At 47.1% G+C, this 144,179-nt stretch overlaps 1 protein-coding gene and 1 pseudogene across 1 annotated transcript; both read left to right on the top strand.

Moving 5' to 3' along the window:
• Positions 1–25,089: 25,089 nt before the first annotated feature.
• Positions 25,090–109,659, top strand: LOC147736743 (uncharacterized). The gene is made up of 4 exons (XM_086953459.1): positions 25,090–25,348; positions 102,427–102,492; positions 104,197–104,249; positions 104,782–109,659. The coding sequence occupies exon 4, from the start codon at positions 105,873–105,875 to the stop codon at positions 107,988–107,990; it is 2,118 nt and encodes a 705-aa protein (XP_086809585.1). The 5' UTR covers positions 25,090–25,348; positions 102,427–102,492; positions 104,197–104,249; positions 104,782–105,872; the 3' UTR covers positions 107,991–109,659.
• LOC147736744 (18S ribosomal RNA) lies at positions 33,581–35,361 on the top strand (annotated as a pseudogene).
• Positions 109,660–144,179: the final 34,520 nt, after the last annotated feature.

The following is a 144,179-nucleotide window of genomic DNA, read 5'->3' as shown; positions in this document are numbered from 1 at the left end:
CACAGGCCAGAGACAGCACTCCTCCTTGTCCTTCCAGGTCCTTCTCTTCGGGCAGAGTTTCTTCTGTAGCGCAAACAGGATCTAATTTACAAGGAGCAGGGCTCCTTCTTTTATACCCAGTTTCTTTTGTTCTTACAGGCCAGGGGGGCCTTTGCATAGCCACTTTCAGTCTCTGAGTACTTTGTTGGGTGCAATCTGGCTTCTGCTTTCAGTGTGAGGGGCAGGCACATCAGACGCTCCACAGGAGGTGGAGCCAGCATTGTGTGGACAGGGGCAGCCAGAAGTACCTTGTTGATGGGGCTTCGCCCTTCCTGGGCCAGGTGCCGGCTGAGTCATCAGTCACTCCCCAGGAGGGTGGAGCCAGCATTGTGGTGGCAGAGCACAGCTAGATTCAGAGTCAAGGGCCACTCCTACCTCCCACTAAGGTGTAATCTTTGCATTCACCACCTGTAATCCCCCAGCCCTGTCACTCACACATCCCAGACAGTCAGATACACATACCAGCAGAGGCGGGCTGAAATGGTTAGGCAAGCAAATGCTAACTTTCTAAAAGTAGCATTTGCAAACCCAGGATATTAAAATAAACTTTACTAAAAGAAATATTTTATTATTCTGAGTTCAGGCATACTAAACATGACTCTCTACCATGCTCCCTGAGCCTGCTGGGATTATAGAGTGTAATAATTCCAGCAGCCCATTCTGGCCTAAGGGGAGCAGGTAGCCTTACAATAGTGAAAAACGAATTTGGTTGTAATTCACTACTAGGACATGCCACACACATCAGGGCTTGTCCTACCTTACACTTACAATGCACCCTGCCCTAGGGCCTACCATAGGGGTGACTAATATGAAGTTAAGGGAAGGTTTAGAGGTGGGCAAGTGTGTGCACTTGCCCAGCCAGCATGACAGTACCAGACTGCACGCAGGTTCTGCAATGGCAGACCCTAGACACATTTTAAGGCTGCTTCTGTGGGTGGCGCAACCAGCGCTGCAGGCCCACTAGCAGTATTGGCATTTACAAGCCCTGGCACTCCTGGTGCACTTTACTAGGGACTAACAGTAAATCCAATGAACCAATCATGGACATCAATCACATGTACAATTTTCAGTAGGGAGCACTTGCACTGCGGCACGGGTTGGCCGTGGCGCAGTGCCCTGAGTAGCGGACACCAGCAAAACATCTGAGGCACAACAGCAAAAAGTGGAAGGGAAACTCACGCCAAGGTGCCAAGTCTAACACGTGTCCCCTCCAGCTGAAATGTGGGGGGAACTACCCTTCCCCAGGGAGTTCCACATCACTAAGGCGGAAAAATCTGGACAGACCATCAGCATTGGCGTGATCTGTGCCAGGGCGGTGTTCCACCGTGAAGTCCATACCCTGTAGGGAGGTGGCCCACCTCAACAGTTTTGGGTTCTCACCCCTCATTTGCATCAACCATCTGAGGGGACTGTGGTCCGTCTGAACCCGGAAGTGAGACCCAAACAAGTAGGGTCTTAGCTTCTTCAGCGCCCAGACCACAGCAAATGCTTCTCGCTCTATTGCACTCCACCTACTTTCCCGTGGAAGTAACCTCCTACTGATGAAGGCTACAGGTTGGTCCCAGCCCTCCTCAGTCATCTGTGAGAGAACAGCCCCTACACCATGCTCTGAAGCGTCTGTCTGCACTATGAATTCCTTGGAGAAATCAGGAGCCAGGAGCACGGGCGCCGTGCACATGGCAGTCTTCAGGGTGTCAAAAGCCTTCTGACAGGTGTCAGTCCAAATCACATTCCTGGGCTGCTTCTTAGAAGTCAGCTCTGTCAAGGGGGTCACAATAGTGCCATAGCCCTTGATAAACCTCCTGTAGTACCCAGTGAGCCCCAGGAAGGCTCTCACTGCAGTCTGGGTCTTGGGGGGTTCCCAAGCCAGGATGGTCTCAATTTTGGGTTGCAAGGGTGCCACCTTGCCACTCCCCACTTGGTGTCCCAAGTACACCACTGAACCCTGCCCAATCTGGCACTTGCTTGCCTTGATTGTGAGGCCTGCCTTGCGCAGGGCCGTCAACACTTCCCAGAGGTGTCATAGGTGTTCTGGCCAGGTGCCACTGAACACTGCGATGTCATCCAGGTAGGCGGCACTGAACTCATCCAGCCCAGCCAACACCTGATTGACCAACCTCTGAAAGGTGGCAGGGGCATTCTTCATTCCAAATGGCATAACCCGGAACTGGAAATGCCCATCTGGTGTAGAGAATGATGACCTCTCCTTTGCCCCATCGGTCAAGGCGATCTGCCAGTACCCAGACGTTAAATCAAACGTGCTGAGGAACCGGGCAGCCCCTAGCCGATCAATGAGCTCATCAGCTCTGGGGATAGGGTGCGCGTCAGTCTTGGTGACTGAATTGAGTCCTCTGTAGTCCACACAGAACCGGAGTTCAGGTGTGGCTCCCGGCGCAGCAGCCTTTGGGACCAAGACCACGGGGCTGGACCAAGGACTGCTGGAGGACTCAACCACCCTAAGAGCAAGCATCTTGGAGACCTCCTCCTTGATGCAGGCCCTGACCCTGTCAGTCACTCTGTAAGCCTTATGCTTCACAGGTAAGCTGTCTCCTGTGTCCATATCATGGACGCACCAATCTGTGACACCAGGAACCAGGGAGAACAGATCTGGAAACTGCCCCAGCAATTGGCGGCAGTCTTCCTGTTGCTCAGGGGTCAGGGTGGGTGAGAGGTTAACTCCATCCACTGACCCATCTTTCTCACAGGCCACTAAGAGGTCAGGAAGAGGCTCAGACTCCTCTTCCATTCCATCATCAGTGGCCAACAACATGCCCACTTCGGACCTTTTCAAGTGGGGCTTGAGGAGGTTGACATGTAGGACCCTTAAAGGGTTCCTGGGCGTCTTCATGTCCACCAAGTATGTCACTGGGCTCTTGCGCTCCACAACCTCAAATGGTCCTGTCCACTTATCCTGAAGTGCACAGGGTTCCACTGGGGCCAAGACATACACCTCTTGTCCAGGCTGAAGCTCTACCAGAGTGGCATTCTGGTCGTACCACCGCTTCATCTCCTCCTGGCTGGCTTCCAGATTTGCCTCAGCAAGTTGTCTGAAGCGCCTGGTTTGGTTTCTGAAGGCCAGCATGTAACTGTATACATTCTGGGGAGTTTCCTGGGAGATTGCTCCCAGCCTTCCTTTACCAAACTCAGTGGTCCTCTTACGGGGTGCCCATACAGCAGTTCAAAGGGGCTGAACCCTAGGGACTTCTGTGGCACCTCGCGGTATGCAAAGAGCAGGCATGGCAAGAGGACGTCCCACTTACGCCTCATTGGACCTTCCAGGCCCATGATCATGCCCTTCAGGGTTCGGTTGAATCTCTCAACCAACCCGTTTCCTTGGGGATGGTAAGGTGTGGTGAACTTGTAGGATACACCACACTCTTGCCAAAGGGATTTCATATACTTGGATATGAAGTTGGTCCCCCTGTCGCTCACCACCTCTAGAGGGAATCCTACTCGTGAGAAAATTCCCATCAGTGCACGCCCCACCACGGGGGCCGTCACTGTCCTCAGAGGGATGGCTTTAGGGTACCGGGTGGCATGATCCACCAAGACCAGGATGAACCTGTTGCCCATGGCTGTCTTGGGGTCCAGAGGCCCAACAATGTCAATACCCACTCGTTGGAATGGAGTACTGACCACAGGGAAGGGTTGGAGGGGAGCCTTGTTCTTCCCTCCGCTCTTCCCACTTGCCTGGCAAGTTGGACAGGTCCTACAATGAGCATCTGAGCTCTTGTGCATTTGGGGCAAGTAAAAGTGGGTGACAAGCCTGTCATAGGTCTTGTCCATCCCCAACTGCCCTGCTAACGGCACATCATGAGCCAGTCCCAGTAGGAAGGCTCTGAACTTCTGGGGTACCACCAGCACACGGGCTGACCCAGGTTCAGCAGCCTTAGGCTCTGAATACAGGAGGTCATTCTCCCAGTACACATAATGTGTTTTGGCCTGAACACCATTGGCCTGGTCTGCAGCCTGCTGCCGCATACCCACGAGAGAAGGGCATTCCTTCTGCTCCCTGCAGAATTCCTCCCTGGAGGGGCCTCCTTCTTGCTGCCAATGGGTCAGCTCAGGCAGGTCCCCCAGTTCGGCGATCTGTTCCCCAGTAGGCTCCAGGGCATCCCCCTCAAGGTCTGCTTCCTCCTGGACCGTGGGAACTTCAGGGGCCGGTTTCCCCCGCCCCCTGCGCCTTCTCCCTAAGGCCGGTTCCTGGGCCTCTCCTTCAGGCCCCAGGACCTCTTGATCACCCCTACTGGCTGCCATTGACCGGGTGGTCACGCACGCCCAGTCAGGTAGACCCACCATCTTCAGGTGAGTCGTCTTCTCCACCTTTTCCCAAGGGGAGTCCTCCAAGTCATTCCCTAGCAAACAGTCAACAGGCATGGCTTTCCTCACACAGACCTGCAGAGTACCAGAGACCCCCCCACACTCGAAGGGAACTTGAGCCATTGGACATTGACTCTCTGAGTTGTCAGCATTGACAACCCTACAATAGGCATGGGGTACAACCTGCTCTTGAGACACCAGGTGCTGCCTCACTGCAGTCACACTGGCTCCTGTGTCTCTAAGAGCCTCAGCTTTCTTACCATTGATGGTAACCACCTGCCCATATTTTTTAGTGTTAGAGGGCAGGTAGTTTGTAGGGACCATCTCACTGTCTCCTAGTGAGACTAGGGTCATCTGAACAGGATCTCCACCCCCCGGGACCATCACTTCTTCTCCTAAGTGAACACTGGTCACTTGTCGGGGCGGAGCACCAGTGGGTGCTGGTTTTCCAAACAGGCGACACTTGGGGTCACTGGCTATGTGCCCCGGGTCACCACATTTGAAACAATTGAAGGGCCCCTTTGGAACAGGTCTACCTGTCGGGCCCCATTCTGCTTTGGGGGTGGGGGAGGCTGAGAACCTTTCTGCTGGTCCCCTTGGGGATTACTTTGGGGGCCTTTTTGGAGCCCTTTCTGTTTTCCCTTGTCCCCCCCACTCTTCTGCTGGGGACCCTGCCCACCCTTGGCGGAGTCTCCCACTGGACCCTTGTGGACCCTGGTGCTGAGCCAGCGGTCCGCCTCCTCAGCAAGCTTCCTCGGGTTGGACAGCTTGCTATCAATCAGGTGCTGGCGTAACTCAGGAAAACAGTGATCAGACAAGTGCTCCCATGCAATTAAATCAAAGAGACCTTGAAAATCATTCACTTTGTTACCCTTCACCCAACCATCCAGTGCTCTGCAAAAAAAAGTCACATACTCCACATATGTATTCCCAGGACGCTTAGTACACCCCCGGAACTTCTGCCTATACATTTCAGGGGTAAGCCCATACCTGGTCATTAAAGCTTCTTTCATATGGGGATAGGATCTCTGGTTTTCAGTGGGCAAATCTAGCAGGGTGTCCCGCCCTTCGCTAAGGAACCTTCCCCACAACCCCGCTCCCCAATCCTTGTCAGGGACCCGTTGGGAGGACATGGCTACCTCATATGCCCTAAACCACTGTCCTATGTCATCCCCCTTAAAGAACTCCTTTACTACATCTTTGGGGATGTGCACTCTAGACTCTACCTGCACCGGCGTTGCGCTGCCACCAGAGGGAGGATGATCCAAGGTTTTCTCTTTTAGATTTATCTCCCTCATTTTCACTTCATGCTCCATTTGGAGTTTTCGCTCTTCCAGAGCCATTCTTTTGCTCTCAAGCTCCAGTTGGCCCTTCAAGTTTAATTCTGCCAGCTTCATTTCATGATCCCTGGTTGCCTTCATGTCTGCCAGCTCCTCTGGCGACAGGCCTCTGCCAAAGCTATGCACGCTGTCTGGTTTTTCAAGATCCACCAGGTCCACAGGTACATTCTGATCCTCAGGTGCCTTCCTGGATTCCATCCAGGCTTTCAGGGCCTTGTAGAACTCTGGTTTGTTCTTGCACCCTGTGTGGGGAACCTTGAGTTTCCTGCAGAAAAAACTCAGTTGCTTCTTTGTGTAGTCATCCAGTTTTGATGCAATCCATTCTACCTCCAACGCACCAGAGGCTATGGATTCTCCTCCATCAATGCTGTTTGTGCCAGGCATGATTTCAACACTAGGGATCTTCTTCTTTAGCAAAATTAAAAACCAAAAAGTCTGTGGCTAAGTTACTGGACTGTAATCACTATGCAATGGTCAGTAGTTAAGGTAAAACACTGCAAATGTAAATTCGTGATCCTCACCGCTGCGTCCAATGTAGGAAGGGGGAGTCTCTAGTTGGCGCAGTGCAGCACTAGCGACAAGCAGGGACTCTCTCTTCCTCGTCAGGGTTGAGGGTTACCTTCAAGAACAACCTCTGCTTACCCTCTAGGTAGTGTGGCACAAGCAGTCTTAGGCTAATCTCTGGGGCACATAGGGTTAAACATTTGCAATATTACACCATCACCACCAACCCACCACACAATGACACCAAACTGTATTTGTAAAAATATATATTCTTTATATACTCTCAAAGCAGGCTTGTAAATACAGTCTTTAAACTTTAAATAGCGGTTCCAGTTTACTTGGGTTTAAGTTGCCACAGTTCTTTCAAATGCAATGTCTTGTAATAAAAAATGATAGTCTTTACCCCTCAAAAAGGGGTGCCACAGCTCCTGAACGCGGTCTTTGGGATCTTTTACCCCGTTCCAGGACAGTACAGCGCTCCCTAGAACTTCTGGGCGCTTTATCCGGCTTTTGATGCAAGTCCCTATCAACCCTCACGCCTTCCGCGTGAGCAGGGGTGCGCGGCGTTCACTCCGATGGCCAAGAGGAGGCGTACCGGCCTCCCAGTCACCGTTACAAGCGCACAATTCTCAGCGCACCGGGTTTGGCAGCCAAAGAGCGGACAATCGAGTGCGGCAATCTCAGGGAAGGGGCCCTTCAAGGATGGGGCAAGGTTAGCAGAGTACCGACTCCCCTTAGGGGCGTTAGGGCACCTCGTAGGCTGAGAGGCGTTCCGCTGGCAGTGCGTCTCGAACTGGGCTGCGGGACGGCTTCCCGGAGTCTCGCAGTTCAGAGCGCACAGAGCGGGGGCCAGCAGGGGACGAGTGGTGCGCGCCTCACGGACTCCGTGTCCAGAGCGCGGCGCACTTCAGCAAACAACAGTACCTTTAGCCCTTGAACGAGGGGGTCCGGGGCGGACGATGCCGGGGTTGATCGCAGGTCCCACGTCGCGGTGTCTTCCTCTGTCGATCCGGGCGGCGGCTCGGCTCAGGAGGGCGGCGTTGCGGTGGGGGTCAGATCTTCCGGCGAGGTGCTCCCGGCCTGGCAAGAGGGGGGCAGGGCCCCGGGCAGCAGTGTGAGGCGCGAACACAGCCTCTGAGCGCACAGCGGGTCGTCCTTCTCTCCCCACGCCGCTGCAGCTGGCAAACGGCGGCGGCTGGGGCTTCAGGGCAACTTCTTCTCCTGTGAAGCAGGCAGGCACAAGGCAGGGTCCGTTCTTGCGGTGCAGACCGCAGTTAGGCAGGCGACAGGCACGGTGCTGGGGCCAGCGAGGCTGGTCCTGGCGATGTCAGCTGGGGCCTGCCAGATAGCAGCTGCGGTGCTCGGCTGGACGGGGGTGCCAAGGGCCTTTCAGAGGGCACAGCGATTCTCTCACGGCACACTCCGCTTCTCCTCAGTAGTGGTGCAGGACAGATGCACGACTCACAGCAGCTTTCTCTTCCAGGGTAGCGCCCACTGTTCCTGCGGCGCTAGTCAGGGGGCAAGTTCACAGGCAAGCCCTTGGAGATCTTTCAGCAGAGTTTGGCACAAAGTTCAAAAAGCAAAAGTCTCTTGTAGTCTCTTCTTTTCCTCTCCTTCTGCAGCAAGGCACCAGACACAGGCCAGAGACAGCACTCCTCCTTGTCCTTCCAGGTCCTTCTCTTCGGGCAGAGTTTCTTCTGTAGCGCAAACAGGATCTAATTTACAAGGAGCAGGGCTCCTACTTTTATACCCAGTTTCTTTTGTTCTTACAGGCCAGGGGGGCCTTTGCATAACTGTTCTCAGTCCCTGAGCACTTGTGGTGGGTACTTCTGCTTCTGCATTCAGTGTGAGGGCAGGCACATCAGCCGCTCCCCAGGGGGGCGGAGCCGGCATTGTGAAGACAGGGGCAGCCTGAGCACTTTGTTGACAAGCTTCAGTCCTTCCTGGGCCAGGTGCAGGCTGAGTCATCAGTCGCTCCCCAGGAGGGCGGAGCCAGCATTGTGGAGGCAGAGCACAGCCTGATGCATCATTCAGGGGAAACTCCCACCACCCACTAAGGTGTCATCCTGCTATTCACAACCTGTCAACTCCCAGCCCTGTCACTCACACACTCAGACAGTCGGATACACACAAGAGCAGAGGCGGGCTAAAATGGTTAGACAAGCAAATGCTAACTTTCTAAAAGTAGCATTTGCAAACCCAGGATATTAAAATAAACTTTACTAAAAGAAGTATTTTATTATTCCGAGTTCAGGCATACTAAACATTAATTTCTCCCATGTTCCCTGAGCCTGCTGGGATTATAGAGTGTAATAATTCCAGCAGCCCATTCTGGCCTAAGGGGAGCAGGTAGCCTTGCAATAGTGAAAAACGAATTTGGTTGTAATTCACTACTAGGACATGCCACACACATCAGGGCTTGTCCTACCTTACACTTACAATGCACCCTGCCCTCAGGCCTACCATAGGGGTGACTGATATGAAGTTAAGGGAAGGTTTAGGGGCTGGCAAGTGGGTGCACTTGCCCAGCCAGCATGACAGTACGAGACTGCACGCAGGTTCCGCAATGGCAGACCCTAGACACATTTTAAGGCTGCTTCTGTGGGTGGCGCAACCAGCGCTGCAGGCCCACCAGCAGTATTGGCATTTACAAGCCCTGGCACTCCTGGTGCACTTTACTATGGACTAACACTAAATCCAATGAACCAATCATGGACATCAATCACATGTACAATTTTCAGTAGGGAGTACTTGCACTGCGGCACGGGTTGGCCGCGGCACAGTGCCCTGAGTAGCGGACACCAGCAAAACATCTGAGGCACAACAGCAAAAAGTGGAAGGGAAACTCACGCCAACGTTCCAAGTCTAACACCCGGCCTGTGTTCAAGTGAACAAAGACCCTGAGGTCGTCCCCCCGGCGATTCTGGCCTGGAATCCAGTGCCCAAGGACCCTCCTCGATGACCCCGACGATGCCCGCAGACTCAGAACCAGGGTTCCCTCCTACCGCAACCAGCAAAGGGTAGGATTTACCGACGTCCAAAGACACCCCTGCACCCGGCACCCCCCGGCCTCCTGTGCCCAACTCCGGGGTGCCTACCTACCCTCCAAGATCCCAACTTACCCCTCGAAGTGTTGGTCGCTCCAGAAGATCCACCGTCCCCGGGCCTGCAGCCTTTGTTCCCTTTTCAAGATCTCCATTGAATAACATTGAGTGTCCGACGGCTCAAAAGCACCCTGCACCCAGCCGCCCGAGTGCCCCTGGCAGTGCAACCTGAGTCCTATCCTTCATCCCCATTTGCCCTGAGCAAGTGACCAGGAGCCCAGCTCCCACAGCCGCGTGGCCTGCTAGCCAGCAGCCACAAACCGAAGGCCACCTGCCTCTCATTGGATAACATTGGGCCAAACTACCTCTACACCCGGCTGCCCCTGTGCCGCTGAGGGTGTACCAACTGTACCTACCGGGCCCTGGGAGACCCCTGAGTCTATGCCCAGAACCTTAACCCTGCCAGTCGAGTACTTACCTAAAAGCTGATAACTCACTTTTCTTCCTTAGGCTAACATTGACTGGTTTCACTCAGAAATTCTTCTAAGTGTGGAGTTTTGGAACTTTAAAATATTCACCTAAAATCAGCCGAACTACGAATTCCGATTTAATCACCTGTGATCAGGAGAGACCTCAGTGCTGCACCTTCTAGCCCAGCACAAACCCTGAAAAGTAATTGTAACCGTACTTACCAGTAACCTGAATTTTTTCTATAGAAACCATTGACTGTTTTTCTGTGAAATTTCTTCTAAGTGTCGAGTTTTTGCAAACTACAAATATTCTTTAAAAATCGTACCAACTACCAAAACGTAATTACTTACCTGCCTTAGGTAGAGGTCCCAGTGCTGAACTTAGGAGTCCAGTACTGGATTACAAAAGTAACGTGAACATACTTTACCTGCAAATTGAATTTTCTTCCATAGGAAACCATTGACTGTTTTTCTGTGAAATTTCTTCGGTGTTGATTTATGCAAACTACAAATATTCTTTAAAAATCGTACCAACTGCCACAAGGTAATTACTTACCTGTTTTAGATAAAGGACCCAGTGCTGAACCTAGGAGTCCAGTACGGGATTACAAAAGTAACGAGAACCCACTTTATCTGCAACTTGAATTTCCTTCCGTAGGATAACATTGGTAGTTTCAGCTGAAAAAGTTTCTGTCAACTTTTAAAATACAATTATATTCTTTAACAATCAATACTGTAACCAAAACACTTTTACTTAACTGTTACAGCTCATGTCCCGGGATTGAATCTAGGATCCAGCCCTGCGGTTAGAAAAGTAATCCATAAAGTAATCAATTGCATTTATCTAGAAAAACCCATTAAGCTCAATGTTAAATTGTTTTTGAAATTGTGTTGCCTATTGCAACCACTGTAGCTATTGTACTTACAAAGTCTATTGCCTATTTGCAAAGTAATTACCTAAAGTCAATCCTATTGAGAAAAGTATATCTTGATACCTGTTGGTTCTAAGATAAAACAACTATATCTTTTGATATAAAACAATTGGCCTGGAGTTCAGTCCTTGAGTGTGTGAAACCTTTTGCTGACAGAGTGCGTACAACAAATGCTTTGCACTGTCCTCTGGTACCGCCTTACTGCTCGACCAAGCTACCACTTTGGAGAGTAAGGTTATATCTAACTGTAACCTCTGCCAAACCTCTGGAGACTGTGGACTCTATACACACTGTACCTTACTTTGGTCCAGTATACATAGAGCCACTTTCTTACAATTAGCCAACTGCTGCCATAGCGCTGCCTTCCGTCTTCTCCTTACACTCACCATACCGGCACTTGACGAGGGTACGAAGAAGCAAGGCAGACAGGTCAAGAATGTGTTTTAAGAAGCAGAGCCTTGGGTGTGTGCCGCTTTTATGTGGCTTGCAGTGCGTGGGTTGCGGGTGGCATTGATTATCTGCAGGGTATGTAATGACACTTTATCCCTCTCAAGCGCAGACCTTCCGTCCAAGTGCGGAGGTGCTACCCGAGTGTGAAACCCCTACAGGCGTAAAGATACTACTCGTAAGTCCCTTTGTGAATGACGAAAAGTAGTAAAGTTGGACTTTTGGTCTAAGTTGGACTTTTGGTCTAAGTTGGACTTTTGGTCTAAGTTGGACTTTTGGTCTCAGTTGGAATTTTGGTCTAAGTTGGACTTTTGGTCTAAGTTGTACTTTTGGTCTAACTTTACCTTCGTAGATCGGACCCCGAGAGTGACCACCCCGAAGGAGTCCACAGAGGAGACGCGCTGGCTTTCAAAAACGCACAGGAAGAGAAATGCGACACTAAGCAAAGAATCCTCTTGACGGGAACCAGAATAGTTCCTTCCGGGTTGCTCCGACAGAAAGTTGCAGACCTCGCACACGAAAGGCTCTGCAGGATTGCGGCCACCAGGATATTACCTCAAGAGCGCTGGCTTCTGGGGTCGGATGCCGCAAACAAAAACGCCTCCGGATGCGGCTTCTGTACACTTACTGGGAAGACACTTCTCCGCGGGTGCAGCTCCCAATGTATTTAGAGATAACTCTAATCACTAGTATATGCTTAGCTCTTTGTACTCTCTACCATTCCTATGTGACTCTTAGAGTATATCCATTTGTATCTCCTCCTTGAGTGACTTTACCACTTGTACATTTGCAATTATTTTCTGTTTGTATCTTTTATGCAACTCATGTAACCCTAAGTCCTTATGTATCGCAACTGGTTCTTATGTAGAGCGCTCTGACACCTTCGGGTAATGTTCGCGCTATATAAAATAGCATTAAATAAATAAATAAAATAAATGTCCTACCTCTCGGAGGCGGTATACTTTTTTAAACCTTTATTTTTCAGTTTTATATCATACAAACCTACTGCAGTTATTAGTCTATAAGACATGTCATTGTTATGGCTGGATTTTCTGTTTAGATGGGATCAGCCCCCCAGGGGCCCCTATGACCCAGCCAAAACGTACTCACCTTCCCTCCTCAGATCGTATTCACAATGGATAGATTTACAGATATATATACAGGTCGCACCTAAGGATGGGGAATGATAATATACATATATAGGAATTTTCTACAATATCTTATTCACATCAGTTGGTCTCGCGGCCACCCTGACCCAGACCGGTCTACCCTAGGGCAGATATTGCGCACAATCCGGTGCGACTACACATGGGCCTGCAGAACCCTATGCTCCCGTTTCCAAACGACCAACAATCCTGTCGATCTACACGTTAGTTCGACCCCCTAACGCCCTCACTTATTCAAGCCACAATCCTGTGGGTATCGGCACTGGTAGTCCTCCCCAGTGTTCTCACTAACGCCGCATATCAACGACGACCACATTCCTATGAACAATTATCGGGATAATATCTCCGTTATCTACTTGGGATAAAACTACAAAAATAACTTTGAGTATAGTTCCAAATTATATAGTGTACTCCCTGCTCTTGGCATCAAAGGTCCACTCACTCCCTCTTTATTCAATCACCATTTACCTGATCGGGATTTCTCATCCGTTCACCTAAACAGCTTTTGGCTAGGAATGCAGTTTACCGAGATTGAACATAAGCACCAGGTACACAATAATTCTATATGAATTAGGGTATTTATTAACAATAGACACAAATCACATTACTATGCAGCATAACTTTTGCAAGAAAAAAGGTAAAGATTAGAGTGCACATCCTAGTTGGGTTAGACAGGTATCACCTTGTTAATGGGAAGTCTGGACTCGGCAGTCATCTAGGTTCCCTTCTCGTCTCTGTATCCTGGCTCGCCTTGCAGTCACCCTCAGCCGTCACAAGTACACGTCTGCACCGCTAGGCTCAACCTCGTCTGCTTCCCCTCAGGACACCGGAACCTGGCCGATTATTAGCTACCGTCTCTCTCTCTCTCTGTATCAGTGCGCTCTGCGCTACTTCTCGTTCAGTCTTTCTCAGAGAGTTTCGGTCTTAAATCTTTCTCCGACTTCAAAGATGGCGACTTGTCCACCATGAAAATGAATAATGGCAGAGATGCTAACGGCTAGATGCCGCCTACGGACTAACTGACAAACTGACTAACACCTTCGCTAATATCAAAGCCCGTTCCTTCATGGAAATTCACGGCCAGTAACCTGCCGCCCACCAAATTCTTGTACCTCCCCGTACCAAGGACACTTTCCCAGCCGGCCGGCCTGAAGTTGTGTCTTCGGAGTGGAGAAAAATACATTCCTTCGATAAGGGTCAGCCTGAACCGGTTCTCTCCAAGCGAACAACAGCTTGAAACTAAAACATCACACTTCACCTAGAAAGCCTTCTCGAGCTACCGGGCAGAAAGCAAAATGGAGTCTGTCTCGTTTAAGGCCTACGGAGCCCACAATATGCATAGCTCCATGGAAAATAGCCCAGCATGTTAGCAAATGAGCGAATCATGACTAATACTTATATATCTATCCCCTAACTTAAATTCATAAGCCTTACTCTAAGGAAAATAGTACGAAAATGCCCTAATATATATAAGGCAGGGTCCCTGTCTATCGGCCTAATCCCTATGCTATGGGGATGATAGGCTGGAGTCACTCTCCATCATTCTCCTTCTCCAAAGAGCTAGCAAAAAGGCAGCCATAACATTACACCCCTTGACTCCAGTCTATTAACCACAAACTAAATGGAGCTAACATCAGTAGAAGAATAATATGAAACAAAACTAACTGATCTACGACTCTTACTAAGTCTAAAAAATTGGAGCAGGGAAGGGATGCATTGAATAAAGCAACAAATAGCTATCAGGACACAAATAGCGACAATAACCCCCCCTAAGATTTGTCGTAGGGAATGCATGTCGGGGAGCCAGTTAAAAAGCCAGTCAAAGAAACCCTGATCTATATGTTCTCTAATTTCTGCAGTCAAGTAGTGGAGTTTGTCAATGTGGGATTGGATAGCTTTAGAATGGTCAGACAAATTAAAACAGCATAGACCTTCAAAATCAGAACATTCATGTCCATGTTTCAACAATAAGTAATCGATAGCCGCACGATTCTGTAAAATAGCTCTACGTTCACCTTGGGAGTCTAATAATAAATCTGATAAAACAGTAGACGTTTGGTTAATTGACTTGACCATCCAGCAGGCCATTTTGCCAATTGTTTTGGCATTATAAACGGCCAATGCTGGCACTCCAATAATAGAAAAAGCTAAACCCAGATATTCTGATTTGGAAAAAAGATGAACAGAGGAATCACAGTCTTCATGTAATGACATTGAATCACGTACAATACGGGAATATGAAGTAGGACGTGAGGAAAACATTAGCAAACTTAATCTAGTGATGGCACATGGGCCACCAGAAATATTCGCAGGAATATAGGGCCAAGATGAATTCCCACAGGAAAAGAGCCATCCAGCTGGCAATAGCATTGAACGATAATGGCTAGTGGCTACTAATAATCGTTTACAGGTCATATTATTTTTAACTGAAAGACATGAATTAGGAAGTCTCTTCGAACATAACAAACGTTGATGAGGTGAAAAAGTAGTAGCGGCTTGGAGCTTCAGCCGCAGGCACTCGGTAATAGCTTTAGGGTTACAGGTCATTATGAAGCAAAGATCTCCAGGGGTAATATTAAAAGTAGTAATTCTGGAATTAATAGGGATATCAAGGTCTGGAATAAGAGTACATGAGGGACAAAATTCGTGTGCCGCAAAATCGCCCAGAATAACATTAGGTCGGGCATTAGATACATTGAAAATATGGTGAAGAGTCTCAGTGGATGCAGGGACAGCTACCAAACAGGTTGCTAAAATGTCAGTAACGCTCTTCATGGGGGTAAGGCAAAAATGCGGAGAGTTCGTCACCCGCCTTGCGAGTGTGATCCAGAAATTGGAAGATGTCTGCCACGCAGACCGCGGGGCTCTTATTATCCCATCAACCGGCGTCGGTGGATCCTCTCCTCTCCCGGCGTAGCAAGCCAAAAGGAGTCCAACGCCGACACATCCTACAGCAGCAATCCAAAGAATGATCTGAAACAATACAAATACAGGCCTTAATCATTCTCGTAAGTAACATTTATCAGCTGGGACAGCTTCCCAGCCATCTTTCCCTGGCTTCATCACCAAAACGGTGTTGTCATGACCGGTCGCAATAATATCAGCCTGTTCAGGAGGATTTTTAGGCGATTGCACCCATATTTTAGCTCCAGGAAGATCAGACGATCCGAAGCCTTTTTGTCCTCGCACAGTTAGCAACGTTGGGGCAGAGCCTTTTTTGATCTCACCACTGAAGACAGGCATAATCAGTAACTGAGCAACACGGTCAGACTTTTTGATTAACAAATCCGTCTCACTGCTATTAAGCAGGAGAACCTTAATCTCTCCCTGATAATCACTGTCAATTACTCCTCCGAGCACTTGTACACCTTTCAGGGCCAGGCCAGATCTAGGGGCAATTAATCCAAAGCTACCGGCAGGTATACAGACACCAATGCCAGTTTCAACAATGATTCGATCCTTTCCTGGGAATTTAGCATCATTTAAAGCATGCAGGTCGAGGCCTGCGGAACCTGGGGTTGCTCTACACGGAGCCAAAGCACCGGGGGTAATTTCCCAATACATTACAGTAGTTGAGATAGAATTTGGTTTCGCATCAACATGTGGAGGGAATAAACGCATCAAAGGATATTCAGCATGTAACAAAGGACGATTATTTAAAATTAACAAAGCTTGAAGTAGGACATCTCTCCACTGGCTGTAACGGTCATCAGTCAACTTGCGCAACTGTTCTTTCAACAAGCCATTCATTCTCTCAATCAGTCCTGAAGCTTGTGGATAATATGGAATATGAAACACCCAATCAATATTATTTTCCGTACAGAATTCCTGCACCAATCTTCCACGAAAGTGGGATGCATTGTCTGATTGAATCTGGAATGGGACACCATAATACAAAATAATCAGCTCCAGGGTCTTAATGGTATTCACTTGGGTAGCGTTCTTGCAAGGGAAAGCGACCAAAAGGCCACTATAAGTATCAACCACTGTGCAAATATATTGACAATTCCTGCTCATAGGGAGCGGACCAATGTAATCAATCTGCCAAATTTGGGCGGGCAATTTACCTCGATGTAAGTGACCTCGAACAATCTGAGGCACCTCTTTTTTCCTAGAATGTTGGCAAATGGGACAATGTAGAATGACATCTTTTATCAAAGAAAAGGGAATATGAATTCCTCTATCGGCAGCCCACCTGCTAGTGGCTTTCTCTCCAAAATGTCCTGCTTTCTGATGGGCCCACTTCGCCAATCCCGCCAAATCAGAATCCTGCATGTCCACCACTGCCTCAGAAATTTTAGACTGTTCATCTGCAATATTATGAAAAAATTTGTCAAGGGAGTCAATTGGAGTATGAGCATCCACGTGAAAGATTGTTACAGTACTCTGCGGGAGCAATTACCAAATTTCTTGCCACAGCTCTTTACCCCACAACTCCTTGGAATGCAATTCCCAATTATGAGAATGCCATGTTGGTAACCACACCGCTAGTCCATTTGCAGTGGACCAGGAATCAGTGAAAATATGACATGTACCAGGTAGTTCCTGTTTCAAAACTTGGTAAACTGCATAGAGTTCTGCATATTGACTACTCTTACCATCTCCAGTGGTGCTTAACAATTTCTTTGTAATCGGATTAAAAGAGACAGCTTTCCAATGTCTTTTGTCACCAATGAACTTCGCATAACCATCCGTAAACCACACATGTTTTCTATCCTCCACGGACAGATCATCAAATGATTTACCCCACTTCACAGGAGACTCCTGCACTACGGGAACCGAACACTCACTTTCCGCCTCATTGGAGGGCGCCTGCGCCACTCGCTCATGTAAGACTGCCACACCTTTCGGACCCACACGTGCCCTGTCCTGAATGTACCATTTCCATTTAATCAAACTAGCCTCCTGAGCATGTCCAATTCGATGGGATTTAGGTGAACTCAAAACCCACTGCATAATGGGAATTTCGGGCCGCAAAATCACAGCATGGCCTAGGGTCAATTGCTCGGTATCCACCAGAGCCCAATAACAAGCAAGCAACTGTTTTTCAAAAGGTGAGTAACGCTCACCAGCCTCGGGTAACTTTTTGGTCCAAAAACCTAATGGCACTTTTTGTCTGCCCTGCTTTTGCCACAAACTCCAATTGGCATACAGGCCTTCCACGGATACATTCAAATCCACATCACCTTCACTCACAGGCCACAAATCCAAAGCATACTGAATAGCTTCTTTAGCCAAATTAAAAGCAGTCTGTTGAGGTTCACCCCATTCAAACGCATTCTTTTTACGAGTGACTCGATACAGTGGAGCCAAGATTTGACTCAAATGGGGAATATGCTGACGCCAAAATCCAAACAAACCAATAAAACATTGAGCTTCTTTCCTGTTTCTGGGAACAGCAAAATCAAGTATTTTTCGTTTAACCTGTGGAATCACCTCTCTGTGACCCTCATGCCAATTAATTCCTAAAAATTTCACAGCTTGGGATGGAGTTTGTAATTTGTCAGGATTAATTTCCCAGCCTTTCGCTCGCAAACAGTCAATGATCTGATCTAAATGGGACTGCACCTGATCTTGCGTTTCACCTTGAATCAAAATGTCGTCAATATAATGACAAACCTGAACTTGTGGATTCGTGGGCACTTCAGACAAATGTTCAGCCACCAGCTGGTGACAGATCGTAGGACTATGTACATAGCCTTGAGGAAGACTCCGGAACGTCATTTGACGTCCATTCCATGTAAAACTGAATTGTTCCTGACATTCGGGGGCAATCGGAATTGAAAAGAATGCATTAGCAATATCAATGGAAGCATACCACGTACCTGGATGCTTTTGAATTCTCTCAATCAGTGTGACAATGTCAGGCACTGCAACAGTCAATTTAGGCGTATTTTTATTCAATTCTCGATAATCAACAGTCATGCGCCAAGAGTTGTCACTTTTGCGCACGGGCCAAACGGGATTATTCCAAGCAGATGTGACCGGAGTAATGACTCCTGCGTCAACCAAATCCTGAATCGTAGCGGTAATTTCTTCATGACCACCTGGGATGCGATATTGCTTTTGAGAAATCACTTTTGTTGCTAAAGGTATTTTAATAGGTGGCATGCGTAAACGGCCAACCCGTACGGGTCTGGTCGAAATGTACTGTTGTGTACCAAATTGATAGTATCCATCATCCAAATGTAAAGTCATACCTTTCAAAATGTCAATTCCAATAATGTATTCCAAAAGTGGCACAACCAACACAGAGTATTCTCTACGAGGGATTCTACCAATTTTAATTTCGAGTGCAGTCTGAACCGCGGGTGTTTCTTTACCACCCAGACCAGTAATCGTAAAGGACTGTCCATGAAACTTTCTCGATTTACCATGAATTAAAGTGGCCTCCGCCCCAGTATCAACTAACGCTCGGGCCCTTTGGATATTACGATGTTTCCAAAAAATCTCAATATCTACATAGGGTCTGTAATCTCTGTGGGCCCACTTGCGTACCGGAGCTTGACCTATTTCCTAGTCATTTTTCCTGCGCTCTGTCAACCAAGACAAATCAGGGTAAATACTCTCGGTTTTCTTTGGTATTAGAATGTCTTGTTCATATCCGTCTCCAGTACGAAACGGATTAGTGTCAGGCTCAAAAAGATGTGAATTACGGTCAGAGAGTCTGTTACGATCCTCCCTCCTTCGTACGTCAGGGGAATAACTCCTTGCATCTCGTCGTCTGTCGGAAACACGATCATCACTTCCTCTTTCACGATCATCCTCTCTCCCCCTTCCATCATTACGACGAGGGGATCCATCACGTTCATAGCGCCGATCATCACGGCTATCAGAATTCACACGTCGTCTCTCATCACCACTGTCATCCGAACCACGATCATACTCATTCTTTCGCACACGACGGGCACCCTCCTTACGATCCAGACCACGCTTACGAAACATATCCCATAAGCGATTATTAGGTTCACCATCAATGTCTTCCTTTTTGACACCATCAGCAATGAGAGCAAGGAACATGTCACGTCTAGAGAATTTGTAGTCACCACCAGTACGACCCTCAGGCCGAGATTGTCTTTCAGGTTTAAACCATTCACCCAGCTCACCAAGCTGACGAACAGATTCAAGCACAACAGACAAAGGGTTGCCAGTTTGTTTAATCAATAATGTCATCATGACCTGCTTGTAAGCAACAGGAGAAGAACGTATAATGCGATTACGCACAGAAGATGTTAAAAGACCATCCAAAAGTTTATCAGCAGTACTAAGAAAGATAGCCGTTTTCATGACCTCCTCTTTTAAACGTTGCGACGCATCGCGCAGAGTGTACCACGGTTTCTCATCAGTAGGCCAATCAGATTCTGTTGGATATTTATGATTACAGCCGTCGGACGCAAGCTGGAGCAAAGAAATTTGACCAGCACCATTATAATTCCGAAAATGATCCTGAATCGTAGAATCAGAACTCAAAGAGCAAAATCGTAAGCAATCAACAGCATCGAGCATAATACCGGCAGCGCCAAGCTCATAAAGACGCACCATCCAGGTAAGCAAGGCCTCACCAGGCCGTTGTCGAAATCGTTGCAGAATGTCACTAACCTCCTGCTGAGTAAAATCTTCAATACAATCAAGAGCTATACCACCCGGATTACCAGGGGCCTGTTGTAATTTACGTCGAAAAATCGGGTGAGCAGAAACTGCGGGAAGAGCTTCCGAGGAAGCCCGCATCTTAGATTTAACAGCACAATCAGGGCAAGCTACGTCATCCACACGGGAAGAACGAGCACGGTCACAATCGGGAGTTGAATCAATGCATGAAGCAGATTTACAATCACGTCCAGAGCGAGAAGACTCGCGCTTGTCACCCTCCTCTGCCGAGGAGTCAGAAGTATGAGAATCCCAGATATTACCGTCCCACTCATCGGGGTTCCAATCCATTCCAGCTTTCGCTACAACCATACGCACTTTGCGTGTAGATACACGACCACGACGATGTTTATACTTATATCGTGCAATACGGACCGCAGCTCTTTCAGCAATGGTCTGATATGTCTCAAGTTTGTCGGCAAGCAATTTATTTTGACAACGCAACAGAGTATGTGCATTTTGTAATTCAACACACTGTCCTTCCATATCTTTAAACCGCTTCTGTAGCTGAACAAACTTCTCATGCAATATTCTGTACGCATTAAGAACAATCCACCCTCTGCGTCCTAAAATAGGAAGCTCATCACCCTTCACTACTGGCGCTTTCTGCAAGCACGATACCACATCGGCAGGCTCCGCCTGCTCCAAACATGAAGACCAATTTTCACTCAAACCAGTAGAATCAGCCCACTCACGGGCCAAGGCCTCGTAAGGGGTACATTCCCAGCCGGGAATCTGAATCGGTAATTTGAAAACCGACGATGATTTTTTCGCAAACATAATGACACACAAAAAATTATATACACAATTATAAACAAAATTTTATACGTACAAGCCGAGCGCAAACCAACAAGATTAAAACAACACAATGCACACAGGCTTCGTAAACAGTTCGTGACGCCAGATGTTATGGCTGGATTTTCTGTTTAGATGGGATCAGCCCCCCAGGGGCCCCTATGACCCAGCCAAAACGTACTCACCTTCCCTCCTCAGATCGTATTCACAATGGATAGATTTACAGATATATATACAGGTCGCACCTAAGGATGGGGAATGATAATATACATATATAGGAATTTTCTACAATATCTTATTCACATCAGTCGGTCTTGCGGCCACCCTGACCCAGACCGGTCTACCCTAGGGCAGATATTGCGCACAATCCGGTGCGACTACACATGGGCCTGCAGAACCCTATGCTCCCGTTTCCAAACGACCAACAATCCTGTCGATCTACACGTTAGTTCGACCCCCTAACGCCCTCACTTATTCAAGCCACAATCCTGTGGGTATCGGCACTGGTAGTCCTCCCCAGTGTTCTCACTAACGCCGCATATCAACGACTACCACATTCCTATGAACAATTATCGGGATAATATCTCCGTTATCTACTTGGGATAAAACTACAATAATAACTTTGAGTATAGTTCCAAATTATATAGTGTACTCCCTGCTCTTGGCATCAAAGGTCCACTCACTCCCTCTTTATTCAATCACCATTTACCTGATCGGGATTTCTCATCCGTTCACCTAAACAGCTTTTGGCTAGGAATGCAGTTTACCGAGATTGAACATAAGCACCAGGTACACAATAATTCTATATGAATTAGGGTATTTATTAACAATAGACAGAAATCACATTACTATGCAGCATAACTTTTGCAAGAAAAAAGGTAAAGATTAGAGTGCACATCCTAGTTGGGTTAGACAGGTATCACCTTGTTAATGGGAAGTCTGGACTCGGCAGTCATCTAGGTTCCCTTCTCGTCTCTGTATCCTGGCTCGCCTTGCAGTCACCCTCAGCCGTCACAAGTACACGTCTGCACCGCTAGGCTCAACCTCGTCTGCTTCCCCTCAGGACACCGGAACCTGGCCGATTATTAGCTACCGTCTCTCTCTCTCTCTGTATCAGTGCGCTCTGCGCTACTTCTCGTTCAGTCTTTCTCAGAGAGTTTCGGTCTTAAATCTTTCTCCGACTTCAAAGATGGCGACTTGTCCACCATGAAAATGAATAATGGCAGAGATGCTAACGGCTAGATGCCGCCTACGGACTAACTGACAAACTGACTAACACCTTCGCTAATATCAAAGCCCGTTCCTTCATGGAAATTCACGGCCAGTAACCTGCCGCCCACCAAATTCTTGTACCTCCCCGTACCAAGGACACTTTCCCAGCCGGCCGGCCTGAAGTTGTGTCTTCGGAGTGGAGAAAAATACATTCCTTCGATAAGGGTCAGCCTGAACCGGTTCTCTCCAAGCGAACAACAGCTTGAAACTAAAACATCACACTTCACCTAGAAAGCCTTCTCGAGCTACCGGGCAGAAAGCAAAATGGAGTCTGTCTCGTTTAAGGCCTACGGAGCCCACAATATGCATAGCTCCATGGAAAATAGCCCAGCATGTTAGCAAATGAGCGAATCATGACTAATACTTATATATCTATCCGCTAACTTAAATTCATAAGCCTTACTCTAAGGAAAATAGTACGAAAATGCCCTAATATATATAAGGCAGGGTCCCTGTCTATCGGCCTAATCCCTATGCTATGGGGATGATAGGCTGAAGTCACTCTCCATCATTCTCCTTCTCCAAAGAGCTAGCAAAAAGGCAGCCATAACAGTCATATAGCAGGAATATTACAGGGGAGGTACATCAAGAGCCAATCATCCAGTCCACGGTTTCTGAGCGCCCAATCCGAAGACAGTCGCCCCGCACAGCGGCACTCCATACGAGCCACGCCCCTAACTGGAGCCCCTCCCCCGGCTGCCTGCCGACCATCATTTCCATCATCCGCCATGCTCTCACTATCAGAAGACGCCACAGCGGCCTCGGGGTCCAGGAGTGTATCACAGAGGCCTCTCCAGACTGCGAGGTCCCAAACCACCCTGTCGTCTCGTCTGCTAAGCTTCATGTAAAATTCTCTTCTCCCTCTTTCTCCCTTTCCATCCATCCATCCATCCATCAATCACCATCCATCCACCATCCATCCATCCATCAACCACCCATCCATTCACCCACCCATCCACCATCCAACGATCCATGTATCCATCCATCCACCATCCATCCATGTATCCATCCCTCATCCATCCATACATTCATCCATCCATTCATCCATCCATCCATGTATCTATCCCTCATCCATCCGTCCACCCATCCATCTATCCACCCATTCCTCGTCCATCCATCCATTCATCCATCCATCCATCCATCCACCTATCCATTCATCCATCCATCCATCCATCTGTCCACCTATCAATCCATCTCTCTCTTTCTCCCTCTCTCCTCCCGCACTGCCTCTGCCTCTCTCTTTCCCTCCTCGATCTTTTGTTCTTTTTATCCATCCGTTCTCATTCACTCGCCTTCACTCCTCCCTCTCTACCTCTCCATCTTTCCTCTCTCTCTCCTCTTTCTGTCCGTCGATCCATTCATCCATCCATCCACCCATCCATCCATCCATCCATCCACCCATCCATCCACCCACCCATCCATCCACCCATCCATTCATCCATCCATATATCCACCAATCCATCCATCCATCCATCCATCAACCACCCATCCATTGATCCATCATCCATCCATTGATCCACCCATCCACCCTTCCATCATACATCCATCCATTGATCCATCATCCATCCATTGATCCACCCATCCGCCATCCATCCACCCATCCATCCACCATCCATTCATCAACCACCCATCCATTCACCATCCATCCACCATCCATCCACCATCCATCCATTCATCCAACCACCATCCATAGACCCATCCGACCGTCCTTCCATCCACCCCATCCATCCACCATCCATTGATCCATCCACCCATCCATAGACCCATCCATCCATCCATCCACCATCCATCCATTCACCATCCATCCATTGATCCATCCATCCATCCATCAGTCCGTCCATCCATCCATCTCTTCTCCCTCTCCGATCGCTTTCCCTCTACCTCCCCTTCACTCCTCCCACCCTTTCCTTCCCTCTTCTCCCTTTCTTTCGCTTTCCTCCACCTCTCTACCCCCTCAGCCCTCGCTCTCTCTTTCCATCCATCCATCCATCCATCCATCCATCACTCTCTCATTCTCTCGCCCTCTTTCTCTCCCTCCTCATCTTTTGTTCTTATTATCCATCCATTCTCATTCTCTCCCCTTCACTCCACCCTCTCTACCTCGCCCTCTCTCCTCTCTTTCTCTCTCTCCCATTCTCTATCAAAGGTAGCAGAGGGGCCCCTCCCTCATACAGAAGCAGAGGGGCCCCTCCCACATAGAGATGCAGAGGGGCCCCTCCCTCCTACAGAAGCAGAGGAGCCCCTCCCTCATACCGAAGCAGAGGGGCCCCTCCCTCATACAGAAGCAGAGGGGGCGCTCCCACATAGAGATGCAGAGGGGCCCCTCCCTCCTACATGAGCAGAGGGGCCCCTCCCTCTACAGAAGCAGAGGGGCCCCTCCCTCTACAGAAGCAGAGGGGCCCCTCCCTCATACGGAAGCAGAGGGGCCACTCCCTCATACAGAAACATAGGGACCCCTCATAACCTTCGACAGGGGCCCCCAGGGAGAGGCAGCAGCTGTCCCCCCCTGGGGGGTTATTCTGTATTTATTTGAGGAGGTTTATAAAGCGTGAACGAGGCCGGGGGGAGTCGAGGCGCCTCGGATTAAACATTTATCATCACAAGTTATTCACAAGAAGAGATACACACAGTGTGACCCCCCCCCCCCCCCCCCAGGGACAGACATTAGTGGGCATCCGCCCCCTTTGGGAGAGGCCACTCCAGGGTCAAAGGTCACTCTTTTGGAGATGGATCAATAATTGAAGCGGATCAGGGCCCTGGGCTGAATCGGGACATTTATCATTACATCACTTTGAGTGACACTTGTCAGTGTGTAGCGCCTCGTATCTGGAGTGAGCTTTAAACGGAGGGTTTGAACAATGCTGCATAGACCCTGGGATTAAAGCGCCTCGAGCCGCAGCTGCACCCGGGGCTCTGCGCAGGTCCAGGGGAGCAGTGTCTCTCTTCGGGGCCTGTGCATAGCGCCCCGAGGCCCAGGGCGGAGTCAGAGGCGCTGGATGGGGTGGAATGAACTCTGGGCTCCTCTGTCCTGAATGAGAATCCTTCACCGAGAGGCCTGTCCAGAGGAGGGGCAGCGGAGGAGAGGCCTGTCCAGAGGAGGAGAGGCCTGTCCAGAGGAGGGGCAGAGGAGGAGAGGCCTGTCCAGAGGAGGGGCAGAGGAGGAGAGGCCTGTCCAGAGGAGGTGAGGAGGAGAGGCCTGTCCAGAGGAGGTGAGGAGAAGAGGCCTGTCCAGGGGTACAGAGTAGGAGAGGCCTGTCCAGGGGTACAGATGAGGAGTGGCCTGTCCAGAGGAGGAGAGGCCTGTCCAGGGGCGCAGAGGAGGAGACGCCTGTCCAGAGGAGGAGACGCCTGTCCAGAGGAGGGAAAGAGGAGGTGAGGAGTAGAGAACTGTCCAGAGGAGGTGAGGAGGAGAGGCCTGTCCAGCGGAGGGGCAGAGGAGGTGAGGAGTAGAGGCCTGTCCAGAGGAGGTGAGGAGGAGAGGCCTGTCCAGAGGAGGTGAGGAGGAGAGGCCTGTCCAGCGGAGGGGCAGAGGAGGTGAGGCCGGTCAAGGGGTGCCGAGGAGGTAAGGCCTGTCCATGGGGGTGCAGAGGAGGAGAAGAGGAGAGGCCTGTCCAGAGTAGGGGCAGAGGAGGAGAGGCCTGTCCAGGGGTGCAGAGGAGGAGAGGCCTATCCAGAGGAGGTGAGGAGGAGAGGCTTGTCCAGGGGCCAGAGGAGGTGAGGCCTGTCCAGGGGTGCAGAGGAGGTGAGGCCTGTCAAGGGGTCAGAGGAGGTGATGCCTGCCCAGAAGAGGGGCAGAGGAGGAGAGGCCTGTCCAGGGGAGCAGAGGAGGAGAGGCCTGTCTAGGGGTGCAGAGGAGGAGAGGCCTGTCCAGGGGGGCAGAGAAGGAGAGGCCTGTCCAGGGGTGCAGAGGAGGTGAGGGAGAGGCCTGTCCAGGGGTGCAGAGGAGGTGAGGCCTGTCCAGGGGTGCAGAGGAGGTGAGGCCTGTCAAGGGGTCAGAGGAGGTGAGGCCTGACCAGAAGAGGGGCAGAGGAGGAGAGGCCTGTCCAGGGGAGCAGAGGAGGAGAGGCCTGTCTAGGGGTGCAGAGGAGGAGAGGCCTGTCCAGGGGGGCAGAGAAGGAGAGGCCTGTCCAGGGATGCAAAGGAAGTGAGGCTTGTCCAGGGGCCAGAGGAGGAGAGGCCTGTCCAGGGGTGCAGAGGAGGTGAGGCCTGTCAAGGGGTGCAGAGGACGAGAGGCCTGTCCAGGGGTGCAGAGGAGGTGAGGCCTGTCAAGGGGTGCAGAAGAGGAGAGGCCTGTCTAGGGGTGCAGAGGAGGAGAGGCCTGTGCAGGGGGGCAGAGAAGGAGAGGCCTGTCCAGGGGTGCAGAGGAAGTGAGGCTTGTCCAGGGGTGCAGAGGAGGAGAGGCCTATCCAGAGGAGGTGAGGAGGAGAGGCTTGTCCAGGGGCCAGAGGAGGTGAGGCCTGTCCAGGGGTGCAGAGGAGGTGAGGCCTGTCAAGGGGTCAGAGGAGGTGAGGCCTGCCCAGAAGAGGGGCAGAGGAGGAGAGGCCTGTCCAGGGGAGCAGAGGAGGAGAGGCCTGTCTAGGGGTGCAGAGGAGGAGAGGCCTGTCCAGGGGGGCAGAGAAGGAGAGGCCTGTCCAGGGGTGCAGAGGAGGTGAGGGAGAGGCCTGTCCAGGGGTGCAGAGGAGGTGAGGCCTGTCCAGGGGTGCAGAGGAGGTGAGGCCTGTCAAGGGGTCAGAGGAGGTGAGGCCTGACCAGAAGAGGGGCAGAGGAGGAGAGGCCTGTCCAGGGGAGCAGAGGAGGAGAGGCCTGTCTAGGGGTGCAGAGGAGGAGAGGCCTGTCCAGGGGGGCAGAGAATGAGAGGCCTGTCCAGGGATGCAAAGGAAGTGAGGCTTGTCCAGGGGTCAGAGGAGGAGAGGCCTGTCCAGGGGTGCAGAGGAGGTGAGGCCTGTCAAGGGGTGCAGAGGACGAGAGGCCTGTCCAGGGGTGCAGAGGAGGTGAGGCCTGTCAAGGGGTGCAGAAGAGGAGAGGCCTGTCTAGGGGTGCAGAGGAGGAGAGGCCTGTCCAGGTGGGCAGAGAAGGAGAGGCCTGTCCAGGGGTGCAGAGGAAGTGAGGCTTGTCCAGGGGTCAGAGGAGGAGAGGCCTGTCCAGGGGTGCAGAGGAGGTGAGGCCTGTCCAGGGATGTAGAGGGGGAGAGGCCTGTGCAGAGGAGGTGAGGCCTGTCCAGGGGTCAGAGGAGGTGAGGCCTGTCCAGGTGTGCAGAGGAGGAGATGCCTGACCAGGGGTGCAGAGGAGGTGAGGCCTGTCCAGGGGTGCTGAGGAGGTGAGGTCTGCCCGGAGGGGTGCAGAGAAGGCGAGGCCTGTCCAGGGGAGCAGTGTCTGTCTCGGGGCCTGTACATGGCGCCCGAGGCTCAGGGCGGAGTCAGAGACGCTGGATGGGGTGGAAGGAACTCTGGGCTCCTCTTTCTTTAATGAGAATCATTCACGAGAGGCCTGTCCAGGGGTGCAGAGGAGGTGAGGCCTTCCAGGGGTGCAGAGGAGCGAGGCCTGTCCAGGGGTGCAGAGGCGGTGAGGCCTGTCCAGGGGTGCAGAGGAGGAGGAGAGACCTGTCCAGGGTTGCAGAGGAGGAGGAGAGGCCTGTCCTGGGGTGCAGAGGAGGCGAGGCCTGTCCAGGGGTGCAGAGGAGGAGAGGCCTGTCCAGGGGTGCAGAGGAGGAGGAGAGGCCTGTCCAGGGGTGCAGAGGAAGAGAGGCCTGTCCAGGGGTGCAGAGGAGAACAGGCCTGTCCAGGGGTTCCAGAGGAGGAGAGGAGGTGAGGCCTGTCCAGGGGGGCAGAGGAGGTGAGGCCTGTCCAGGGATGCAAAGGAGGAGAGGCCTGTCCAGGGATAAGAGGAGGTGAGGCCTGCCCAGGGGTGCAGCGGAGGTGAGGCCTGTCCAAAGGTGCAGAGGAGGAGAGGCCTGTCCAGAGGAGGTGAGGCCAGCCCAGTGGTGCAGCACCCTCTCCAGGGGTACAGAGGAGGTGAGGCCTATCCACTGGCTTGAGAAGAGGTGAGGCCCGTCCAGGGGGTGCAGAGGAGGTGAGGCCTGTCCAGGGGAGGAGAGGAGGAGGATAGGCCTGTCCAGGGGTGCAGAGGAAGAGAGGCCTGTCCAGGGGTGCAGAGGAGAACAGGCCTGTCCAGGGGTTCCAGAGGAGGAGAGGAGGTGAGGCCTGTCCAGGGGGGCAGAGGAGGTGAGGCCTGTCCAGGGATGCAAAGGAGGAGAGGCCTGTCCAGGGATAAGAGGAGGTGAGGCCTGCCCAGGGGTGCAGCGGAGGTGAGGCCTGTCCAGAGGTGCAGAGGAGGAGAGGCCTGTCCAGAGGAGGTGAGGCCCGTCCAGGGGGTGCAGAGTAGAGGTGAGGCCTGTCCAGGGGAGGAGAGGAGGAGGATAGGCCTGTCCAGAGGAGGCGAGGCCTGTCCAGTGGTGCAGCAGCCTGTCTAGGGGTACAGAGGAAGTGAGGCCTATCCACTGGCTTGAGAAGAGGTTAGGCCCGTCCAGGGAATGCAGAGGAGGTGACAGATATTCATGGGGGTGCTGATGAGGTGAGGCCAGTCCAGGTGGTGCAGAGGATGTGAGGCCTAATTAGGGGGTGCAAAGAAAGTGAGGCCTGTCCAGGGAGGCCGCAGAGTCCCTGTCCCGTCCCCTCCTGGAACAAGTGGAAGCACTTTTGTTGAAGGTCAGCGCAACCAGATGGTCATTCTTCGAGCCCGGCCATCTGGTCGCGCCTTTCCCCTCGGCCATCTGGTCACCCAATAGTTTCCAAAGGTGCTACCAGTCATCAGGTTGCCCTGGAAGTCCTGATGAGGGCTCATTTGCTTCCCTGGTCCCAGCCAAGGCTCCAAGAGGCTGGGCGCATTTCACCTTCAGTCCCCTCTTTCACTGGGTGCGCACAGATTACAAGAAAGGGGATATTTTTCCTCCAGATTAATAGGGAGAGGGTACCTCAGACATCCGTGAGGTCCAACGATTCTGAGCTGGGCAGAGCTAGGGTCCAGGCCTCCATGCCGGGCCCTCAGGGGCTTGGGTCAGCTCCTGCCTCCTTGGCCTGCCTGATGGGTCTTTCCTCTGAGCCGGCCTTTCTCGAGAGCAGACAAGGATATGAGGTGGACATGCCAGCTGCCCTGGAAGTCCTGATGAGCACTTCCTGCTTTCTTAAGCCCAGTCGGGGCTCTTGGGGGTTGAGTTTGATTGTTCTGGTGGTTTCCTCTGTCCCTTGGTGCGCATGGAATACAAATAAAGCTGTGTAGCCGTACTCTGGATTATTAGGGAAAGGGGACTCCCGACCCTCTTGTGGTCCGGCAGTTCTCAGCCAGGTGTTACCAGGGCCCGGGCCGCTGTGGCCCCCTGAGGCCCGGGTTTGACGCCTGCCTCCCAGACATGTCCAATGGGCCTTTCCACTGAGACTGCCTTCCCGAGAACACGCAGGTACATGAAGCTGCCATCCCACCTTCATGTTCCAATAAGGGATTATCAGATTCCTTTAAAGCAGGGAGGGCCCTAGGAGGTTGGGTGTGTTTGTGCCGGTGGTCCCCTCTGTCCCTCAATGCCCAAGGAGGACAAGAAAGGGGGGTAGCGTTCCTCCGGATTACTAGGGACAGAGTACTCCAGACCCACTTGGGGTCTGCAGTGACCAGCTGGCTGAGGACCTGCCCACCTTCGTCCTGGGCTCTGTCCTCAGGCCCCCTATGTGGGTGAACCCCCAGGCAGTGTTCTTCAGGCCAGGGGAGCTTTGTCCCGCTCGGATTTTCTATGAACTCCAACTGGGGCCCTTTTGGTCCCCGTGGTGGGTACACCCCATCCTGGGCGCCGGCCCACCTCATGGCAAAGGGCCTGGGATGGGGTCCTGCAGGCCCGGGGAGGCCTTCCCTGCACGTCCGGGCCCTGGAGCTCCAACCAGGCCCTGGGGCCCCGTCTAGGCTCTGTCCTCCGGCCTACTTCACAGCCAAGGTCCAGAGTTGTGGGTTCACCGGAAGGAGGAGGTCTCCTAGCGTTTCTCCTGCGTGTTAATATGCCTTCGGGCCCCGGATCAGAGGCCCGTCAGGACCCCTTGCAGCCCCATGCCTCAGGCCCGGGATGCAGAGCCCCTGTCCCCTCCAAGGACAAGCAGAAGCCCTGTTCGTTAAGTCACAGCGTGCCCAGATGGCCATTCTTCGAGCCTAGCCATCTGGTCGCACACAATGCATTCCAGTGGTGCTTGCTACCAGATGGCCAAGCCGCCCTGGAAGTCCCGATGAGGGCTCATTTACCTCCTCTATCCCATCCAGGAGGCTGGACGTGTTTACGCCTTCCGTCTCCTCTGTCACTCATTGCGCAAAGATTACAAGAAAGGGGGTATTTGTCCTCCAGATTACAAGGGAGAGTGTATCTGGGACCTCCTTGACGCTTGGCGATTCTGAGTCAGGCAAAGCCAGGGCCTGGGCCTGCCTGCCGGGGCCCCCAGTGGCCCGGGTCTGCACTTGCCTCCCATCCCTTTCGGATGGTCCTTCCCTGGGAACAGGCAGGGACGTGAAGCTGGCATCCCTGTCCAGGACGCCCTGCAAGGGGAGGGCCCGGCCAATGCTGTGTACTCCGATCAATTGGGCACGCTCGGTCTGTTTAGGGATGGACTGCTTGGCCAGCCTTGGCTGTTGTTTCAAGCAAGCGAGGGCCTGACGCTTGTTAGAGGCCTTTCCACTACCCAGCAGAGCAAAGACCGAGCAGCCGTGGCAGCTTGCGCCCCCTCCACTGGTCTGACCAGAGTGGAAGAGGAGGGGTGAGGCCAGGTCCTAGCGAGGCCACTTGATGGTTAGCTCACCAGTGCCACACTGTCACCCTCCTCCGCCCAGGGCATTTCTGCTGCAGCTTGGAGCGGCTGCTCCGCAGAGTGTCACTGAACCCTGTGTCTTGCTCAGGCTGCACCTCAGTTCTCTCTTCCCTTATCATGAGAAGGCTTGGCATCCCGGTGTTTGTGTGACCGCACCTCTCCCCCAGCAGGTTCCCCAGGTGGGTGGGCTTCGCCAGTAGGCTCCTGAAGGGTGTGAAATTTGGTTGGGAGATGCGCACATGGCTCCAAGCAACACCGTCCAGCCCAGCAGGTGCAGCTACCTGGTTGATCCTGCCAGTAGCATATGCTTGTCTCAGAGATTAAGCCATGCACGTGTAAGTACACACGGCCGGTACAGTGAAACTGCGAATGGCTCACTAAATCAGTTATGATTCCTTTGATCGCTCCATCTCTTGCTTGGATAATTATGGTAATTCTAGAGCTAATACATGCCGACGAGCGCTGACCTCCCGGGATGCGTGCATTTATCAGACCAGGACTAATCTGGTCTCACCCGGCCGCTTTGGTGACTCTAGATAACCTCATGCCGATCTCTGGTCCCCGTCACAGTGACGATATATTCGGATGTCTGCCCTACTAACTTTTGATGGTACTTTGTGTGCCTACCATGGTGACCACGGGTATCAGGGAATTCGATTCCAGAGAGGGAGCCTGAGAAACACCTTCCACATCAAAGGAAGGAAGCATGGGCCCGATTCACAGAATGAATTTAAGACTCAATCCTAAACTTACTACTATTTTGGTATTCACAGAATGCACTTACTACTTTTGGCATTCACAGAATGAATTTACTACTTTTGGCATTCACAGAAGTTAGGATTTTGTCTTAAGTTTGCGCACATTACCCACTCCTGACTTTGGAGGTGTAGGAAAGTGCCCTTTTTTGGATGGTTACCCCCCACTTTTTTTCCAACCTCTAATGCAACATGACTTGATGTGCCCAGGGTCCCTGCCAATGAGGCTCCCAAGGCCTGTATTCTTTCCAGAGAGTGTGCCTTTGTATCCACAATTACACATCTCTGACCAAAGGTAAGCCTCTTGTAAAAGGTACCATGGGTACCAAGGGCACTGTGAACAAAGTGCCCTGCAGCACCTATTGTACCACCCTTAGACGCCCTGCACCCTGACACCCACACACTGCCATTGCAGGCTGCGTGTTTTGGTGCAGAGAAAAGAAAGTGATGAGTCGACATGGCACACATCCCTGTGTGCCATGCCTGCAATCCACTGCCTGGGGCCTAGGTATGTCACCCCTCTAGCATGACGCACTAGCCCTCAGGTGAGGGTACAGTGGCATGAGTCCTGTATCCCTACGGTGTCTAAGTCCAATCTTAGACATTAAAAGTGTAAGGCGTAAAGAGTATATGGTCTGGAATTTGGTCATTACGAACTCCACAGCTTCATAATGTTTTACTAAAACCTGGGAAGTTTGGTATCAAACCTCTCAGCACATTCAACACACGATGCCAGTGTGTGATTTAATGTAAAATGCACTCGGCGGGCATCTTAGAGATTGGGTGACCCAACCGACGGTGTCCAGGTATCCCCCAAGAACACAGCTTGCCAGTGGTCATCTTCAGGAAGTCTCCCAGCCCTGCAGTGCTGACCTTAACTCCGGGAGCTTTGCTCCCACACATGAGGGGCTGCAAATAAGCAGACCCTAACCGAAAAACCCCTTAGCCCCATTGGCTAATGTTGGGTCTCAGTACTCTGCACCCGGCCGCACCAGTGCCGCTGGTGGTGCAAATCGAGTGCCTGCCTAGGCCTTGGGGAACCTTGGTCCCAACCCCCAAAACTCCTACTCGTAAGACATTTACTTACCTGTAAATGTAAATTGATACTTGTATAGCGCCTACTCACCCGCAAGGGTCTTCTCAAGGCGCTTGTACGAATACCGCTGTGAAACCCATCCTGGCTTTCCCTGTGAGGCGTCCACTCCTGGGCACCCCCAAGGTGGAGGCCAGGCATCCTTAGCGTTGTGGGGGCCGTTGTGGAGATTAAGCAAGCTATTGCCCAGTCTTTCAGAGTGGGACCCATGATTAGAATAGGCACTGAGGCGAGAATTATCAGGTCCGTGGAATTTTGAGCCCAAGCCCCGCCGAGGCGAGGAATTGAACCCTGGTCCCGGCCTAGACCTCTGCATCAGGGTCTGCCACTCTAATCATTAAGCCACACTTCTCCACTGAGAAACCGATAACCATTTTTCTCCCATAAGAACCCATATTATGTGATTTTAGGCCTCAAATGTTCTAAATGTTGAACTGTTCTTTTGTATCTGGATAATAGAAACTATAACTCTAGCCAAGAAAACCCTTACTTACCTTGTATTGTGAGATCCCTAGGTGTGGTATCTAGATATATCACCCTAGTACTCAATGTAATTGAAAAGTAATCAAAAAGTTTCTAAAAGTAATGAATGTGTAATATAAACTGCTTTTAAAACCATTCCAACTTGTTACAATTGCAAATCCATTCCCAATTTCATTTCTGTGTAAAGGTTTACAATTGAAAGTACATTTTATCTACCTGTACCAAGTCCTTCTTGGTTCTAGAAATAAAATACAAGTATACCTTTTTTATGCTTACCTAATTGGTTTGGATTATGTCTCTTGAGTGTGTGTAGTCGGTCCCTGAGTAAGTGAATACAATAATATGCTTAACCCACCCTCTGGATAAGCCTAACTGCTCGCCCACACTACCATGAAGAGAGCTGTTAGCACTTACCTAATTCCTCCTCTGCTATACCACTGGGGACTCCGTGGACTCTGTGTACACTATACCTTACTTTGACATAATATATACAGAGCCAGCTTCCTACAGAAGGTTGTGATGAAAAATAAAAATGCAGGACTCTTTCGGGCCCTGTAATTGGAATGAGTACACTTTAAATCCTTTAACGAGGATCCATTGGAGGGCAAGTCTGGTGCCAGCAGCCGCGGTAATTCCAGCCCCAATAGCGTACATTAAAGTTGCTGCAGTTCAAAAACTTGTAGTTGGATCTTGGGATCGAGCTGGCGGTCCACCACGAGGTGAGCTGCCGCCTTTTCTAGCCTCATTTGGTGCCCCCTTGATGCTCTGAACTGAGTGTCCTGGTGGGCTGGTGCATGTACTTTGAAAACATTAGAGTGTTCAAAACAGACCGGCCTCCTGAATACTTCAGCTAGGAATAATGGAATAGGACTTCATTTCTGTTCTGTGGGGTTTTCAGAGCTGGCTCCATGTTTAGGAGGGACGGCCGGTGGCATTTGTATTGTGCTGAAAGAGGTGAAATGCTTGGACCAGGAAAAGACGAACCTAAGCAAAAGCGTTTTTTCAAGAATGTTTTCATTAATCAAGAATTAAATTAGGATTTTCGAAGACGATCAGATACCATCGTAGTTCCGACCATAAACGGGCCAAATAGTGATCAGGCGGCGCTATTCCCTTGACCCACTGAGCAGCTTCCGGGAAACCAAAGTCTTTGGGTTCCGGGGGGAGCATGGTTGCAAAGCTGAAACTTAAAGGAAGTGACGGGAGGACACCACCAGGAGTGGAGCCTGTGGCTTAATTTGACTCAGCACTGGAAACCTCACCCGGCCCGGACACGGAAAGGATTTACAGATTGATAGCTCTTTCTCAATTCTGTGGGTGGGGGTGCATGGCCGTACTTAGTTGGTGGGGCGATTTGTGGAGTGGTGTGGCTCACTGGTTAGAGGCGGCAGACCCGGAAGCAGAGAACGCCCTGGGACCAGGGTTCAATCCCCGACGCGGCAGGGTCGTGGACCAGGGTCAACGGACTCGATCATTCTCGCCTCGGTGCCTACTCTAACCAGGGATCACACTCGGCAACTCTGGGCATTAAGCTTGCCTCATCTCTACAACGGCCCCCCACAAATACCAGGGATGCCTGGTTTCACCTTGGAGATACCCAGAAGGGACCATCTCACAGGGAAAGCCAGGACGGGTTCCCCAGCGGTCTTCAGCGCCAGGACGCTCCCGGGCAACATTGCGCTTTACAAGTCCCATACATTTACATTTACATTTACATTAGTCTGGTTAATTCTGATAACGAACAAGACTCCTCCAGGCTAACTAGTTACGTGACCCCCAGCGGTAAGCGTACAACTTCTTAGCGGGACAATTGCCGTTCAGCCACATGAGATTGAGCAATGAAAGGTCTATGATGCACTTAGATGTCCGGGGCTGCACGTGCGCTACACTAAACGGATCAGGGTGTGTCTACCCTTCTTCGACAGTTGCGAGTAACCTGCTGAAGCCTGTTCGTGATAGAGAATGGGGATTGTGATTATTTCCCTTGAATGTGGAATTCCCAATAAGTGCGGGTCATAAGGTTGCGTTGATTAAGTCCCTGCCCTTTTGTACACACAAACTGTTGCTACTACCGATTGGATGGTTTAGTGAGGTCCTCGGATCGGCCCCGCCGGCATCGGCAATGGCCTTGGCAGAGCGCCGAGAAGAGATCAAACTTGACTATCTAGAGGAAGTAAAAGTCGTAACAAGGTTTCCGAAGGTGAACCTGCAGCAGTATCAATATTGGCGGGTGGCCTGAGCCGCGAACGGTGCCAGCCTGAAACCCTCGGCTGCCTCCCAGATGGAGGACATGCACAGTGTAGGCACAGGGCCTGGCCCTGCCCTCGCGGGCTCTGACCGGTGGGGCGGTCCTTGGCTGCTGGGGTACTTGGCTGCGGACTGGGTATGGGGTGGGCTCCTCCACTGGGGAGGATCCGACCAATGAACGTTCGATGATCTGGTGATGGGGGGGGGGGTGGCCGCCGGTTCTAGCTCCTCTGGGAGGGGCACAGCCAGTGGCGTAACGAAACTTGAGGGGGCCCCCCTGCAAAGAACATGGAGGGGGCCCTCCCCTCCGGTGTCCCAGCCCACCACCTACCACTTTGCCCTACCACGGGTCAAAATACAGGACGTAACTTCGGGACAAAAGGTTCGTTTTACAGACACATCAGAGGAGGTTGTGCAATAGTATATAAGTAAGCACATCCATATCCAAACATATTCACCCATTTGCAAACCTGTCCATCATGTATCCTTCCATCTATCATTTCACTCCTCCGTCCCTCCATCCACCCTTTCACTCATCCATTCATCATCCATCCATCCACCCTTTCACCCTATCCATCTTTACACTCATCATCTACTCTTCCACCCATCCATCTACTCATCCACTCATGAATCCATCCATTGACCCTATCACTCCTCCATCCTTTCTGTCATCCATCTATCCTTTCACTCTTTCACTCATCTATCCATCCTTTTGTCCATCTACCCTCCCTTTCACTCACTCATCCATCCTTACATCCACCCTTTCACTCATCCATCCATCCATTCACCCTTTCACATATCAATTCATCAATCCATAATTTCACTCATCCATCCACCCACTCGCTCATCATCCACCCTTTCACTCATCCATCCATCCTTTCACTCATCCATCCATTCTTTCACTCATCCATCCACCTTTTTACCCATCCAGGGCTGGTCCGACATGTTCACTTCTTCCTCTGACAGCCTTCTAGAGGATAAGATGTTTAGGGCCGGAATCTCTTCTCAAAATGTTGACCTCCTTCACCATGGCAGGCGTAGGCTAAATTGGGACCTTTTAGGATAGTTCAAATTCTGCTCAAGATTGTCAATCGTGATCGCTCTCCCACTTATTTCCTCACTCAGGAGGTTGTATCTGTACAGTGCTTAGAAGCATTCTTCCTCTTACAAAGACGGACAGATACTGCTTATGTCACCAATTTCCTTTCTGACCCATGTGGCACCGTTTTACTGATTTGGACCCATCTCTGCCTTGTTCATGGTCCATAAGGATTACATGACTTTCTCTGTTTACCCCTGTTTTTGGTTTACACACACAAAGCATCTCACTGCTTCTCTCCATAGGTTTATGTTGTGTAACTGCCTGTATATTTTAGTTTCCCTACGCCCCGGACTGGACTACACATGACTGTAATGTAGACCATGCAGGTAAAGCTCTACCTTTTCCACCTGACACTTTCCGCTCTCCTTCTCCTTCTACCCACACTCTTCCCAGACTTACAAACCTTTATCGCAGTAGTGGCTGCTCCACAGGGGCGCCGGGGCGTTGGCCCACCACCTGGCTCTGGCACGGTTTGATTAGAATGTACATCTTTTACATGAAAACAAATGATCTCATGGATCGTTTATTTGAATATAAAAGCTATAATATCACATTACCAGCAGCTGACGGCTCCACTGGCTGTATTGCGCATGTGTCAGGCGGGGGCTGATACAGCCCAGCCTCACACAGTCACAATTCATATCTGACAGGCTTCACTGGCATAAGGCATTGAAGCATGCCAGAGAACAGAGTTTCCGGGCTTGCCTATCATGCCCTCCCCTATCAGAAGTCGGAATAGAGAAATAAAGTGCACCTCGTTACCTGCAAAGAAGTTTGTGAGCCTGCCTCTGTGGAGCTGTTACTAGAAGTGTCTGCAGGAGAGGCCTAAAAAAGAAGCAGATGGAAAACAACTTGTAGCACAATGCATGCGATCGCTCATTTGTCCTACGAATCTCAAAAGTGTTTTAAATGTAGTCAGTGTTCTCATCTCCCGGTTCGCTTTATCATACGCAGATTGTGTGTCAGCTTAAAACGTCATCAAACATGATGTTTTCCATGGTTTATCGATACTATCAGAATATGCATCACCCAGAACATATCCCTCCATTAGCGTAGCCAGAGATTATAACAAGTCTAAAGCACCCTGTTTTCATGTTCCGTAAACATTCACAGGGAAACATTGAAAACTATACCAACTCCCAATGTATTAGAACGAACCAGCAAATCGTAAACCATGAAGATGGCATGGATCTGATGTCACAGTTTCGCGTGTGGAAGTAAATGTCGTACAAAACATGTTATTGTATTAAGATGAGCAGGACACACGACATACCTACTCATCGCTCCTCGCCTCCTTAGGCCTGGGCTGGCCGCAGCTTTGAAGGAGAGCGGGGCGGGCTGCGGGCAGCAGAAGACAGGGGCCGGGAACCCTGAGTTTGACGCTCTGCCCGTACTAGTAATAATCGGGACGATATTGTACCCGTGACCTGGCTTGACTCTGTGGTCCTCTAACCCGACCTACCGAGCCTGCCTGGCCGTAGTCACCAGGTGCTCGCGCTCTCCCTGCGTTAAGGGTAGTCCCGGCCTGCCACTTGTGACCCGGAGCTCAGTGCAGCCCTCCCCGTACCTTCAATCTCGTCGACTGGCGCGGCCTGCCTGTAGGCCTTTGTGGCACTGCTCGAAGCACCCAGGTCTGACCTGACCCTGCATGTCTCTAGCGACCGGGAACTCTGCACTCCTTACTTTAACATCCAGGACTAGCAGCAAAGTCCCCGTAACTGCTGCTGCAGAGACAGCGCCTCCCCCACCCTGAAGATGCGCAGGCGCGGAGGCATCTGCGCGCCCATAATTAAAAAAGAGCTTGCCTTTTAAACAGCGGACAGTTTAATTAATTAAGAGGCCAGGCAAGCAGTGCCCCACCATTTTATTAGTGAGGGGCCCCCTAGAGCACAGCACCCCTGCAACACGGCCCGGGGCTTCGGGGGCCTCCTGTGTAAACTTAAGCCCATGGCCATGCGCGCACCGCGGCCTATCGCACTAATAAATTACTCTGCTGAGTGAAGGGGCTCTGGAGCGAGCAGGGGCCCCCCTGGAACAAGGGGCCCCCACAACGCGTGGGCTGCGGGGGTCTGTGTTACGCCCATGGGCACAACAGTAGGCCCTCCAAAGACAGAACCCACTCTCACCCAGTACAACCCAGTGGTGGTGAAACTGAATGGCAGCACCTTCCCAGTCTGGGGCCACCGCTAAAGGCACTGCTGCCCCGGGCCCTCCCATGCCTGACACCGGCCTGATCAGGCCTTGGGTGAACGAGGAGTGGCCCTTCTCGATTGGCAGGTCAGCCTGGAAGAGAAGGAGCCGGGCTGTGACGGGACCCCGTCTCCTCTCCGTGGAAGGTGTGCAGGATAGGGAGCGACCTCTCTCTTCCTTTTTAGCGCCTCTGACAAGCGCAGTTAGTGGGCTACTACCAGCCCCTCTGCATGGCTCCGGCTGCCATAAAGCCGGGAGACTCCTGATGCCGGAGTTGCAAGGCTCTGAGGACAAGGGGTGTCCCCGGACCCCTGTCCCGCTGAGAGGGGCACAGCCCCAAGCCCTCCAGAGAGGAACCCACGGTGGGGAAACCAAATAGCATTGCCTCCCGGGGCTGCCAATAGATGCCCTGCTGCCCTGGGCCCTCCAGTGCCTGATCCCAGCCTGACCAGGCTTCGAGGGACCAAGGAGGGGCCCCTCTTGAGCGGCTGGGTAGCCTGGAAGAGAAGGAGCCTGCCTGCGAACGGACCTCAGCTCCTCTCGGTGGGAAGTGTGCGGGATGGGAATCCATCTGGCTCTTCCCTTTCAGCGCCTCCGACAAGGGCAGTGTGTGGGCTACCCACCAGCCCGCCGGCATAGCTCGGGCTGCCACCCAAGCCAGGAACTCCTTATGCCACAGGTGTGAGGCTCTGAGGACGGGCCACAGCAATAGGCCCTCCCAAGACGGAACCCATGCTGACCCAGCATGACCTCGTAGTGGGGTAACCGAATATCAGTGCCTCCCCGGGCTGGAACTACCCGTGAATGCCCTGCCGATACGGGCCTTCCTGTGCCTGATCCTGGCCTGACCGGGCTTCGGGGGACCGCTAACGTTTGTACCCCTGTTGCTTATTCTCTCTCGTTGCATTACCCTACTTCTGATGGCGAAACGCTCTCATGATTTCATATGTCTTGAATTATCTTGTAAACATCTTTCTTAACTCTGTAAAGCGCTCTCATACCCTAACGGGTCACGTTCGCGCTCTATAAAACACTACATAAATAAATAAATAAATGGACTCTGACTTACAGTAGAAACATGTACACTGACCGCGAGCAACAGGCCGCTCACTGACTGTAGATGTAGGTTCATTGACGGCAAGCGCTGCTCTGGCGATCTACTATAATGGAGTAGGGACTAGAACCCCACCACTCTCCGCACATAGAAATGGCCCAGGAGGAGAGCCACTTAGCCCCCTCCCCCTTTTTCTCTTTAAAAATAAAAAAAATGTCCGGGCCTCGTGGGATGGGGTTCCTCAGGCCGAAATCAGCCTGGGGAAGGGGGCTGCACGTTCCTCCCCCCCCTTTAAATGAAAAAAAAATAGAAAGGCCCAGCCAAGAGCACGCCAGGATGTGTGTTTATTTATTTATTTATTTGAAAGTTTTATAGAGCGCGAACAAGATCCTGGCGGATATCAGAGCACCGTACAAACAATAAATGTTACTTATACAGAAAATAAGAGCAGATCCAACCATATGTACAAAGCATATAGTAAAAACAGCATAGTAAGATGTAACATCAAAAAATGTCTTTAGGTTGGGAGCGCGTGTGCATCTCGTCACAGGGTTTCAGTAGACCCTACTCATGTGAATTAGGCCATGAGGATGGATTTAACTTCCTTTTTAAAAGAGGTAGTGGATGGGTTAAGTCTGGTTTCTGGAGGTAAGGCATTCCAAATTCTGGGTGTCATCCCAGAGAAAGATCTGTTATAAGTTTTTTCTTTTGGAATATTTGTGGCTTCAGTAGTAATTTTTCTGCATTTCTTGAGGATCTGGACCCACCCGCGGTCGTCAGTTTCTGTGCCGGGTAGATGGGTGTCAGTCATACAACTTTTATTCGGTTACCATAATTTTGTGTAGCCATAAAAACTACATATAACATATAAATATAGCAATACAGAACAATAAAAAACGACAGCGGGTAAAATAGTTACATCAAAAGATTAAAAAATGTAAAAGAGAAAATGTTACATGAGATATACAAAGAGGTAAAATTCATTGACACACTCTGGGGAATTAAAAAGGTGAGAACTGCATTAATCAAGGTTGCAGAGATATTTGATACATGATTTTAAGAAGTTGGCAACACACTTTGCTAAGTATTCTGATTCCAGATGTTGCAATGCCAGATAAGCCGGGCGGCAAGCTCTCAGTCTCATTTTACGCAGCAGAGCAATAATCCAGCGCTTGCGAGGAAACTCGTAATATTTGCAGAACAGCACTACATGGAGCGTCGACTGGGGAGATAGACCATCACACGGACATTTCATAAGAGATGGTGAACAGTCCTGCTGTCTTGGGAATGAGACTATACGGAAAAAAGAATTAAATCGGAACCTTGTCAGAAGATATTTTTCATGGGAACTTAGATGAAAGGTTAAATAGGATTGAATTCCAGGTGCGGTTTGTACGGTTAAAATCTGGAAATTCGAGGATTTGTGCAATTCTTGGGATAAGCGCAGTGCCCTTAGGTGAGTTAGACAGAGCTTTTTTAGGTCTTTCCTTGAAATGTCCATCAGGGCAGAAGGCTCCACAAAAAGAGAAATGAGGTCCAAGTCTTTAAAAAAGTTTCTCACTTATGTAAGCCAAAGGATTTTTGGCCAGTTTACCAAGCCCAGACAGTCCATTATAAGGGAACGGGTCAAGTGGCACTGTGGCTTTGTCCAGATTCGGTGTCACAAGAGAATGGGTTGGCATGTGATGTTGTCAGTTAGATAATCCATACCCAACTCAATGTGGCAACCGAAACTTGGTGCGCTTTGGGGAACTGCCAATAGGTATTTTATGAATCCGTTTTCAACCAGTTGTAGGGTGTCTAAGTCGGCGTAAGCCCAGACACCTGCACCATAGACTGCTACGCTATAGCACTTTGCGTAGTACATTTTTATTAATTCTGCCGGGGCTGGTTTCCCCAGTTTCCTCGAGAAGGAGACTAGCGCCGAAGTGGCTCTTTGGAAAAGAAGTTTCTTGCTGCTCATAGCCTGTTTCCAGCGCAATTTGTCACCCGTAAGGATGCCCAAATAAGGATACACCTTGGTACAATCCAGCTTGTTTTTTTCAATATAAATTGGTTTTGGTTTCTTAAGGCCATTCCCAAAGTGCATGACATGGGTTTTTCTAATGTTCTCTTTTAATCCCAGGGATGTCATGTAGTTGCAATACTTGTTGAGTTGGAATTGCAATTTTATTGGAGTTTTAGCTAAAATGACAGAGTCGTCCGAATATAATAATGCAGGAATGGGGCGATGGTTAATGGAAGGAAGGTCCTGGCACCCTTCCAACATGGCCAATTCCAGGCCATTTGTGTATAAATTAAAAAGGAAGGGAGACAGGACACACCCCTGTCTAACTCCCTTGTTGATGGAAAATGAGGGGAGAGCTCGCCATTTGCCCCATATCTGACACGAGCAGTCGTGCCAGAGTAGAGTTCGCGGAGGAAGGCAACAAGGGGGGGGATCAACCCCCAACTCACTAAGAATGGTCCACAGTCTAGCATGCGAAACGCAGTCAAAAGCTGCACTAAGGTCTAGGTACACTACGTGCAAATTCCCTTTCTTGGCTCCTGCATATTTACCTATTAAGAGGGCAAGATTTAGTGCCTGTTCGACAGTTCCCAATCCCTCCTGGAACCCATATTGCAGGTCGGTCGTGATGTTATTCGTGGTCGCCCAATCTTGGAGACGCTCCAGTATCAACCGGCCTGCAACTTTGCCTAGGGAATCCAGGAGGGAAATGGGCCTGTAACAGGCAGGGTCGTTTCGGTCGCCCTTCATAAAGATTGGGAGCAAAATGGAGGTGGACCAAGAATCAATTAGACCAGTGGATGTAACTGCTGCTAAGACACGAGTTATTAGGGGGACCATAGTTCCTGGTTATAATTAAAAATATCCAGTGGTACACCGTCTGGGCCGGGGGCTTTTCCAGATTTAGAGGCAGACATGGCTCTGGTAACATCATCAAGGGAAAAAGAAAGCTGGATTGGGTAAATCTGGTCCCCCGACGGGCTACCCCCCACCGGGCCCTCACGATTGATCTCTGAGTGGGTTCCACTGAATATCTTGGAGAAGTGAGTTACCTACTCTGCAGCGGTTATTGCTACGTCTAGATGTTGAGTAGTTGGTGCATCAACCAAGAAGGGAGATTTGACTACACGCCAAAACATGGAGCTGTCCTTTAATAGGCAGCTCTCATGTAATTGGGCCCACAAGTTTGTCTTTATTTCCTGTCTACGTTTTTTTTAGTGCTGTATTATAGTCCTTTCTAAGTTTATTAACCTCTGGTTTATCTCTGACAGGGTTGCGGAGGGCAGCCTTGAAGTTTGAAAGGGCTTTGCGGCATTGTGGGTTAAACCAGCCATTTTTGGAAGGTTTGCTGCGCTTTTGGTTGCAGAACAACTCATCACTAACGATTCTTAAGATTTCAAGGAAACTAGTTAAAATCAACCGTGGACCGGACTCTATGGCAAGACATTTATACACCCAAGGAAGTGCTCTCTTCATTACTTTACCGGTCAGTGCTACCGGGTCGATTTTGGCCCATTTAACAGAGAAACCATTTAGTTTATCCATACTCAGTGATTGTTGCGTTAATAGGCTGGGAGGATTACTTTTGGGCGGAACTGTCTTAGCTATTATTGTCACACTATTGGGAAAGTGATCGCTACTTGGATCAGACCCTGTTTTAAAGTTTACCAGATGGCCCTTCATGTTCTGAGAGGACAGGATATAATCAATAACACTTGACAGGCCCCTGCCGTGAAATGTTGGCAAAAAATCAATAGGGGGGTCAATCATCTCGTTTACAAATTCCATTTCAAGAGAGAAGAGGCAATCATTCAGGCAGTTGCCGATATTTGTATGTGAAAAATGGGATAAAAGGGACCCGTTTTCATCTGTAAGACCACAGAGACCGGTTTTATAATTGCTACACAATGGAATATTAAAATCCCATCCCCATATCACATTTAAGGGGGAGGAATGTTGATGGTCCCGCTGGTCTGTTAAAAAATGAGAAATTTCATTTAAGGTTTTAACGCAATCAACTGAGAGAAGATTATTATAGAAGTTTACCAGGTAGAACACCATATGAATATTTACTGTTATTTTTAAGACCTGATAGTTCTCCTCAGATTTTAGTTCAAGTAGGTCCGTATTGGGTAGAGTGTTTGATATGTATACTACTAAGCCACCCTTTGGTCTACCGAAGGTACTGGGGATTGCAGGAGCAGAAAAGGTTTAGTAGCCTTGTAGGTGGATAGGTGTAATCAACCATGTCTCCTGTAAGCAAACTATATGAATGTCTGACATAATATAGACAGACAGAATATCGAACTACAAAAATATCGGAACAAAAATATCGACATCAAAAATATCGGAATCCTATCTTCATAAAGGTAAGTACAAAAATATCGAAAAAAAATATCGTAGTACAAAAATATTGGAATTAAAAATATCGTTTTTTTAAATGTATTAATAATAATGTAAAAATAATTTTAAAATACATATAATTTTACAAATATTAAATAAAAATATTAAAACAAAATTAAAACTAATACATATACATTTAAAATAAATAAAACACTTAATAATTTAATGTCATTTTATTTTTTTTAATGTTATTTAATTGATTTAATGTAATATTTTTTTGTTTTTACCCTGTACGCCTGTACCCCAAATACCCAAAACTGACCCTAAACCCTAAAAATATCCCTGTACCCCAAAAACCCAAAACTGACCCTGAACCCTAAAAATACCCCTTTACCCAAAAACTGAAAACTGACCCTGAACCCTAAAAATACCCCTTTACCCAAAAAATGAAAACTGACCCTGAACCCTAAAAATACCCCTTTACCCAAAAACTGAAAACTGACCCTGAACCCTAAAAATACCCCTTTACCCAAGAACTGAAAACTGACCCTTATCCCTAAAAATACCCCTTTACCCAAAAACTGAAAACTGACCCTGAACCCTAAAAATACCCCTTTACCCAAAAACTGAAAACTGACCCTGAACCCTAAAAATACCCCTTTACCCAAGAACTGAAAACTGACCCTGAACCCTAAAAATACCCCTTTACCCAAAAACTGAAAACTGACCCAGAACCCTAAAAATACCCCTTTACCCAAGAACTGAAAACTGACCCTGAACCCTAAAAATACCCCTTTACCCAAAAAATGAAAACTGACCCTGAACCCTAAAAATACTCCTTTACCCAAAATTAATTAATATTATTTAATTACCAATTAATTATTAATTAACAATAACAATAAAGTAAATATATTAGCACATTAGCTGTAATTAATTTAATTTAATAATTAATATTATTTTTCCCAATTAATTAATTAAGAATAAAAAAAATACATATAAAAAAATTACTATAATTAATGTAATTAACTAATTAATATTAATTAATTACCAACTAATGAATAATTAAAAATATGTACAAAATTATATTAATTAATTAACTAATTAATATAAATTAATTACTATTTAATTATTAATTTAAATATGTACAAACATATATTAATTAATTAATTATTATTAAATTACTTCCCACCCTATTCCCCTATAAACCCATAACCCGCTACAGAACATATTTATCAAATAATCAATTAATTACAATTAATTAAAAATTAATTCTCAATTAATTAATTAATAATTCCTACTAATTAATAATTAATTTAACATAATTAAATTACTTCCCACCCTATTCCCCTATAAACCCACAACCCGCTACAGTAGTAAAAGACAATATTTAATTAAATTACATTAAAAATAAATAATAAAACATAATAAATACAATATAATATACACTAAATGTATTTAAAAATTGATATTAGTAACATCGAAGTTATTTATTTTGATATTATTGACATCGATATTTACAACTTCGATATTACTGATATCATACTAATATCGATATTTAGACTGTCGATATTACTTACCTTCGATATTTTGTCCCATCGATATTTAAACTTCGATATTTTTGTATATCGATATTTAAAAATCGATATTTTGTCTGTGTACCAACTATATGATGGACATTAATTGTTTCTAGCCACGATTCCTGAGTAATTTTGGTGCGAAGCCCCGCTACATTCCAGAATAAAATGGAAAACTCTAGGGATGTGGTAGTTAAGAGTAAGGGATCTTGGGGTAACAACGCAACTTTATGAGCAGATTTTACAGATGTCGGAGGATTACAGGCTAGTTTGTTTTGGGCGTCGCATGTATGGCAAGCATCTTTAATCAGGCCTAAGTCGGCAGTGTCGACAGTTAGATTGATTAAGCCTTCTTGGGGATAAGAAACTGTGGGTAGTTCCGAGGCCCTACTTAACAGAGTTGTATTTGATACATTTGGACAAGGGAGTGAGTCAGTTAGTCATTCGACTTCATCCAGCCCCGACAAGATGCTAAATCTATTCCACATAGGGATCAGGGGGATGGGTAACTGGTCTGTGGGTTAACCTATGTTACTGGGTATTAGAATTATACAATTTCGGGGGGTAAAAAAAGCCCAAGGGCAGGAAGTTAATCCCTTAATAATCTAGTAAATCATTAGCTCCTGCTATCAGGATTTCCTTGACCAACAAGGGGGAGGCAAAGGAAAGAACTATAGTATCCCCTCCAGGAGCAAAATCACTAAAGCCTAGGCGTTTCACACACCTCACCATTTTGAATTCCTCGAAGGGGAACCTAGTTAAACCAACCCTAGAAGCCAGCCAGTGTAGGGATTTGTTTTTTAGCGAGGTCGGATTTTCGCTGTCAGGATTTAAGGGTTGGGGGACATTTGCCAGTACTATTGTAAACGGCATAGCTTCTGGAGGTAAATGTAAGTGGTCGTTAGTGGGAGCTGAGGGAAATGCTCCTATAGAGCCAATTGTCATATTCGTTTTCTGAACTATTGGTTGTTTACTGGCTAAAGTTTTGGGACACGCATTATGTGGGAGCCTAGATGAATCCAAACAGTAAAATGGAGCAGGCATAGGTGCGGGGGGACGGGATGAAGGTACCTCGATAATAGGATTTATCCAGGCGCTGGTGTTAGCAGCAGGGGCATTAATATTGGTAGGGGGCATCATGACTGGGTTGTTACTTATGACTGAACCAACCCTCGACTGATTGGTGCTGTTGTCTTGTATAAGCGTTTCGATTTGGGTTAGTTTACTGGTTAGTTGGTCAAATCTTACTCTTACAAAGAGATCCAGTCGCTCTACACAGGCAACCAATACCTGCAGCTCCTTCTGGAGATTTATGATGGAGTGTGCTTGGGAGTTGTGTTGTGCGCCCACAGGTTTTGCTTTGAATCTGGGAGACTGTTTTACAGCACTTTTGGATTTTAATAGCGGACGAGGAGGTACTGTGGTAACCAAGGGATCTGTAACTGGGACATTTGTTGTGGGTAGGTGAGGGGTTTTAGATCTTTTAGTGGGGGGTTGCGGGTCGAGCTCATTTTCCAAGCTTATTATTTCATCAGAGACATTAGATACACAACCATTCAAAGATGGAGGTAAGGATGGTCCTGGATTAGAGTCATTTTCGGCAGTTGGAAGTGTGGAAGAGTTTTGGCTCAGTCTCGTAGTTGTCCCCTCTATAGATTCTTCAACAGTGAGAATTTGTTTGTCGATTACCCCAACCGCCCCTGTCAGATACGAGAGAAGGTACTGCTGGGAAGTGGAGGAGTGGGGGTTAACCTCCTGGTTTTTTGAGCATTTGGGGCTCAAATGTTTCCTTTTCCCCATATCTATATAACCGTGTAGGGTGGATGGACAATACAAGAAGGTTTATAAGAATCCTGCTCAGTAAAGTTAAACAAATAGCTGTCAAGGGAGAAGGTGATGTGTCAATTGTTACCATTGGTTGAAGAGAATGTCACTCGAAAGAATGATTTACCAGGGTCCCTGGCCCAGTCCAGTCTCCTCAGGCCTCTGAGTGCCACAGAGGGCCCGCCCTTTGCCCGGGCTTCGCCCGGCATCCCGCACGCATCCTGCGACGCTGGTAGTGCGCGCTATTAGTAGTGCCTCCAGTGCCGGGAGATGACGTTGGCTGCTCCTGCCGCTGTGCCCCCAGGGAAATGTTGTCCTCCACTCGGCGGCTGCTGATGGAGAGAGCGGCGGCGGGAGGACTACTGCGGGAATGAAGTTGGTAGGTGGCAGCTTGGGCGGCAGTGACAGTCGTAACAGCAAGCACCCGGTGATTTCTCCAAAGGACTCCCCCGAACAGAAAAGGATAGCTGGGTGTCTTGTGATGCATGGCTCTGTGCGTCATGCACGCAATTTTCAGCTGAATTCTCGTCTCCAGGGGTAGCCAGTTCAGGGATTGAAGGTCCGGGGAGATGTGGGAGCTACGTTTAGATCCAGTTATGAGTCTTGCTGCGCGTTGATTGAGGCTCTAAGTGGTGCCGCTTTGGTAGGCCACAGAGAGAGACACATCCGTATTCCACTCTGGGTATAACCAGAGCCTGTACTGCTTGCTTGAAGTCATTGTGTGGGAGGAAGGGTTTCAGTTTCCTCAGTGTGTTTATCTGGAAGTTTGCTCCCTTTGTAGCATGGCTGATATGTTTTTGCATGTTGAGGTTGTGAGAAGTTGGCCTGGTATATAATGCTCACTAATTCTAGTGATCACTTTGTACCATGCCAAGCAACCCTTATGATGATTGGTTGTAAGTCAACCATATAGACCAGTTATCCTAGTGGTAACGTGGACAAAGCAGTCTTAGGCTAAACTCTGAAAGGCATGTGAAGCCAGCTGTATTACCATACACAACCCCCTTGAATACCAAATGAAAGGGACACCACACAGATATATATTGAAAATATATATTGATTTATTAACTATAAAATCCCCTGGACTCTTTATGAGCACAGAAGCACAAGCGTTGAATCACAAGACAGTTTAAAATACACAAAAGTTGCACAATATGGATGAGCCCTAGGGGCCACCTAAACCATATACTAAGAAAGTGGTATAAGAGATACCACTCGGAAAGGGAACAGGCCTAGGGCCTTGGGAATCGCTGGAGCTATTCGAGACTAGCAGTGACTAAGTCGGGAAAGGCCCGCGGGACTCGGGTGCAGTGTTCAAAGTGCACGCACTTTCCAATGTAAAGTCTATGGTGCGTAAAAAGTACAAAGTTAGATAGTTAGGAACCTTCCGAGTGACCTAGAACGTTGAAACTTAAGACACAGGCCCTTGAGATGTGTACCAGTGCAGGAACACTGGCGGAGCTGAGTTACCTCACCCACAGGAAGCGGGTGCACAGGGTCGAAGTAGTGTCGGGTTTCGTCACGCTGGTCGTTGGTGCTTGGAGCTGAAGATGCTGCAGGCGGCTTGATGTGAAGAGTTCCGGTGGATCCAAGGGTGGATCTGAAGATGTGAAGACCTGAAAGCAGAGGGGACAATGTTCAAAGTCACTAGCCAGTGACTACCGTGGAACCAGATTGGAACCAGGCGATGTCGGGTGCAAACAGGCGTTGTCGGGTAGCTTCTCTCTGCAGCCACGTGGACACCGGGGGTCGAGGACGTCCAGGAGTCGGTCACGAGCTGTCCCACGCAGGCTTCTCGCTGTTGGCGGTGTCGGCGACCTGATCGGAGCAAACAGGCCTTGGATAATGCAAGCCACGCAGGAATCGAAAGATGCTTAACACTCGGACCAGCAAGGTCAGAGCGGGTGCTTCTTTTCACAGAAGCTTGGGCAAGTCTGGAGCAACCAGACCCGCTGTGTAGTTTGTCGGTTTCATCGCCAAGATGGCCACTGACCACGTGGCTAGTGGCCGGGATGGCGCGTGAAGTGGCACAATGCAAAAGGGCCCCACGCAGATCGTGGAGATGCTGGGGGGCTGATCTTCGGTGCAAGGGCTGCTCGGTGGTGGGGGTTCTCAATCCCCAAAGCACAACGTCGAGGATGCCTCAGATGCTGCGCAGTCAGCTTTTCGAGTGTCTTCCAAGAGGTCCGGTCCCACGTCACTCGGTGCCTCCACGGGTTCCTTCTTTGCAGGGACTGTGGATCGGGCTGTGAGAGGTCTGGGAGTCTGGTTCTTGTCGGGCTCTGGGCTCCGGCTTCAGCGGGAGGCGGCGGCAAAGCAGACTTCGAGTTGCTGGTTGGTGCCTGTGTTCACAGGGTGGCCACTCCTAGGCCACAAGGGAGATTCTCTTCAGTCTTCTGTGCAGCAGAATGTCGAAGTCCAGTCTTCTTCTTTGTTTAAAGTTGATTCAGGATGATCTGCTGTGCAATGGCACTGCTCCCACTCTTATTCCCAATCTGAGGGGTGGATCACCTACTAGGTCCCTCCTCTGGGTGGAACCAGGAAGGGGGGCGGTTACACCCCCTTTCCTTTGTCCAGCTCCTCACCAGGCCTGGGTCTGGAAAGTCCCAGGACCGGTTTGGACTGGCTTATGCACGGGGACACCTTGTGTGCCCCGGGCATGTCTGATTCTATTCAGCCCTGTCCTACCCAATACACAAAACCCTGTCTGGGGTGGTGCTCACACCTCCCAAGGCAGGAAACCCTTTGTCCAGGCCACCATCTGCCGAGTTTCGGTCAGCAGCAGGAGGCCAGACTCGTGTCTGTGGTGGCAGCATCCATTTTGTGATGCTGAGGCTCTGGTTAACTTTAACCGGGGTTAAGGCTACACACATGTCGTGTCCCTCTAGAAGGGTGGAATGCTATCCCCGTCGACAGAACTGTCGAGGGGATAGTATTCCAATTCGTATGACACCTTACTCGACATGTTTTGATAAAGCCAAACCAAAGATAGCAAATAACCGCGAGGATTATAATGCACTTAAGAGTATATGGTATGGCAATATCCCGGAACAGCTTAGGGAGTGGTTCCCGACAGCTGCAGACAGGCTCAGCTCATGCTAGAGCACCATCTCACATATTTCCAAGCACTCTGCCTCCAGGATTGATGAGGCCTTCCATAGGAGTGGCTGATAGGAACATATGTGTCCAGTTTAGGGTTAGGCACAGGTATACTGTACCTAAGTAAGAGGTGATTACACCAACTTACCCCAGCTGAGTGATCAGCCAGTTGTGTCAAATATGGAGGCTAGGCCAGGGGTGGCACAATACATGCTGCAGCCCCTGGTAGGCCTTGGAAACACCTATGCCCTGGGTACCTAGGGTACACTGTTACAGGGGCCAATAAGGTGAACCAGTTCCAATTCATAATGCACCTAAAGTGCATTGGCAGTAATCTAGAGAGAGAACAGCAGGCTGTGGGTCTGATTAGCAGGCCCACAGCCACATTAAGTCAGAAACCAGTGAAGCAAAAAGCAAAAATTTGGGGTGACCATAGGATAGCAGACCCTACTCTCCTACAGAGGTTACTGTCTAAAGTTATTCCAAGTGACTTCGCTGAGTCCACGATGGTAGGTTGAATGTTGAAAGCTGTGATATGTTTGATCCAATCTTGCATTTTGGGGATTTGGGCCGGAGGAGCTATTAGTAGGCATTCAGTCTTTAGGGCATTCAGTTTGAGATGGTTTTCTGCCAGCCAGGTTTGGGTGTTCCTGAGCGCTGTATTAAGTAGTTTGAAGTCCTCTAGGGTGTGGATCTTGAGGTATAGTTGTGTGTCATCTGCAAACATGTGGTATTGCACGTTAGAGGTTTGTAACATTTCGGTGAGAGGTTCCAGGTTCCAGGAAGAGATTAAACAGTGTTGGGGATAGTGCAGATCCTTGCGGTTCCCCCAAGGTTAATGGGACGGGCTTGGACAGGGTGTTATTGACTTTGAATTGTTGTGTCCGATTTTGGAGAAATGAGGTGAACTAACTTAGCACTGCCCCAGATATACCCATTCTGTGTTTCAGGAGGTCTAACAGGTTCTCATGCTTGACCGTATCAAAGGCAGAGGAGAGGTCGAGTAGGATGAGTAAACAGGATCCATTTTGGTCAATTATTTGCAGTGCATCGTCAATAATGTGTCATGGCTGATTCTGTGCTATGGCCTGCACGGAAACCTGATTGGTGTTTGTTGAGAAGGTCAAAGTGGTCAATATGTTTCGTTAGCTGTAGATGCACATATTTTTCCAGCAGCTTGGCTAAGGTAGTGATATTGGAGATAGGGCGATAGTTGTTTAGTTCCGTGGGGTCTGCTGTGGGCTTCTTCAGAATGGGTAAAATCTGACCTACTTTGAGGGTATCTGGGATGCATCCTTGTCGAAGTGAACTGTTTATGATCTTGGACCAGAGAGGTAGAAGCAGTGGAGTAAGGTCTTTGACTGCGTTTGCCGGAAGCGGGTCAGAGAAGTGGTTAGCTGGGTTCAATGCACTGAGTATTTTGCCTACGGCATCATCGGAGTAGGAGGTAAATGATGACCAGTCTGCATCATTTTTTAGGTTGGGCTTTGATGTGAGTTGACATGGCGAGGTTAGGGGAGCTGGAGGGGTTTGTGACTTCAGTCTCGCGTATAAGGTTAGATTATTTAAGAGATCATTCTTGATGGTATCGTCCTCAAGTTGAAGAAGGTGGAGAATTCTTCACAGTTTGGCTGTGGGCATTCTACATCTTGTGGACAATGAGGTGCCTCCTTAGATTGGATTTTGATCAGTTCAAAGAGTTTTTTGGGATGATTTCTTGCCTGGTCAAGTTGAAGGCTGAAAAAGTTGGCTTTGGTGCTCTTCATCTTTCGGAAATATGTGTTTCTCTTTTGTCCTGAGAATCTTGAGGTGGTTGGCGGATGGTATTGATTTACAGGCCCGTTCCGAAGTTCTGAGCGAACGCCTGTCCTCGTTGAGTATGCTGTTGTACCAAGGTTTAGAATCTTTCATAGATACTCTTTTTAGTTGCAGAGGTACTACCTCGTCTATTATCGATGTCATGGTCGAGAGGTAGTGGTTGGTGAGATTGTGTACTTTGGAAGATCCTGCAGAAGGCAACAGTAGGTTGTAACAGGAGGAAGGCAAGCTGTTGGGTTTGAGTTTTTCCAGATCTCTTTTCCACACTTTTGCTCTTGTGGATTGAGCTGAGTTCAATTTCACAGTTTCCTTAATGGTAAAGGTGATGATGTGATGGTCTGACCAATCGCAGGGTTGGATCGACTCTAGCTGAATGGAATCTGTTTTAGAGATTAATAAGTCCAGAATCGAACCATTGCCGTGTGTTGGGATGTTGCAGAATTGCGTTAGGTCTAGGTCAACTAGGAAATTCTGGAGACTGTTCACTGCTGTGTCGTTAAGATCGTCCCAATGGAGATTGAAGTCTCCGAGGAATATTTGGGTATTTTGTCGCCCCGTGTTTGAAGATACCAAGTCCATGAAGTGTTCGGTGAAGGCGAGGTTCTCGCCTGGTGGGATGATAGATGATGTGCAGAGAGCAGACAGGTTTGCCCTTGCTAGTGATGTTAAGGGACATGTATTCGCATGACTGGAATGATGGGGAGATAGCTCTGTTTACTGAGATATTAATGCGACGTATGCAGTCTATACCTCCCCCCGACTTATCGGCTCTGTCTCTGTCTAGTCTGATGATGTTGTAGTTAGGTGGGACTAAAATGTCAATGATTGGTGTGGAAGATTCCTTTGGCCAGGTTTCAGTTAGCATTATCAGGTCTGGTTCATGTGTGAGGATGAGGTCAGCTATGTCCGCTGCATGTCTAGCGGCCGATCTGCAGTTTAGGAGTATACATTTGAGTTTGGGCGTGCTGGTGGTTGAGGAGGGTTCCTGAGTGATAGGGATTCTTCTAAGGTTGTTGTTTGTGACACCTCTAGTGTTTGATTTAATGGTCTTATGGGGATTGGGGGGGATAGTAGGAATCAACGAAGATGCGCGTGTGGGAGGCTTCACAGGAGCGGGGTCATATGAGCTCACCAGGGAGAGTAAATCACTCTCTGAGAGCGGATTGGTGCTTCTAATTGGTCGAGATGAGTTGTCGTAGGAGGGGACTGAGGACCAGTTGGCACAATGGGATTCATGTTAGTTGTAAGTTGGTTCCTTGGCCAGCTAATTTTGGGGTGTCTTGTTGCTGTAATAAACCATGGTTGTTTCGAGAAATGATCGTTGAGTGCTTGGAGTTCTTCTTTGATTTGATTCAATGAAATTATGATCTCATCAAGTCTGGAGTTTTGTGTAGGCGGGCGTGTGGTATGTGGCTGTGTTGTGGGTGTGGATTTTGGATGCATGCAGTGGGGTATGGCCTGGTGTACAGTTTATTGTATGTGTGAGTGTGGATGGGAGGGGTACTGCGGGTGGAAGTGTGTGGTGGGTGGGCTGTGGGGGTGGCTATGAGTGGGGAATGGGTCTGTGTTAAGGGTGTAGATGTAGGTGCTGGAGACTGGCCTGGTGTGTGGTTTGAGGCCACTGCGTGCGACGAAGATAGGGGTGTTGCAGGTGTGAATGTGTGTGTTAGGTGGGCTGTGGGGGAGGATGGTTAGGCTGATGGTGTGGGTAGAGCTGTGGATGACGGTGGGTGGGCTGTGGGAGTGGATAGCTGGGATTTGGGGGAGGATGGCTGGGCTGATGGTGTGGGTAGAGTTGTGGATGACGGTGGGTGGGTTGTGGGAGTGGATGGCTGGGATGGGCCAAGGTGATAATGGAGGGCCACGTGTCCTCTATGTCCTCTAAGTGGGGTGTCTTAATGTGGTCTAACAACTGAAGTAAGGGAGGTGGTCTAGAGTGGGGGGGGTGGTTACTATGGGTGACGGTGTTTGGGAAGGTTGCAGAGGTGTGAATGTTAGTAAGGGGCGAGAGGGGGTTATCCAAAGGGGCATCTGTTGTAGTGGTTAAGGGGTGTTCGATGTATACTGGGGGTGGGTAGGTAGCTTTCATTGTGTTGGGTTGGGGGTTCGGTGTGGTGGATTGATGTGTGTTAGTATAGGGGGAAGTCAGGGGAGTATCAAATAGGTCATATGCAGGTAAAGGTCGGAATGGAGTAGCGTTGTTGTCGGTTAGGATAGGACGTGGGGTATGTTGAGTATTAGCGGAGGGGGTGGCCTGAGTGGCCGTTTGGGGTTTAGACACTTGCTCTTTGATAATTGGGAAGATGTTGTCTAAGAGGCTTATATTACGATCTGTAGATTGCATGAGGATTGTTCCATTATTATAGATGGTGATGGTTGCAGTTGCTTTGAAAAATTGTAGATAACTAGACCATGGGGGATTTTCCTGGTGGCGGAGAGTGTAAATAGGGTTAGAAATGCATTTCTCTATTGCGCTCTTCGTTTCGTATGGAAAATGATATAATTAGTTGTGTGTCAGTTGTGTATTGAGAAATAGGGATCAGCTATGGGTGTTTCAGGATGATGTTTTATAAGATTGTGTTTGAAGCGTTTGGCTGCGTTTTTAGAGAGTTTGGGGGGGTAAGTGATGGTGTAGGTGTGTGTGCCTGTGAGCTCCATCATATGCACAAAATCGTTGGTGAAGTCTCTCCTAGCTCCGAGGGCCACCGGGAGGATGTCGATGGCCGCAGAGGTCGCACAGCTGGCAGTGGGGCCGCAGCCATGACGGGAGCCCGCGGCAGCTCTTCTGGGCCTCAGCGCCAGGAGGGGGGGGGGGTAAAACGCCACAAGACAGGCCAGCGCTCCTTCTCTCAGGGCCTGGCGCTGGGCGATGCGGGGACTTCCACCACCCGGTGAGTGCAGGGGCCTAGCCGACAGGGAATGCTGTAAGCTCACAGGGCCTCGAGGCACCGGCACAGCGCTCGACCGCGCAGCCACAGTTCTGGGCTCTCGGGGGTACAGCGCTTGAAATCCAGGCAGCACTATGAGCTCAGGCAGCCAGCTCTTAGTCAGGGAAGCGCTTGCTGAAATACGATGAGGGGGCACACCCAGCAGTTCGGCAGAGCACAGAGCAAGAGCGCTTATCAGGTCAGGAGGTTGAAGCGTCTCAGACAGTTCAGTCAGGGGGGTTAGCGCAGAGATGGGAGACCGCTCGGCAGGCAGTCCAAGGCCACCCAGGGGCACAGGTTAAGCAGGGGAATGCGTGAGGGGGGGCTGCCCAAGTACCTGGTTGTTCCCCCGAGGGTCCTGGTTAGCGCAGGAAGCTTTTCTTGGCGCTTGTTGGTTCTGGCACCCTTTGGTTGCAGATTCTTGGTTTCTGGAAAGGGGGGGTGGTTGAGTTGAAGGCTGATCAAGTTTCCTCAGAAGGTCACTGAAGATGGTCCCTGGGTTCCCCTCCTGCCGGGCCAGAGCCGTGGGCTAGCTCAGGGTTCCTCATTCTACTTGGAAGGCAGCACCTAAGCCCTGTCACTCCCAGTGGCATAGGTCCCTGACTAGGCCCTACTGCCTAAAACTCCTCTGTGGGTCCCCCAGGTCAGTGATGCCCCAACTGACTGGAAAGTTTCCCTCCCTTTCCTTATATAGCGACATTTGGCAGTTGGCAGTGGCAGTTGGTGTCACCTCCCCTGTTCTAGAAGGTCCCAGGAGCTTCCCTCATTCTAGCTATGGGCAGGCTGGCAGGCTGGTATCGCAACATTGTTTAAGGGTTCCAACCAGCTCCTGGCTTCTAGAGTGCGTCTACAAAGACTGCGCTGCAGTAGCAGGGGTCAGTGGCAGCCATGTTAGGGGAAGAGAGCACCTGCACCTTAACATTGGGAAACAATGGGAAGGTGTCCAGAGACCTAAGGCCAACAAAAATTAGGTGGGAAAAATAAGGCACGGGTCAAAAAAATAGGGAAAGACCACCCTTGGGCTGACAGGTCTAACAGGGAGGTACTAATCTGTGTGTGCAGGAGGTATGTGTCCCCACACACATCCTCCCTCATACCCAGCCACCAAGCTTAAGGAGGTGGCTGGGTATGAGGGAGGATGTCAACTGTAGTAGTGGCTAGGTACTAATCTGGGTGTGGAGGAGGGAAGGGTTCAGGAATCCAAAATAGTGTGCTGTTGGTCTCACGAGTGCGGTACGATGAGGGACCAGCAGGACGAAAGATAGAGAGGTATAGTAGTAGTGGGTATACAGGTAAGATAATGGATTATAAAGTAATGGATTATAAGGTCCATTGATAAAATGCAAGTTAAAATGAAAGTTAACAAACCAGCAGGATGAGAGTGCTGTACGTAAAGAGGATCAGCGGTATAAAAGATAGTGAGGTATAGTGGTAGTGGGTATAAAGGTAAAATAATGGATTATAGAGTAATGGAAAATAAGGTCTGTTGGTAAAATGAGAGTTAACAGACCTCCAGGGCGAAAATAATGTAAGCAAAAAGGATCAGCAGGCCGAAAGATAGCGAGATATAGTAGCAGTGGACAGAGAAATAAAGTAATGGATGATAGGGTCTATTGGAGAAATGTAAGTAAAGGAGTTAAGTGGACATTCTGACCTGTTTTAGTTGGGCAGTAAGATCGGCTGACGTAGGGTGCATGTTATATTCTTGTGGTGGCGCTTTTCCAATATGGCCGTCTCATTTGTACAAAGCTTCCTAATCAGCAGTACAGTCCTATTTCTTTTTTGATTGATTAAGGGCTGATGGTTGTAGTCTTGTTTTTATTTCTATGCACTGGTCCTACATCAGTTGCTGTATTTGGGGTTTAATCGACCTGGGATGGTATCGGTCTGAGACTAGGGTGACTCATGGAGGGGGGTGTGCCTCTCACCCTCGTTGTTGGAGTGACCAGCCATTTTACCCTTCTTTGCCTCAAACATCCATGTCAGCCATTTTAATGTGCCATTGCAGCAGGTTAAAAAGACAGGAGATCAGAAAACTCCATGTGTTAAATGGGCGCAATGAAAGTGTGCTCACTGTGTTCACTATACTGCCACCTCAGAAATGCTTAACCAGATAACATTTGATTGTGGGCTGTCCAGGGATCCTTCCCTTCCTAGACCAGGGTGCTATACTTGCGGTGCCCCGGCTCACTGTTGTCTAACTTAGGTGTGCGCTCTCGGCGCTGTCCCACATCGGACCGGGGGTGCGGGGCTAACCGGCAGTTTTCTCCGGGCAGCGTTTACAGAGTGGTTGACAAAGGGACCGTGGCCTGCGACCACATTTCAGCAATCCCACTGTGGAGGTAACAGGTAGGCTATTTGGCCCATAAAGACCCACAGCAGTGATGGGGACTTTATTCCCCAACTAAGAGCATGCCAGGAAGCGTGTTTGCAGAGTGCTGGGAAAAGGGGACGTAGCCTGCTATCAGAACCTAGCAATCCTGCTGTGTGAGACTTACTGGTGGTAATAGGAGGGGTAGTTGACCCCCAAGGATTTCCTTGGGGGCAACTACCTCATCTGTCTTTGGAGGCCATGCTCCCCTTTGTCCAAGACTCTGCAAACGCACCTCCTGGCACACTCCTGGTTGAGGTATGAAGTCCACTTTACTCTCGAGGGACTTTGGGTCCAAGAAGCTCTCCTGTTGTCACCTGTAAGTCCTACGCAATTGAATTGAATCCCTGAGCACTGTTCGGAGGCCCAACCCCCTTTCTCCAACACTCCAAGAAGCATTTGCAAAGCTATAGGTCTCCCCATTGTGAGAGTAAGAGCTATTGGTGTTGTAAATGTAAAAGTATTTTACTAATGTTTTTGGAGTGGAGTTGATGTACATTGTGTATAGTGGAATTATATTGTGCATTGAAATCAGGTGCATAGAAAATATGTGGTATTTAGTGTATAGGAAATATGTAGAGGGGGATTATGTGTTATTGAGAGTATGTGTTGTGGAGTGGTAACCTCAGGTTTAGTCTTCCTTGTTTCTATAAAAGCTAAGCTATAAACTCAATATAAACTCAATAAAACACAAAAAAACAGAAGGAACCATTCAGGAGCACTTCTGGACCTAGTCTGAGGTATGAGCAGGGGAACTAGAATTATGTGACTGTTCAGCCATCAATCAATCAACATATTTATAAAGCGCGCTACTCACCCGCAAGGGTCCCAAGGCGCTGGTGGGGGTGTACTGCTACTGCTCGAAGAGCCAGGTCTTGAGTTGCCTCCTGAAGGACAGATGGTCCTGGGTCAGTCGAAGGTGGGTGGGGAGGGAGTTCCACGTCTTGGCCGCCAGGTAGGAGAAAGATCTTCCTCCGGTGGTGGTTCCGTGAATACATGGGACGGTGGCGAGGGCGAGGCTGGCGGATCGGAGCTGTCGGGTGGGTGTGTAGAACGTGAGGCGGTTTGTAGGAGAGTAGGGTCTGCTATCCTATGGTCACCCCAATTTTTGCTTTTTGCTTCACTGGTTTTCGACTTACTAAGGCTGTGGGCCTGCTAATCAGACCCCCAGCCTGCTGTTCTCTCTCTAAATTCATAATACATGTGCTATAGGTACATACCACAATTGGAAATGGACTCCTTGTCAGCCCCTGTACCATGCACCCCTTGCTTAGATATAGTATACCTATATCTAAACCTATATCTGGACACATATAAACCTGTGAGTCACTCCTATGGAAGGCCTTATCAATCCTGGAGGCAGAGTGCGTGGTTTTATGTGAGATGGAGCTCTGGCATGAGCTGAGCCTGTCTGCAGCTGTCGGGAACAACTCCCTAAGCTGATCCGGGATAATACCATACCATATACTCTTAAGTGCCTTTAATCCTCGCGGTTATATAGCAACTTTGGTTTGGCTTTATCAAAACATGTTGTGTAAGGTGTCATACGAATTGGAATACTACCCCCTCGACAGTTCTGGTGACGGGGTAACATTCCACCCTTCTAGAGGGAGAAGACATGTTACTTTACTGAAACGCGGTTGATTTAAAATGAGCCTCAGATCCACAAAATGGATGCCTCTGCAACAGACACGGGTCTGGCCTCCTGCTGCTGACCGAAACTCAGCAAATGGTGGCCTGGACAAAGGGTTTCCTGTCGCAGGGCGGTGTCAAACCACCCCAGACAGGAGATAGTGGATTGTAGCAGGGAGGTTTCAAAGAAACCAGACACTGCCTGGGGAGCACAAGGCTGCCCCTTGCATAATCCGGCCAAACCGGTTCTGGGGCACACCAGCCCCAGTCCCAGCGCGGCCTGGATCAAAGGAAAGGGGTGTAACCACCCCCTTCCTGAGTCCCACCCATAGGAGGGGACCTAGCAGGATGTCCAGCCCACCAGATTCGAATAAGAGTGGGAGCAGTGCCAAACCAACTCAGATCATCCTGAAGAAACATAAGAAACGAATTCTGGACCCTTCGACATCCTACTCAACGTAGAAGACTGAAGAATTTCCCTTGTGGTCAAGGAAAGACCACCCTGTGCAAACCGGTACCATCCAGCCCTCGACCCTTGCTTTGTTGCAGCTCCCGCCGGAACTCGAGCGACAGAGATCGACAAGATCAAGCTTGCCTGCCTTCTCCCAGCCAGATCCACAGTCCCTGCAGAGCTGAGACCAGTGGAGGCGACCGGAAGCGTGGGGCACGCCATCTTGAAAAGGCCACAAGACGCTGACCGTGCAGCCCACGAGTGACCCTCGAAGCTGTACACCGGGGTTTGAAAAGCCCCAACCCTGAGCTACACTTGCACCAAAGCTACCCCCTCCACACTCGACGAGTGCTGCTTGGGGCCCTTCTGCTTGTGTTGGCTCGACGAGTTGGCCCGGTCACTAGCCAGCTGGCTTGTGGCCCCTGTGCCGACGAAAACTTGAAAACGACCTGCTTTTCTGGTTGCTCCAGATCTGCACCAGCTCCTGTGAAAAGGAGCCCCCACCCTGACCCTCCTGGTCTGAGTGAGAAGCAATCTCCCGGTTCCGTATGGATTGCTTTTGCCAAGTGCTGTTTGCTGTCATCTTGAAGCCGACGGTGCTGACGGCGAGAGTCTGCGTGGGACAAATCGTGACCTGCTCCTGGACGTCGCAGATGCCCCAGAGCCCACGTGACAGCGGAGAGAAGCCTCTCGACAACCATCTGATTGCGCCCGACATTGCCTGGTTCCGTCCTGGTTCCACCCTGGTCACTGCTGAGTGACCCAGACTCTGTCCCCTCTGCTTTCAGATTCATCTCGACTTCAATCCACCCTTGGATCACTCCGGACACTTCTGCTTCCCATCGCCTGCAGCATCTCCTGCTCCAAGCACCAAGAGCCTGCGTGTCAAAACCCGACGCCACTTCGACCCTGTGCACCCACTTCCTGTGGGTGAGGTAACATTGCAACGCCGGTGTGCCCACGTTGGTACACACCTCTAGGGTCTGTGTCTTAAGTTTTGTTCCTCTAGGTTCAGCGGAAGTATCTTTAAACTAACTTTGTGTAACTTTTACGCACCATTGACATTGCATTGGTGCAAGCCGCACTTTATGTGCTGCACCTGAATCCCGCGGGCTTCTCCCGACTTCAGCATTGCTAGTCCTGACTGCTCCCAGCGATTCTCTAGGCCCTAGGCCGAACCACTGTTCGATTGGTATCTCTTATACCATTTTTTTAGTATATGGTTTGAGTGGCCACCCGCCCTCATCCATAATTGTGCAACTTTGTATGTTATACTGTGCTTTTGATTTAACGCTTGTGCCCCTTTGCTCATAAAGAGTACTGGGGATTAATTTAGAAATAAACACATATATTTTTATAAAATATACTTGTCTGGTGTCCTTTCATTTGGTATTACAGGATTGTGTATGGTAAAACAGCTCGCTTAACAGGACCTCTTAAGTTAAGCCTTTAAGGCTGCTTAGTCCATGCTACCCCTAGGATAGCTTGTCTAACAAGGTTGACTTACAACCAGACACCATAAGGGATTGTTTGGACTGATACAAGGTGGTTCCAGAATTGGAAACACCACATATCAGGCCAACTTCTCACATTGGTGGCAGCGGTGGGATTTGAGCTTGCTGTTTGTTTTACCATTGCAATCTTTATATCAAATTGAAAGATCACATCAAGTACCTTAGGTACATATAAAATCAAAAGCTTAGCATATTAAGTTCTACTGAACTTAGTAGTTGTAGATTAAAGGGATTAGCACACCCTGACTACAACTCACTAGCAAGGTACAGTAGGAAAACACTTAGTGTAGGTAAGTGCACCACTTACACCTCACTAGCAGTCATGTCTGACGCAGGTGGAGCCTCAGGCTCTATCCCTACGACAGTTGACCATACCAAGGCAACTTCCAGCTATGACAAACTTAGCCACAAAGACTTGAGTGCCTTGTGCATTGCAAGGGGGCTAAAAAGGGGCAGACACCTTACCATTCCTATCCTGATAGCCATCCTGGAAATGGATGATTTAAACAAGGAGAGTGTAGCTCCCTTAGCTTTAGGAGATGGAGTAACCCACTCTGAGAAAGAGAACACTCCAGAAGATGAGGAGGAGGAAGAGGAGGATGGCTCAGAGGTAGATGAGCCTGAGAATCAGGATCAACAGGGTGACCAGGTTGTAGTTGCCAGGCTTAACCAGGCCAACTTAGACCTACATGGGAATGGAGAGGGCCAGCACCTCCCCAGATCCTATAACATAATTCCCACAGGCAACAGAAGGGTGATATCTCCATCAGGGGACTCTCATGTTTCTAGTGTCTCCAGGGAATCTTAAAGGGGAATGACTTCCCCCCAGAGGAAAGAGCATAGGGCCAGGATGAGGGCTGTCCAACTCCAGATAGAGAGGGAAGAGATAGCCTTGGCTCAAGCTAAACTTGCTTTAGCAAGAGAAAGAAAATTGTGTGGCTTAGATGCCACTGGTGGCAGCAAAGTTCCTAAAGAAAAAGACAGGGCCTACGATAATAGAAACCTGACAAAAATTGTGCCCCCCTACAAGGAAGGGGATGACATCCACAAATGGATGACTGCTCTTGAGAGGGCCTGCATGGTACCCAAAAATCACAGACTCAGGACTGGACTGATTTTGTTGATTGTGCCACTAAGGCTCTGGAGGGTTGGCTGCAGGGAAGTAAAGTCTCAGACTATACAGGATTGTACAATCTTATAATGAGAGAGCAGATCCTTAATAACTGTCAGAACCAGTTGTTGCATCAATACCTTATTGACTCTGATTTGACCTCTCCCCAAGAATTGGGAAAGAAGGCAGACAAATGGGTCAGAACAAGGATTAAGCAGAAACCCCAGAACCATGGTGACCAGAAGAAAACAGACCAGAAGGGTGGGAATCAGAAAGATAAAGACAAGGACCAGAAGTCTTCAGGCCCCCAAACTAGTAATAAGGAGGGTGGTTCCCAAAATGACAAAAAGAAAAAGAAGAATGATGGCCCAAAGAAACCTTGGTGTAATACCTGCAAATCAGTTTCACACTGGGGCAGTGAATGCACTACGAAAAATCCAGTTCCTGCCACTGCAGCTCCTAAAGCACCTGCACCCCCTAGTACAGTTAACAGTGGTGGTACACAGCCAAAGGGTTTAGTAGGGTTAACCTTGGGTACTGAGGTGGAATCTGGCCTAGTCAGAATCCCCAACCAGGCAGTTCTCCTATATGATGTGGACTTATCTTTGACCACTGCAGTGAGCCCTAGTAACCTGGGCAAATATAGGCAGACTCCCTTAATCAATGAGAAACTGGCTCAGGCCTACAGGGACACTTGTGCCAGTGTCACTATGGTGACACCAGACTTTGTGGACCCTGGTCAGATTGTACTAGGGGAAAGTTACCTAGTGACCAATGCAAGCAACTCCACTACTTCACATAGTGTGACTGTTGTGAACTTCTCCCGGGGAGGGGTAAATGGCCTAAAGAAAGTTGTTGTGAGTGCAGACCTTCCAGTAGACTGTCTGTTAGGCAATGATCTTGAAAGCTCAGTTTGGTCAGAAGTGGAGTACAGGACTCATGCAGAAATGCTAGGGATTTCAGCTCATGTCCTTGCAGTGACAAGGTCTCAGGCTAAGAAGTGCCTTCCTGAACCAGTGGTGGATCTTGAAACATTAGACCAACCACAACCCAAGAGAAGGAGCAAGAGGGTTAAGGCTGTGCCTTCCCACTTGCCCCAGGTTGAGGATCAGGTTTCACAGGAAACTGATTCTGCAGTCCAAGAGGAGACTTTTTCTGAGGAGCTTGAACCTGACCAGGTTGAGTTCTGGGGACAGGGGGACCCTCAAGGGCAGACCTGGGGCAGGCCCAATTAGATTTCCCTTCACTTGAACCCCTCAGACAGCAAGCTGCTGCTGAGGCTGCAGGGAATGCTCAAGGTGCCCATACAGTTTTTTGGGATGAAGGACTCCTTTATTCAGAGGCTAGAGACCCCAAGCCTGGCACAACCAGGAGGTTGGTTATACCTTTGAAGTTTAGGGGTTTCCTTCTCACCTTGGCCCATGATATTCCCCTTGCATGACACTTAGGCCAGAACAAGACTGTTATGTGCTTATCTAGGTTCCTGATCGATACTGTGACCTTATGCCCCTATTCGGCTATAAAGCCCTTTATTCCCTATATTGGCATAACCGTTCAAGTGCGATTTTCTGTAAAGTCATCTCTGGCCTCACACGAACAGAGCCACATTCCAGCATGACTCTCTGCTACTTCCTTTGCGACCAATTAGTGCAATGACAGAGCAGCAGTCACTATCTGATATTCCTAGATAACACTCCGAGTTCTTCAACAAGATAAAAACTTAGCAAACCTGGAAATCCCCGCTTGCTATGTTTTGATTAGTAATGGAACTCTAATGAGCAACTGATAACTGTCACTTCCTAGTGACATCTTTAATTGACGTCTTATGTCCAGCAAACTTGCGTCAAACCCGGCACCTGTCAGGTATAAATATTACCAACGTTGCCATAAGCAATGAGCGAACCTGTTGCTGATGCCAGCTGCCTGCATGACCCCGTGTTGGTAACAACTAGCACTCTGTCGCTGCAGCCTGCTATCCTGTGGTGGTGAAGCTACTGATTACCATTATCGCCGCTACAGCGCGAACTGTGGTTCAGTACGCTTGAGGAGCCGTGCAGCCGTCCTCTGCGAAGACATCCAGCCCAGCTGCCCGCGGACGCTGTCACCCCTCCTTCCTCGACGCGCTGAGAGAAGCCGCTGCCTTTCTCGTGCAGAGAAATCCAGTCCCGGCGCTTCCGGTTTACCCTCGCAGGTGACTGGGATATCGAGAGAGACCCCTGAAGGAGATACCAATCCTCCATCATTCTATTCAGAGGTATGGTGTTGACTAAACCCTTAGACGAGAATTCTTGAAACAAACCTTGGCAAAACCAACTTAACTTAAGCTACTTACTTACTCCCCTTCTCACGTGTTAGGCTTAGGTCAGGCACACTGGGGTAGGCTTAGTTAGAAGCACCAGTTGAGTATGTTAGCCTAATGTATATATGACTGTATATATGTTTTATTACTTTTAAACCATTGTATGGCTAAGAAACCATATCAATGCTTTTACAGTTCTATTTCGCAATACTTATCTTACTGTACGTACTTTTTATAATAACAGTTATTGCAATTGTGGCAATACATTTCTCTTGTATGAGAAGAAAGACTGTTCAATAAATGTTAACCCTTTATTGATAAACGCCCGTCTCTCTATTCTCTACATATTGTGAAAGTAAACTGCACTAGACTGACTGAGTGAAATCTATGTCTATTGTTTCACACGACCCTAGAGATCGACTCTTGATCTGAGGAGCAAAGTTGTCATGTTGCACGGTTGTTGGAAAACTGAATCCCTTCTTGTCTGTGCCAAGGAAGCTGATCACTTCCTATGCAGAGAAGAAAGTTTCCAGTGACCTCTGAGCTAGTTGGTAACACAACCCAATTAAGTTTAGCATAGTCAGTGGAGGCCTGGAATATCCGCAGTTCCACGTCGATACTACTGTTTATGTTATTCCAATGCGCAGGGCCTAGTGGGAAACTAGGAACTACACTACATGGCGCCCAACGTTTGGTAAGGCGATAAACTAACATAAGACTTGTAGAGTAACTCAGTCGTGCATATTTCACACCCCTTTCTCCCGTAAATACTCCAATAGACGTCTGGAGTGGGTGAAAGGTTAAAATCCGCCCGACCTTAGTAGGAAGAGATTCCTATGTAAAGCTCTGGTTTATTCAACGTTGAAGGATACAGTGTTCCAAAATATTGTGCACCTAATCTTTGTCTCCTTGGAGACCTACTCTGCAAAAACTGCATTCATACAATGTCAGTAGAAAACAACGGCACCTCTGGGGCCGCAGTAGATGCGACTCAGCAAGGTCCCGAATACACAGACCCGGATGCTATTATCATCCCGGTCCAGTTAAGAAGATCTATAACTTTAAAACTTATAGATAACGGACTGCCACCTCAAGGTGGTACAGTAATTTTCGTGATAGAGGCTCACGAGTATCGGCAGACAGAGGTATTCTATTCATGGATAAACTTTCCAGCGGTAAACGCTATAACACAAGAGTTTCACTATTACAAAATAGAGGAACCTCCGGATGAGTACGCCCCTTTCGAGGAGGTTGAAATTCCACTTAAATTTCAAGAGCACCTGCTCTGGTTTAATGGCGCCCTAAAACACAATGATCACATTACCAGGCTCGGTCCACTAGGTAGACCAGGAGCCACGTGGCCGGTTCTAGCCAGCTACACACCACATCCTGACATTGCAAAAATGTCTAAGGAAGAGCTGTTAGCACAGCTAAACACATTAATAAAAATACATAGGCAATTAGTCCAATATGTAATACGGACTGCAACAGTCCAGCCAGCTGTTAATTCACACCAGCTGACCCCTCATCAGGGGAACACAAATAAAATTACACCACAGAACATACAGTCATGTCTTGGTAAAACACCCGTAAAACGGGAACAAATTCCTTTCTGGTTAGCCCAGAAAATCACTCAAATAGAGGCAGTATTTCCTGATACTACCCCTATTGAGAAACACAGAATCTTGACCATCTGCCTTCCTATGGGAATCGCACCACACGTGGAGGACTGCGACACTTGGGGTACAGTCTTTGCTTCCATTTACACAAAAACACACGGTGTTCCGTCTATGGCGGTAATACCAGACGTGCTAAAACAGATTCAAAATGAATTCGGTCCAGAGCCCGCTTTAAATCTAGGTATGAAATTACTGAAAGACTTCAAGCAGGTCACGGCTATATTATTAGCCAACGTAAAGGGAGAAGCAGCATCTGTGGCGACCCGCCAGAAGTTGAAGGAAACAGATATAAAAGATCCTGTTGAGCTTGCAAAAATCATAGAAAAATGCTATGAAGAATTAGGTAGAGACAGCTTGGGTGGAAAACCAGTTAAGCCCCAACTGCTCGAAAATCCTGAAAAATTATTTATTAAAAATAATTTAAACACTCCTAAAAAGAGCTGGGATGGAAATAAACAATCCACTCCCAAGGAAAAAGTTTTCCAGTCCAGAGGAAGGTCTCCTCGACGGAGGGAAAGAACTCCGACTCGAGAACGCCAGTCTCCCCAACGGGAGCCCTCTGAGAAAAGATATAACCTTAGAAATAGGGATAATATAAAAAAACCTGATAGATATCAAAGTATTGATACACGTCCCTCTCGATCTTCTCCACAGAATTCGGAAAGAAGAGGACGGTCAGACCCAGGAGAGCACACCAAGTCCAAAGACAAGGAACCTGCTCAAAATAAGAAATCTCAATTTCAGAAAAAGAAGGTAGCCAGTATTAGAGTAATCAACCATGCCGAGAATACTGAGGACACAGTTGAAAAACGGGGAGTGGGCATTGACAATGTTGGACAGTGCAGCAGAAATCAGTATAGCGCGCAAGAACTTGATGAGTCATCTGGAGACAGTGGACACGAATGAATACATTCAGGTTGAAACTGCCGACGCCAGACTTAGCGAGCCCCATAAAATATACGAAATAACATTGCGTATGGAGGGTGATAAGACTAGGAAAATTAAGGGTCTATTTTGGGATAAGCTCTCAAAAGGCTATGATATTCTGTTAGCTGAAAAAGATTGGCCCCCGGAGTTTGTCAGGGAGTGCCCTCGTGGCGAAGAAGTGATTATGCCTGCCTTCTCGAATCACATACCGATTCACAAAAAATATACATATGCCAGGAAATGGGCAGTAGCCCAGGCACCTGCATTGTATAAAAATCATGTAGGATGGGATGAGGATTCACCGCCTCACAAAATCCAGCTAAAAAGTGAACCAACTGCCCAACGGCAGTATCCCATAAAGCAAGAAGCTAAAAAACAGGTCAGGGAGATCTTAGATCAACTTGAATACCAGGGGGTGATTGAAACATGCACCTCTCAAATGAACAATCCTTTGTTTCCTGTCTCCAAGCCAGACAATTCATATCGTCTAGTTTTGGACTACAGACACCTTAATACATGTTGCAAAACTTTTGCAGTACAAAACTCGCATAGTGCAGCCCTAATGAATAACATAGTTAGGAAAAAATACAAAACGACATTAGACATTTCTAATGGTTTCTTTTGTCAAAACATTGCACCAGAAAGCAGATACTTGACCGCTTTCTCCGCATTTGGGTCGCAGAAAAAATTCTGTCGACTCCCACAGGGGTTCAAGAACAGCCCAGGACTATTCTCAGCTAGGGTAACAGAGTTACTACAAATCTATGATGATGAAGCATTATCTTACGTAGATGATATTTATCTCACAGACGACGACTTGGATACTCACTTGAAAAGAGTGAACACCATCATACTTGGGTTCGCAGCAGAGGGTTACAAATTCAACTTTAAAAAGTCCCGAATTGCCCATCTGACAGTACTATTTTTAGGGTACGAATTATCAAGTGAAGGGAAAAGCCTAGCGGACAACTTCTTAGAGAAGTGCGCTGTACTCCAAGCTCCAAAAACGCTGAAGAATTTACAATCCATTCTAGGTTTTCTGAATTTCGGAAGAACTTACATTCTAAATTACGCAGAGAGGGTTAAACCTCTCTACGAACTAATTAAACCTGATTTAAAACAAATCAATTGGACTCAAAAACACACTGAAATTTTGAGATCACTGCAAACAGACATGTTAGCAAAAACAAAATTAGACACACGTGACAACACACGTGATCTTGTAATCCGAGTCATCCCAGGAAGATGCGGATTCACGTACCTAACCTCTAATGAGGGAGAAAAGGTACCAATAGCTTACAAATCACATTTGTACACAAGGGCTGAAATAAAATTCAGTTCAACGAAAAAAATTCTAACTGCGGTTCAGACTGCTGTAGCGAAAGAAAGGCCCCTAGCACAAGGTAAACGAATAATAATCGTAACACCCATACCGGCTTTGGAAGCGGTAACTAAAGCAAGCATTCCTAATGCTAAAGCTTTGCATCCGAGATGGATTCAGTGGGTTAATTCTCTTGCTGCAACAGACGTAGTTTACGAATTTGATCCTAACTTAAAAACACAGGAATTTTTACAATATGAATACGAATGTCCTCTGCCAATTGAAATCCTGCCTCTCGAAGAATACGGAAGTATTATATATACTGACGGATCAGCACAACCCGCAGTTGGGGGTAAGCAAGCTTACAGTGCTGCGTGCGCGATTGTTAAAGGTCGCTGGCACAAAGGAAAATTTAGACCATTGGTCACTAAAACACAATCTCTAGGAGATTGCTCGGCTCAACGAGCTGAATTAGTAGCATTTAAGATGGCGCTAGAAAATACAGATCGCGAATTCCCCACACTAATAGTGTGCGATTCATTTTATTGCGTACAATCTTATAATGAATACTTGCAGAATTGGGTGGAAAATGGTTTCAAAGATGCAAAAGGTGGCACAATAAAGCATAAAATGCTTTGGGAACAGGTAGTTCTTTTACAAAAAGAACTACAAAAGACTCACGTGATACATACACTGAGTCATCAACGTGATGGCGTTCACGTTGCAGGGAATTCATTGGCTGATGAAGCCGCGAAGGCAGCTGTGCAAACGGCTTCCGTAGCTGCGATAACTCGGTCACAAACAAAAATAGACAGCGATATTCTACAAGCTGTCAGTACGTCAGTAAAAGATGATAAGAAAACACTCCCAAAAGGCTTTCCTAAAAAGTACTTGTACTTAACGGATACAAATAATGTTCCTTTTGCTCGAATCCCTGGAGTGGGGGATAGAGTAATTCCAAACAGGGAACACAGACTAGGACTAATCAAAGCGGCACACGAAGGGCTTGCTTCTGCACACGCTGGCGTTTCCGCAACAATATCACTATTAAAACAAAGATATTGGTGGCCTCGCTTGAGAATACAAACTAAAAAGTATGTATTGGAATGCGACATATGCCAAAGGATAAAAGTATCAACAGTGAAACGACCAGCGCAGACACCCCTTCTCATCTCGGATAAACCATTTGCATGCGTTTACCTGGACCACTGTGGTCCCCTACAAAGGGACGGCAACTATAGATATATCATGGTAGCAGTGGATTCCTGTACGAGGTTCATATGGATGTGGCCCCAGCGCTCGGCTGACGCTAGAACTGTTATAAAAAGATTAGCGAGTCCATATCGGCACATACGCAATTACCACGTTCCATTCTGACCAGGGTCCTGCTTTCAGCTCTCGAGCCTATAGGGAGGCCATGGCCAGCATGGGAATTGGGTTGCGGTATTCTTGTCCGTCGCATCCCGAAGGGAATAGTGTGGTAGAAAGAAAAAACCGGGACATAAAGCAATCTATAACAGCGAAGGTATTAGGTTCAGGCGCTGGGTGGGTCAAACATTTAATAAGTGTCCAGACTAGTCTTAACAACATGCCAAGAAATTCTCTAAAAGGTTTCAGCCCATACGAACTATTGTTCGGAATTAGAATGAACGTTCAGGACCTCGATAGTCAGATGTCAGTGGTACAAGAAGAAACAAAGCACTTTGATGTAAAAGACCGTTTGGCTCTTTTACAGGAACTGAATGAAACAAGAAAATCATTAAGCAACATAAAGTTAAAGCAACAGCCAAGTACCACTGACGAGGCACCACCCGCAACAGCCCCAGCAAGGCCTGTCTGGATTCCAAAGATTGGGGACCTAGTCAGAGAAAAGATCGCGGTTAAGAAGGAATTTGGGCCTTCTTATAGAAAAGCAGTACCTGTCTTGGCAGTCACCGGAACAAGATCAGTCGTGCTACCGCCCCTTGCTGGTAAAAAGGAGAACAGAATCGTATCCATCGATCTGGTAAAACCACAAGCATGTGGCCTATAATCAACAGTAGGCCCAGTGGACTCCCAAGAAACAACAGAATACCCAAACTTGCAACAATCCAAGAGGTTCAAACTGAAAGACTCATCACATTCGATCAGCCTGCAGTGCACAATGAAGGACTATGCAATAATGCCATGGAACTCGTGCCTCTTGAAACACAGATTGAAACAGTTCGTCAGGAAACAACACCAGTCTACAATGATGTGGCATCAGAAAGTGCTACCGAGAGACAGATTGAAAGAACAATCCCATCAATTGACAGAACTGCCTCTGGTTATTTCATCAACTTCGACAACTTCTCTGAAGATTTTAACGACCCCGAAGTGATGCCAGAAACAAAAAAGTCTTTTAAAGAAAAAGCAACAGAACTCTTTCATCAGCTGAAGGAAATCTACCTTGTTTCCCCTTGGTTAGAGTTCTGGTTCGGTCTAGGTGTATTTTTCCTCCTGCTTTGGCTCATCATGGTACTGTGTTTGGGAAAATTCATTGAAGGAAAATATATTACAATGGACACAGCAAGTCAGAACATCAACCTAGTCCTGAAACCACACAGATCATCCCACGTGAAGAAAAGAGAACTGTCAACAGTAAATGTCACAGCAATTCCAATACCTGGTGGGGTAGTATGGGAGAAAACAGACTATGAGATCTATGGTCCGGTCGAAATCCTGAAGTATCCTCATCAACTAAAGGTTTCCTTAAGTGACTTTGTGACACCAAGTACATTCTCTGATGATTTGGACTTTAACAGTATTAATGACATGATGTCTGATTTAGTAATGTCAGCTAGATTCACAGATCATGATTATTTACAAGGTTCATCTAGTTATGAGCAGTTATTCTGTTACACCCACTATGGGGATCATTACTTGCATAAATCTGCACAGCCTAGAAATGTTTTTATGTATAATCAATGGGAACATTGTTCTACACCACCTAAAAGCAGTTCTAAAGCATTTTTTGAGAAATTCAAATATTTTTCAGGGTTTAACACCAGTAATGCAGAAACGTTTTATTATAAACTGTTAGATAAAACAGGAATGAAAACAATGCTGACAAATTCAAAATTGATATATTCAGAAGCATTTTATGATAAAATGATGACATTTGGTTTTGATTATTGGAAAAATAATATTGAAACGAAAACAATTTGGGGTACAAAAGATTGGCAGGTGCAAGGCATTGAAGCACTATTTAGAACCTGCATGATACCAGAACAAATGTTGTTTTTAAATGACACAGTACACCAAACATCTTGTCTTGGCCTAGCTAAGAACAAAGACCTTAAAACACCGTCTATACCAAAGCCAATAGCTGAGAATGCAACTGCAGATAATGAGTTAGACGTGTCACACATTTTACATTTCAACAGAACACATCCTGATTGGAAAAAATGGTTAATCTGGCCTACAGACACAAATAGCTGTCAAGATAGGTTCCTGAATAAAACACAGGGATTAATAATGACCAGATTAGACTCAAGATATTCCCAGAGACAACATCCAGGAATAATAACAACATACAGTGTAGGGAAACTCTGCCTAGAATGGCTAACTACATCCACACTGGCTGAAATTAAGCAACACTTGTCTTTATTAAAAGATGGTGCTGATTTGCGCGATTTCATTCTTGGACCACGCAAACAGCGTCAAAAGCGTTTCATAGCGACCAGTATCTATGCTGCTTACAACGAGGCTTGGAAAGTAAAGCAAATTGAAACTGCTGAAAAAATACGAGAAATTGATCGTATTAATTTGGAGAAATCACTTTCTGTGGTAGACAATGGGTTAATGACTCTGTCTTCCAGAATATATTCTTTGGACAATATTGTATCCTCTGCCTTTGATGTGATAGACAGAGATTTGCTAATGTTACAACATGGCCAGTCTCAATTACGCTCTATTATAGAACTAGGCTGGACGCTGCAAAATCTTCGTTCAGGCTATGTGCCTTGGCGTTTGATAAACACAACGTCATTATTTTCCATTTTTAACCTTACTGATAAACAGATCAGTTTGGCACAGAAAGGAGCAGACTATACAATCTTGAGCATCGAGAAACTCGAGAGATTACCATTGACAATGTCAGAGAGCCCTGTCATTGAATGGATAATACACGGAATTATCACAATTCCGATAACAACTTTCCGATTTCATAAATGCCTTGAGTACATACCTGCTGGCCAGTATGAACAGTTGGGTAAGGGATATATTAAATCCGAATGGAAATTACCAAACACTCATTCTTGCTATAGTGACAGCGACAAAAATGTATTTCTTAGTGGTGACAACTGTAAACACTCACTAAGCGGTATACTTTTGTGTCAGGGTATTAATTTACACGGAGCATGTGATGGAAATTCAAACAACCTCTCATGCCACCAGCTAGTCACACCTGCAACTCAGATAGAGCCCTTCTTTATGCAACTTTCGAACGGGAGTTACATTCTTAGAACGGATCACAGGTGCTGTGGCCTCGCGCCCGGACTAAGTTATCTAGTACAAGTAACGTCCATGGTCAAATGCTGTATGCAAGCATTGTTTCCGAGTGGGCCTCCAGACATAGTGACTCCCCTCTGGCCTCGTCTGAATCTCTATTCTATACGAATTGATACATTAAGCAAAATGAAATCTGTGCTTTTACAGACAACAGTGCCTATAACGTCATCTAAAGAGACGTATGATCTTCTAGTCGCAAGGACGGCTACTGAGGTCCATGACCTTTTATCAACAAATTGCCCCGTGCATTTCGTAGAAATGTTTAGCCAACTCCTTAACATGTCTAGTGCAACAAGCATCCCAGGCATATTTAAGACAGTCTTTACGGGACTGCTAACACCCTTCCAGGCAATTTTGGGAATCTTTCCTAATTTTGTGCACTCCATCTTTGGTGGTATTCCACTATTTTTGGGACTCATCGCAGGGATTCTTTTTTTGACCAATCTGCTACGTTATGGCAAGCCTCGGCTCAGACATAGCTCCCATGGGAATGGAAGAGACAATCCTAGCAATGCGCTACAGGGACAGGATAACTAACGTCCTCGGATTGGCCAGGCTGAGAGATCTAAACATGACCTGGTTCCTTTCATTCAGACCGATATGGCAAAATTGCATTTTACCTGTGCTACGGTGTATGCTTTGCGGCGAGGAATGCGTGTTGGACATCTGTCTTTCACTTCCATCAGCAGTACCAATGGACGTCGATGCTTTGCTAAGTCCAATAACGGCTCACGCATTGTGTTGTCCCCAGCGGCTACCAATCCTGATGACGGCATTTGTGGAGACTCCTGTACTACAGCCAAGTGGTAACAGTGGAGCGAGTGACAAAAGCAACATCATCCAGGTACAACGTTCTGTGAGCATTGCTGGTCCCGACAATGATGACAGCAATCATTCTCACACCTGCCAAGTTACAGCCCTATCTAATTTGGTTGAACTATCACCTGATTTTGTAGACCAATTCTTTGCGAGCCTGTCTGATACGATGTTCTCACCCATAGAGAAACAATAACTTTTGAAAAGCTTTCCGACACACAGCGTTCCCATGAACTCTGAATTCGGCCTTCAGTTTTGATCAACAAAAACTGCCAGGAGCTTTGAGAATCTATTTTCTTTGAATTGGACAATTTTTTCTAATATTGACCTTTTTTTGGCACGAACAATTCTTTGCTTAACGTAAAAACTATTCTTAGAGAACAGAAGCTTCACACTTCTATTTCTAAACACATCTAGAGACATAACAACATAACACCAGCCTCTAGCACACATGTTATTACAATGCATTTTTATGTGATGATTTATCTCGCATTTCTTCTGTCAGAGATACTTCATGTGTAATTCTTTTTGCATAATCGTTCATTGATTTTATATGCAATAACCTTTTGAATGATTACTATGCTTTAAAAAACGTACAGTACCTAAATTCCATGTATTGCAAGTACGCCTATTTCGAATGCATTTATGTATTTTGGGGTGGGCAATGTTACACATACATCTAATTGCTTAGTTTTAGTAATTTTGATGGACATGAATACGTGGAGTGGGTGTTATGTGCTTATCTAGGTTCCTGATCGATACTGTGACCTTATGCCCCTATTCGGCTATAAAGCCCTTTATTCCCTATATTGGCATAACCGTTCAAGTGCGATTTTCTGTAAAATCATCTCTGGCCTCACACGAACAGAGCCACATTCCAGCATGACTCTCTGCTACTTCCTTTGCGACCAATTAGTGCAATGACAGAGCAGCAGTCACTATCTGATATTCCTAGATAACACTCCGAGTTCTTCAACAAGATAAAAACTTAGCAAACCTGGAAATCCCCGCTTGCTATGTTTTGATTAGTAATGGAACTCTAATGAGCAACTGATAACTGTCACTTCCTAGTGACATCTTTAATTGACGTCTTATGTCCAGCAAACTTGCGTCAAACCCGGCACCTGTCAGGTATAAATATTACCAACGTTGCCTTAAGCAATGAGCGAACCTGTTGCTGATGCCAGCTGCCTGCATGACCCCGTGTTGGTAACAACTAGCACTCTGTCGCTGCAGCCTGCTATCCTGTGGTGGTGAAGCTACTGATTACCATTATCGCCGCTACAGCGCGAACTGTGGTTCAGTACGCTTGAGGAGCCGTGCAGCCGTCCTCTGCGAAGACATCCAGCCCAGCTGCCCGCGGACGCTGTCACCCCTCCTTCCTCGACGCGCTGAGAGAAGCCGCTGCCTTTCTCGTGCAGAGAAATCCAGTCCCGGCGCTTCCGGTTTACCCTCGCAGGTGACTGGGATATCGAGAGAGACCCCTGAAGGAGATACCAATCCTCCATCATTCTATTCAGAGGTATGGTGTTGACTAAACCCTTAGACGAGAATTCTTGAAACAAACCTTGGCAAAACCAACTTACCTTAAGCTACTTACTTACTCCCCTTCTCACGTGTTAGGCTTAGGTCAGGCACACTGGGGTAAGCTTAGTTAGAAGCACCAGTTGAGTATGTTAGCCTAATGTATATATGACTGTATATATGTTTTATTACTTTTAAACCATTGTATGGCTAAGAAACCATATCAATGCTTTTACAGTTCTATTTCGCAATACTTATCTTACTGTACGTACTTTTTATAATAACAGTTATTGCAATTGTGGCAATACATTTCTCTTGTATGAGAAGAAAGACTGTTCAATAAATGTTAACCCTTTATTGATAAACGCCCGTCTCTCTATTCTCTACATATTGTGAAAGTAAACTGCACTAGACTGACTGAGTGAAATCTATGTCTATTGTTTCACACGACCCTAGAGATCGACTCTTGATCTGAGGAGCAAAGTTGTCATGTTGCACGGTTGTTGGAAAACTGAATCCCTTCTTGTCTGTGCCAAGGAAGCTGATCACTTCCTATGCAGAGAAGAAAGTTTCCAGTGACCTCTGAGCTAGTTGGTAACACAACCCAATTAAGTTTAGCATAGTCAGTGGAGGCCTGGAATATCCGCAGTTCCACGTCGATACTACTGTTTATGTTATTCCAATGCGCAGGGCCTAGTGGGAAACTAGGAACTACACTACAAGACTTGGGACAGGCTTGTTCCACACTTTCACTGGCCTCACATGTCAGAAAATGTCAAGGAGTTTTGTCGCTCCTGTGTCACTTGCCAAGCCAGTGGTAAGTTAGGTGGCACAACAAAGGCCCCCCTGATACCACTACCTTTGGTGGGGGTACCCTTTGAAAGAGTTGGAATAGATATTGTGGGTCCCATGGATCCCCAAACAGCATCTGGGCACAGATTTATACTGGTGGTAGTGGATCATGCCACCAGGTACCCAGAGGCAATTCCCCTGAGGACCACCACAGCACCTGTGGTGGCAAAAGCTCTCATTGCAGTTTTCTCAAGAGTGGGCTTTCCAAAGGAGGTTCTTTCAGACAGAGGTACCAACTTTATGTCTGGATACTTAAAAGCAATGTGGAAAGAGTGTGGAGTAAACTATAAGTTTACCACACCCTACCATCCACAGTGCAATGGGCTTGTTGAAAGGTTCAACAAGACCCTAAAGGGAATGATAAAAGGTTTACCAGAGAAGCTTAGGTGGAAATGGGACATCCTTTTACCCTGCTTGCTCTTTGCTTACAGAGAGGTCCCACAGAAGGGGGTTGGCTACAGCCCTTTTGAACTTTTGTTTGGCCACCCTGTGAGGGGTCCATTGTGTTTGGTGAAGGAAGGATGGGAGTTACCTCTCAAAAAGCCTAAACTAGATATTGTGGACTATGTACTTGGTCTCCGCTCCAGGATGGCTGAATACATGGAGAGAGCATCCAAAAACCTGGAGGCCAGTCAAGAATTACAGAAAGCTTGGCATGACTAAAAGGCTGTTCTGGTTGAGTTCCAGCCAGGGCAGAAGGTGTGGGTGTTGGACCCAGTGGGCCCAGCAGCACTCCAGGACAAATGGACTGGACTATCATTGAGAAAAAGGGAGAAGTCACCTATGTGGTTGACTTTGGCACCCCTAGGAGCCCCCACAGGGTGCTCCATGTAGACCGTTTGATAGCATTTGTTGACAGGGAGGACATGAGTCTCCTCATGACCACAGATGGGGATCAGGAGGAAGAGAGTGACCCTCTCCCAGACCTGCTTTCCCAGAACCCTGATGATGGTTCAGTTGATGGAGTAGCCTTGGCAGGCAGCCTCACTGAGCAGCAACAGGTGGACTGCAGACAGGTGTTGCAGGCCCACAGGCATATGTTTTCACTCACACCCAGCCAGACTAATTGGTGCACCCATGAGGTGGACACTGGTGACAGTCTGCCTGTGAAGAATAAGATCTACAGGCAACCTGACCATGTTAGGGATTGTATAAAGGCTGAGGTGCAAAAGATGTTGGAGCTTGGAGTGATTGAGCCATCAGAGAGCCCATGGGCTAGCCCAGTGGTCCTTGTGCCAAAACCTCATACCAAAGATGGAAAGAGAGAAATTAGGTTTTGTGTGGACTACAGAGGTCTCAATGCTGTCACTAGGACAGATGCACATCCCATTCCAAGAGCAGATGAGCTCATTGATAAATTGGCTTCTGCCAAGTTTCAGAGCACATTTGATTTGACAGCTGGCTACTGGCAAATCAGACTAGCTGAAGAGTCAAAAGCCAAAACAGCATTCTCTACCCCTAGTAGACATTATCAGTTTGCGGTAATGCCCTTTGGTTTGAAGAATGCACCCGCCACCTTCCAAAGGTTGGTGAATCAAGTCCTTGCTGGGTTGGATGACTTTTGCGCAGCATATCTAGATGATATTGCTGTCTTTAGCTCCTCCTGGGAGGATCACCTGATCCACCTGAAGAAGGTTCCGGAGGCCCTGCAAAAGGCAGGCCTGACTATCAAGGCTACCAAGTGGCAGATAGGGCAGAGCAAGGTTGTGTACCTGGGCCACCTAGTAGGTGAGGGTCAGGTTCAACCATTGGAGAGCAAGATCCAGACCATACAGGACTGGGCTCCTCCAACTACCCAGACACATGTCAGAGCCTTTTTGGGCCTGACTGGGTATTACAGAAAATTTGTAAAGAACTATGGGTCCATTGTGACACCATTGAATGACTTGACATCCAAGAAGATGCCCAAAAAGGTTCAGTGGACAGTTAGCTGTCAAAAGGCATTTGATGACCTGAAGAAGGCCATGTGCTCTGCACCTATCCTGAAGAGTCCTGACTACTCCAAACAGTTCATTGTACAGACAGATGCTTCTGAGTTGGGGGTGGGAGCTGTGCTTTCACAACTTAATCAACATGGTCAAGACCAGCCCATTGCTTTTATTAGCAGAAGGCTGACCCCCAGGGAGAAACGTTGGTCAGCCATTGAGAGGGAGGCCTTTGCTGTGGTTTGGGCCCTGAAGAAGTTGAGGCCATACTTGTTTGGAACTCACTTCCTAATTCAGACAGACCATAAGCCCCTCTTGTGGCTAAATCAGATGAAGGGTGAAAATCCCAAACTGCTCAGGTGGTCCATTTCCCTACAGGGGATGGACTTTACAGTGGAGCACCGCCCAGGGACTGACCATGGTAATGCAGATGGTCTCTCCAGGTACTTCCACTTAGAACATGAAGACTTATCTGGTCATGGTTAAGTTTATTGTCCCTGCGTTTGGGGGGGGGGGGGGTTGTGTAGGAGAGTAGGGTCTGCTATCCTATGGTCACCCCAATTTTTGATTTTTGCTTCACTGGTTTTCGACTTACTGAGGCTGTGGGCCTGCTAATCAGACCCCCAGCCTGCTTTTCTCTCTCTAAATTCATAATACATGTGCTATAGGTACATACCACAATTGGAAATGGACTCCTTGTCAGCCCCTGTACCATGCACTATAGGTGCTCAGGGCATAGGTGCCACCAAGGCCTACCAGGTGCTGAATTATAGCTTTTGCCACCCCTGGCTGGTTCTTAAATTGACACAACTGGCTGATCACTCAGCTGGGGCAAGTGGGTGTAATCACCCCTTGCTTAGATATAGTATACCTATATCTAAACTGTTAGACAGAGACCCGGAGGGTCGGCCGAGTGCAGGGGGAGAGGCCTCCGGTGAGGGCCCTCTCCGGTGATCGTACAGACAAGTAACTTCCCCCCCACAGATGGACACCACACAGAGATGAGTTCTGCACACTTTATATAGAAATCTTGAGGCAAGGTGATAAACGGTACAGCGGGACCAGGATACGAGGATCCTGCCAATTCTAGTCTCTTTGGGGAAAAGGGGTAGCGGGACAGTCTTAGTACCGGTCCGGTACGGGGGCAGCAGGAGATGGAGCTCACAATCCTCGAGCTTGAGGGTTCGCAAGGATGGGCCGCGGCAGCGCCAGCAGGCTACGAAGATGGTTCACGATGATGAGGGCCGCGGCAGCGCCAGCAGGCTTCGAAGATGGTTTCACGATGAGGAGGGCCGCGGCAGCGCCAGCAGGCTTTGAAGATGGTTTCACGATGAGGAGGGCCGCGGCAGCGCCAGCAGGCTTCGAAGATGGTTTCACGATGAAGAGGGCCGCGGCTGCGCCAGCAGGCTTCGAAGATGGTTTCACGATGAGGAGAGCCGCGGCAGCGCCAGCAGGCCTGGAAGATGGTTCACGAGAAGGAGCCGCGGCAGCGCCAGCAGGCCTTCAAGGATGAGTTCGTCTCGGTGTCTCTCGACTCCAGGATACAACTGCCTTCCTGCTCTGGAGCTGCCCAAGTTATAGGTCTGGCGCCCTTTGATGTCCGGACCCTCTCACTTGGAGGTCGGGAGGTCCGGGATGAGGGAGTCCAGACACCCAGCAGGGGGTGGAGCCAGCGCCCAGGGAGGCTGGGGGCGATCGACACCTGGCAGAGGGGAGCCATCGACACTCCTTCTCCCATTGACCTGCCAAGTGGTCTCTTCACCCCCTGGGTGGATGGTGGTGCCTCGATGTCGGGGCCTGGGTTGGGGTCGATCCGAGTCCACCCGGCCTTGTCGTGTAGTGTCCAAAATGGCGGCTGGGCAGGGGGCAGTGGTCCTGGAAGGGGCCCGGGCCACCCGATACCGGGGTGTTCAGGAGCTGGAGTTCCGTCGGGGACGGGCCGTGGGTTGTTCCGGTGGGTTGCCGGGATAGTTCTTGTCTAGGACACAGGAGGAGCAGGGGTCCGGGCCCCGCCATGCGGGGAGGGATCGGGCCTTCCACGAGGCCTGTCCAACATAAACCTATATCTGGACACATATAAACCTGTGAGTCACTCCTATGGAAGGCCTTATCAATCCTGGAGGCAGAGTGCGTGGTTTTATGTGAGATGGAGCTCTGGCATGAGCTGAGTCTGTCTGCAGCTGTCGGGAACAACTCCCTAAGCTGATCCGGGATAATGCCATACCATATACTCTTAAGTGCCTTATAATCCTCGCGGTTATATAGCAACTTTGGTTTGGCTTTATCAAAACATGTCGTGTAAGGTGTCATACGAATTGGAATACTACCCCCTCGCCAGTTCTGGCGACGGGGGTAGCATTCCACCCTTCTAGAGGGAGAAGACATGTTACTTTACTGAAACGTGGTTGATTTAAAATGAGCCTCAGATCCACAAAATGGATGCCTCTGCCACAGACACGGGTCTGGCCTCCTGCTGCTGACCGAAACTCAGCAAATGGTGGCCTGGACAAAGGGTTTCCTGACGCAGGGCGGTGTCAAACCACCCCAGACAGGAGATAGTGGATTGTAGCAGGGATGTTTCAAAGAAACCAGACACTGCCTGGGGAGCACAAGGCTGCCCCTAGCATAATCCGGCCAAACCGGTTCTGGGGCACACCAGCCCCAGTCCCAGCGCGGCCTGGATCAAAGGAAAGGGGTGTAACCACCCCCTTCCTGGGTCCCACCCGTAGGAGGGGACCTAGCAGGATTTCCAGCCCACCAGATTCGAATAAGAGTGGGAGCAGTGCCAATGCAACTCAGATCATCCTGAAGAAACATAAGAAACGAATTCTGGACCCTTCGACATCCTCCTCAATGTAGAAGACTGAAGAATCTCCCTTGTGGTCAAGGAGTGACCACCCTGTGCAAACAGGTACCATCCAGCCCTCGACCCTTGCTGTTGCAGTTCCCGCCGGAACTCGAGCGACAGAGATCGACGAGATCAAGCTTGCCTCCCTTCTCCCAGCCCGATCCACAGTCCCTGCAGAGCTGAGACCAGTGGAGGCGACCGGAAGCGTGGGGCACGCCATCTTGAAAAGGCCACGAGACGCTGACCGTGCAGCCCACGAGTGACCCTCGAAGCTGTACACCGGGGTTTGAGAAGCCCCAACCCTGAGCTACACTTGCACCAAAGCTACCCCCTCCACACTCGACGAGTGCTGCGTGGGGCCCTTCTGCTTGTGTTGGCTTGATGCGTTGGCCCGGTCACTAACCAGCTGGCTTGTGGCCCCTGTGCCGACGAAAACTTGAAAACAACCTGCTTTTCTGGTTGCTCCAGATCTGCACCAGCTCCTGTGAAAAGGAGCCCCCACTCTGACCCTCCTGGTCTGAGTGAGAAGCAATCTCCCGGTTCCGCGTGGATTGCTTTTGCCAAGTGCTGTTTGCTGCAATCTTGAAGCCGATGGTGCAGACGGCGAGAGCCTGCGTGGGACAGATCGTGACCTGCTCCTGAACGTCGCAGATGCCCCAGAGCCCACGTGACAGCGGAGAGAAGCCTCTCGACAACCATCTGATTGCGCCCGACATTGCCTCGTTCCGTCCTGGTTCCACCCTGGTCACTGCTGAGTGACCCAGACTCTGTCCCCTCTGCTTTCAGATTCATCTCGACTTCGATCCACCCTTGGATCAGTCCGGACACTTCTGCTTCCCATCGCCTGCAGCATCTCCTGCTCCAAGCACCAAGATCCTGCGTGTCAAAACCCGACGCCACTTCGACCCTGTGCACCCACTTCCTGTGGGTGAGGTAACATTGCAACGCCGGTGTGCCCACGTTGGTACACACCTCTAGGGTCTGTGTCTTAAGTTTTGTTCCTCTAGGTTCAGCGGAAGTATCTTTAAACTAACTTTGTGTAACTTTTACGCACCATTGACATTGCATTGGTGCAAGCCGCACTTTACGTGCTGCACCCGAATCCCGCGGGCTTCTCCCGACTTCAACATTGCTAGTCCTGACTGCTCCCAGCAATTCTCTAGACCCTAGGCCTAATCACTGTTCGATTGGTATCTCTTATACCATTTTTTTGGTAAATGGTTTGAGTGGCCACCCGCCCTCATCCATAATTGTGCAACTTTGTATGTTATACTGTGCTTTTGATTTAACGCTTGTGCCCCTTTGCTCATAAAGAGTACTGGGGATTAATTTAGAAATAAACACATATATTTTTATAATATATACTTGTGTGGTGTCCTTTCATTTGGTATTACAGGATTGTATATGGTAAAACAGCTCGCTTAACACGACCTCTTAAGTTAAGCCTTTAAGGCTGCTTAGTCCATGCTACCCCTAGGATAGCTTGTCTAACAAGGTTGACTTACAACCAGACACCATAAGGGATTGTTTGGACTGATACAAGGTGGTTCCAGAATTGGAAACACCACATATCAGGCCAACTTTTCACATGGTTGCTGAGGTATTTGGGGCCCATGTTGTGCAGGGCCTTGTGAGCATGGGTGAGGAGCCTGAACGTGATCCTTTTGCTGACGGGAGCCAGTGCAGGTCTCGCAGGTGGGCAGAGATGTGGCTGTGTCAGGGGATGTCCAGGATGATTCGTGCAGAAGCGTTCTGTATGCGCTGGAGTCTTTTCTGTAGTTTGGCTGTGGTAACAGCGAAGAGGGCGTTCCCCTAGTCCAGTCGGCTGGTGACGAGGGCCTGGGTGACCATCTTTCTGGTTTCGGTGGGGACCACCTGAAGATCTTTCAGAGCATGCGCAGGGTGTTGAAACACGATGACGAGACTTCGTTGACTTGCTTGGTCATCGTGAGGGAGGAGTCCAGGATGAAATCCAGGTTGCGTGCGTGGTCCATGGGCTTGGGGGCGGTGCCCAGTGCAGGGGGCCACCAGGAGTTGTCCGAGTCTGAGGGGGATGGTCCGAGGAGGAGGACTTCCGTCTTGTCTGAGTTCAGTTTCAGACGGCTGAGCTTCATCCATTCCGCTACGTCTTTCATTCCTTCCTGGAGGCTGGCTCTGGCGGTGGCGGGGTTGTTAGTGAGGGAGAGGATCAGCTGGGTGTCGTCAGCGTAGGAAATTATGTTTAGGTTGTGTTGGCGTGCGATGGCTGCGAGGGGGCTCATGTAGACGTTGAAGAGGGTGGGGCTGAGTGAGGAGCCTTGGGGTACGCCGCAGATGATCTTGGTGGCCTCTGAGCGGAAGGGAGGGAGGCGGACTCTCTGAGTTCTGTTGGAGAGGACGGAGGTGATCAATGCAAGGGCCTTTCCTTGGATCCCGGCGCGGTGGAGGCGGTTTGTTAGGGGGCGGAGGCAGATTTTTTCGAATGCGGCCGATAGGTCGAGGAGGATGAGGGCAGCAGTTTCTCCGTTGTCGAGCAGGGACCTGATGTCGTCGGTGGCTGCGATGAGGGTGGTCTCGGTGCTGTGGTTTGCTTGGAATCTGGACTGCGACGGGTCGAGGGAGCCGTTTGTCTTGAGTGAGGTGGTTAGCTGTTTGTTGACGGTCTTCTCGATGACTTTAGCGGGGAAAGGGAGGAGCGAGATGGGGCGGAAGTTCTTGAGGTCCGTGGGGTCCGCGGTGGGTTTCTTCAGGAGGGCGCTGATTTCCGCATGCTTCCAGCTTTCCGGAAAGGTGGCGGATGCAAAGGAGTTGTTAATGATGTTCCGGAGTTGGGGTGCGATGATGGAGGCGGCTTTGTTAAAGATGTGGTGTGGACAGGTGTCGGATGGGGAGCCGGAGTGGATGGTGTTCATCACGTGGGTGGTGTCTTCAGTGCTGACGGGGGTCCAGGCGCAGAGGGTGGTGGTGGGGGGTGCAGGTTCGGTGGTTGGGTGCGTGGTCTGGGCGCCGAAGCTGTTGTGTATGTTGGCGATCTTGTGGTGTAAGAAAGAGGCGAGAGCGTCGCAGAGGTCTTGCAAGGGCGTGATGTCGTTGTTGCTGGCGCTGGGGTTGGAGAGCTCTCTAATGATGCTGAAGAGTTCCTTGCTGTTGTGGGTTTTGTTGTCTAGTCGTGTTTTGAATGCTGTCCTTTTGGTGGGGCAGATCAGCTTGTGGTGTTTGCGGATGGCGTTCTTGAGGCCTGTCATATCCTCTGGTAACTGATCGTGGCGCCATGCTTTCTCGAGGGTACGGCAGGATTTCTTGGATTCTGTGAGGTCGTTGGTGAACCACGAGGCTTTCCTGCTGCCGGGTCTGCTGGGAGGGTTCTTCAGTGGTGCGAGGGCATCGGTGCAGTTGGTGATCCACTGTGTGAGGTTGCGGGCTGCTTCGTTGGAGTCTTTAGTGTTGGTGGGAGGGTTTTGGCTCAGGGAAGTGGTGAGCTGATCGGTGGTGATCTTGCTCCAGCATCTTCGGGGAGCCTGTTGCGGGTGGTGGTCGGTCGTGGTTTTCATGAAGTTGAAGTGGACGCAGCTGTGGTCTGTCCAGTTTAATCCGGTGGAGTGGCTGAAGGAGATGTGGTTGCTGGAGGAGAAGACGGGGTCAAGCGTGTGTCCGGCGTAGTGAGTGGGGGTGTTTACCAGTTGGTTGAGCCCGAGGTTGGTGAGGTTATCAAGCAGGGTGGTGGTGTTGTTGTCATTGTTGTTTTCAAGGTGGAAGTTGAGTTCCCCTAGGAGGATGTAGTCTGAGGATGTGAGGGCAAGCGGGCTGATGAAGTCGACGATGGCTTCGCTGAATTGTGTGCGTGGTCCTGGGGGTCTGTAGATGAGAGTACCTCTGAGGGTGGTCTTGGCGTCGGTGTGTATCTGGAAGTAAAGGTGCACGGCGGCGGTGAGGGTGTCGTCGGAGTTGGTCGTGATGCGAATGGTGTTTCTGCGGAGGATGGCGATGCCTACTCCGGTTTGGTTGACACAGTCCCTCCAGGTGATCTTGTTGTCATCCCGGATGGCTATGGCGATGTCGGGGGCTGAGGAGGGGTTCATCCATGTTTCTGTGAGGAAGGCGACGTCCGGTGCTGTTGTGTCGAGGAGGTTCCAGAGTTCGACGGCGTGTTTGTGGACGGAGCGGGTGTTGAGCAGGATTCACTTGAGGTGGTTGTTGCTGGTGTTTGGTCTGGCGGGTGTGCTGCAGGTCTGGCGACAGGTGAATTTGCAGGCTTGTTAGGTGAAGGGTCCGTGGGTGCGTTTCGGGGTGGCTCGGGGGCAAGCAGGGTTCCAGCTGGTGTTGAGTGCGTGGAGAGTGGCTGCGTCCTAACTCAGAAGGGTGGGCTGGCATCGTCGAGGCCAGGGGTCCTGGCACTGGGCGCGGTCCAGGCGCGGACGGGCCCAGACAGCTTGCCTTTGGCACACCTTCGTCACGCCAGCGGCGTCTCCGCTGTGCGGCTCCATATGAGGGGGAGAGGGAGGGAGGAGCAGCTGGGAGGCGGGAGCGGGGCGGCCAATGGGTAGCGAGGGGGCGGGCCGCGTGGGATGCGAGCGGCGGGAAACAAGTGGCACAGAAGGCAAGAGTGGGCAGGGGGGGAAAGACAGGCACAGTGGGCACAGAAAATGAACCAAGGGTCACAGTATCAACAAGGGGCACAGTAACAGTAGATTGAGAGGCAAAACACAGAGGCAGAACACGGAAAAAAAACAGTCACCATGGAAGCGGTCAGCACGTAGTTGACCAGTCTGCAGGGAGGCAGCAGACGACATGGGGCTGCAGCAGAGGCACGCAGGGGGTCTGCGCGGTGGCAGAGGGAGTGACCTGCCTGGTCACAGGGTCAAGCCGTAGCAATTTTCCCATAATTATACATTTTCTGCATTTCCCACGTAATCCATCATCTGCTGCATAATCTGCAGATTTGAACAAAAACCCCTTGTTTCTACCTCAAGTGGCTCAAACGTTATAAAAAATGCAGCGACAAGTGTTACAGCATGGTAGAATGCCCTCTGCAAAGCTGGAATGGTCACATGTTACTTATTGCTAAATGTGGTTGTTATAGTTGGTACTAATGGTGGGGAAAACACTCTTGCTTGCCTCTTTCTGCATTTCTCTTGCTTCTATCTGTAACTTTCTTCCACTTTCTGCTCTTCTCTTGCTTCTTTCTGTACATCTCGTCTGCTTTCTGCACCTCCCTTCCTTTTGCGCCTCTTTTGCCTCTTTCTACACCTTGGTTGCTTCTTTATGCACTTCCCTTGCTTCTTTCTGCACCTCTCTTGCTTCTGTCTGCACCCCTCTTGTCTCTTTCTGCACCTCACTTGCCTCTTTAGGCACCTCTGGTGCTTCTTTCTGCACTTCTCTTTCTTATTTCAGCACCTCTCTTGCCTCTTTCGGCACCTCTCTTGCTTCTTTCTACACTTTACTTGCCGCTTTCTGCACCTCTCCTGCTCCTTTATACACTTCTCTTGCTTTTTTCTGCATCTCTCTTGCTTCTTTCTGCACCCTTCTTGCCTCTTTCTGTGTCTCTGTTGCTTCTTTCTGAACTTCTCTTGCCTCTTTCTGCACTTCTCTTCCCTCTTTCTGCTCCTGTCTTGCTTCTTTCAGCACCTCTCTTGCCTCATTCTGCAGTTCTCTTGCCTCTTTCTGCAGTTCTGTTGCTTCTTTCTACACTTCTCTTGCTTCTTTCTACACCCTCTTGCCTCTTTCTGTACCTCTGTTGATTGTCTCTGTACTTTTCTTCCTTCTTTCTGTACCTCTCTTGCTTCTTTCTATACCCTTCTTGCCTCTTTCTGTACCTCTCTTGCCTCTTTCTGCACTTCTCTTGCCTCTTTTGTAATCTCTGTTTCTACTTTCTGCACTTCCCTTGCTTCTTTCTGTACCTTTCTTCCTCTTTCTGCACTTCTCGGGCCTCTTTCTGCACTTCTCTTGCCTCTTTTTGCATCTCTGTTGCTTCTTTATGCACTTCTTCTGCTTCTTTCTGTACCTCTCTTGCTTCTTTCTGTACCCTTCTTGCCTCTTTCTTGACCTCTCCTGCTTCTTAGTGCACTTATCCTACTGCTTTCTCTACCTCTTTCTTCTTTCTGTACCCCTTTCCCTCTTTCTGCACCTCTCTTGCCTCCTTCTGCATCCCTCTTGCCTCCTTCTGCATCCCTCTTGCCTCTTTCTGCACCTCCGTCACCTCTTTATACACCTTTCTTCTTCTTTCTGCACTTCACTTGCCTCTTTCTTTACTTCTCTTGCTCCTTTCAGCACCTCTCTTGCCTCCTTCTGCACATCTCTTGCCTCTTCCTGCTCCTGCCTTGCGTCTTTTCACACCTCTCTTGCCTCATTCTGCAGTTCTCTCACCTCTTTCTGTACCTCTGTTGCTTCTTTCTGCACATCTCTTGCTTCTTTCTACACCCTCTTGCCTCTTTCTGTACCTATGATGGTTCTCTATGCACTTTTCTTCCTTCTTGTTATTTTATGTTATGTTAACAAGATTTTATATAGCGCTCGTACACCCAGAGGTTTCATGGCACTGACTGACAGATAGTTTGGTGGTCAGAGAGTTATGCATGGGCCTGAGTGAACAACCAGGTTTTAAGCTGTCTCCTGAACACTGAGAGATTGGTGCAGGAACAGATTTCCAAGGGGAGGGAGTTCCATAGTTTGGGGGCAAGGGTGGCAAACCTGCGTCCTCCCTGGCGTTGGAGCTTGAAAGGGGGAATGATCAGGAGATTTTGGTTGGTAGACCGGAGGCTATGAGAGGGGCTGTATCTAGACAGGAGATTGTTAATGAATTGGGGGCTGCGAGCGTGGAGGGACTTGAAGATAATGCAGGCCGTTTTGAATGTAACTCGTTGGGAGATGGGGAGCCAGTGAAGTTGTTTTAACGTGGCAGTCGATTAATCAATCTGGCGGCCTGGTTTTGAGCCATCTGGAGTCGCTTACTAAGAAAGAGAGGGAGACCCAGATAGATAGAATTGGCGTAGTCCAGGTGTGACAGTACAAGAGCTATCACCACCTGGATCAAGGCCGGCTGGGTTAGCATCCGACTGATCTTCCTGATGCTATGGAGTTGGAAGAAGCAGGAGGACACTACCGTGTTTACCTGGGTTTTCAGTGACAGATCTTTGTTTGGTGCTTCTTTACATACTTCTCTTGCTTCTTTCTACACCTCTCTTGCTCATTTCTGCACCTCTCTTGCACTTTCACCTCTGTTGCTTCTGTCTGCACTTCTCATGCCTCTTTCTGCACTTCTCTTCCCTCTTTCTGCACCTGTATTGCCTGTTTCTGCACCTCTTTTGCATCATTCTGCAGTTCTCTTGCCTCTTTCTGCACATCTGTTGCTTCTTTCTGCAATTCTCTTGCCTCTTTCTTCACCCCTCTTGCCTCTGTATGCACCTCTGTTGGTTCTTTCTGTACTTCTATTGCTTCTTTCTGTACTTCTCTTGCTTCTTTCTACACCATTCGTATCTCTTTCTATATCTTTCTTGCCTCTTTATGTACTTTTCCTGCCTCTTTCTATATCTCTGTTGCTTTCTGCACTTCTTTTGCCTCTTTCTGCCCCCTCTTGCCTTTTCATGCACTCGGTTGCTTCTTTCTGCACCTCTATTGCTTCTGTCTGTACCCCTTGTGCATCTTTCTGCACCCCTCTCCCCTCTTTCTGCACCCCTCTCGCCTCTTTCTGCATTTCTCTTGCGTCTTTCTACACCTCTCTTGCTTCTTTTTGTGCTTTTCTTGCTTCTCTCTTCATACCTCTTACCTCTTTCTGTACCCCTTTCCCTCTTTCTTCACCTGCCTCCTTCTGCACCCCTGTTGCTTCTTTCTGCACCTCTGTCCTCTTTCTACACCTTTCTTCATCTTTCTGCACATTTCTTATTTCTTTCTGCACGTCACTTGCCATTTTCTGTACTTCCCTTGCTTCTTTCTGTACCTCCCTTGCTTCTTTCTTCACCCTGCTTGCCTCATTCTGCACCTCTGTCACTTTTTCTGTACTTCCCTTGCTTCTTTCTGCACCTCTCTTGCCTCTTTCTGCACACCTGTTTCCTCTTTCTGCATCTCTTTTGCCTGTTTCTGCAACTCTATTTCCCCTTTTTAGGTCAAGCCTAGCACAGCGTGCATGCGCTGCTCTAGGAGCGGGCCTCTTGGGATCACTCTGGACTTTTCACAAGCTTGTGCATGTGGCTTTTTCTTACCGCATTATTTCTATTGGGCTCTGTGTGTGTTTTAAAAAAAAAAGACAGCACGCAATTGGGTAAAGGCAGGTACATGTCCTACCTTTCCCAGTAAATGTATTCGCCCACACCCTACAGCTTGCGGGAGCGAGCAGCTGCGCTATCTGTTTGTCATTATGTGTCGAATTAGCGTGTTTGTGGTCGCCGCGCGGCCCCGCTTGTTTGGTATATTTTATGCCCCCTTCCTCAGCATTTACCTCTCGTCTCTCTCTTGTTTCTGAAAGTTTCAGCTAAGTACATCATTTGCTGGGGGAAACCAACAAGTCTCTATTAACTTTAGTGCTTTCTCAGATCAGATTGCTGAGTGTTGACGCCAGCCGTCACTTCGGCCAATAGGCAGCAATTAAAATTCGATGCAGCAGTTGTCTGTGAATAGACAGAAGATTTCCAATTCCATTATGCTGTCTTCTGAAAACACAGTTTACTGTTTTGAAAAAGAAAATTTCTCCTCGCTGCCAGGTACTTGGGCGACTACGGTGACAAATAAGAACTTAAACCTGCATGCTGGGGAGGGCTGGCTATATTGAATCCATTCATCCTCATTGTGTTCCAGGGCACGAAGCTCGTATAATCCTCCCGAGAAATATTGAGGGATTAATCAATACCTTTTCATAATCAGACTGCAGCCGGCGGCATTATTATGCACACGCCGGTGTCTGAGGCGCTCGGGTCGCAGGGCCGGCCCTAGGCATGTGCAAACTGTGCACCTGCACAGGGCCGCCAAACCCAGGGGGCCTCCACGACGAGGATCCGTTCGTGGCACTGGTGGCCCCCTGGCAGGATTTGGCGGCCTCCCGGCCCTGACCCCGGGCTCAATGGCAGCGGCCGGCCAGCGCCGTTGTGTTGTTTACCAAATACCAAGTGCTCGTAGTTTCACTTTCCCAATCCCAGGCCAGAGTCAGGCAGCCAGCAGTTTGGGTCCCAGGGCCGTCAATCTTAGCACTACCACCAATGACGTGATGGCCCTGGGACAGCCCCCGCGGCGCGCGCTGCCTGTGCGCAGTGCGCAACTCGCACGCACCTGCTGCTTACGTTTACGCGGTCACGCCCGGTCACGAGTGGTGGTCTGGACTGTCTGAGTCTGGTCACGAGACGAGAGAGTGCGTGCGTCGTCATCGTCCAGAAAGAGATAACGCGCCACCGAGTGACCGACGATCATCTCACACAGAGAACACCTGTGACTGTGTCCGACTCCGGTTCGTTCCCCGACCCTATTTGGACGGTGAGAGACTCCCCCAGTGTCTCAGCGGACGACAGTCAGCGGCGGACTTACTTGCACTGCACAGCCAGGTAGACTACTAACTGACAACAAATTTCAATGAATCGGCAGTGCGGCACTTACTTTTATAATGTGCAAACAATGTGATGATTGTGGGAGTGGGAGGACGGTGCAAGTTGCAACTGCAGGCCTCGTCAGTTAGTAACTGACAACAAATTTCAATGAATCGGCAGTGCGGCACCTACTATTATAATGTGCAAACAATGTGATGATTGTGGGAGTGGGAGGACGGTGCAAGTTGCAACTGCAGGCCTCGTCAGTTAGTAACTGACAACAAATTTCAATGAATCGGCAGTGCACTTACTATTATAATGTGAAAACAAATGTGATGATTGTGGGAGTGGGAGGACGGTGCAAGTTGCAACTGCAGGCCTCGTCAGTTAGTAACTGACAACAAATTTCAATGAATCGGCAGTGCACTTACTATTATAATGTGAAAACAAATGTGATGATTGTGGGAGTGGGACTGTGCAAGTTGCAACTGCAGGCCTCGTCAGTGAGTCACTCACTCACTCTTGTTCTCTTGGGAAACTGAAAGCACCACGGAGCCAGCTAGCTTCCAGGTTCACGTGGCGGGAAGGTTTCAGTTTCTTTCAAACCTGACAACCGCGTCATAGCTCAGTGGGCTAATGCTCCTGCAGTGCAGCCGGTCACACAGTTGTGAATGCTAACAAGGATGCCCTAGCCTCTCAGCATATCAATATATCAATGGCCAGTATTAGCTGGGAACAATATAATACACGTTTATTAGCCTAGAAACGATGCAGTCTGATCTCTCATGTGTAGACCTACAATAATATTATTTGTTTATATCTTTATTAATGTTAAATACAGATAGAGGGACCGATTCTAAAAGGTGTGTACATACAATTTGAATACTTTAAGTTACCCTAAACTGTATGGCAGTAGAGTTTCATCCCTTAATATCCGTTGTGTGCACTGTAAAATCCACTGCAATTTGAAATTACAAACCACTGAATGTGTGCGTTATGAAAGTAATATGGTACCTCAGAGAACAGTAAAAGGAGACCGAATTTAATCAAATGGACTACCATTCCAAACAAAGGGGCGCCCAAAACTGCCCCGCAAGTACCGCGCCCTTGACTGGTTTTTAAAATAGCTACATACAGTCGATTTAAAGGAGAAATGCTTCCCCAGACAACTGTTATCTTAAAAAAAAGTTGTCCATTCAGAAGAAACGATTGAATACATGTTCCGACAAGTACCATTCTAATTCTAGAGCAGTTCTTTGAATATGTAGTAAAATGGTGCATTGCTCCGAAAGAGTCTGCACGTGTGTGCATCAGGTCCGCTTCTTACTGGGGGCGGGTGACAGCCGGGTATGGGGTCCGCCGCGGCAAACGCCCGCTTCCACCGCAAAGCAGGAGCAAAGGTTGCCCATCGCGGGGAGGGGGCTGCGGGGCATTTTTATTTAATACTGGCATCTTTCCTCAAATCCGTCCGTGGAAACGCACGCACTTCATATTTGAAGCAGACCGCGCACTGCTAATCCACGAAGCAGGGCAAGATGCATATCTTTTAAGCCATAAATAAAAATCACATTCACTTTAAATAATGTTTCGGCGGGGATCGGTACTGTAAACTCAGCAAATGGTAATGGGTTCTCTGTCGATTAGCAGCTCACGTGCAGAATATATTGGCCCACGTCGAGTGCTATCTGTCTCTATAGAGATAGATACTGTGATACACTTGTCTTTTGTCTATTTACCGGCGGGGCCCCCACCTACGCTCCCTGCACAGGGCCACCATGAGCTTAGAGCCGGCCCTGCGGGTCGCATGCCAGCCATCCTTTATGAGGAGATGACAAAGTCAGAGGGTTATAAAAAGGTTACAGAGCATGCCAAAGGATAAGCTCAAGCCATCTGTTCCAGGATGTTTATGGCTTCTCCTCGATGTAAGTTTTGTCAACTTACTCTGGTCTAACTTTCAGGGAAGCTTTATTTCTTTTCAGAAAATAAATAAATTTGACAGTGAACCATGTTTCATGGAATGTATTTGAATGGGAAGAGGCACTATCACTGAGGAACTCATAGGCCTTCAGTTCGTCCCGAGAGCCTCTGACTGCCGCTCTCTGCCATAGTTAAGTGCATATTTACAGCTAGACTGGGAGTAGCTGTAGGCACTGCTCTGCAGAATGAAGTGGTTACTGCCTGAAAAATATGGCATTTAAAAATCATTTGAAGACAAAATAGATTTAAGGCAGAGAGTTTGTAGAGAGTGATCCATAGGAGAAATGTGTATCATAGACCCTAAGTGATGACCCATCCTCCCTCCCCCGTAGCAGAAAGTTTAAGAATGTGGGGATAGAGAAGATTTCTTTGACCCTACGAGCTCAGGGATTTAGTCGCATGTATGATGGACAGGCAGGGAAAAGTTGCTAGCATTGCATAGACAAGACAACTATAACACATTATTTGTGTTAATTCTGTTTTTATTAGGGCCGTTCAGTTGCATAATAGTTACATATAGGTTGACAAAAATGGTTAAAACACTTTTTTTATTATAACTTTTCAACAAGCTGCACAATATTCACAATGCTCTACAACACAGCTTAAAGACATTAACAAAGCCAATAGCTCTGTCTAAACACTTATAAGGTCCCAAAGACAAGACCTATTGGCTATGCTAATGCTTGTTTTACTTCTCTTGCCTCTTTCTGGACTCAAATGGGAATTGCAGGCTGTAAAGTTTAAAGGTCCGTGTGCTCTCGTGACTGAGGTATATGTCTACTTGTACATGTATTCTTACATGTGTTAAGCATTTGAAGATGGTATCTTAAAAAGCGGGTAGCTTCTTCTATAATTGGTCAAAACTTCTCAGTTCTGCTCTGTCATTCAGTTGCACAGGCAGACATGTCTTACCTATGTAGGTGTTATGGAGACCCTCAAATATACTATTGAATACCCATGTCCCTGTATTATGATCAGAAATAAATACATACACCTTCTTGTATACACATTTGCAGAGCATGCTGTTTGAAACACAGGTATTCAAGTATTTGTATGTTTATTTTTGTGTAACATGTCACTAGGTAAAAACACAGACACACACATGAATACCTTCACAAACTTGGTGAGACTTACAACAGGGGTATGGTTAGGATTGCTGTTTTACATTTGGTAGGCTTAACCTTCTGAGCAGTCGATGACTAGTGAACCTTCAAGAGAAAAGTGAGGTTTAAGACATCTTGGGAGAAGAATTAGTGATTAGGCTACTTTGTATGAGTCTATGGAAAGGTGCATTTGAAGTAGGGCTCTTTCTACACCTCTGTTGCTTCTTTCTGCACTTCTCTTGCTTCTTTCTGCACCTTTCTTCCCCTATCTGCACTTCTCCTGCCTCTTTCTGCATTTCTCTTGCTTCTTTCTGTACCTTTCTTCCTCTTTCTGCACCTCTCTTGCCTCTTTCTGCATTCCTTTTGCTTTTTTCTGCGCCTTTCTTCCTCTTTCTGCATATGTCCTACCTATGTAGGAATAATTAGAAATCAGCATTTAAAAAAACCTTAGAAATTCACTGAAAAAAACCACAGGTTTTCATGGGCATTATATTTAAGCTGACATTTCACTCGAACAAGCCAGAGAAATTCAGCCGTTATAGTGCTAACTATAACTCACAGCCCTGCAATGCACTGCTGATGACATTGCATATTACATCACTCATGACATGGTTAGTGACATCACTGATAACATCACTGATGACTTCTCAAATTACATCACTGGTGACATCACTGATGGCATCATCTACTTAATATCTGATGCACCTCCTCACACCCTAATATAACCTTTCATACACCCACTCTAAAATACACACTACCATTCTCGAAACCATAGACACCAATACCAATTAGTACATACCTACTCACTGATTCATAGGTCTACACAAACATATCCACTCACTCTCCCATACAGACACTCATACACGCGGTCACTTATCAATACAGTCACTGATATATGCACTCATATACCCATACAGACACTCACACACTGCCACTCACCCATTGAGTTACTCACACACCTAGTCTATAACCCAAAAAGTCAATCACACTGCCACTTACTCACATATACAGTTATACACACACCGCCTCACTTATTCATACAGATATTAACACATACTAACTCTCTTAAACAATCACTGACACAAGCACACACTCATGCATACAGCCACTCTCACAATCACTCTCTCTCACATAAGTCACTTTTATTCTCTAACACTCACATATACAGCAATTCGCATATGTAGTTACTCACGCATATACCACTGATATATCCATTCACTCACCAACACAGCCATACGCACTCACTCGCCCACACAACCCCTCGCAGATGCACTCATGAACCCATGCACCCAGTGAATCACCCACTCACACATCCATGCAGGGAGTCACACACCCACACCCACCCATAGAGACACTCAAGCACCCATATAGGTGCTCAAGCAACCACTCATTATCCCATATAGACACTCATGTAGCTACTCACCAACCCATACAGCCACTTACACACCAACTGACAGACCGATACAGATATTCACACAGATTAGTCATTCACCCATGCATTCACTAAGACATGTTTAATCACTTATACAGTCAGTCATGCACCCACAAAATCATCCATTCAGATTAGGGGTGGGCGGAATTTGCGAAATTGCCTCAGCAAAATATCGCGAAACGGCAAAAAATCTCTGCGAACACGCAGGATTTCGCGCGCTCAGGGAGATTTCGGGGGCTGGGCTTCTTTGCAAGTTCACATGCCTCTCTTGTTTATAAAAGATCAGAGACTGATCAGAGCAGCAGATGAGGAGAAAGACGCTCCACAGAAACTGCACGGGGATTGCACTTGTGAAAGTCAAGGATGCAAAGGCCTCCATCAAGCATCACAGCTAATTTTCGAAGGTAGATATGGGGAGAAAGCACACCTGCCCAGCCTCGACAAAGCTCATGATTTTTTTTGGCTAATTTAATTGAATACTGAATTTGAGCTTAAACTTGGGCACCTGCTTTATTTATATCTGTAAGTGCTTCCTGTTCAGGTTTAATATTTGTGACAGGAGCATCGTGGCAGAATGAATTCTGCCCTGCATTTTTCCAATTAGATGCCACCGTTTTGTGCGATACCTACTCAACTGGCGTACTTTCTAATGGCTAATCAGTAAGTGCTACCTCGTTGGGTAAATGTATAGTGCTTGTCCTACACTACAGCTGCGTAAAGGGCCAGAAGAGTTGTCTCCAGTGACCATGTGTGTGTAACTTTGCCATCGCGCTGCTGGGCACCAGGGTCCCTTGAGTGAGCTGTCCATCATAATGGGTAAAGGGTGGGAAGACGGTGCACACCGCTAGTGTGTGTGGCGGGGACAAACGGGAGGGGTTGCCTTCTATGCGAGTTCACAAGCCTCTCTTGTGTTTATAAAAGGTCAGAGACCGATCAGAGCAGCAGATGAGGAGAAAGAAGCTCCTGGTCACAGTAACTGCATGGGTATTGCGCTCGTGAAAGTCAATGATGCAAATGCCTCCATCAAGCATCACAGCTAATTTTCGAGGGTAGATATGGTGAGAAAGCACACCTGCCCAGCCTCGACAAAGCTCACGATTTTTTTGGGCTGATTAATGAGTTACTGAATTTGGGCTTAAACTCGGGCACCTGTTTTATTTATATCTGTAAGTGCTTCCTGTTGAGCTTTAATTTGTGTGACAGGAGCCTGCCCTGCCAATTATGAACGAAGATGCTTCCACTCTGCCGCGGATTGCGGAAGTTTTGACATTTTCGCGGTCTGCGCGGAACGCGAAAATGCCGAAATTTCGTATGTTCCACGAGCGGAACGGAATTTGCCGCCCACCCCTAATTCAGATACTCCTACACCCACTCATTCTACACCTTTGCATATATATATATATATATTTATAACATCTTTAAACTTTTTAGAAACACTCAGTCATTAGATGATGTTATCAGTGATGTCATTTGAGATGTCATCTGTGATGTCTCTGAACATGTCATGAGTAATGTAATATGTGACATCATCAGCAGTGCATTGCAGGAGCGTGAGTTATAGTTAGTTCAGCTAACTATAACGGCTGAACTTCTCTGGTTTTGTATGAGTGAAATGTCAGCATAACTATAATCTTGCTGAAACCTTGGGTTTTTTCAGTGAATATATATATGTAGTATGTTTGTATATATAGCTTTAAAAATGGAGAATAGTCTCCATTTTGCCGATACTTCCCCGGGCTTTGGAGTACAGCAGTTACTGCATTCTTGTTTGGATTTATTTATATAGATATATTTGTCATTAAAAAATCAAAGATTACAAGGATGTTATAGTTAGGATGAGGATGTGGCGTAACAGTTAGAGGGGTCAACCTCAAAGCAGGGGAACTGGGTTTGAGTCTCGCTAGAGACACTTGACATCCTGTGATTCTGGGCAAATTACTTAATCTTCCAGTGGCAAAATTAATGTGTCCGTCTGTAACGCAACTGGTGCTCTGATACCTTCCGGTTGAATTTGCGCTATATAAAACTCCCACTTCTACCCCAAAAAAATTGTAGCAATAAAAAATATAGAAATCGACTGGAAAAAACACAAAGGTTACAGGGATTTTAAAGTTAAGAAATAGTATTAAAAAAACCTTAGAAAGTCACTGAAAAAAGCTAAAGTTACAGAGATGTTTACCATACTATACAAAAGCATAGAAATTCAACAGTTATAGTTATAGTTCTCCCAAGTAAACATATCTTGTGCCCTAAGGTAACTATAACTATCACCTGCGCTATGCACAGCTTTCTCATCAATAATTTTACAGCAAATGTTGCACTGATATTATTAATAATGTCATAGATGATCTCATGAATGATGTAAGATGTGGAGTAGTTAGCAGTGCATGGTGAGTATTTACCTCAAATACTTATAATGTGCAGAATAAGAAATGCTCCTTGCCAAACACCCTCTCCCTGCTAACCTTGACCAAGATCCTAACCACATTATTGCCCCTTACTGGACTACTTGCCACGGGATGTGTCCCAAACTCCCTCCAACTCGAACAAATCTCCCCAATTCTTAAAAACCTCACTGCTGACCCTAAAGACCCTAACAATCTCTGCCCTATCTATAACCTCCCACTTCTTTGTAAAGACCTTGAAAAATGTGCTCTGCTCCAACTGGATCAACACATTGGCAATATCAATTTACTCAACTCCTTGCAAACTGGCTTCGGAAAAGGCTGCAGCACTGAAACCGCCATGCTAACTATAGTGGAAGACATCCATTCTTCCTTTGACAATGGTGAGACCTGCCTACTTATTATCCTCGACCTCTCTGCTGCCTTTGATACAGTTAACCATTCTTCCTTACTTAACTCGCTCTAAGCTCGCTTCGGCCTTAAAGGTCTGGTCCTCAAATTGTTTGCCTCCTATCTCCAGCATAGAAAACTATAAATCAAAATCAATGACTGCCTCCCAAACCCTATACCTGTCTCCCTAGGTGTCCCTGAGGGCTCTATTCACTCCCCTTCTCTCTTCAACCTATTTATGGAACCCCTTACCCTCATTCTGAAACAAGCGGGAATTAACTATCACCTCTATGCTGATGACACCCAACTTTGCTATAGTATTACCCACTCTGATGTACTTCATCTAAACAATACTCTGAGTAAGATCTAATCCTGGTTCTATTCCAGCCATCTCAAACTAAACCCTAAAAAAAGTGAAATCATTCTCTTCTCGCCAAAAACCAACCGGTTCCCCATTCAAGCCTGGACCTCGGACGTTAATGCCCTTAATTGTTCGCTCTCCTTATCCAACTCGGTTAAATCACTTGGTTTCACTATTGACAAAAATCTTACTCTCATTGACCACATAAAAAACTCGGCTAAAGGAGCTCTCTTCACGCTCCGACATCTCAAGAAAATCAAACCCTTCATTCCATCTGACGACTTCAAATGGGTTGTCCAATCTCTAGTCCTCTCGAAAATTTACTGTGGTAACGCTATACTCACCGGAACCCCCAAAGTATACCTAGCCCCCCTTAGATTTGTGCTCAACCTAGTGGCTGGACTAATCACTGACTGTAAACTTTTTGACCGCATCTCCCCAGCCCTTAAAGCCCTTAATTGGCTACCCTTTGAAGGAAGATCGGCCTACAAGACTGTATGCATTACACACAAAGCTCTTCACCAACAAACCCCATTGTACCTTTCAAACAAACTCAAAAAAGCGGGCTGCTCCCGTCCAATGAGAAGCACTAACGCGCTCCTCCTTGTCCACCCCGTTCAAAAAGAAATCCACACAATCTCGCTCCTTCTCCGGGAACGCCCTGAACATCTAGAATGCTCTTCTTAGGGACCTGTGCTGGAACCCCTCCTACCTCAGCTTTAAAAAAGACCTCAAACATCACCTTCTCAGCAAATATTGGTGTCCATAACCTCGTCTCTGATCCTACCTTCTGTTTCCCCAGCTCTGGTTTCTTCTTTACTTTCTTCCTGGCTCTCACCTCCTGTCCCCCCCTTTTCTATATATCACCCTGTTTACTCTCTCCCTATCCCTTCTGTCCCCTCCCCCATCTCCTACCCTTACGCCCAGCTCCTCCTAATAATGCCTCTCCATCGATAATACTGTCTCTTCCTCAATTTGTTTCTCACCCATCTACACTAATCTAATTATTAATTACCCGCTGACCTGTCAAGAATTTTTATTCCCCCCTTTACTTAATATTGAGCTGTACCTGCGTTCTTGCTTACCATGTAAAATAGTTTTTTTCTTGACTGCCACTACTCATGTAAACAGCTTTTTGCCCATTTGTGAATAATATGTTTTAGTCTTACCTGTCTTAGTTTTATGCTATTGAACAGCTGTTTTTTTCTTTTTGAACTGTTTCTGCTCATGTAAAGGACTCTGACACCCCCGGGTCTAGTGCGAGCTATATAAAACCTTTCAAATAAATAAATTAAATATTTGCAGGTAACTGGGAGTGTTGGTTACACAGTGATTCAAAGTGTCATAGACAATGGTCCCAGCGTAACTGGCCTCTGTGTTGAACATGCAGAATCAAAGGCAGTTACATTTAAACATGCCTTCAGTCCCGGGACCCCACAGCCAAATGCAGAGTGTGCACTGAGGTTGCACACTCCTCAGTGCAGCCTCAGTGAAACCGACTGCAGTGTATCCGTACACTCCTCAGTGCAACCACAGTGAAACCGACTGCAGTGTATCCACACACTCCTCAGTGCAGCCTCAGTGAAACCGACTGCAGTGTATCCGTACATTCCTCAGTGCAACCACCTTGAAACCAACCGCAGTTTTTCCACACACTCCTCAGTGCAACCACAGTGAAACCGACTGCAGTGTATCCACACACTCCTCAGTAAAACCATGGTGAAACCTACTGCAGTGTATCCGTAAACTCCTCAGTGCAACCACCTTGAAACCGACTGCAGTGTATCTGTACACTCCTCAGTGCAACCACAGTGAAACCGACCATAGTGTATCCACACACTCCTCAGTGCAACCACAGTGAAACCGAATGCAGTGTATCCACATACTCCTCAGTGGAACCACAGTGAAACCGACCATAGTGTATCCACACACTCCTCAGTAAAACCATGGTGAAACCTACTGCAGTGTATCCGTACACTTCTCAGTGCAACCACCTTGAAACCGACTGCAGTGTATCTGTACACTCCTCAGTGCAACCACAGTGAAACCGACCATAGTGTATCCACACACTCCTCAGTACAACCACGGTGAAACCGAATGCAGTGTATCCACACACTCCTCAGTGCAACCACGGTGAAACCGAATGAGGTGTATCCACACACTCCTCAGTGCAATTACAGTGAAACTGACTGCAGTGTATCCACACACTCCTCTTTGCAGCCACGGTGAGACCGACTGCAGTGAATCCGCACACTCCTCAGTGCAACCACAGTGAAACCGACCATAGTGTATCCACACACTCCTCAGTGCAACCACAATGAAACTGAATGCAGTGTATCCACACACTCCTGAATGCAATCTTACACGTAGAGTAGAGGAGGGAATTTTACCTCTCCTTGATAAAAATGATTCAGCAGGGCATTCTAAATGGAGTGCTAGGGGACCCATGTAATTATGCGATATATTGTTTGCAGAACATGCAATATCCAATGTCAAGCCCTAGCTTTTAGTCACAATTAATCATTCATTTTGTAGGTGTGTTTTGTAAAGTTCCATTTTGTTTTGCTATGTTTTCATGAAAGTTTATTAATTGTTATTATTACCTCATCTCGACCCATGTCAATAGTGTGTTCTCTATCTGAAAATGTATAAAATGTTTTAGGGATATTTGCTGGATTTGTTTTTTTTACCCTTTTGCTAGAGGCAGCCATCTTATTGATTTTATACTTAAGAACTTTCCTTTTATTTTAACTGAGCAGACTCTGTCAATTTGCTATTTGATGCTATAGAAGAACCCTTTTCCATTTCTTAGCAGACAGCTGTTGTGTTGGTCTGTCTGTTGATATACCTTTTATGATCCTCCTACAAATACTAAGATGCTTATTTCTATAAAAGAGTAACCATGTTTTTGTCCTCTGTAAGTATTTTACATTTTTAATACAGCCCTATGGCCGCAGTAGCTCTAAAGTCCTCTAACTAGGGAGCTGTTCTTTAATGGCCGGTATAGTCTGCTGCTGTGGACTATAGGGCTATTACAGCATTTGACCAAGGAGGGCAAAATGTGTTGATTAATAAAACAAAGAGGACGGAGACCGAGGGGGTTGAAACACCCCTGTGGCTCCGAAACCTTTGTTTCGCAGATGTTGATGTGAAAGTTCAACAGTTACCAGCTGCATGCAGGACCACGAAGGGGTAATAGTTTAACATTCATAGCAGTAGCTGTGAAAGGAGGCTGGAGTCTGCCCCGTGTTCTCACTGGGCTCGGCTAAACTGCTTCTTGTCTTTCAGGTGAGCCAGGGATATGCAGGAGCAAAGCAGAACCCCCCCCCCTCCTTCCTAGGCACCCATGACACTGGGAGCTATGAGAGGAGTAAGGGGGAGTCTGCTGTGTGGACTGCTGCAGGGTCTATCGTTTGGTTTCCCCTGCTCAATCCATCAATTTTGGAGATGCGGGGGAAAGAGTATTAAGACATTGTAATGTTGAGAGCAGCGGGCCAATATCAGTTTTTAAAGGCTGCTGCTGCTCTTTGTGTTCAATAGAAATCTCAACATCCCAAAGTTCTAACCTTTGTCCTGCGAAGGTTTGAGTCCAAATTCCTGTTCTCGAGTCGCCTCCCTGTTGGGCTCTCAAGACACCGATCCTCCACATCATCCCTTTAGATAATTTACAAATAAAAAGACCCAACACATTGATGCCTTGCTGCTTCCAATTTTCAGCATTCGCACACTTCATCAGCTTGAACTCGCATCGGTGTTGATCAGAGAGTGCGGTTTCTATAAGTCTAAGAGTCTGGTTGACTGATTTATGAAGGGTGGGCAGAATTATGTACAAGGAATTCAACATGCCATTTGTGAACCAGATTGTTTTGCTTCGCAAGTTTTATGGGTTATATATGGAGAGATGGGGGTTATGAAGAAGGGACTGTGTTTGGGGGGCGGTACTCTTAGACTGTGGGTGCAGTCTATATTCACAGAGACCTTTTCCAGCCAGAGATCATGCTTCTTGGTGACCAAAATAGTCTATTTATTAATAGCCATAGTTGCGTCACAATGCTTCATTTAGTTTTGTTAGTTCAGGACAGTTATTTTGACGCTAGGGTGAATGTGATTGTCATCTCATGTAAAACCTTCTTTTTCCTTCCTTTCAAGACATTGTGAGATTATCAGACGGTGCTGTGAGGCGTGGATGACACCATTGGTGGAAAGAAAAGCCAGGTAATGTTTCAAAGCACCCTAAGTTTCCTTTACCCCTGTTTCTTCTTTCTCTATTTCCTCTCTGTGGGTCGAGCTCACTCTGGCTTACAGTAGCGAGGCACTTAGAGGGAAAGACACCATGGTTCAGGATTAAACAGTCAGCCATATAAACAGGAAAATCTTTCTGCTTCCTCGCAGCGCCGCCCCAGCTCAAATCAGGCTAGAATTTGGGCTAAAATTGCAGTCCTACTCAAGAATGGCGTCTTTTGTTACAAATGAAAAAACTCTGAGGCAAATTCCATCAATCGCTTCATATGGGAAGAAATAACAAAGAAGCCACACTTGCCTGCGTTTAAACATCTCAATGAAACCAAGCTTGGGAGAAACAGGGTCAACATCTGTGAGCCAAGATACATTTAGAAAAACAGCAATAAAATCCTCCAAAATCCTAGCATCAATTGAAGACGGGCTATTTTAGCTAAAAGGATACATGGATGGCTAGTGCTAAACAGCTACACAATCATGAAACCTCAGCAGTACCTGGAGGAAGCACAAAATCCCAGGATAAAAAAAAATATGTGATCTATCGAATGGGTGATTTGCCAACATTACCGCACAGCAAGCCTTCGTTGGAGACAGAAGCGAATTGCATCCTATGCGACAAGGCCACAGAAAAATTGGTCTTAACCGTCTTCCTTTATGATGACTTACTGGGCATTCGGGAGTAACTACTCTGGCCGCAATGGAACCAGCCAGCGGTGGGTACTTGCAGTGCATCTATCCTGTCCTGCATCAAAATCTCCGACAAAGGCACAATCACCAAAACTGTCAAGTATTAACAAGGGGTCGAGAAAGCCCTCAAAATGGCAGCAAAATAAAGGCGATAAAATGAATAAATAAGGGAATTGACCTGTTGTATAAACTTAGACTTACCTTACCTTTGCTCTGCCCCAACCCCTTAGTCTGGGTACTGCTTCATCCCTTGATTGATGGGAAAAAATCATCGTACTGCTTTTGTTACGTTTTTACTTGCCCTGGGTGGCCATCCTCCTTAAGAGACTCACACACTAAATACTTTTAAAACAAAACTTTGTCTTGAATGATTTTTGATCTTGTTCCTGGCCACGTATTCTATGAAATTGCTCCTGATCTTCCATTATTTCTGATATGATTGCTTTTTAGAATTGTTTTAGTTGTAAAGCGTTTAAATCATCAAACAATAAACGTATATATATTTTCAATCTTTTCATCTCAGTTTATTTATGTCTCTCTAACCTCAACATTTGACTCGCTCTGTACACTATTCTTGTTGCTAGCAGACTTCTGATAATAACTCAATGGAGCTAAATTCCTCCTTAAACAGGTTGTGGGCCTAGTACAGACCATGTTCCTTGTCAAGTTGGGCTGCACTGGACCATGAGGACTTGCCTCCTGTTTTGCCCAGCAGTTCCTTTACAATTGGTGCATTTGTCTCCTCCTCTACAGCACATGATGCTATCCCCCCTCTGTCTGTTCTTTTTGTGTCTTTTCTCTCCTGATCTTACTTCCACCTCTTTACATCCTCCCATCCTGCCCTTTACTGTCTTCTCTGCCACTTCAGGTGTAGTGTTGGGCACCTTTTGTTAGAGTGGAAAATTGTCTTTTTTGTCTTTCCTCTGCTAGTTTTGTGTTTGCATTTTCTTGTCCTTTTTGGTTTCCTTTACTGTTGTGTTTTTCCTTTGTCAGGTGTTGCAGTGCCTGGTCCTGTCGGAGAAGTGTGATGAGTTCTGGGCCACAAAGTAAGTCCTTATCATCCCCACAATTTGAAATGGTGAATTCCACTGAGCCAACTGGACACGGCCTCAGTCTACAGTAGTATTTAGGCAGTGGTTACAACAAGGCCAATTCTTTTGTTCAATTAAATGTCCTTTCCTAGATCACTGGGAAAAAGAATGGATGAACACTTCAAGTGTGAAGTGGAATAAACAGCATCTGATAATTCATTATAAGTATTACAAATATGATGCCAGACGTTGACACAGAAAGTGTAAATTGATGGAGTTGGCTGCACCTGAGAATCTGTGTCACAATATATATACGTCTGACTTGTGATTCTTTCTTAAATATTCACTTCCTTTGCTCTCACATCCTTGAGTTTTAGTGGTTCCAAGTTCCCTTTCTACACTGTTTCCAGATCTGTTTGACCACTATCAGGAATGCAACTCAAACTGATTGCCTATCTTGCTTCTATAAATGCTTTCTTTCTGCAAAGTACAAAGTCATAAATATTTGTTCTTCGTGTTGATTTACAGTATCTAAATATTTCTACAGGTGACTGAAGCATGAACAGAAAAAAGAAGGTTTTAATGTAGTGAAATTTAAAACATTCTCGAGCTCCAGAGGAGAAACATATTCTAAGTGCCAGGAATGGTGATGAATTTGGAGTGGAAGAAACTGTTGAATGTTCAAAGTTGTCAAATATTTTAAGAAAAATTATGATAAATGTTTACGAAGAGTCAGTTACTGAGATTTAGGAGCCTCTGAGATATGAATGGAACTCAAGAGTAAATTGAAAGTCTGCATCTACTAATTGTAAGAAAATTTCACTTAAAGGAAACATTTCAAGATTGGTTGAACAAAGAACATTGACAACAGTTGATACCCATGCAGTGAATCTGAGAATAACCAGTACTGTAAACTATATCTGATAGTTTAAGAGAAATGCCTTAGAGACCCAAACCCCTCCAAAATAACAGTATCCATTCATGTGATGTGACAGAATCAGAAAGACTAATAACTGCAGGTTAAAAGAGCGAGATTAAATTGTTGAAAAAACTAATTGTAAATTCTCCTTCTCATTATAGCAAAGACGCTGGATTTTCTTTTCCAATGTAGAAGGATGTTCCCCACCAAATCTGTCTCTAGAGTTGAGCGGAGTAGGTTCAAAGTGTCCCGGACCGCCAAAGCTGATCATGTACCTGCCTTTGCCATAGACCGACAAAGCTTGTACTGCCACAAAGTTTAAAAGGAGGCAGTGCTATGTATTGCTAATTCACAAAACCACCCTTGTATGCCCTAATCACCTGTCATTACTTGTATGAATAAATATACTTAAACAGCAAAACCTAAACCCTATAGACCTTATCAGGGCTTTTGAAACTCCTAAATTGTATGTGATAAACTAAACTCACAAACTGAGTTTAATTCAACTTGAGAGAACTCACCCGGGCATTACTTGGAGAAAATGAATCCAGCTCACTACATACAAGAGGCTTCTCACTGAAAGTTTATAAAACAGGTTAGACAGGCTGCCTTTAAAAGTAGGAAAATAATCTCCAGATAAAAGCTATAATTAGTTAAATGTAAATGTTAAGAAGAGCATCTGCAGTTTATTTTAGAAGTTAATGCTGAGTGTAACATAAATGAGTACAGACTCTGGAATCAGATTCAGTCTTAAGATGGCCGGTGTCCAGGAGCAAACCCAACATAGAGATTCACATAACTTGGCTAAGAGTAATACATGTGCTAACAGCTTTAGCTCTCAAACCCACCCCACTAAACACAAGAGAACTCACACTGGACAAAAATCTTATCAGTGTCCAGAATGCCAGAAATGCTTCACTCACGAATCGTCTCTCATTCAACATGTGACAACCCACACTGGGCACAAACCTCATTGGTGCACTGAGTGCCAGAAAAGCTTCAGTCAGAAATCTAGTTCCACTCAACACAAGAGAATCCACACTGGGCAAAAACCTTATCAGTGCTCAGAATGCCAGAAAGACTTTCGTTACCAAACCTCTCTCATTTTACATGTGAGACACCACACCGGGGAAAGACCTTATCAATGCAACAAATGCCAGAAAAGCTTCAGTCAGAGAGTGTGTTTAATTCAACATGAGAGAATCCATACTGGACACAAACTGTTTCAGTGCTCTAAATACCAGAAAAGCTTCCATTCAAAATTTAGTCTTACTAATCATGAGAGAACTCATACTGCACAAAAACTGTATAAGTGCTCTGAATGCTGGAAAACCTTCAATGTGAGAGTTTGTTTAATTCAACATGAGAAAATCCATTCTGGACGCAAACAGTTTCAGTGCTCTGAATGCCAGAAAATCTTCTGTTCAAAATTTAGTCTCACTAATCATGAGAGAACTCACACTGGACAAAAAATGTATCAGTGCTCCGAATGCTGGAAATGCTTCAGTCAAAATTCTGGTCTCACTCAACATGAAAGAACTTACATTCGACAAAAAACGCATAAGTGCTCTGAATACCAAGAAAGCTTCATTTGTAAAGGCAGTCTCATTCGACATGAGAGATTCCACACTGGGCAAAAGCCTTGTCAGTGCTCTGAATGTGAGAAGAGCATTGTTTCTAAAGGCAGTCTTGTTCGACATGAGGGAATCAATTTCCAGAAAAGCTTTAGTGAGAAAGACAATCTCATTCGACATGAGAGAACCCGCACTGGGATAAAACCTTATCAGCGCACTGAATGCCAGAAAATCTTCAGTCACAAAGGTAATCTCACTGAGCATAAGATATCACACACTGGGTACACACCTTATCAGTGCTCAGAGTGCCAAAAAAGCTTTCGTTGTAAGGCCAGTTTAATTAAACATGAGAGAATCCACACTGGGCAAAAACCGTATCAGTGCACTGAATGCCAGAAAAGCTTTAGTCAGAAAGGCTGTCTCATTCTACATGAGAGAACACACACTGGGCTAAAACCTTATCAGTGCACTGAATGCCAGAAAAAGTTCAATAGGAATAGTAATCTCACTCGTCATAAGAAAACACACACTGGGTACACACCTTATCAATACTCCGAGTTCCGAAAAAGCTTCAGTTGTAAGACTAGTTTTATTAAACATGAGAGAGTCCACACTGGGCAAAAACCTTATCAGTGCTCAGAGTCCCAGAAAAGCTTCAGGCAGAAATCCTCTCTCATTCAAAATGAGCACATTCAAACTGAGTTAAAACCATATCAGTGCACTGAATGCCAGAAAAGCTTTAGTCAAAAAGGCTGTCTCATTCTACATGAGAGAACACACACTGGGCTAAAACCTTATCAGTGCAGTGAGTGCCAGAAAAATTTCAATAGGAATAGTAATCTCACTCGACATAAGAAAACACACACTGGGTCCAAACGTTATCGGTGCTCAGAGTGCCAAAAAAGCTTCAGTTCTAAGGCATATCTCATTAAACATGAGGAAATCCACATCGGTCCAAAACCTTATCAGTGCTCTGAATGCCACAAAAGCTTCATTTGGAAATCTAGTCTAGCTCAACATCAGAGAACTCACACTGGTGAAAAACCTTATCAGTGCACTGAATGCCAGAAAAGCTTCAGTCAGAAAGGTAATCTTACACAACATGAGAGAACTCACACTGGTCAAAAACCTTATCAGTGCTCTGAATGCCAGAAATGCTTCAGCTTTATATCTGGTCTCGCTCAACATGAGAGAACTCACACTAGACAAAACCTTGTTATTGCTCCAAATGCCAGGGAAGTGTCAGCTGGACATTCCATTTGATTCAACATGAGCGAACCCACACGAGAAAGAAGCTTATCAGTGCTCTCAATGTGACAAAAACTTCAGTTATAAATGCAACCTCTCTACATGAGAGATACAATGTGGGAGAATGAAAGGTGCTCAGTGTCAACCCTATGGAGGAGGTTTCAGCATTGTAGAACATTCCCACAAAGCAGCCACAGAGACATCACATTATTTGTCCTACAAACTGACTACTGAGAAAAGCACACAGCCAGGGATGGCAATGTTTGAAGTAACCTTATTTCTTAGTACCTATTTGTGGCCTTATTCCATTCAGTGTGTTTTGCTCCCTGTGTGTTAATAAGTCATGACACCAACCCATGAGGTCGAGTTGATCCTGAACTTTGAGGCCACTCCCCTATGATCTGGAATGCAAGTAACTTCAAACTCTTTGCAGCCTTAATGAGCCTCATTTTAAGTTTTTTTTCATTTAAACACCACATTGTTAGTAAATTATACTTCATCTTTTTTGTCCTCATTCTACCGTCAGTCACTGCCAACGCTAGTTACTCTGATCGATGGACTTAAATACTCCTTGACATAGATATGACTGTGTGTCATGCTGAATGGTATTATACATGATATTGTCCGGCCTCAACTGAGCAAATTTATGGTGTAATCATTGAACTTAAAGGATTCCCTTGCCGGGTTACAAAAGGAGACCTATGCTTTGCGGCTTCTTTATTGTTAAATACTAGGTCTAGTTGACTCATACGCCTTACTGACTTAATCCGGTCTAGTTCAGATGGTAGAACCAGAGAAATTCAGGGATTTAAACTTTCTGTTCTTGCAAGTAAGAACAACAGGTTCTTTTGGTGCTCATTGAGGTTATTCAATGGTAAGTCTACCCCAAAGGATATCATAGAGTGTCTTACCTTGACCTCACAGCCTGTGAGTTCCTCTACATAGCCACTTACTTTATTCCAGTAACGTTTCAGCATAGGGCAATCCAGGAAGATATGTTTGTCTTCTGTTCCCGTCATAACCGCACTTCCTGCAACCTGGGGCCACTTGGGAGAACTTAGCCAGTCTCTGGGGTGTCCAGTGGGCTCTGGGGAGACTGAAGAGATGGTTTTGCTTGAGCGGTGCAGACTTTACTGTTTCATCAAGAAGATTTTTTTTAACTTGCCAGCCGTCTTCCACAGCCAGTGTTCTTTCTCCCTTATCCTGTGTGGGTCTATGTTCTTCTTGCCGCCACCATGTCCCAGTACCTTAAATATACTTCCTTTTTAATCCACTTATCCTAATTTAAAAGGGTTTTGTTTTCCCAGTGCTCTATTTTGCCTAGCAATTGAGATGACCACCATGAACAGAGCTGCAGATTAATTAAATATTTCATTCATTTTTCATGTGTTAAAATGTTTTTTTTAAAGATTTGTTTAAAACCATCCCACTTAAAATTAAGTTATTGTATTTATTTGTTATGTACTCAGAATTACTGAATTGCCTTACACATATCTGTTCAGAGAGGCACTGGCGAAGAAAAAGTTATGTATAGACTTATTTGATTTTTTGTTCAAAATTGTTAGAATATTTTCATAAATTAAAAGGTTCTCTTTTTATCATGAAGTAATTATTTTTGAAATATATGTACTTTTGTAACATTCTTTTAAATGTATATGCAGTCTAAATAAATCATTTTAATTTATATTTATTTCCTATTGGGTTCTATTTTTAAGTCTCTGTCTCCAGTATTTTCTAAGGGAGGGTTTAGTATTATCGTTCACTGGCTATGTGTGGGGCTGCACTTTCTATTGCTCCACTTTGGCTGTAGTAAGTTACATTTGTATATTTTACCCCACCGCAGTTTATTGGCGTAAAGACTCAAAGTCTACATTTTTTAGTATGTTTACACTCGTAATGGCGGATAACTAAAAGTAGCTAAGTTACTCCAAGAGCATCCTTGCAGGTATGGAATACTCGCAGGTGTAAGATACCTTTGTGAATAGTTCTTGGGTGTTCATCTCGACCTGAGTGTTTAATTTTTGTGGCAACGCTAAAGTGGATGCGGTTATTTAGGATGTTATTAGAGCGAATGGGAGGATCCTGCACAAACACGAGAGGAGCGGTAACAAATATCTTGAAGTAATTTTCCTGGACTTGCTAAATCACTCTGTCTCCTGAGGGCCTTTTGTAGCTGCAATTTGATACTGCAGTAATATATAGGTTTTATATTTTCCCTTCCCCTCTTCCTTTCATCTGATGTTTACCACGACATTGGCACCGAAATGTACTTTGCTGTCGAATGATTCTGAGGTCTTATTCTTCATGTACATTTGTTTTTTTTTGTTGGTTTTCTTTGGTTTTAACTCAACCTTTATTGACGTCATAAAACGTAACACAGTTACATTCCATCGGACCGGCACAGCAGTATACAACATTCAATGCATAGTACAGTGGGGGGCAGCAAACACAGCAAGCCGCCTACAACCCAGTGGGCTGGCCGCGTAAGGTAGGCAATCAGATCAGGCAGCAGTCAACTTAGGTCTCCAAAAAGAAAAAAAACAGAAACCCCCTGTAACAAAGCCCCAACAAAAGTCAGTAGTCACAATTAAGCCACATTTGTCATACAATAAGTCCAGTTACCATTCAAATCTCACGCAATCATGCACAGCTAAGGGTTGCTACCCCACATATCTTACCCTTCACCCTATTATCCCACAATAGGATCTAATGAGCCCACGTCCAATGAATTCCCCGTCTCCGCAAGCCCCCCCAATTCTGCCCCTCAATCCCCACCTGTTCTGGGCTCGGCTCTGTCTCTCTAGTGTCAGTATGTTTCAGGAGATATGCCCGAGGAGGGTCTCAAATATCCTTAGAGCGTGAGGAAGGTGGCATAAGGTCGGCATAAGTATGCTGCTGTTTCTGGCAGTGTATGAGATCATTAAGCCAATCTTTAAATTTAGGGGCTCAGCCGCGCCCCCAGCGACAGGATATACGCTGTTTCGCCAGCAAGAGGACTGGAGAGGCGAACTTCCGTACTTTGGCGGGAATTTGCTCCGTATAGCCTAAAAGAACGGTAAGGGGATCATCAGGCATGTGTATTTCAGTCATGTCATCCAGCGCCTGCAGTACCTCCCTCCAGCATTCCCGAACAAGCGGGTAGTCCCATGCCAAATGTCCAAAATCAATGCCCTCAGCCCCGCATCTGTCGCAGCGGTCCGTGTCTCTCATACGTAGCCGGTGTAACCGAGCAGGGGTGTAGTATAAGCGATTAATGTAATTATAATCTATCAGGCGTAGTCTGCTGTTTGCAGAGATGGCTCCTGTTTGACGACAGCAATAGGCCCATTGTTCCTGGGAGATGGGAGTATCCAACTCCTCTTCCCACTTCCCCTTAGCCGGAGCATAGCTCCTCTCCCATTCTCTTTGAGTTGAGCTATATACTCACGACACCACATGCTCAGGGGGATTTTGTTGCAAAAGATTATGTAGAGGAACCATGACAGGAGGCTCTGACGGGAAGTACTGAGTTAGAGAACGTACGTCTTACCTAAGGCGCACATAGTAAAAATGCTCTAAGGGAGTGGGGGTGTAGGGACCAAAGAACTCCTCACTATTCTTAAACTTCCCATTTTTTGTATAATTGGCCCCAAGTAAGGCAGGACATTTTCCGCAGCATGTGCCGGCACCCTCCCTCCGTAGTAACTGGTATATTCAATCTCCCCTGCAAAGGCACTAACGTCGAGTAAAGAAGGGGGCATCTAAGTGTACACGCTAGGTCGCGCCAGGCGCTAGTCGTGCATTGGACAGTGGTGGCCGCCAAATGTCTGGGTACTGTGGTCACGCAAAGATATGCTGTACATGATGTGGGTATTCTCTCAACAACAAGGGAACCCAAATAGGTAAGAAAGGACCTTGGGTAGTAGCAATGTATCCGGAACAATGGTGCTTACATTAACAAATATAAAAGAGAAATAAGTATAGGCTAAAATGAGTGTAATATTTTAAATGCCCAGCCGGACAAAAAGTTAAATACTTCCTTAAATTATTGATAGACATAAATACAACACAACAATAATATGGGTCACAATCCTGTATCCTACACAAAAACACAATACATCTATATCTATATCTATACTAATATTATAAAGAGAGAGCCCAAACCTTTGAGGCGAGTAAGCTCCGGAACTACAGTGCCAATCAAAACACCCAATACAGCATTGGAAAGGTGAGTATAAGCGGATGGACGTAGGCTATACAGCAGCCTACTTTGTAAGGGGAAAAAACGTTCTGGGACAAAGTAGTCCGTTGGAAGTAGCGCCAGCTCTTAGGAGCGTCCTAGCCTGCAGAGTGGGAATAGCGTCCTATGGTGTGTGAGAATAGCGTCCGTGAGAATAGCGTCCTATCACGTGAATAGCGTCCTATCACGTACACGTCCAGTGCAGGTGTTTGCTGTTTCAGAAGTGCATTCACTTACTGAGGCACCCAGGCACATTGTGCAGGCCAGGACGGCTGAGGCGCGTGTGCACATTGTGTCATTAGGGGAGAAATTCGGGACACGCACATCATCGCGTACGGAGGCACACGGGCACATTGTGCAGGCCAGGATGGGTGAGGCACGTTTCCGCACTGTGTCTAGCGTCCTATTGTGTGTGAGAATAGCATCCGTGAGAATAGCATCCTATCACTTGAATAGCGTCCTATCACGTACATGTCCAGTGCAGGTGTGTGCTGTTTCAGAAGTGCATTCATGTACTGAGGCACCCGGGCACATTGTGCAGGCTGGGCATTTAAACTATAGCAGTAATTTTAGCCTATATTTATTTCACTTATATATTGGTTAATGTAAGCACCATTGTTCCAGGTACATGGTGTGAGTGCCATATATCCACCTTCAATGGCCAGGTTATGTTATGTTATGTTACGAGTTTTTCTATAGCGCACAGCTGCCCCAGCAAATGGGCGTCCCAGCGCTGCAGGATCTAAACAGCACACACAGCTACAAGGTGGTCACACATGACACGAACCGAAGACTACACTGAGGGGGAAGAGGAAGGTTTTAATGGCTTTCCTGAAAGCAAGCAGACTATCCATACCACAGATGTGTGCAGGTAAGGAATTCCATAATTTGGCGGCTAGATAGCGAAACGGGCGCCCTCTTGCCCGGCAGAGTTTGACCCGCGGGACAGTCACCAATTGCTGACCCAGCGAGCGCAGCCGTCGGGGGGGAACATACGGGGTCAGAAGATCAGCCAAAAGCGCCGGGCTGGCAGTTTTTAAGATCTTAAAAGATAAACATAGAGCTTTGAACTGGATCTGCTTCTCCGAAGCCAGAATTCTAGCTGCAGAGTTTTGTACTCGTTGCAGCCGATGAGTCTCTGCTTTATTTGCCCAGAGGAGCAGGGAGCTGGCATAATGCAAGCGAGATAGTATAGTAGCCTGCACAATTAACTATCGTACCGTTGGGTCAAAACATTTCAGGAGAGGTTTAAGACCTCTTTGCAGGGCCACACAGGTAGTAGCAACCCTCTTTGTGTGAGTCTGTAAACTAAGAGTAGAATCCATCCAGACCCCGAGATTCTTTACCACTGTTTTAGGCATGGGCATAGCTCCTAGGAGCGATGGCCACCAGTGTTCGTTCCAGAGAGCAGCGTCTTACCCACCAGTAGAACCTCTGTTTTGCTAGCATTTCATTGCAAACAGTTATTAGCCATCCACTAATGGCCGTTGTAGATGGCCCCTCAGCTAAGGTGACAACAAGATGAGTCCCACTTTTTAGCAACAGCAGCCAGAGGCTGTACGTATAGATTAAACAGCGACGGGCTCAATGCTGAGCCCTGAGGAACCGCCTGTCCGATGGAATGAGATTTGGAGAGGAACGGGGGGCAGACACATGGAAAGATCTCTCTGTCAGGAATGACCTAAACCATTCTAAGGCTGTACCAGTAATCCCTACTGCCTCTAAACTGTGGAGAAGGATGCTATGTGACACCGTATTAAAGGCAGCGCTAAGGTTTAACAAAATCAGCGCTGCACTTTGACCGGCATCGAGGATTGCCCGGAGATGTTCAGCGGTAGCTGACAGCCGTTTCCGTGCTATGGCCCGGTCGAAATCCATTCTGCGAAGGGTCCAGAATGTTATTAGAGCTCAGAAATTGAGATAAGATGCTGTTGACATGGGCTTCTGCAATTTTGGCCACCCAAGGAAGAAGAGAAATAGGTCTGAAATTCTCGGCTTTTGAGGGGTCTGGCGTGGGCTTTTTAATAATTGGTGACACCCAGGCCTGTTTCCAGGCACCTGGCACGGTAGCCGTGGAGAAGGAAGAATTAAGTATTTGACACAACGGCTGCCGAAAGAGCGAGAGTGACTCAATAAATTGGGACGGTCTCAGAGGATCAGAGGGTGAGCCAAACTTAATCCTACCACTCAATCTGGTCAGTTTATCAGCAGAAATCTCCGGGATTGCCGATAAGGTAGGACAGGTCTCATCACCAGTGGGCAAGAGGATGGAATCCAAAGACGAGTGTGGAAAAGATTGGTAAATCTTTTGAACTTTTTCCACAAAAAAGGTCGCAAGCTCTTCGTATTGCTGTGAGGATACTATATTAGGGATAGCCGCTATTTTACTCCTGAGATCTTTAAAGATTTTTAAAATAAATTTTGTTGGATTGGAACTTAGCTTTATTTCCTTAGCAAAGAAGGCTGCACGAGCAGAGCAGATAGATTTGTGATAAAGCTTGATTTGGGAAAGATAAGTAATTATTTTCTCACCCGAATAGTCCCTTCTCCAATCACGTTCCGCTTTCTTACAAGCTTTCCTAAGAGTTCTCAGCGAGGTGAGGCATATATGGTGGAAGGTGGAACCAATACACTGCAAACTGTGCTTGAGCACAGGCAAAGTACAGCTCTATATCCGGGATCTCAAATCCTCCGTCCTCAAAGGACCATGTCAAATGAGTTTAGGTAGGATTACCATCTTGATCAACGACACCCTAGCTGCCATGGAAAGAGGCATCAAAATCCACCCAGTTATCGTGTCTGTGATAGTATCAAGCGTGCGGCCATAATTGGAGCGCATCAACTCCTCCCGACATCAGGAGCTCCGAATGCCCAGATAAGTAATAGTGTCTCCACACCATTTAAGCGGAAAGTCAGGCGTAAACTCCCCTGTAGCGTCTGTGAGAGGGAAAATTTGGGATTTCCCCCAATTCACATTTACGCCAGAAAGCTGTCCGAATAGAATGAGCAGCCGGAGAATGGGTTTAACGCTAACTGCAGGGTCCCACAAGTAGAGTGTCAAGTCATCTGCATATAAGGAGATTAAAATTTGCCTCTCAGGATATATTAGGGAGTATTCACGATAGTGCTGCCGAACCTTTGCCGCTAGAGGCTCCTGGCTATGGCAAAGAGCAGCGGCGACAGGGGGCATCCCTGCCGGGTGCCCCTTGTGATTGAGAAGGCTGCCGACTGAATGTCATTCACCACCACTCTGGCTCGCACCCCTGAGTAGAGCAAGTTGATCCATTCCAGAAAAGGGGCCGGAAACCCCATGCGCTGAAGGACAAAGGCGAGATAGTCCCACTCCAGGGAGTCAAACGCCTTAGTGGCGTCGAGAAATACCGCTGCAGCGTTAGCGTCCCGGTCAATGTCATGGAGAAGTGCAAACAATGTCCTCAAGTTGTGAGATGTGCCTTGAGTGGGCAAAAAACTTGACTGATCCAGAAGTACCATTGCCGTCATAAGGGGACTGATACGATTAGCAATAAGTTTGGCCAGGATTTTCGCTTCAACATTTATTAAAGAGAGAGGTCTATGTGAATCGCACGAGGTAGGCGATTTACCAGATTTAGGTATGGAAACAATATGTGCCTCCCGCATAGAGGGGGGAAGTATACCACTCTCCCAGGCCTCTTCAAACACGTGTCTCGGCACTGGGATGAGGAAACGATGGAAGGTTTTATAAAATTTGGCCGGGAGGCCATCCGGGCCCGGGGCCTTCCCGGACTGTAGCTGCATTATGGCTGCAATTATTTCGTCATCCTCATGATGTCGTAGGAGGAATTCCCTCTGCCCATCTCCCAGCCAGGCTATCACCGTATCCCCAAAGAAAGGGGTAAAGTCTACTGGCTGAGCTCTATGAGTTTTGTACAACAGTTTGCAAAAACCCCTAAAGATCTCCTCAATCTCAGTCGCGTCGCTATGCATTAACCCATCCTCCCCCTCAATTTCTAGAACTGTGTTCGAGAAGCGTGAAGGCTGAACTAAAGCTGCCAGCATCTTCCCAGGCCTATCCCCCTCCCCATATTGACGTGCTCTATGATATTTCCCACTGTATTTACATTCTCTCTCCGCAGTCTCTTTATGTTCACTAAGGACACTACGCAGCTTAACCTGCAGTTCAGGGGTGGGATACCGCTGCAATTCAACCTCAATGATCCAGGCACCTATTCTCGAACAAGAGGCCCGGGCGGTAGTGTAGCAGGTGCCCTCCCGCCTAGTCGGGTGCACATACCGCCAAGCATAAACCTGTTCATAGTCCTCAAGTAATGCTTTGAGGTTGGCTTGTGATCGGGAGTAGTGGTGTGGTTGTGGGTGTGAGCGATCCATACCAGGAGCGATTGTCACATTGAGATCTCCCCCCCCCCCATAGAAGACGCACAGACCCAATCTCCAATATATTTCCCCAGAGCACCGGGAAAAACTCCGGATCATCAGTGTTGGGTCCATAGCATGACACCATGGTGAAGGTCTGATTGGCTATCCTGCCCCAAAGAATAGAGTACCGAACTAACGACCCTGCTTATCCGTGACATGGCCCAGTGAAGTATATCCGAGGGACTTCCTCACTAGTATGCACGTGTCTCGGGCATACTAAGAATAGGATGAGAAACTCATATGACTGGCCCATCGAGCAGCAAAGATGGGGGGGACAGTGGGATTAAAGTGCGTTTCTTGTAGTATAGCGCAATGTATGTTGTGCCTATCTAAATAGGATAGTATATGCCTGCGTTTGCGGGCCTCCCCATCCCTCTTACTTTCCAAGTAAGGAAGCTGTAGGCAGGGGGTCCCGGGCGCTTATCCATTGCAAAACCTAGGGTAGCGCATTCTCCAGTGAGTGAAGGCAACTCGATAAGCATAGCTCGCCATAACATTGGCATGAAAAACAGTGGCTTGTGATATGGCATGACATCGTTCATCATTTGAATTCACAAATAACATTTCGCCCCTCCCACATCAGCAGCTCAATCCTGCCGTGGCCCACTTCCCTCCCCCTTCCCCATCCCACAAAACTAGGTTCCCAACAGGGGAAAACATCTGAAATAGAGCCATAACTAGCAGTAATAAACCCACATTTATCTCAGTAAGGGGTCACCTGCGAGGTGGAGTCCAGAGGGCGTCCAATGGTCTTCCTCGCTATTGCGAGGGTGCTCGGGTGATCATGTAAAAGGTCATCTAGAAACTTAGTTGCATATTAATAACATTGCCTTATCTATCCGCTCTTTCAGCAGGCGCAGGGTAAAATATAACTGTCTTTGGCATTTCTGGTGGGCAGGGGGTCGGGGAGACAACCAAGTCAGTTCCAAAGAGTTCCTGCCTCCATGTCATCGACCAGCATGTCAGAGTACTCAAATGGGCCCCATCACTGCTACAAGGGGGATGGACAACCCCCTCCCCAGTTCCTCTCCCACAATATTCAGGTGCCCCTCTCACCTACACCGTCCGGGTCAGGATCACAAGGCTTGTGTTCTCATCCTTGAGCGACATACAGGAAGTTGGAGATCATTCTACATCAGAAGTGCCTCCGCCAGCTTCAGGGCGATGAGGTGGCGAAGCCCGCCCCACCACCAGCTTCGGCAGGGTCTTCAGGAGGTCCTGTGCAAGCTGCGGAGTATTGAAGAAATGCTGCTTACTTTGTGTGGAACATGCAGGGAGGGGGAGGGGGGCCTACGAAGCAACCAGCTGTGCCACTTTTGCGTATTTCAATGGGTGCTTTTATTTATAGCTACCAAACATGCCAGTCAAATGAAATAAGTCCTCGTTTCTTAGAGGAACAAAAGGGGGTACAACACAAACAGTCTCTCCTTGAGGGGAAACGTTTCCAAGATACAGTCTTTACATAGGAGGGCGAGGTCCTTGTTGCAGGGCGAGGAGGGTCCAGGGTTCAGTGCCAACGCCCAGCAGGAGTTATTCTGGCATGTAAAGGAAAAGAAAAACAAAGTCCCGAGAATACTGGATGTTCTGGGGTACTCAACTTAAGAGAGGGGGAACGGGGAGTGAGGGAATCGCCAGGGACTATCACCAGGGGTGGCTTTCTGTGCGTGCAACGGTTGGATTTTTACGTGAAAGGATGTGGGTACTCGGGAGGTGAAATGACACACACACAGCTTGGGAGATAGCCCCGTGAGCTCCCTCAGACCTCCCCTACCCCGTATCCGCTCGTGAAACAAATAGTCCCTTTAGCCGGCCCCGTACCTTGTCTAGCCACACTTCTCCAGAAGTGTGGCGGGCGGCTCGTGATAACGTTGGCCTCCTGGCGTTTCTCTTCTGCGGGGCTGTCCGTCTTCTTCGCGGCGCTGATTCGTCCTGGTCCAAGCTGCTCGGCGTCTCCTCACTCGATCCCCGCCCGGCTTTTGCGCCGTCCTCTTCCTGGTGGCAGGCTTTGAACTCCGCCTCCCTTCCTGATTGGAAAGAAGCCGGTGACATCACCGCCGACGAGTCCTCCTCCGGCAAAGTCCAGGCCACGTTAAAGGGGCCCCAGGAATCCTGTCCACAGGGCGGAAACGGAGAAGAGTTAACGTCCGCCTCCTCCTGCCCTGCAGCCCGGTGACACTTTGATAAGTCACTTTAAGTTTTGCGGGGAAGAGCATCACATATGGGATATTAAGTTGCTGTCGGTTTTTTTTCACCAGAAGAAATTTCCGTCTCTGCTCCTGGACCGCCATGGTGAAATCGGGATATATTGAAATTTCCATCCTGTCATGGTGGAGCTGTTCTTTCTCTCTGGATAGGCGAAGGGCCACATCCCGGTCCCGGTAGTTGAGCAGGTGGGCAATTATTGAGCGAGGTGTTGCCGCAGGCACCGGGCGGGCCGCCAGCGACCGGTGAGCTCATTCTACCACCAATACCAGCGAAAAAGCCTCCCTTCCTTATAGAGTAATGAGAAGGCGCCACATAGTCCTCCATTCTCCCAGTCGCGGTTGTTTCCGACACTCCCAAAATGCGGAGGTTGTTCCTTCGAGATCCTCGTTTTTGGCCGCGATCACTCACAGCACCCTCCCCATTTCCAGTGTGCGGGACATAGTTGTGGTAGATGTGTCCTTTAAGTCTTAGCTCCGCCGCTCAGTCTCCGCCAGTCGCACCTCGTGTTTGTCTACTCTATACGATACTCCATCTAACCGTGCAGACATGGAGTCCATTTTGGATTCTATAAAGGTCAGGCTAGACTGCATGGCCAGCAGCAGAGCCTTCAGGTCAGCAGTCGAGGGCACCTGGGTCTCCGCCTGTTCTTCTTCAGGGTCTGTGTGTGAGCGCGTACCCTTTCGCGCCTCAAAGTTCAGCTTCGGCTGGCAGCCGTCTGGCTTTCCCATGGTGCCTAGCTGTGCAGACCGGCCCACAGATTTGATTTGATTTGATTTGATCTGTCTTCCAACCTTCACGTCAAATCCGGGCCAGGTATTAGATATGAGGGCCTCCCCACCGTGTCTCGCACCTTCGTACACAGCGTCTTGCCATTGTGGGTCCGTCTCAGGATGTGCTCAGGGGGAGAGGCCAGGACCTCCTCGCTCCTTGTACCCCGGGGGGTGAGGAAGGTGTCCCAAATATGTCTCTAGTGTGCCTCTGTCAATTCTGTATGGGATCTCCTCACTCCCGTCTGGGCCCCACACGGGTCCTAGAACTCAGCAGTCAGCAGGTGCTCCAGCCGTACTTCAGTGCAGTCTGCCGGTCTGGTGGTGTCCCCCCATCAGGACCCTCAATCAGCTATGTCCCCAGGGCCACAATGCAGACACACGTCCTCTTCCCAAGCATGTCAGGAGAGCAGGCCTCAGACCACGCAGCCAACTGCTTCTCACCAGGACTCCCACAGCCTCAACCTCCGTCCGGTATCAATGCGGGTAGAGCCACCCAGGGCCCCGCAAATCAATTCAGTCTCTAGCAGGTTTATAGTCCGTCAGCAGGCCCAGCAGACATAGAGAAGGCCCTGCTTGCCGCAAGTCCTCCTGCAGGGCGTCTCCCTCTCTCCGAGGGATGGGGCCAGCACAGCTTCCCGCGGTGCTTCGTAGCCTCACCGCGTCCCGCATTGACTATGTCTCAGCTCTTCCCAGGTGCTCCCAAGCCGGCCCGCAGGGTCCCAATGCACCACTGGATCCGGGAGGCCCCAGAGCAGGCAGTCAGAGGTCCTTGTCACCCACACCCTCCATTCGGCGTCAGCCGGCACCCGTCTTCTCGCCCTCAACCACAGCGCAGTTAGCTCCGGGGGTGGCGAAGTATCGCCCGCGGCTTCCCAGCCTTGGTACCAGGCCTCCCCCCAAACTACACAGGGGCCTCTTACCCGCTAAGCCCGCAGCAGGACAGCAGCTCCTCCTCCACTCGGCCGGAGCGTGGTCACCAGTCTGGAGCAGCCCTCCTCAGCTCCCACGTCGCCAGCGGGTTCCTCCAGCGAACCTGCCCCTCCGCGCTACCCACCACAGACTGGACCAGTACCACAGTCCCCGTCTGTTCTTCCTACTCCGCCAGCTGATCCCACGGCGCCGCCATGTTGAATCCAGCCGCAGCTTCAGGCCAGTCGCATTGATCTGCGCTCCACTGCCAGACGTCAGCTATTTTCTTTTTCACAGGCTCTCCTGTATGATTCCCCTGCACAGGTTTTGTCTTTTAGGCGATCATGAGGTCCAGATGGTCAGGATAACTAACATATATTTCTAAGAGCAGCAAGAACCTTACAGTAGTGCGGCCATCATGCTTGGCACCCTCTAGCGCCCCCCCTTCTTCATGTACGTTTGTATATGATGAACAGTTGTTTTCCCTCGCTGTACTGTTACAGTGTAGGCACCGAACGCTAACATTTGCAGAATCCTCCACCTTGATCTGCCTTTATTGGTATTCTACCTTACCACTTGAATAACTGAAATATGGGTTGAATCATTGATCCACCTTTGAACCTGCTGTCTTATCCCTTGGTGGTTACACGTTTATTATTTGTACCGTCAGCATGAGTTCCAGTACGCTGCTTGTTCTCACACCACGTTCTGTGGGTTGGTTTGGATCCTCAACCTCGAAACATCTCCATAACCTGTAAACCTCAAAGACTTTGCAGCTGTTTTGATTGGTTGACGTTTGACGCATTTTGATGGCTGTAGACTCAGGTTTGACTTGATGGCTCAACTCTTCTTTGTGGATATTTTGCACTTCGTGCCAGATCTGTGCATCTCGTCACCTTTTCTGACTGATTCTGCCTAAAATCTTGCATCAAAATCCAGTGTTAATCATCACCGGAGACTAGACTTAACAGTGCCCCCTTGAGCATGGCTAGCAAGATCAGGTACCATTGCGTATGTGGATTCAACATTTACTTTTTTTGTGGTATTGAATTAATTACTATAAGAGGGGCAGATTTACAAGCCCGTGCACTACTTTTGCGCCGCCTTTGTGTCACGTCTGTGACGCAGCGGCGGCTACAGGGAATTTACAAAGTGACGCATCTAGGGAGATGCATCACGTTGTATAGCCCTGCGCCACATGAAACCTGATGCAGGTTTCATATGGGCGTTTCGACGCTGGGGCGGTCCGGCGCAGGAACCCCTCAGAAAAGTGCCTGAGTGGAATCTACAAGATTTCACTCAGTCACTTTTCCTACCCCGCTGCGTCAAACAGGCGTAAGGTGTGACGCACCATGTGGAAGATAGGCCGGGTTGGCACAGTGTTGGAGTTGCGTCACGCCCGCAACACAACTCCAGCACTGCGCCAAACTTACAACAGCAGATGCGACACACATCTGCGCTGCATTATAATGCGGCACATCCGTTGTGGCGCAAGGATCGTGATGCGTGTCGCAAGTTTCCTGGCGCATCCCTGCTGACTTGCAGGGATGCGCCAGGAATTGTAAACCTGCCCGCTGCTCTTTTATTTTTGTACAGCAGTTTTTGCTAATTATTAATCCTGAAATCACTGACCTACTTTGATTTAGTTCCTTATAATTATTAAATATTCTTGTTCATCTAAACTTGGTTTGAATCTGGAAGCTCCTTGTCTCTTTATAAGGCACTGTATTTAAATGTGTGAATTCCACGGTTTTGCTTTACCTTCGAGCGCGACCTTACTGCTCAAGACACTTTACTATAGGAAAGTCAAGAACACTTTAGTGGAAGACACATTTTCCTATGCCGATCGAAGTATGGGAGCAAAGCAGGCTGATTCCATGAAGCAAACTCCCAGCTGAAAAGGCTACCGTTGTGCTTTGTGATTGGGCTCGCACCCCCAGTTTGTATGTAAACGAGCCTCTGTGACCAGACATCCCAGGCGTTCATCTCCTCTGATGAAGATGACGATTTAAGAACTGTGACAGAATCATAAACAAAGACTATATTGAGAAATAATATGCGTCCAAGTCACACAACTGTGGTTATGTAGTTCTTTACTTGTTTTTTAAATTTACGTTCATTTGCAGCAATTCTCCAGGTTACTTATTACTAAGTATATCACTTTATATCGCGCTTTGCTCTCCATCGATTGAACATCTGATGTTTGACGCAGCATATAATAATAATAATAATAAATATACTGATGCTTGTATAGCGCGAACAGCTACCTCGCAAGGAGGTGTCCCGGCGCTGAAAGAGTGCTGCAGCAGAAGGCTTGGAACCATAGAGAAATTCTAGGTTTTCTGCATAAAAAGCCAGGTCTTTAGGAGCTTCCTAAAACTAGCTTCTGACGTAGCAGATTGGATAACAGATGGCAAAGCGTTCCAAAGTTTCGCCGTGCCCACAGAGAAGGACCGGCCCCCAAGTCTGGCTTTTTTAACTCGTGGGATGCTTAGCTGTAGCAAGGAGTTAGAGCGCAGGTGTCGCTCCTGGTGATAGCGGGGAAGTCTAAGTTTTAAGTAGTTGGGGCAGGTCCCTTTCAGTGCTCTGAACGCCAGTGTGAGAACTTTGAATTTTATTCTGTTCGCCACTGGGAGCCAGTGTTGTATGTTGTTTGTTTTCATAGATAATCACTTTTGTCTCGATTTGTCAGCATGTGTTTTGTCCCCACATTGGTCCCGCGTGGGCCTTCCCAAGGCTGAAGGCGCTGTAACAGGAATAATAATAAAGACATGTATAAACTTGTCAGAGCTGCAAATTGTGATAGAAAAGATCTGAAAATGCACCTCTTTAAAGAATATCACATCATGACGCATTAACAGTCCTCCTTCACTTTTTATTATTGGGAAAGTCGATGTGAATATGAATTATAATACATTCGATTTCACTGATTGACAGGCCACAGATAGGGTGGCACATAACTGGCAGACAAACGTTCAGACAGGAAACCCCAGATCAATCCCACAGATATGCGCAGCGACACCACAATGCTCCAGGGAGATTGGCCCCAATAAAGCACACATAGCCAGAGGAGGTCACGCATTCCCGAGAAATCATGAAGTCCGATGCCACGTGAATTTAGAAACACGTAGCCAATCAGGACACAGTACAAGCAGTGATCACACGCTCGCCATACCAAACATCTGGACAAGTTTCCCACTGACCGCATTGTGTCAACACTAGGTCGAGGCCCGCCTGGATTCCTCATCGAATACATTCATTTATGGCTCCAAAGTCAGAGGTTCACATTCCTTACCAAACAAGCATTGGCCTAGCCAATAGGTCTCGCCTTTGGGGCCTTATAAGTGTTTAACCATGCAACAGTTGATGTTGTTGCACCAAGGATATTGCGCTGCATAACTAAATACTTAGAAGGTCCCAAAAGCGAGAGCTATTGACTATGCCAATGCTTGTTTTGAGATTTCTGACAACAACATGGTTGGGAGGAAATGGTGTGGCGGTGGCTTCAGCAGCAATTCGCTGGATATTTTCACTACACATATGTTCTTGAGGAATTAGGCCACTCATGTCCTCTCTCGTTTCTCTATATTGCCTTTTACGAACATTGGGTGCGCTCTGAATGAACAATACTCACACCTGCTAGTAGCAGGTGAATTGACCAGAAAATGGTCAAACATTGCATTATTTTTGCAGCATAATGTCCAGACAAAGCCAAAAGGATGATGGCAAAAGATGAAATCCAACAGAATGGGGTTTGTCAAACCTCAGGGTCATGACCTCTGTGGGGACAGCAGGTGATTGGCGAGGTCACCTGGTGCGTCTGGTTCCTCAAAACCAAATCAGTGAAATTGATCTGAATATGAGACATCATTTGAATATTTTTATTTGGCGTATTTAACCATAAAAATTTGCACTTTACAAACATTTAAAACATAATTTAACCCAACAGTTTTCCCATAAAACAGTATACCACACGATGAAGGCCTACTAAGATATGTCATAAAAGGCTCCTATATGAGGGCTCTTAAATCATAACCAAAGCAGCAAAGGTTTGCGTTATACCTTAGCTACACATGTGTACAAACTCTTGCATAGTCCCCCGATCATAGGTAAGATTGAATTTTCACCATATGTTCTTTTCAACTTATGCCATTTCATTCATTGATTCCTGTATAGCAATTAAAAATCTTCCTATTTCACATGCCACGTCTAAAGTTCTCATATTTATCATTAAACTAAGTGCTCAGTCTCTACTAAAACTTTTATAAACAATAAAAATAGGTTTTAAAAATATTTTCCTTTCTTTTAAAAAGCGCAAACAATCCAGCAAAATATGTTCGCTACTACATTTTACGTGTAGACCACAAGAGCACAGTCCTTGGTCGTTTGACATAATTGATCTTATCTTCCCATTAATGTTACTTGGGTTCAATATTGCATTTCTAAGCTTTGGATTAGGCATAGCTTCTATATAGGGAAAAATATCGTCATTGACCCATCGATTTATCAGAAACCGAACTGAAGATTTACTCTTCAAGTAGCATAGGTCTTCTTCTCGTGACTTCACATCAACTATGGCCCGTAACTCCCACTTAGAGATCTGCTGCATTGATTTCCAGTGGTATTGCTCTAGAGTAAGTTTAACACATAACTTACCTAGTTTATTCCTTGCTTGAACCGCCAAGGTAAAGTCACAGGTCTCTATTTCTTTCTTGCAAAGATATGCTACTTTGTGGGGGCCTTCTCCCTTCAGTCTATTCCAGAAATTAAACGTCGCTTGCATGCCCCGATAGTTTCAGGCTGTGAGATGGCATTCTACTCGCACAGCCTGTAACACAGTTGAAGATGGGAGGGCAAGAAGTTGCTTCACACATGCGGCTCGGAAATCAACAAAACAGCAGAACAAGCTCCCACGCACTTCTATTGCTTTTCTTGCCAATGCTCATAAACTAAGGCAGTGGTCAACAGTCGAGTGCCCTTCTTTAAATCCCCCTTGTTCTATGGGTATCAGGTCATGCTGTTCTGCCCAGGCTTTCATTACCCCTAGCAATATTTTGGAGAAGACCTTCTCCCCCACATCCAGTAAACTTATGAGGTGATAATTCTGGGGCAACATAGCATCATCCTTTTTATAGATTGGTCTCATAATTGCTCCCTTCCAACTTTCTGGGAAAGACCCCACCGCAAGAATTTGTTGGAAAGTTGTTATTAAGAAGCTGGCCCACCAATCTGTGTTATTGTTTAAAATAAGAGCCGGAAGATTGTCTGGTCCTGCAGCTTTAGTTAACTTTAAAGATTGAATTGTTTTTTTTATATTCTGAAAAGAAAAGTGCTTCTTTAGTTGTTCTAGCTCCTCAGGTTTTACTTTCAGGGTGTTCCTCAAATATTTACCCCTATATAGGTTGCTCAGATGAGTTACCCAATCATCTTCACCCACCAAGCATCACATTTCCCCTTGCAACTTGCCCTCTTTTACCAATTGCCAGAACGACCTTATATTATTTGTATTTATCACTTCTAACATTGTTTGCCAATTTTTGGATTTATATTCTAGTTTCCTTTCTCTCATTTTATTTTTATATTCCAATTTCACCACTCGAAGGCTCTCCATTATCTCCTTGTCTGTTTTTTTTAACTGCTTTTCCCATTTTCTTACCCTAAGTTTCAAGTTTCTATATTCTTTATTAAACCAGTTTTTTATCCTTCCGTTTTTATTATGGGCAGGCCCTTTTTTAACTGTTATTTTTAGGCAATTTACCACCTGCACAATAGTCCGCTTGTACCATGTTAAAGTTTTTCCTTTTTGTGGTACGTTACTGATGGAGTGAGAATTCGCACATAAAGCGACTTGCTCTTTTCATGAACCTCGTTAATTTGTAATAGTATTAAACAAATCCTGTTTGTCACTAATATTACCCTTTTTCAGTACACGTGAGTGTCCTAGAGATGCTTGCATATGTGTTTACTAACCGTAACACCGCTTGCATACTACAGAATGGCCGCTTTGCAGAAATTTAGTCTGCGCATGCGTCGGTCATACCCATGTGATGTGACGCACTCGCAGATTTGGAGGGAGAAGTTTGCTCATGCGCATTGTAGCTGACATGGCCGCTTGTTTCTAACCATGCATCTTGCTTGCATACGCTGCTTTGCATTTCTATCTATTCCGGCATAATTATTAATCGCTATAGTTATTATGAAGTAAGGGGTGCAGAGTAGATTATCATGGTGTACAGTGTATTCTATTTTTCCGTGTTATTAATTTGTTTTCGCTTACTTTTCATGTACCACGCATCCATGGGCCTGGGTGAGGGAACCAACTCCATATTGAAACCCGTTCCGACCCTGTCACGTGACGAGGGAAAACCCACACTGCGCAGAAGCAGAACCAAGCCAGCTGGCTTCTGAAGCAAGATGCGCCTGGGAACCTACCTTGGTCCTTGGAGAAGATGCTGAAATCTACCTAAAATTAGTTACAATGTTTCTGTCTACTGTATGCAACCATTGTTTTTCCCTACTCCTATGCCTGGGAACACGAATGTAGGGGGCGGGTATGAAAAATTAAATATTCATTGTGGGAACGTAGAATTTAGGAGGTAATAGTGACCTAATCACCTCTCCTGACCAATCATAAGTTGGGACCCTGTCACTTGCAACATTTGTGGGTGGTCTGGGGAACCAAGAAGGGTATAACTAGCCTAGTTAGTTAGGGAAAATTGTCCGACTTGTCCGAATAGCAGACCTGTCACCGACCCCACGACTCTATAGGTGATTGATACAGAGAGCTGCGGAGCGCTCTGTCCGAATTTTCCACCAACTCCAAGGGGTGGAAATAGTCCTAAGTGCTGGCGATGCACTTTGCTGGGAGATTCGAGAACCCAATCGGGGTTATTGGCGGATTCCGTGCAGTGAGGGGGTAACGCAGGCGTTGCATCCGAAGCTGTAGGGGTTGGTCGTGCCCTTTGGTGAGCCCAGTCCTGACCCAAATCCTGAGGGGTATCCTGTCCTGGTCTTCCGTGAGCTGTTACCTGCTCATCTACTGGCATCCTAAATCCTTGAGGGTCCTTGTCCTCGTCCTTTCCCGAAACTGACCCGTGGCCAGGGTTAGTCTTCATTCCCATCTTAGGTAAATATACCTGTGGGTGTCCGTCATCTATCCTTTTTCTTCCTGCTCCTTAATAAAGCCTCTATGCCCATGATTTTCTCTCTGATCTCTCCACTGATGCATTTGCAAACTGTTTATTAGCATGTTCCAATTTTTCCCCCTTTCCTGTAGGACATATTAAAAAAAACTGTTTTTGGATTTATTAAAGTGTGGTGAACATTTTAAATGCAATAAGACCTTAGCTAGATAGAATAAGATTAGGGTTTGAATTACTTATAGGCTATAGAAATTCCCTGACTAATGCGTTTTGAACTTACCGTCCCTAGTTTAAGTCTAAACCCAATAGCATGTTCCCTGTTACCCGTACCCTTTAGAAAACTCTGTTGCCCTAAATGGTGTTATCCCTTGTTCACAGTTATATTATCTTTTTGATTCTGCTTATTGATGTCTTTATCAGTATTTGCCTCATAATCTTGTCACTTTAAATTACTATATAAAGCTTTTAAAACGCCTCAGGTGTCTGTGGTTATTCAGAAAAGTACAACTAATGTTGAGTGAATAAAACCAAGTGTTTTTTTTTAAGTGTTATCACCTGTCCTCAAGCTCCTGATCCATCAGGAGGAGTAAGTGCCTGTGGTAAGTCAGGTGCTATGGTAATAGTGTTACAGGAAACACACATAGAATACTGATAGTGGCGTGTAAAATCACCCGACTTTCAAAATAATATTTTGGAAAATCACGTCATGGGCCCAAGTACGTGAAAATCTGGTAAACTCTGAGTCGGGTGACCTGCACGCTCTATCAGTATTTTCTGGTAGCAGTATGATGGTTAGGACTAGTTAGGATAGGTATATAAGATAGTTACTGTTGAACCGTGAAAATTAAAATGTGCTGCTAAAATGTATATGCTGCTATAAAAAAAGAATTGTAATTTCATTTAAATGTCATAGAATAAGTTTATTATATTTCATGGAATATTGAGTATTTTTACTAACCAATTGTGAGTAAGTGTTTTATGTTGTGGGGATCCCCGGGGAAAAGAAATAGCAGGTGGTGAGTAGAATCCACTTGGCTGTAAGGTCACTGGCCAAGGGTGAGGTTAGTGCCTGGTTAGGTAGAACTGGAAGCGCTAATCAGGTTTTTTCTTTTTTTTCCAAAAGTTCATTTGAAGTGTAAATGTTAGCTACCAAAACCATGGTGAAACACTCGTTGTGATATCACCTAGTAAGGGTCACAGACGGCAGGAGTAATAGGTTCTTGGAGCTTGAGTGGCAGCAAGGGAGGACATTGGTGAAAATTGACTTAGTATATATCCCAGAAAGAATTGGATTAGTCAAAAGAGTAGCAGGTTCTCTATTGCTTGTGTGAAAAGGATAGGCGGAAGGGATCTATCCGTAGTGAATGAAAAGTAGACAAAAGTGGTTTACTTGCAGTAAAAGAGAGACTCTTTTCTTTTCTAAAACCCTTAGGCACAGTGGCAGTCGTTTCACGTTGTTGACTAAAATCTGCACTCGCACTTTAGGAAAAATTCAAAGTTTCCGTTACCTTGTAAAGGAGGGAGTCGGTCGCAAGGCTGCGCAGACGTCACTCCGTGCCGCGCTGGTATTGGTTGAGCCAGCGGGTGTGTGGCGAAGCTAGAGTTGTAAGGGAGGGGTGAGCGCCGCAGAGTGAGATCGCGTTTCACGAAGGGGCCGCGCACCCATTGGTCAACAGATTTTGAAATCTCAGTGCTGATTGGTTGTTGGAAGTTGAAAGACGCACTAGCATTGGAAGCACAAAAGTAAACAAAATTTTCCGAACCGAGCTTGTAGGCTGTTTCGAGAGGTGTATGTGGTACCCTGAATTTTTGCCTGATCCCAGGAATCTAGGTTGTCATAAGGAATTGATGAGCAGAGGTAGACCTCACAATATGTACGGAGTTAAGAGAAAAATGTCTTTTGCCGAAAAGATAAAGAATTATTTCAAAAAAGACAAGCCCATTCGAACTAGAGAGGGAGTAAACATTCCCCCTCCTAATACTCCCGCCTCATTCATGATGTTTGATAAAGGGTACCATACCTGTGTGTGGTTAGAAAATTGGGTAAAGTACACGGAAGGTGATGGAGTCCTAGCTTTTCCCCTCGATGGTACTTTTAATGGTAGGATCTTGTTTAACTTGAGAACCCGAATGAATGAATTACACCCCCGACCCAGACTAACGCAGTATGAAGCTTTAGAGGAATGGGAAATTGAGGCTCTAGAGCGAGACAGGCCCCGAATGGATAAGGGAGTGAGCAAGTGGTATCCTAAATTACATCGGGAGACAAAGGAGCAGAAGATGAAGCAGTGGAGACAGAATATGATGGTTGAGGGACTATTTCCGATGTTTGGGGTAACTGAACAAGCAGGTGGAAAAAAGACAGAGAAAAGTCGACCTTTAATGGCCATGGGGGACTCAAGAGGATGAATATCTGGAGGATTTATTGATGAAAAATCCACCTCCTTATGCTGAAGCTTCAGGAACACTAAGTTCGAAAAATCCTTTTCTCCACCATGCCAGGAGTAGGAGGGCAAGCGAGACAGACATAGCTGGTATTTGTAGTAAATCCAGGAATAGTGATGAGTTTTGCAGACCTAGTACAGCAGTCCCAAATTACCGACCTTTTGGTGAGGATAGACCAGGGTCAGCCATCCCCACTGCCCCGAATATATACCCTCCTTTGGTGCCTCAAATACTGCATGATAACTCGTCAGAGAGAGTTTTACAAGAAAGAGAAAGAGATGCCCTGATTAAGCAAAGAAATGACCTGATTCAGACTATAGCTCAGATACATCCCAGTCCTGATACCCTGACGATCCCTGTAACTATCGGTCCTGCTATACCCCTTTATGGGGATAGGCAGGCTAGTCCTAAAACTCCTGTCCTTAGTCCGATGCCAGCTCCACCCAGAAAGGAGCCACTTATCGTAGATGACAAGGCAAGCGAATGTGAGTCTGTAATCTCCCTAATGGATCTGCCCATAAGAGAGCCAGGTACCAGTGGATCTCGATCAGGGAGTCAAACCAAGGCCAAGGAAGTCCTAATCGAAACTACATCAGGAATCCGGAGTGCCACAGTGGTAACTCCAGAGGAACTAGATAGATGGACTAAAGAAATCGAGAAACTTCCCCGCCCAAACCTTTGGATATTTACAGATTAAGAATAGAAATAGAGGAGTTAATGGCCGGGAATGTGCGATTAGACAGATTAAACACACTTAGCGAAGAAGAGTTGCTGTTTATCAGCAAAAGCCTCACCCGAAATACTAGAGTACTCCATGAAAAACTAATGGACGCTGCTGCAGACATGGGGATTGATGTAAATCGATCCAAAGTCCTGCAGAAACCGTACAGGGCAGAATTTTCAGACAAGGATTTAGAAAACATGAATGTGTCAGGAAAAAGAACTCAGATAAAAGAATTGTTGAGCATACTGCAGAAATGGGGAGATCTGGATAAGTGGAAAACCAGGTGGGCAAAGAAAAAGGAAGAGAGTAGGGCAAAACCAAAAGATTCTGAGTTTGTGCTAAAGGAAGTAGGCCAAGCAGAAAAACTGTATCCCATGAGGGAAGTGCCAGGTGGGAAATATGTACATGTCCCGTGGTCCCGGCATGACAATATAAATAACATAACATTGTGTCATTTACCAACGATTTCCCAAAATTAAGGGAGAAGCCGGTGGAGTGGTATAGACAGGTGGAGCGGTTTGTGAAAGTTCAAAAATGTCTCTTGAAAGACCTGGATGGGTTCTTTGACATTGTAGTTCCGGTAGATTTATGGACTGATTGCAAAATAGACATTGATTGGCCCAGCGAAGAATTACCAAGGGACCCCCAAACTGGAGCTCCTTCCCCAGAGGTAATGAGAAAATATGACCAAGTCATACAATTTCTGAAAAAAAAGGTGCCAGCAAAGGAAACTGATTGGACCCGAATAGATAGGACTACCCAGGACCATAATGAAACGGTCATTCATATTATGAGAGGCTATTGCAGGTATTCAAGACCTACAGTGGCATCGATAATATTGAGATGAAAGACATGACTCATTTTATTTATCGATTCGTGCTAGGGCTGAAACCAGAAATATCCCAGTGGATCAGAGATAATAAAATCTGTTGGCAGGGAAAGCCCATAGATGATGTCCTCAAGTACGCTAAGTACTGTGAGGATGAGATGGAAAATAAGAAGAAAGCCCTGAAGGAGAAAGTGATGTGGGCACAGGTAAAATTGGCTGAGCAACAAGAGAAACAGTTAAGCAAAATGAATAGCAATGCTCCAAACAATAACTCTGGAGGGGGAGGGAAACCTCAAGTTAAAATGAGCAAAGAAGAGGCTAAAAAGAAGTTTCCCTGCCACGGGTGCGGGCAGATAGGGCACTGGAGAGACGAGTGTCCACATTTACAAGCTGGTAATGCCCCCGTAAATGGTTTAAATCCACAGGTGCAGAAAGAGGGGCCACGAAAGAACCCGCAACAGGTAAATCCACCTCCATTGCCTAGAGCTCCTAGACCTAATTATAAGAATCAGGCTCAACAGAAGGAGAGGGTTGAAGTGTGGGAAGGACAGAATGAGAGAAATCAGGCAGCCTCACAGTTCCTGTTAAACGATACATTCCTCTGTGATGAACCATACTGACGGGGCCTGAGGGGGGAGGAAGGGGAGTGCGTGCTTGGCGCATCCCTACCGGTAGACCAGTCAGGGCCATACATTGAAGGAAAGGTTGAAGGAAATGATGTCACCTTTCTGTTGGACACTGGCGCTACCCGTTCGACTGTGAGAACAGCGGACGTTCCTAACCTACCCCTCTCGGGAGAAGCAATCCAAGTGGTGGGCGTATCGAATCAAATAATTAGCACTCCTGTAACTGAACCCATGGAGATTTCCATAGGAAATTTCAAAGAAATGCACAGGTTTGTGGTCTGCGATTCCAGCCCAGTAAATTTACTGGGACGTGATTTGTTGTGCAAAATGAACTGTACCATCTTTTCCACACCAAAAGGTGTTGAAATTCAGACCCCAGATGAAGATGGCCTGTACAAGCTAATGTTGTTAAGGCCTGATACAGCAGTCAAAACTCTAACCATTCACGACTTGCCTGAAGAACTCCAGCAAAAGGTGATACCAGAGGTATGGGATTTTACCGGGAGAGATGTAGGATTAATGGCAAATGTGGACCCAGTCAGAATAGCCATTAAACCCAATGCCACCTACCCAAAAACAAGACAGTATAAGATGAGTGCGGAGGTGAAAGCTGGAGTCGCACTTGAAATAAACAGATTATTGGAAGCAAACATAATTCAGGAAGTGTTGAGCAGTCCTTGTAATTCACCCATAATTGGAATTAAAAAGCCTAGCGGAAAGTACAGGGTAGTGCAGGACTTGCGAAAGGTAAACCAGATTGTTGTACCTTGTTGTCCCATTGTGCCAAACCCTGCTGTGATCCTGTATCAGATTCCCTGGAATGCAGAGTGGTTCACTGTCATAGAGCTGTGTCACGCATTCTTTTCCATCCCATTGCATCCAGACAGCAAATTTCTTTTTCTCATTTGAGTTTGACCGTCATGTCTATGTCTGGAATCGCGTCCCCCAGGGGTACACAGAAAGCCCCTCGATCTTCAATCAGATCTTAAAAAGATGCCTTGAATCCTTAGTTTTACCAAAAAAGTCTGTCCTGGTTCAGTACATAGACGACCTTCTGGTGGCGTCTAAAAGTCAAAGCGACTGTGTCACTGATACCATTGCCCTGCTGAATCATTTGGGCAGAGGAGGACATAAAGTGTCACCTGACAAATTACAGTTTTGTAAGAATTCAGTAAAATATCTAGGACACCAAATAGAGAAAGGAATCAGAAGAGTCACTTCAGAAAGAATTAGAATAATTTGTGATATGGAATTGCCCAGAACCCAGAAGGAAGTCAGAATGTTCCTAGGAGTTGTGGGATATTGCAGACAGTGGATTGTGGGATTTGCTGTACTAAAATAAAATGACCAAGAAAGGGGCAGACGATCCAGTCACCTGGGATGATGAAAGCATGACAGCTTGGATAAAATTACGAAATTGTCTGTGCTCTGCTCCTGCACTAGGAATGCCTGATTACTCCAAGAACTTTGAGTTATTCTGTGATACACGAGACAATTGTGCACTCTCAGTCCTAACCCAGGAGCATGGTCTGACTAGACGTCCTGTGGCCTACTTTTCAGCCACTCTGGACCCAGTGGCTGCTGGGCTTCCCGGGTGTCTGAAGGCAGTAGCTGTCACATGCACAAGTCTGGAACAGAGTGAAAACATTGTCATGGGACATCCTGTAACGGTCTATGTTCCACATTCAGTTGTGATCCTGCTAACCCGAACCAAAACCCAGTATCTCACTCCTAGTCGGCTGACTAAGTATGAGAGAATTCTTATTGGTGCAGAGAATGTAATAATTTCCAGATGCAACATTTTAAACCCTGCAACGCTGTTGCCCCTTACCCAAAATGCAGAAGTGGAGGGTGAAATTGAACATAATTGCATTGACCTAACTGAGTTTAGTACAAAACCTCGTCCTGATATAAAAGAAACGGCCCTCGCCATTGAGGACCTAGTGATGTTTGTGGATGGCTCCTGCTTGAGACATGAAGACGGTGGGTTGTGTGCTGCCTATGCTGTAGTCACTCTGGAAACAACCCTAGAGGCATCATATTTAAGTGAAGTCAAATCTGCCCAAGTGGCCGAGCTCATCACATTGGCCAGAGCTTGCAAACAAGGGAAAAACAAACGAGTAACCGTATACACTGACAGTCAATATGGTTACGGGGTTGTTCATGACTTCGGCCAGCTATGGTTACAAAGAGAATTCATGACTTCCTCAGGTACCCCCATCAGAAATGGAAAGGTGGTGCAAAACCGATTGGAAGCAATCCAATTGCCCAAAGAATTGGCAGTAGTCAAATGTGCTGCTCACAAATCTGGAAATGATGAAGTGACAGCCGGAAACAGATACGCTGACCAAATTGCCCAATATTGTGCCCGATATAAAATGTCCCTGAATATCCAATTATGGGGGGGCGGAAACAGCTGCCAACTTATGGTGTTTGGGAATGTATCTACCTGGAAGGAACTGAGAGAGTTGCAGCAGGCAGCAGATGAGGATGAAAAACTCAGATGGGAGACTGATGAATGTCAACTTAGGGAAAAGGATGGTATCATGGTTGATAAGACCGATGTGCCTGTATTGCCAGACAGTATGGCTGACCCAATGGTTCGGATGATACATGGAGACACCCATGTTGGAAGGGATGCAGTGTGCCGCGTGTTTGACAAGGTGTTCTACAATTCAAAGTTCAGGAATATCGCGGATATGCTCTGCCAGAGGTGCCTGCTGTGTCAGCAATTTAATGCAGGAAAGAGGACTGTAGTAGAGCAAAGCACAACTGGAAGGGCAGAAGGCCCCTTTGTCAGATTACAGGCAGAGTTTATACATGTGTAAAGGATACAGATATGTCTTGGTGATAGTTTGCCTATTCTCAAGGTGGGTGGAAGCATACCCAGCAAAGAAAAACGATGCCATTACCGTGGCTAAATTATTACTCAGGGAGCCAATACCTAGATTCGGTTTTCCAGAGACAATTGAAACAGACAGGGGTGGGCACTTTGCCAACGCAATTCTAAAAGAGCTCTATACAGCATTCAAGATTGAGCCTAGACTGCACTGTGCATATCGTCCAGAGGCTTCTGGAATAGTGGAACAAGTGAATGGCACTATAAAGTCGAGTGGTTTCCAGCAGACGACCTGATTCTTGATCCAATAAGAACCAGAAAATATTCCTACCTAGATAGAGAGTGGGATAGTGAGGATGAGACAGGACTAGAAGAAGAAGGTCTGGTTAACGAGAATCACATCAGACCTGATCAGGAAATAGGCCAAGTAGGGACAGACCAAGTCATCGACACTCCTCCAGAGACTCCAGAAACTGGAAAGGGACAGATAGTAATTAAAGCTGAGGTTCATGCGGAAGAAGATCAAGGGGTCGAAGTGCATGAACAGGAACAGATAGAAATAGACGAACGTGTTCAGGAAGCAGAGTCCAAATTGGTTGAAAAACAAGATCAAATACAAACCATACCTGAACAAGGCCAGCTTAGAAACCAGGCAGAAGAAACCGATGAAAGACCTGGTCCTAGTCAGACAGGAAAGGAAAAAGACAGTGCCAATACAATAGTGCCACAGCGGAGTGAAAACAAAAGGGTTCATGAGGAAGGCCAAGTACCCTCGACCACTAAAAGGCTCAAGAAGAAGGAGAGACCAAAATATATAAAGAGACTGAAACTAAGACTGAAAACTGTAGAAGAGAAATTAGAAGACCGAAAAAGAGCTGCTAGTGAAAGACAAAGAGACGGAGCTCAGCAAAATAGACGCATTACCAGAGCAAAGAAGCTAAACAAAAACTATTGGTGTCCTGAATGGACCTTTTTGGTGTTGGAAGAGATTGACGACCCTGAAGAAAGTGACAGAAGCGATCAGGATTCGATCGAGGATCAGAGCTCTGAGGTAGAGGACCCACCCTGAAAGGTGAAACTGCGTGAGCCTCTTGAAAAAGAAACAAAGAGGGGTTGAAAAAGCCACCCAGGAACGAAATGTCTGATTCAAGTGTAAATGGAAGACCGAGAGGGAATTGTTGCAAAACTTGCTGTAAGATATGTTTATGCAGTGTAGCAATAGTTATAGTAATATGGATAGGACTAACAGTCTTTATACCTTTTATGATAAGTAAAGATACTAACCTGTACCCTACTAAACCAATGACCCCAGATTCAGAAGGTTTACATACCGAAGAAACACCACAAAGTGTAGAAAGACGTGACAACTCAGTCAGCCTGAGACAAACACGACATGACTTAGAAGCACCAGATGAGGAAGGACTACATTTTCATCACATGAGAAACCGATCACATTTAAATGTCTTTGCAAATCTTTTAGTGCATTACGTTGAAGCTATGGAAATAGAAGATTGTTATGTCTGCATGAAGCTACCTACTTCTGTAGCTGAAGGCGTGACCTATCACTTACCCCTGACCTATGGAATTTCCTGTAGTATATTAGCAAGCTTATTTTATAGAAGCACATTACAGTACTATTATTCAAACACTAACGTAATTTTTTCTGAACTGCCTGTTCGGGGGCACCTGAATATTGTGCATGTCAGAAGTGAGGTGACTCGTTACATGGGAGAATACTTCCTGACTATAGGTGACATAGATTTAAATTAAGCTCGCAGAGATAATTTGACTTGTTCATTACATGAGCAAGAGAAAATGTTTTTGAAAATGGCAGAAAAGAGAAGGGAGAGTTTCCAAAGAAAGGCCAATGATAAGAAACAGAAAACTCCTAAATGGGCTGAAAACATGGAGGGCACCTCAAATGGCGATGCAAATCCTGCGCTATTGTTGGATTTTGAACCAAAAGGGAAACTCTGTCTTCATAGGGAGAAGACTAGTTACTATAACAATGTATTCATCGGTTCCAGCGAATGCGACCATAATTACAAGGTAATTGGGGGTTGGGGTTTCAAAAATGGGTCAGAACCTGTGTTTGCCGGAATTTATTATATATGTGGAAACAAGGCTTATTTCAAATTGCCGGATCACTGGTATGGAAGCTGCTATTTTGGCATTGTTTTCCCGAAAATATACCATGTGAATAGCGCTGCTGGAAGCAATGAAGACACTAATGGCTTAGTGCGTAGTAGACGTGAGAGTGTAGGAGAAATTATAGGTGATATTTTTAGTGCACTGATACCTGGAATGGGGGTAGTTCTGAATACTCACCGTATATGCAAATTGTCTACAGTAGTGGATCGGTTATCAACTGACACTGCTGCTGGATTCCTGCTGGTCAATACTGAAATGGTTGCGATCAGATCAATGGTTTTACAAAATCGCCTTGCTCTTGATACATTATTGGCAAAAGAGGGCGGGGTCTGTAGAATGTTGAAGGCGCAACATTGTTGCACTTACATTCCAGATAAAAGCGTAGAAATTAAGAAGTATGTGCAAAACATAACTAATTTGGAAAAAGAACTTAAACCATTGGAGGTTGATAGTGCCTGGAAAAGACTGACTGATGGTCTCTCTTCTGTACGTAGTTGGTTTACTAACATAGGCCGTAGTCTAGTAGGAAAGATACTGATGCCAATAGCTGGAAAAAGTCTGATTGTGTTTATTGTAATAATTTGCTGCAAATGCCAAAAATGCAGAAAAAAGTACACTGTAAATAGGAGGGGAGTGAAACGAAATGTGGATGAACTCGAATTAGAGGAATTAAGGAACCAGATCTATAAAAGGGCTAAAGATTCCCATTCTGCTGAAAAACGGCTTAAAAATAAATTTGTTGAGATAGAGATGAGTGAGATGTGAGAAAAATTGAAGTTGGCATCTGTTTCCATTAGTAGTGATGATAGTAAATATCATCAAAGAGGGGATTGATGGAGTGAGAATTCGCACATAAAGCGACTTGCTCTTTTCATGAACCTCGTTAATTTGTAATAGTATTAAACAAATCCTGTTTGTCACTAATATTACCCTTTTTCAGTAAACGCGGGTGTCCTAGAGATGCTTGCATATGTGTTTACTAACCGTAACACCGCTTGCATACTACAGAATGGCCGCTTTGCAGAAATTTAGTCTGCGCATGCGTCGGTCATACCCATGTGATGTGACGCACTCGCAGATTTGGAGGGAGAAGTTCGCTCATGCGCATTGTAGCTGACATGGCCGCTTGTTTCTAACCATGCATCTTGCTTGCATACGCTGCTTTGCATTTCTATCTATTCCGGAATAATTATTAATCGCTATAGTTATTATGAAGTAAGGGGTGCAGAGTAGATTATCATGGTGTACAGTGTATTCTATTTTTCCGTGTTATTAATTTGTTTTCGCTTACTTTTCATGTACCACGCATCCATGGGCCTGGATGAGGGAACCAACTCCATATTGAAACCCGTTCCGACCCTGTCATGTGACGAGGGAAAACCCACACTGCGCAGAAGCAGAACCAAGCCAGCTAGCTTCTGAAGCAAGATGCGCCTGGGAACCTACCTAGGTCCTGGGAGAAGATGCTGAAATCTACCTAAAATTTGTTACAATGTTTCCGTCTACTGTATGCAACCATTGTTTTTCCCTACTCCTATGCCTGGGAACACGAATGTAGGGGGCGGGTATGAAAAATTAAATATTCATTGTGGGAACGTAGAATTTAGGAGGTAATAGTGACCTAATCACCTCTCCTGACCAATCATAAGTTGGGACCCTGTCACTTGCAACATTTGTGGGTGGTCGAAGGGAACCAAGAAGGGTATAACTAGCCTAGTTAGTTAGGGAAAATTGTCCGACTTGTCCGAATAGCAGACCTGTCACTGACCCCACGACTCTATAGGTGATTGATACAGAGAGCTGCGGAGCGCTCTGTCCGAATTTTCCACCAACTCCAAGGGGTGGAAATAGTCCTAAGTGCTGGCGAAGCACTTTGCTGGGAGATTCGAGAACCCAATCGGGGTTATTGGCGGATTCCGTGCAGTGAGGGGGTAACGCAGGCGTTGCATCCGAAGCTGTAGGGGTTGGTCGTGCCCTTTGGTGAGCCCAGTCCTGACCCAAATCCTGAGGGGTATGCTGTCCTGGTCTTCCGTGAGCTGTTACCTGCTCATCTACTGGCATCCTAAATCCTTGAGGGTCCTTGTCCTCGTCCTTTCCCGAAACTGACCCGTGGCCAGGGTTAGTCTTCATTCCCATCTTAGGTAAATATACCTGTGGGTGTCCGTCATCTATCCTTTTTCTTCCTGCTCCTTAATAAAGCCTCTATGCCCATGATTTTCTCTCTGATCTCTCCACTGATGCATTTGCAAACTGTTTATTAGCATGTTCCAATTTTTCCCCCTTTCCTGTAGGACATATTAGAAAAAACTGTTTTTGGATTTATTAAAGTGTGGTGAACATTTTAAATGCAATAAGACCTTAGCTAGATAGAATAAGATTAGGGTTTGAATTACTTATAGGCTATAGAAATTCACTGACTAATGCGTTTGGAACTTACTGTCCCTAGTTTAAGTCTAAACTGAATAGCATGTTCCCTGTTACCCGTACCCTTTAGAAAACTCTGTTGCCCTAAATGGTGTTATCCCTTGTTCACAGTTATATTATCTTTTTGATTCTGCTTATTGATGTCTTTATCAGTATTTGCCTCATAATCTTGTCACTTTAAATTACTATATAAAGCTTTTAAAACGCCTCAGGTGTCTGTGGTCATTCAGAAAAGTACAACTAATGTTGAGTGAATAAAACCAAGTGTTTTTTTTGAAGTGTTATCACCTGTCCTCAAGCTCCTGATCCATCAGGAGGAGTAAGTGCCTGTGGTAAGTCAGGTGCTATGGTAATAGTGTTACAGGAAACACACATAGAATACTGATAGTGGCGTGTAAAATCACCCGACTTTCAAAATAATATTTTGGAAAATCACGTCATGGGCCCAAGTACGTGAAAATCTGGTAAACTCTGAGTCGGGTGACCTGCGCGCTCTATCATTACCAACAGCAGTATAATCTATAAACAAATTATTGACCAATTGCAGGCTTTCCTCGGTTAAACGGGTTGTTTTGCGTCTGGGGTATTCGATCTGCAAGGGGATAACTCTTTCTCTCTTTGGTTCCTTTTCCATCTTAATTAACAATTCTAAAGGCCAGTGATCACTACCATCACTCTGCAATACATCAAATTGTTCCACGTCCTTAAAGTGCCAAGCATCAATAAAAGCATAGTCAATTGGGCAGTTATGATTCCCTGAACGGAAAGTCTTCTTTGCGGGGCAATCCAAAGAAGTCCGTCCATTGGCACTGAATAGTCCTATTGATCCAAGGAATTGTACCAAATATTTATCTCGTACGGTGCTAACTACGCCACCAAAATTAGCATGAGGAATTTGTGAGGTAGCTAAAATATCCTTAAACAATTTATCACTAAGGGATGGTTCTAATTTGTGATTAAAATCTCCTAAAATCATTTTCAAATTTGCTGCTTTCATCATACATATAGATTCCAAATCTTTCTCTAGCATGCACAATTGGGTTTCATAATCTGTTATTACTCCTGGTTGAATGTATACATTTATCACAATAATTTGTCTTTTTATCCCGGTAACACTGTAGAGTTCTACCTGACATGCCTTAGCCACCTACAATTCATTTTTCGCTTAATTATTTTGTTAGCTTTTTTTACTGATACCAGAGTAATTAAGCCCCCCGAGGATCGCCCCAAATTCATTCGAACTTCCTCCTTGGAAACCATAAAAAAACATCTATTGGATTGGGTACCTCACACAACCAGGACTCCTGCAGACACAATATGTTGTAGACACCTAACATTTCACTAAAGGTGTCTTGTGCTAGCTGTCTCTTGTAACCCCCAATATTCCAAGACAGAATCCGTAGGCTGTGTGAGTAGCCTGAGTCCTAGTCCACTTCACTTAACACATCAGACAGATGTTCCTCCAAACTATTTGAAGATTCGTTTAGGAGGTCATATCGGTTACTCAACATTGGCTCGTACGTGGAATTCGGTATTGTTACTTTTAACCCTCCTTGATCTTTATCTGCACAGATTCTCCTATTGTGGACGCCTACTGCTTCATACTGTACTTGCTCCGGACAAAGACCTGCGTGGTGAAGGAGCGCCGTAGAGTTCCCGGGCTTATTCCCTTCCTTCTCAATTTCGTTACCCTGCACAAATCTTATACCCTCCTTTTCAGGTCTCTCTCTGCATTTACCACCGCATGTTTTACAAACTCTGAATACAAAAGCACCTTAATTACCTCATTCCCTTCTAAACTTGTTACAAACATATTTGTCTTATATCTTCAGTTGTAACCTCTCCCAGTGTTGGGCATTTAACCAGGGTTTGCAATAGATTTGCACGATTCATCGGTTTTATTTTCCTTTGTCGCTTTGACCCCACCCTTTGACCCCATGGTTCCATGAACACACATAGGTCCTCAATATTAACGTACATCCTCGTGTTTCTCCTAATTATAGGAGCGGGCTCTCTTCTCAATCCTGTTCTATCTAAGTGGGACTCACCCTTCATTCTTGAACCCGCTGGTACACGCTCCGCCCTGTTCCCCAATCTTTCTGTTTTTTCCTGTGATACCGGGCACAGGGTGTTCATCTTCTTTGATGTACTTATCACTTTCCTATTCTGAATCTTCCCTTGGTCCTTTTTGTTTATAAACTCATCTGTCAGTGGTCCCTCACTTCCTGAAATTACGACACCCTTTTTTATATTCTGGCTTTGGTACACCTCCCTTGTCTTTCCCAACATCTTCTCTAACTTATTTCTGAACCTTCCTCTCTTCCTTATAATCCTATCCCTTTTAGTTCTTTTATATGCACTCCTCTTTATTCCCCGCATAGGGCACTTTGACATGTATACTGTCGGGGGGGTTTTCAATCTGAACAACTTCATTCACCTGTGTGGCTATATTCTTGATGTTATATAGGGATACATTTACCTCCTGTTCCCTTTTCTCCGCAACTGGGCGCACTGTATTTGGCATACAGTTATTAATTTGCTTTAACTCCTCTGCAATCAATTGTAGTTGGGTTTTGTGGATTTCCCTTGTCCGTTGTTCTCAACTAAAGCTGCTAGTATTGCTTGGAGGGTTTTTTGCATTAAGAACATCACTCTGAGGATGCAATCATGTCAAGCGCCAAGGAGGATTGTAGGGAATCCGGGGAGTTAAAGCTCTGCCTGGGAATTGCCGTTCCTCTCTTCTCCTGACTATTAGGTTCCCATTGTGGTGTTTAGGTACACTAGGGCTCTCCCCTTCCTTCCATTACAAGATAGACGGGTGATGATGGCAATCTGGGCTCCAGTTCAGACATTTCCCCTTCATGTATCCCCCCTTGGTCCAACAATAATGGCTGGAGGGAGTCATGTGTTCCATCCAGTAATGCTCCTCGTCCAGTTCCAGTCCTTTGGCCACTCATGCTGTCCCTATCAAGAGTTCCCCTCAATTGTGGGGAGTATTCACATACTTCCGGCTTCTTTTTAAAGTACTTCCCCACAAATTTCTTTATAGATTGCCCTAACGAAGTCCCACTCGCTTCTTCTACTGGGGTTGCCGGACGGTCATGTTTATTTGGTGGCATTGTTTCCTCCACGGAATCTATGCTGATTCTCTCCAATGTCAATGACTTTTGTTGCTGACACTTTTTCTTTCCTTTTCTTAGTACCGCCTCTTTCAAGATCTTTTTGATCCTGCGTGGCTTCCCTTTCGGGGGCATATTCCTTTATTCCTCGACGCTCTGCAACCACTTCCTTCAGAGTCCACAAGCGCCACTTGTATATTCTCAAATTTACAAGGGCCCAATGTGATTCCAAGCTCTAGATGGTGCAAGTCCAGGTACTTGATGTATTAAGATAACACAAAACCCGCCGTGATCACTCTATGAAGGATAACCCCCACTCAATCTTTATCCCTCCATCTGACCACTCATATATATTATAACAACAAATAACTCAGGCTAAGGTTGGTGGGGGTACATGTGTCTGACAAGGTTACTCCCTACACCGGCTGGCGCCACATCCACTAGAGCCTTCACGGCGCTAACCCCACTTGAGTTCGCTGAGAAACAGGCAATGCGCTTTACCAACTTGCCAACTTCTATTTTACTCTTCGGAGTCAATCAGGTTTTTCAACAGATGCTTTACCTTCTAAGCTGGAGAAGTAAATGTGGCGTTAATCACCTCTGCGGCTCCTATTGCGTTGTACACTCCTGCCGCATTACCCCTACTCCTGCACCTACCCTTTAGGTGCTGTCGCAATCGCGGTGCATGGGCTCGGTGATGCCCCCCACTGGGGAGAGATGGCTCAGCCTCCAAATCCGTGCCGTGGCTCAGCTTCTCTCCCCTCCCCGCCGCAGCCGCTCAACAATCCTCACAGCTCCGTTTTTATTTCAAAAGCACGCCTTGTTTCGCTGCTTTATCGGCTCCCAGTTCACAGGAGCACCATTCTTTGACCACCACTTGCCGCTGTTCACGGGAGCACAAGTTTCCCAGTTCTTTGACCCGCAGCTCAGTCGGCTCAGCCGCTGCAGCTTGCTGCTCTCCTGCTCCCGCGCTCACACCAGGCAACTCGCAAAACCCGGAGTCTGTCCCCAGTCCAGTATCATTGTGAGACACATGGAAATTACACCCCAGGACATTTGAGTCCAATAACATGGCATAAAGTGACATATCTCAACTTTTTCTCCTATTTATATCACAGAACTTCACCTTTTGGCGAAGAATTAAAATAAATACTGCATCAAGTGTGACACTGATAACATGGATTAATAATATCAGCAAACCAGTCACCCTCAAAATGATGTAATTACCAGAAGTGTTCTAGAGTAAAGTGTGGTGCTTGACTCTGTGATGGATGCCTAGAAGCCTATGAGCTGCAAACAAGGTCGAAGTGGCATCGGAACAATATCAGGCGCCATCCAAGCAGGAGCCACACCGGAATCCAAGGCCACGGGTGAGCCCTGGTATTA

The sequence above is a fragment of the Lissotriton vulgaris genome, chromosome 1_2 (genome assembly GCF_964263255.1).
Source record: "Lissotriton vulgaris chromosome 1_2, aLisVul1.2, whole genome shotgun sequence".
NCBI classification, from domain to species: domain Eukaryota; kingdom Metazoa; phylum Chordata; class Amphibia; order Caudata; family Salamandridae; genus Lissotriton; species Lissotriton vulgaris.
Note: the sequence above shows the minus strand (reverse complement) of the source record. Positions and strands in the feature narration are given on the sequence as shown.

Excerpts from the sequence above, each read along its gene's own strand:
- LOC147736743 (XM_086953459.1), top strand. The coding sequence starts at position 105,873 with ATGAGTACAGACTCTGGAATCAGATTCAGTCTTAAGATGGCCGGTGTC.